This window comes from Medicago sativa, chromosome 8 (assembly GCF_051527215.1).
Source record: "Medicago sativa cultivar Bolivia chromosome 8, Bolivia_mono, whole genome shotgun sequence".
Taxonomy (NCBI): domain Eukaryota; kingdom Viridiplantae; phylum Streptophyta; class Magnoliopsida; order Fabales; family Fabaceae; genus Medicago; species Medicago sativa.
In genome coordinates, this window is record NC_140756.1 from 32017181 (window position 1) to 32123242 (window position 106062).

Here is a 106062-nt window from a genome sequence, read left to right on the forward strand (position 1 = left end):
CGAGATCAGACATGATTTCAAGTGAAATCGGACATTTGAAGTGTTCAAGAAGCTGTTCAGCCGCCATTGCTGTCTTTTTGGCTAAAAAAAATCTAAACCTAATCTTAGAGTTTGAATTCCGTCGATCTCGTTTGTTGGTTACATAAAAAACAGTACTAAAAAATTATCATTTACATGGCTGCTCTTTCAGTTTAATTCATTTACGAGTTCACATTTTGCTGCTGACTTTGTTTTGCTTTTCTGATTGGCAAGTAAATGTCTTTGTTTTTTTTTTTTTACGCTGGCTAGTAAATGTCAAGTAGACTAATTAAATGCTGAAAAATATGATATCCTAGTTTCAATTGAAAATACCTAATTGAATAGTGTGGCTTTGTTTCAATTGAAAATGCCTAATCTATAACACTAGATATTGTTACAATCACATTAAATATTCCATATCTCGTGTCTTCGTTATTCACAAATGAGTAACGATATTTTTGAAACTATGTCCAATGATCCAAAAATTAATGCAAACTTACTTCATTTTGTTTTCGGATAAACATGATATTTTTGGATTCAATGTGTTTTCTTTGTCTATAATTAACTAATTGTATGGAAACACTTCTTGGTATGATGTTTTTTTGCTTTGACATTGTTTGTGGGATATGGTTGTGTTAATTGTTTATAATTTGATGTTCTACTCTTGGTTAAACTTTTCTATATTCAGATTTTAAGAAACTAAATAACTTTGTTGAAATTTTATCCACCATGGCTTGTTGATGTCTTCTTTTCATTTTTCCTTTTTGTATGATATCTTATCATTCTTTCAAATAGTATTTGTAATTATTTATCAAAATAAAAAACTATTCTCCTGTAGAATCAACAACTGAAATTATTGGCAGCAACAATTCTATTTTATATCTCTGAACATAAGATTTCATGTATCTTTTTTTCTTTGAATGCTTGTCACTTTACTGTGTTGTATTTATCTGTATTAGATACTCAGTTTTTTTTTTTTTTTTTCAACTCTTGTAGTTGATTGTCGTATAGGTTTTTCAATTCCCATTGTAAGCAAATATATGGTTTTGTGGTAAGCTTTCAGCAACAACTTGATATGTTTCTTTCTATTTTCAGATGATTAGAATGGTCAAAAGGATGAAGAAAGTCTTCCAGCTGAAGGAAAAGAAAGTCTACTTTGTGGGATGTTAAGTCAGAAGTTCAAAAAATTGGCTCCATAAAAATGGAACTCAAAATTTTACTTATTTATATTGATCATGTTTCAAATTATCTTTTCCATAGCTTTTGATTCAGTTTATTTCATTTTAGGAATTCAAATTTATACTGCTGATTTTAGGGTAGAGCAACGGGCGGGTTCGGGCTCTAAATCTCCCACCATCCCAAACCGAGAAGCATATATAGCAGACCCATTCTCGACCGTTAGCTAGTTCGGATTGGTCGGGTTTCGGTTTGTCGGATCGACGGTTTTCTCGGATGGGTTGCAACAGGTTTAAACAAATAAAGAAAATAAAATGCAGAGAGGTGGTCATCCATGAAGTTGTCGTCGTGTAACATGAAGCTTCATCCCGGAGCAGTGGAGCACCATGAACTGTCATCGTGCATAAAGTTCCATCTCGTGGTCATCCATGCAAGGCACTGTCACAAAGCACTGTGAAACTAGAAGATAGTGGTGGAAAGCAAGTTTTTCAAGTATCCATGGAGGAATTACAAACAACACACAACAACAATACAGAGGAATAGTTGATAAACAATGAAACGGAAATGTTTTAAGCTGAAAAGAAAGAAAAACAATGGAGTAATACAAGTTGTGTTGAAAGTGTGTAACCAAAAAAGAAGAAAAATAAATATGTGTGGGTCAGAAGTATTAAGTCCCAAGACATGAATAATAATAATAAATTAATAATGTTAATAAAAGTCTCATTAAAAAGTTGAAAACCTGTTATACTGTAAAGTACCAATAGGTATGCTAGCTGGCAAACAAGCACGTGGGTGAAAGTAAATCTACATAATTTAAAATGAAGTGCCTTTCGGACGGGTGTGGGCTTCGACGGATTCATTTTTTCAGAACCGTAACCGACCGAACTAACCCACTTATAACTGAATTCAGCTATTTCAAGACCCGAACCCCATTTCAACCCGCTCGATAGACCCACGGTTGACTCGGATATCTCGGTTTGCGGGCGGGTTCGGTAGTTGTGCTCACCCCTAGCTGATTTTGTTTTTCTTTTCAAATTGGCTAGTAATTGTCATGTCTACTAATTAAATGGTGTAAACTCCGACCATCTCTTTTTTTCAATTGAAAATACCTTCCATAAGTATTAGGGTGGCAGGAGCGAGAAAAAAAAATCCCATTTTAATTTTTTAAAAATATCTACAAAAAAAAAAACAAAAATCTACTGTGCTAGCTGGATTTGAACATAGAAAATGTTATGTTTACACCTCATGTGGGTGTATACACCGTTAAACAAAAAAATAAAAAGAGAAAAGGAGTGATGTTATAGTTAGCTGATGATATAGGAAGTGAGAGATAGAAATAAAATGACATTTGAATGGATGTATGAAAAGTTGGGGTGTTTAAATACCATTGTTGTTTGATCAAATTAGCCCTATTTTTCGCAATATGCAATTAACAACACTGAAAAATGTGTGCAACACAGTCAAAAGGGTATTAAATTTCTTCTTACGTATCTTCTATTGATGTTGTTTTGTGAATGTCATCATAGATCCTAGAATGAAGCTGGGTGATTGCCAACTGTTTCTATGGGTCTTAATTCTTCAAGAACAATTTTTTTTTTTAAAAAGCTAAATTAGTCCAACCAAATTGACACCGGGTAGTATTGTTCAATACCAATGTTCAAAATTGATTCACCTCTTGTCTTTAAAGTTTGGTGTTATATTAACATAGAGCTTCTGATCAGAGCTTTGACTTTCTGTTGACCTTTCATCATATTATCTTCCAATTCTTCAGAAGTTTCCAATGTTTTATTTTAGTCCCATAATGCTTTCATTGTGCTCAAAATTTGATGTACCAGTACCGAAACTTTACCTTGAAGTCAGAATTTAATTATATGGTCCTACACATTTGAACACATATTAGAGTAACAAGTTGTTCTTACATGCATTGTTCTAAAACCCACTTTGATTCAAGGGTTACGTTTTATTGAAGATAGAATAGGAGTATATAAAAGTAAAATAAGAAAGTAATTCAGATTGAAATGTTTGACTTTTCTTATAATTAGGACTGAAGTAAACTCCAGATGTTTATTAATTGAGGTACATGAAGATTGACGTACTTATTCAATAGTTATTTAATACATGAAGATTTATGACTTATTCAATAAATATTTTTAATTCATATTTTGTTCATTTAGTACTCAAGTACTAATTAACTTCATTATTAAGACGATATAACTTATTTCCAACCTTCCATTTAACAAAAAAACAAGAAAATTTATTTAATGCATAATTTTTGGGGCAAATTTTTTTTCTTCTATTTTTACCCTTCATGTACACCAGTTTATCATTTTTATATTATTATTTAAATCATCAATAATTTTTTTTGTTAAATACTAATAAAATAAGTACAATCCAACACAATAGAATGAATAATGCACAATCATAAGGACATATTAGACACTAAAAAAATCTTTATTTTAGTGTCTTGATGCTAGTTAATAGAAAGAAAAAGTAACTTTCTTTTCACATCAAACAATAAATCCAGAATTCCAGCATTGCAACTCTTTTTTTTTGACGGAAGCAATGTAATAATTTTTTTTTTTTTTGAGGAAATGTAATTATTTTCTATCATTCATCTATGGTAATTCCATTTAAATATATTCTTACAATAATTAAGATGATTATGATTATTATTATTATTATTATTATTAATATGGAGTTTTTGCTTTTCATTGCTTTTCCATGCAAGCGTTCTATTTGTGGCCTATTTGAACACAAACACACCATACACACCTTACACCACAAGAACCTCAAACATCTGGTACAAGTATCAATGCTCCAAGGATTCTAGCAACTGAAACATTTGGTTTGAACACCAACACTCAGAGGATTTCTCCTTCTCCGTTGGTTAAAGCACTCAGAGGATTCTAGCAACGGACACATTTGGTTTGAACACCAGCACTCAGAGGATTTCTCCTTCTCCGTTGGTTAAAGATCAAGTTTCTCGAAAATCTGCACCCGGTTCTGATGAGCAAAGTCTTGCAGTGCAGAGACTTATTAAAGCGGTTGGCCTAAAGTTTTGCACGCTCCTCTTTAGGCTTTTCATTGACTCATTAAATTTGTCTGTGGATACGTAGTAAACTCTATGGTTCTGATATAATTTTCAGCTTACATCCATTTCGCCCGAAGCTTTGAGTGCAGCTGTTGCTGATATTAAAGAGGTGGTTCATTTGAATGATGCGTTACCAAAGGAAAAATTGTTTAATGAACTACCAGAGATGTCGGATGAACTAGTACTACCAGATTTTATTATTCCGGAAGGTGCGGTCTCTCGCCATTGTAGTGTTTAATTTGCATTTCATATTGATGCGTATTCATTGGAAAGATTGTGACTACCATTGATTTGTTTCCACAGAATGGAAAATGCCTCGTAGCTTTGTTGCAACTGCCTATGATTCTCCTAGCATTTTAGCTAGCACGGGCGACAGTTTCAATCAGTTGACTGAAGCTGCGGAATCTAACTTGAATGAATTCATATTTAAAGCAAAGTGTCCTCAACTGTGTTATACCCTAATTTTGGACCTAAAAATACTAGCCAATTTTTCTTTTCTTGCATCATAAGTCATTTGAACTGTCTCCGATCAATTGCATCCTTCTCTGCATTTTATTTCAATGTTATCTGCAGAATTCACATACAGGGGCATTTTGGTCATTTCACACGAAATTTTGGCAGAGAGAGGTTACTTTAAAGTACCTCATTTAGGCCATTGGTTCATTTTAGTCCGTTTTGTCAATTTTATTTGTTTCACTTTACGTTCTTTCCAATTTACCAATTTTATTCCAATTTTATTAGTTTTTTTTCATTTTAGTCCTAAAACTTTTAAAAATTGCATTTTGGTCCTTTTACTTTCGAAAATTGCACTTAGTCCTTCTTTTCATTTTATTTTTCTTTAAAAAGTCTTTTTCGATTTATATTTTGGTCCTTTGGTATCAAAAAGTTGCGATTCAGTCCCTTAATCATAGAAAATTTTGCAGTCTAGTCCTTCTTTTGCAAATTGTCCCAAAGTTTCAAGAATTGCAGATCAGTCCTCAAGATTATTTCAGTCCAAGCAAGTCCAGTGTACGTGTCAGCTATCCATTGGGTCAGAGGCCACATGGCAGATTATAAAAGGGGATTTTCACTGCACAAGTGTCAGATTCACCATTCCAAAAAGGACACCTCATCGAAAATTCTAACAAACTTTCTCTCTCTCCTCAGAAACCCTCGCCACCGTAACAAACATTCCAACCACCGCAAAAACCACCATAACAGAACTCCGGCCACCATAACAAACACAAAATTACACCAATTCCTCACAAATTCGAACAAAAAACACCACAAATTCATCAGTTCATCGTCAAATTCAGGAAAATCAACACAAGTTTCCAAGAATTGAAATCAAAAGCTTGCAATTCATCAAAGAACGGTTTCAGATTCAACAAACTCTCAGTGATCACTTGCGTAATCATCATCATCGAGTTTGTTCCCTGCAATTCAAGCATGAATTCATCATTGGAGTGATGAATCATACGATCACAGAGACAAAAAGAAAAGAGAAGAAGAGATAATCGAAGCGTGTTCTGAATCAGCGAAAGAGAAAGTAAGAGGAACTGATTTATTTTCAGTATCTTCGTAGAGCTTACCAGAACAATCAAGAACAAGTGCAGGATCTTTCTTTGTTCGAACCTCCAAACAAGTCCAGGTAAACTCGTGTAAACCTTCTCGTTTTCATTCATAATCATCATCGAAGGTTATAAGTGAAAGATTAAACGGTGAATTGGAGTGAAAGTTCGAAAAGATCCAAAAAAATTGAAACGAAACCCTAATTTCGAAAATAATGACAATTCACCGTTTACCTTCTGATTCAAAGCGCAAATTCATCATTAACATAGAGGACGAATCAAATTAGGGTTTCAGTTCCCAAAATCTCCAGATATCCGAAACGTTTCGAATTGGTGAGAGTTTGAGATTAAAGCCGTTCGAATCAACGAGTTCGAATCACTTCGAACAAATTTTCCATCAAGAACAACAAGTTCAAACTATTTCGAACGATTTCATGTCAAAAATACCAAAATCGAAGCAGTTCGAACAGTTTCTTTCAAGAAACTTCAAGATCGAAGTGTTCCGAATACTTTTCTGCGAAAAACTACGAGTTCGAAACGGTTTGAACCACTTTTCTCAAAAAGATAGCAAGATCGAAGTAATTCATGTTCGTTCAGTGTCAATTTGAGTATTGATTCATAGTTTGTGAGCCAAAAATCATGTTTGAGGTGTCAAAATCATAGAAGAAGTCATGAATGGCGCCGTTAGGGTTTAGGTGGAGAAAAAGAGAGAACGAGAGAGATATGAGAGAAGAAAGAGAAAGATTGGTTTGAAATGAAGAAAAAACCGGCTCCCAAGTTTTTATAGGGAGTGAACCGGACCGGTTCACTTGAACCAGTCTGGTTCACTCCCCAAACCGCTCTCTCTTGCTTCCTCACCGTTTGATCTGCTTCCTAGTGATGTGTACGCCCCTGATCTTGTGTTTACATGCGCCTTACCTAGCCTATCATGTGCCACGCATTCTCAACCCTTGGATTTAGGGTTTGAGAAGGAACTGGGTTGATCTGAAGGCTACAAAGCAGTTGGATCACCCAGATCCAATTCAAACCCTTGGACTTGGGCCTGTGTTTGTTTAACTTCGTTTTTTCCTTTATTTTTTTGCTATTTCCTTCACTGTCTTTGATTTTTGCACCTCTTGACATGCTTAAAATGTTTCAGAAAGTCCTAGGAAAATTCATAGAATTTTCTTAGTATTTTTGTGACGTTTTTATGCATTTTGTTTACTGAAAATCTTGATGGAAAATGTTATTGCATTCTCTTGCTTTATTTCCTTGATTTTATGTGAAAGTTCATGAAAATTTTGTCTAATTCTATTTCAATTTCTTGATAATTGTTTGTGATACATGTTATATGATTTTATGAGTTTATTACTACTGTTTGTGTTTGATTTTACTGCATGCATGTGAATATTGATGGATTACTTAGTTTACAAGTTACTTGTGTGAATAGATAATGTAAATATGCTTAAAATTTATTTTAAAATGCCAAGTAAATCATGTTGCCTTAATTCCCATTCCAAGACTTGTTTCTAAGCCTTTAAAAATGCATTGGAATGTGAGAATTATAGGTCATATGGTTCTTGCATTCTATGAATGAATTTTAGACATATTTGCATTCATTTTGCCTTTATTTTCTATCCTTTATATTCTAATATTTCTCTTGCTTTACTTCCTTTGATATTGTCATGTGCTACTAACTCATTTTATGTTTCATCATTTCATAAGCATCTCCATTTCATCCCATATCCATCTCTATTTCCTTCTTGCAATTTAATTTGTACCAAAGTTAGAATGTAAACACTTAGGGGTTTTGTAATATTTTTCCTTTATGCACTTTTAATTTTCTTGGCAAGGAGGCCATAGAATGTATTTAGGGTATGATGTAAAGGACAATGGACTCTAACAATGTACACCGACACAAGCACCGACACATGCACACACATCACTATATAGTTAGAGTATGCATGTTTAGATGTATGTTTAGGATTGTATGTTTAGATGAATGTTTAGGCTTTATACTTAGAAAAATCAATTTTCCAAAAAATATGAATAACATCACTCAAACATTTTTCATAATAAACCTTGGGATCAAAATCCCATTGTATTTTCCTTTTTCATTTTCTTAATCAAATTTCAATGAAAATAACCATGTTTAGACCATATTTTGCAAATGACTAATTCAACCTCACAATTTCCTAATCTCATGCCCTTGAGGCCTCTTTCTATTCTTCAAAATCCCATTTTCAAACTTAAAATCAACCAACAAAAACAAAAACATTTTTGGAAGAGAACTACGGTGGATTTGATCCCTTAATCGGGTACGTAGGCAAGGAACAAAATTCCTTCAATTCAACTAAAATAAAAATCCAAAAACATTCTTCTCCCTCCAATTCTTCACTTAGAAACTTTTAGGTCTAACAACATCTTTCAAAATAGCATTTAAAAATAGAGCGCGCGCGTAGAAATTAAAGACGGTTCCTATAGGTTACTATAGTCGTTATGGGTGCCTAACACCTTCCCGTAGCGAAAACAACTCCCGGACCTCGATTCTCAAGGGTTTTGCTTACTTTTTCCCTTCCCAAGAAAAAATAAGATATCACCGGTTTAAAAGGTTCAAACGTAATCAATGTTTGACACCCGAAAACCAAGATAAAACAAACTGCGGGTAAATTTCTTCCACGATAAAAAACTACAAGAAACTATACAATTAATTATTTTTCACTTTTTTTACAAGAATATCATTGTCACATTGTTAACTCTAGGAGGAAAATCAGATTTTTTTAAAAGAAGTAAGAGTTATAAACAATCGGATGTTCGATTGTAAGGTTGTTATTGAAAAGGGAAATGTTAAAAGTGCGCTTGGAGCAGCTACTAAAATAAGTGAAGGATTATATGTTAATATCCTTTTCAATGCAGTGACTATCAATCAGGACCTCGTATGTCTTTTCACTTCTGATAAAAAGGTTAATGCATTTTTTATACTATTTTGAACAATTTGTATCAATTATTTTGAATTAATTAAATCTCGTTGAGTATGTTTATGGGCTCTGCAGTCATAGATCAAACCACTGCGGTTGCTGATTCCTGCTTGTTATCCATCTTCCTCTCTTGTGATACTTGACAAGTTGCCATTGAAAGTCAGGTTAGAGACTATTTTGTCTATAATGATTAGAAGCTGCTCTAAGTCAACTATTTGCTTCCTATATTAGTTAGTTAGTTAGTGTCAAAAAAACTTCCTACTATAGATACAAGAATGCTTCTTTGTCAGGATAATAAAACAATGCAATATTGATATGTATTGAATTAGATAAGAAATAGATGTTACATGTTAGTCATATGATACATGATACAAGTGTGCAAGTAAATGTTATGTTTTAATTATTTTCAAGCTATGTGGTTTGTGCTTTTAACCAAACAAGAGTTTTCTTAGTCTTTCGATTGTCTATCTTTTGTGACTTTTTCTCTTACAGTGACAACCTGAGAGATCTGTTTGAGAGAGCGAAAGGAAAGTTGAGACTTAATCTGCAGAGCTTGAATAAACCATGGTTGATCAAGGATATTGCTAGAGAATGGGAACATTGTGCTTGAGAAGCCATCCTTGATTACGCACATGCTAATGGTGGTGGAACTTTTACCTCATTGTATGATGGTTGGGTGGTTTGTCAATGATTGATTCTGGTTTGAGGTGTTTGTAAATTGAAGGATGATGCAGACTAATAAGTTTGATGAGAACTTGAAATTTATTGTTATTGTTTTATTAATCAGTGTTCATAGTAATGTTTTTGGTCATGTTTATGGAAAAGATTGTAAACTATGATCACATACATTTAGAACATCAAATGAAGGGATGAACAAAATAATCTTCTTTGATAATGCCTTGTTAAAACTTGTTGAACCATGATCACATACATTTAGAACCTCACATGAAGGTATGAACAAAATAATATTATTTGATAATGCCTTGTTAAAACTTGTTGAACCATGATCACATACATTTAGAACCTCACATGAAGGTATGAACAAAATAATCTTCTTTGATAATGCCTTTTGATTTGTATGGGAAAGAGTTCAAATCTCCTTGAAGCCACTAAAATCTCCATGTAGATGCTTGGATATGTTTGGCCTAATAAATTAAAGGAGCAAATCAAGATTTTTGAGATTTTTTTCCTGAGTTAAAGAATTTATGAATTTGGGTCGATCAATTAGAGTTAAAAAAATGAAGGATGAAAAATTCTCGCTTTTTATTTTTAAAAGCATGCTTAAATAGTTTTTGGCCCCTTAACTTAATTTTGAGGTTCAAGTTGATCGCATTATCTTGGGTTTGAATATATTTTCTTTGTCATTTCAAAAAAATAAGAAATTAGGGGGAAAATATTTTATGAAAAGTTATAATAAAATCTTATTGTGTTTAGAAGCATATATACCTTTTTGGCCAATGAATGTTTAACATTTTGTTCATCATATCCATCTGGAATTGAAACTACGTTGAATCGACCTAGCAGAAATGATGATCAAATGGATTCTACATTGAAAGATAATAATATTACCTTTTTACATCCTATTGGACGACCATTAGGTGTGAAAAAAAAAAGTCCAATTAGGGAAACGGAGGAGAGTGAATAGAACTAAACTTGACAAGAAAGAGTTAACGCAAGCACAAAGATATGTGCTTTCTGACTGTGATGCGGTTTCTCCATATATAGAGTAATAGACAAATCATATTTCATTTTTATATACTAATTATGAGACATAATCAGAACTTTTTATACAGTTTTCACTGTCGTAATTTTTAGTGAGCACCTGAAACTTCTCAAGAGACAAAATCAAAAGCAGAGATTGTCACAACTTGAAATTGACAAGCAACATGGTCAAAAAAAATTTACTGAGTGGTTTAAACAAAGGGTAAGGATTAAATAATTGAAAAAATTTCAAGTTTAGTGACTAATTTCAAGTTCAGCATATGGCTCTTATTCTACGGCAGTTTAATAACCCCCACAAATTAAGTTTAATAACCCCCACAAATTAAAGTCCCTTTTTCCAATTTCACTCTCCCCACAATTTTTTTTCACATGCGCGCTCCTATTTTCAATATTTCATTATTTTTTTCCGTTTTCCTCTTTTTTTTTCATCTAAATATTATTTCTCCATAAAACAAACAACTTATCTCTTTTTTCCTTTTCTCACGCAGAAAATATAACAAAAAACTTCTTTTTCACAAGCACCTTCTCCATAAAACATAGAACATCTAAATATTATTTTAACTAACGAAGTGTTTTCTTTTTTAATTTCAGTCGACAAATCTTCCAAGTGAGCCTAATTCGCCTTTGAACGCAAGAGGATCATGTGGTGGAAGCAACATCTGATGTTTTTTAGATTATATATAATGGTAGAAGAAGAGATATTGACTCTATGTTTTGTTATGATGATATATATTCCTTTTAGAGGAAGACATATTTTATTATATATAATGGTAGAATAAGAGATAATGACTCTATGTTTTGTTATGATGATATATAACCCTTATAGAGGAAGACATATTTTATGCTATTATTAATTATGTTTTGTATTGCCACAATTGATATTAGATTATATATGGGTATTTTGGACTACAATATTTAAGTTATTGATGATATTTATTTTTGAATTGAGTGTATTGATAAAATCAAAAAATTAAATCTTACAATACCATTAAATTGCAATTAAAAACAACTTAGATTAGATATAGAAAAAATGATTAAAAAAAAAATTATATCATCACTGTATTAGAGGAGGTTAAAATCTCCCACAAAACAAACAAAAAGGAAATAAAAAAAAATTAAAAACAATGTATCTAAGGAGGTTAAAAACTCCCGCAAATAAAACACTTATATTGCGGAGGTTTTTGATATGAATACCAGCAGTCGTGAAAAACCCTCGCAGATAATTTGTGGGATTAGTATAAGCGGGGGTTTTGAAAAATCCCGCAAAATGACTCGCGGAGGTTAAAAACCGCCGCAAACTATGCTTAAAACCGCCACAATTAGGCGCTATTTTTTGTAGTGAAAATTGTTCTAAGTATTACAATGTCTATTGTATAGAAACAAAAAGTCTCCCAAAGTTTATTGATGAAAAGGTTTCATTTTTGTTTTTTTTTTGGGTGAGTTGTTTAAAAACAGTAAACATATAACATGTTTGTTTGGTTTTTAAATGAAAAATGGAAAAGGAGTGATGCCTGGACGACAAGATATTTACATTGAAACTTGCACACGTAAAGATGGGTCAATTGTGAATGAAAAAGTTGCAAGAATAATTGTAAGTATCTAACAGTTTTGGAATGTAGGATGGTTCTTCGTGTTTTAGGTTTGCTTGGATGTTTAAGTACATAATGATTCTCTGTTTCGCAGAATTTTGAATCAAAATCTTGTAATACCATTTGAAAGTATGATATCTTGTTGTTGTTTGATTTAATGTAGTGCCGAATATATATATATATATATATATATATATATATATATATATATATATATTTGTGTATGCGATATCTGAGATTTAGAACTAGAAAATAATAGCAATGGTAGTGTAATAATGCTTTGTTAGATATGGAAAACCAAGAGTGAATAGAGTATTGTTTGTTGTGTGGCTTGTAAAATATAGTTTAGGTGCTTTAGCATGTTAGCAATGGGATCAACAGATTAAATGCTTGAGTACACACTTTTTCCACTATATTTTTCCAACTGCTTGTGTTTTGATAGCAGCACCAAGATACTCTCGTGCCTTTTCATGCATGATTGCCAACTGTTTTTAATTCTATTTTATGGTTTATTAAGAACTAAAAAAAACATAATAATGAGGCTGGAACATCTCAATTAACCCAAAACATGTAGGATTCTATGTCTTGGAAGTACAAAGAGCTACAAAGAAGGGGCGTGTGCGATGTATGACCTAAATCTATAAAATCAAATGTTGATTTGTCTGAAAACAAAGAGCTACGTGATAGAGTTAAGACTATCGAGGGATTGTAGTCATTTTTCTAGAGAAGAAAATTTATTAATCTTTGTATAAAAATATAAGTTGTCATTCATTTAAGAGAAATGCATATTGGTGCGAATAACGGTTAAACGAAATTTGACGAACACCCACCACCCCATGTATTCCACTAAATGTGAGTGTTGTTATTATTATTTATTATTTAAAAAATTTATTTTAACCTCGTCCATCAGTGAATTCCGGAACATGGCATTTATATTATTACATTTTTATGAAAATAATGCTATTTTTATGTTTGAGTTACACAATTAGTTGAATGCGTTGAATTTAGCAATACTCTTGATTTAATACTAATCTTTATCTGCAATTTTCTATTTTATAATATAGGTTACTGATGTTTCTAGTGTTCCTAACCCTTTCAATTCCCATGGTCCAAGCAATAATGAAGATAATATAAATGGTATTAAATTAATTCTCACTAAAGTTGTTAATATTTTCTTTGTTTTCTAGGAGTGATATTCTCAATGGAGTGATATTCTATAATGTTCCTGTCTTTCATAGACCTAAAAAGATTTCTTCAGTTGATATTTAAGTCCACATTCATCACAATATATCACATTACATTCTAGCAGGACAGTCTTATAGATTCTTGTGATTCTTACCGAGAAGTATATTTATTTGGATCGTTGGAAAATACTTGTTTGCTTTTACCTAAAAAAAAAAATTAGATTTGGTATTTGTTGAAGAAAAAAAAGTAAATTGAATCCAATTTGTGTCTCAATGGATTTTGCGTGTATAATCAGATATCCTATGTGTGCAACAACAGAGCCTACATATCTCTTGAACCAGATAGGACCACCGTGCGTGACAAAAGTCTCCCTCAAGAGATTTAAGACTGTTGCATTCTCAAGTGTTCTCATGTCTCAAGTAAAGAGAAAGAGAATCCACATTAAGGTTGGAAATATCTATAACTAACAATGCACGTGGTATAAGTTCAAGTATTTTGCATAAAATTCCACTGTTTTATACCAACATTGAGACTTTAGAAGGATGAGTCGTTTAAAACATAAAAGCACAACGTTAGAACAATGAAACCAAGTAACAAGATGATGCAAACTAAATGAGTAATAAATGGTTCCTCAAAAGTCATGTCATATATCTCTTGATTAGTGCAAGTTGTTGCAATCTCAAATACAGTCGAGAAATAAATGGTTATAACTTATAATAAGCATAAAATCAACAACAGAACAGTTACACTATATGAACAATTTATGACCACATAAATAGATCAGTTTATAGATAGAAAGAACTATCAAAATAAATGAAATTGATAATGGAAAATTCATATGATGAAACAGTTTTTTATTTCAGCATGAGCATTTGACAAGCCACGTTAAGTACAAAGTAGAATACTAAAAGTCATGTCATATATCTCTTGCGAGAAATGGATGAAAAGAAATTAACAATATCTTCATCCAATTGGAAGAATACTTTCTATATGGAATAGTATGGAACAACTCTCTGCTCTAACACCAATCTCCTCAATCATCTTAGTACTTAAGTTAAACCAACATAGTTCGCCGTCTTTTTTTCTAAATAGTATATTGCCATTCTTCCCCGCTCCAATAGGATACTCAAGGCTAGTGAAGGTTTCAACAATAAAGAATTCAGTCCATGATTCTATTACACCGGGTTCACCCAAAATTGAAATGTGATACGTAGACGTCTCTTCATAATTTGACATGAAAGCAATAGACCCATTCAATATCATTAAGTTTCTCCATACCAAAATATTATAAGAACCATCATCGATGTATGAGGGTATGGCTGTTGTAATGAAAGATTCATTGCTGAAGTCAAATGACAACAAAATTATATGTGGACTTCTTTGGTCCAACCAATGAGACATCCCATCCATGTACACTTCTTCAGTCCCTGTATAAGTTAGAGGCATATGATCCATATCAATTTTTCTCCAAGAGTTTTTGCGTAGGCTATATATAACCCAAAATGAAACACTTGAGTTAGGATCATCAAATGGTCTACAAGTTGTGAATCGAATCACCTTAAAGTCATCTTTAACGCCGTCATAACCAACAAGATATTGAATGTGATTAACATACGACCGATGATCTACAGAGAAAATAGGACTGGAAGGAATTGACTTCAGTTCGTTGGTAGTTGGATTCCATAAGGTAAGTTTCTCAATTCCATAGTAGTAAGAATGGAGACATAGAGTGCCATGAACACTCGCTGAACCCAAAATTTCAAAACTAGAGGCATCCTCATCCAAGTCATATGGTGGGTCATCATTGTCCTCTTGAACAGGTTGTTTGTCATTCCCATCCACTTTCGGCCAATCTAATTTAACTCTATTCTCAAACCTTTCACCAGAAGGAGAATACAAAACATGTTCTTGACGTCTTGTCAGATTTAGGAGAAGAGACATATCATGATAATAAGAATGCTCCTTTGATAAGAAATTATTGCGGTGCATAGTCATGAAATGATGGTTGTCAAATACGAGAGACCATGACTTACGTGCGCATCCAAATCGTTTCAAAGATTTCATGGGAAGTTTTGACAGAACATGGAAGGCAATATCATCGGGTATATATTTGCTAACCTCAACTTTTGTTGGAGTCATCAACGAAATCTCCATCATCTCCAACAAAAAACGTAAATTGAAGGAACAATAATCAATAATAAATTTGGATACAACATTCAATTACAGATCATCCACAAACCAAATTTATATGAACTTCAAAAATGCTCAACTAAAACTATGAACTTCAAAACACACACACACACACACACACACACACACACACACACACACACACACACACACACACACACACACACACACAAGTTAAAAATGCTCAACTAAAACTATGAACTTCAAAAAAACCAAAAATCATTTCACACAAATTCTAACAACAAAGTCATTCAAATTAACAAATTGATAAATTCATGAACACTAACACTAAAAAAATCATTATCCGTTAATAATTGAAGCAACACCTAAATAGATTTTGAAAAAAAAATGAATAAGTTATTTGAATCAAATTGAAGAGAAAAACAAAAAACAAATCAATAATAATTTCATTATATGGTTAGTAATTGAAGCAACACCTAAATAATTCAAAAAAATTTCATAGATTTAGAAAATAAAATTAAACAATTTATCAAATTAAATTGAAATTAAATTGAAGTCAAGCTAGGGTTTAATTTGAAGAACCTTGAACAAGAGATTCTTTAAGGTTCTTCTTCTTCTTTCTTCTTTCTTCTACCTGAGCTCAAGTTGGGTTTCCCTGGTCTATTGTACTAGATGGTCTAAATGTATGGTGCTAGCTAAGAGTTTGTCTTGTATTTGTTCTCATATTCACAGGGAAGGAAATCAAGTGGCCAATGCTTTGGCCAAAAATGGTCAAGGATTAGCCCCTTTTACGTCCCAATGGTGGGGTCAGACCCCTAGCTTTATTTTGCCTTTTCTAGTTAGAGATAAGTCTAGGCAACCTTTCAGAAGGTTCCCTTTTCAGTAACTTTTTTGTATGTGGTCTAGGCCCTAACCTGTCTTTATTTTAATTGCTTGATCAAAAAAAAAAAAGACAAAGAAAAGAAAAGAAAAGACACTTATCTTAAAAAAATTGAATGAGATCTATACAAAGGATATAATGAGAAAAAATAATAATATAATTAAATGTAAATTAAATAATAATGTTTTGTAAAAAGAATGGTCAACAAAATTTATTCTTATTTATTGTGGTTTCAAAAAGAATATTACTTCCCTTAGAAATATAATAATATTACTTTTTGGTCAAATACAACTATTTATGATGATAAATAATATTATTTAAAAGAATTTTATTGATATTTATGATATGTGAATTTAAGTTGGTTTTGATTTATATACACAATTAGAGTTGAGAATGTTATGAAACTTTTCATGATACTCTATAAATTCATGAATATCACTCGTGTTTTATTATATTCATGAACTTTGCTTGTGTTTTATGACATCTTTTCATGATATTCATGAATTTTACTTGTGTTTTATGTTTAGATTTAACTCTTCAAATGGTAGTGGGACACGTTTTTTTTTTACGTCATTATATCCCCTAAAAAAAATAGTTCAATCATGAAGGTCCGTGAACCGAATCACCTTATAGTCTTCTTTAATGCATTCATTGTTTGGACTTGAAGTAATTCATTCTAGAGGTCCAGAGGTTACTAGAGGTACAGAAAATCATGTGCTACAAAGGATCAACATAGAGGGTTTGGTCAATAATTTAACTCTATTTTCAAAATTATCACCATAATGAGAATACAAAACGTATTCTTGACCTCTTAAAAAAAATGATGATGATACATCTCTCTGTGATGTTCCCATATGTTGATCCTCTGTAGCACATGATCTTTTGTACCTTTAGTAACCTCTAGACCTCTAGAATGAATTATTTCAAGTTGAAACAATGACCGGATTAAAGATTACTATGAGGTGAGTAAGTTCACAACCATTTAACCTTCATGAATGAATTGTTCTTTTTAAGAGATACATAGCCTAAACACAGTACTCTTGGAGGAAAATTTATATCGATATAAACGATGAACAAGTGTATATGGGTGGAGCGTCTCATTAGTTGAATAAAACAATACCACCCACACATTTGTTTTTGTCGTTTGACTTCAACGATGATATTGTCATTAGAACACCCATACCCTCTTAATTAGATTATTGTTTAATAGATTTTTGGTACTGAGACACTTGGTGAGATAGAATGGGTCCATTGCTTTCATCTTGAATAATACCGAGACATGTACATTTCACATTTCAATTTTGAGTGCACTTATGGAATAATTTTAGCTTTATCTATTTTTTATTGCAAACTAGTTAATAAAATCAATGCATTCCAGAATAAAAGGTGGAATTTTAAATGCACAGAATCGTGTGCAAGTTTTTAAAGTCAAATAATCGGAGCCTTTTGGTTTAGTTGTTGATCAATGACAATAAGGTATGTTGATGCTTGTATGGCTTTACAGCTTGTTACCATCAAAGTACTTGAGAGGCTTAATGCAAGGTAACAATAGTAACTGATCTTCTTTCAATATATTACCATGATAGTTACTATAAGAAATTATTGCAATAGATTGACCATGAAGAAAAATTTCGATAATTTATGCTAGTAGTATAGTTGATAGATTGACTATTGTTGATAGATTTCTCCTAGTAGTGTATTTGTTAATGCTTTGAATTAAATTATTTCATCTCAAGTAGCATCCAATTATAGACTCATAAATTGCAATACTAGTACCCATAATAAGTTGGTCTTTCAAAATTGGATTCCAATTCCATGTATTCACGCAGAACTATTATAGTCGTTGGACGAATATTTGACGGCTTATATTCTAAATTAGAACTGATTTTGTGCAAATAGAATATGAGTCTTCTGATCTTCATCCAATACCGTTATCCACCTGTATGACTTAATGATGATTCACTTGACGCAGGGAATTCAGGTCCAACCTTTTTTGTAACACGCCATTGCCCCTATAAGTGGAAGCCACACCCATGCTGGTCCTGGGGTTATCTCCGGTATGTTATGTATATTGTAACATCTCTTAATTAAATACAGATTTTATGTTTCAGTCGTTTTTATCTTTTGCGTCTTCTATTTGAACACTTTAATGATGATGTTTTATAATTATAATGTTTTATCACCTAGATTCCATTTTTTTGCGGTTCTTTTATTTATTGACATTGTTATATATAAGGCTTTGTATGTCTAATGTGGTACGTCTTGTTTTGGTTAATGCTCTGAAGTACAATAGGATTTGACATGATTTAACTTTTGTTAATATCTATATTTGTAAGAATTGATGTTAATCTTAAATATATATGGTATGGAAATATTTTCTGCTTTCTAAATATATTTATTTAATTGACTGGTTTAATTTGTAATTTGATTAATTTCATAAAATAAAAATTCCAAATAATATAGCATCAAGAATGTGATGTGTATAATAATTGTCATTCAGGGTAACAAATCTATACCAACAAATGATAGGGCTCCAAGTTTGTAGTGATGGAAGTAGTCGTAGGTAAAAACCATTTGTAGTTCTATACTTGCTTCCAAATCCATAGGTAAAAAAACATTTCTAGTTCTGAATAGGATCTATGTCTACGTTCCAAATCCGTAGGCAAAACCTAATTGTTTTGACCAACAGCTAAGTTTCATCACTAAAGGCAATAGTGACGGATCTAATTCATAGGTAATACCAGTATCAACCACGGAAAAAATGGCCGAGGTATAGCTCTTTGGAGCTATACCTACGAAGAAAGGGCATATACTTATGATTTCTGTTGTCACTAAATGTCAAGTTTCTTATAATGAATTTTGACTTAATAACAGAGACATGTGACATGCTATATAGTTAGTTTTTTTCATTGATCTCTCTGAAGAGGTATATGATTATGGCTACTAGGATTATACTTTTTACTAAGAGTGGCATTTCAAATGCTCAAATTACAAGAACAGGTATGTGCTGAAATAAGAAACTATTTAATCATATGAATTTTGCTTTATCAATTTTATTTACTTTGATCGTTAACTCTCTATCTACAAACTGATATGATTTCTATTTCAATTGCAAGAATGTAGAAATAAAACCATATTCAAGTGTAATAAGGATCATATCTATGTTTGAATTTCATCACATCACTTTCTACATAAACTATCTATGTCACTATGCTTAATTTTGGGATTTTGTTTTTGCTTTTCTTTTGCAAATTAGCTAATAAAATCAAAATATACCAAAACAAAAAAGTAGAATTTGAAATGCATAAAATTGTGTTCTAGTAGTTGAAGATAAATAATATATAAGTTAAGGTTTTCTATTTAGATGCCAATTAATGACAATCAGAGTTTTGTCAACCGGGATGTTTTGGTAAGCAAGTTTTGGTGTGTTTTCTTTGTATGCCAGAAAATATGCTACCTGATTAAGATAACAAGATTTAGTATTCCCGTGAAGATTGAAAATCATAAGAAGTATACAAGCAATTGGAAAATAGGAGAAATGAAAATGAAGCGAGAGAAAACAATCGAATGAAAAGTTGGAGAGAGTGAGTGAACATCCAATCTGATTTTCAGATTTTGTATCTTTTCTCAACGATTTAAATATTACATAGAATATTTCTGTTGTCGATTTTGTCAATAAAATTGTGGTGATGTTACCTCAAATGTACATGTGGAGGGAAGAATGAGTTATGCTACGACCGAAGAACATGGTAGTTATTTATTGCATGCTCTCCTTTCTGCTGTTGTTTTCGAGAATTTACATAAGTTTGTTCGATTACCAAATTTTCTATTGTAACAGATATGGAACTTACACAGATAATTTTGAATGATTGACCTAACAGTTAACATTACTCCATAATTGACACTGCAACGAGTTTTCGACATTAAATAACACAGCAAAAATTATATTGATCTCCTTCTTTAATTCCATAATCTTCATGTCTTTAGTTACAAGAATAATGATTAATATAATTTTTGTTGTGTTATTTAATATCCAAATCACCTACAATTATATTGTTCGTGATAATTACAAAAAATATATTGATCTCTTTATTTAATTCCATAATCTTCATGTCTTTAGTTACAAGAATAATGATTAATATAATTTTTGTTGTGTTATTTAATATCCAAATCACCTACAGTTATATTGTTCATGATAATTACAAAAATTATATTGATCTCTACTGCAATGGGTTTTCCATAATGTTCCTGTCTTTCATAGACCTAAAAAGATTTCTTCAGTTGATGTTTAAGTCTACATTCATCACAATATCACATTACATTCTAGCACGACAATCTTATAGATTCTTGTGATTCTTACCAAGAAGTGTATTTGTGTGGATCGTTGGAAAATACTTGTTTGCTTTTACCTAAAAAAAACTTAGATTTGGTATTTTTTGAAGAAAAAAAAAGTAAATTAAATCCAATTTGTGTCTCAATGGATTTTGCGTGTGTATGAATCGGATATCCTATGTGTGCAACAACAGAGCCTACATATCTCTTGAACCAGATAGGACCACAATGCATGACAAAAGTCTCTCTCAAGAGATTTAACATTGAGACTAACAACGCACATGGTATAAGTTTAAGTATTTTGTAGAAAATTCCAATGAATTCTACTAACATTGAGACTTTAAGAGGATAAGCCGTGTAAAACATAAAAGTACAATGTCAGAACTATGAAACCAAGTAACAAGATGATGCAAACTAACACAACACCAAAGAAAAAAGTTGTTGCAATCTCAAATACAGTCGAAAAATAGATGGTTATAACTTATAAGCATCAAATCAACAACATAACGGTTACACTGTATGTTAACAATTTATGACCACATAAATAGATCAGTTTATTGATATAAAGAACCATCAGAGTAAATGAAATTGATAAAGGAAAATTCATATGATCAAACATTTTCATAATTCAGCATGAGCATTTGACAGGCCACTTTAAGAAGTAGAATCCTAAAAGCCATGTCATATATCTATTGGGAGAAATCAATGAAAAGAAATTAACTATATCTTCATCCAATTGGAAGAATGCTTCTATATGGAATAGTATGGCACAATTCTCTGCTCTAACACCAATCTCCTCAATCATCCTGATACTTAAGTTAAACCAACATATTTTGCCGTTTTTTTTAAATAGTATATTTCCATTATTCCTCGCTCCAATAGGATTCTCAAGGCAAGGGAAGGTTTCAACAATAAAGAGTTTAGTCCATGATTCCATTACACCGATTTCACCCAAAATTGAAATGTGATACGTAGATGTCTCTTCATAATTTGAGATTTAAGCAATAGACCCATTCAATATCATTAAGTTTCTTCATACTAAAAAATTATTAGAACCATCATCAATGTCAGAGGGTATAGCTGTTGTAATGAAAGATTCATTACTGAAGTCAAATGACGCAAAAATATATGTGTACTTCTTTGATCCAACCAATGAGACATCTCATCCATGTACACTTCTTCAGTTCCGGTATAAGTTGGAGGCATATGATCCATGTCAATTTTTCTCCAAGAGTTTTTTCGTAGGCCATATATCACCCAGAATGAAACACTTGAGGGAGGATCATCAAATGGTCTGCAAGTTGTGAACCGAATCACCTTAAAGTCATCTTTATCGCCGTCATAATTAATGTGATTAACACACGACTGATGAGGTACACAAAAATCAGGAATGGAAGGAATTGTCTTGAGTTCGTTGGTAGTTGGAGACAAAGAGTGCCATTAACACTCGTTGAACCCAAAATTTCAAAACAAGAGGCATCCTCATCCAAGTCATATGGTGGGTCATCATTGTCCTCTTGAATAGGTTGTTTGTCATCCCCATCCACATTTGGCCAATCTAATTTTACTCTATTCTCATGACTTTCACCAAAAAGTAAATACAAAACATGTTCTTGACATCTTGTCTGATTTAGGAGAAGAGACATATCATGATAGTAAGAATGGTCCTTTGATAAGAAGTTATTGTGGTGCATAGTCATGAAATGTCGGTTGTCAAATAAGAGAGACCATGACTTACGTGCGCATCCAAATCGTTCCAAAGATTTGATGGGAAGTTTTGACATAACATAAAAGGCAATATCATCGGGTATATGTTTGCTAACCTCAACATTTGTTGGAATCATCAGCAAAATCTCTGTTATCTCTAACAAAAAACGTAAGTTGAAGAAACAATAATCAATAATACATTTGGATACAACATTCAATTACAGATCATCCACAAACCAAATTTATTCAATCATATCTGACAAATCAAAACCCTCTTCTAATTGCCCAACCAAAAAATAAAAAATCCAAGTTTATATACATCATCAATTTAACAACAATATCTATCAGCTTCACCATCCGAAATAAAAATCCATCAAATATTAACAGAAAATCATTTCACACACATTTGATCGGATCAACAAATCCAATGATAAAATCATGAACCTTAACAATAAAAATTACAAAATAAAATATTAAAAGTATAAGATCAGATTTAAGTTTAATTCTCTTGAAAAAAAATAAGTTTACTTATATCAATTAAAAATATCAACAAAACACACACACACACACACACACACACACACACACACACACACACACACACAAGTCAAAAATGCTCAACCAAATATATTCAAATAAACCGAAAATCATTTCACACAAATTCTATCAACAAAATCATTCAAATTAACAAATTGATAAATTCATGAACACTAACACTAAAAAAATCATTATCCGTTAATAATTGAAGCAACACCTAAATAGATTTTGAAAATAAATGAATTAATTATTTTAATCAAATTGAAGAGAAAAACAAAAAACAAATCAATAATAATTTCATTATATGGGTAATAATTGAAGAAACACCTAAATAGTTCAAAATTGTTTCATAGATTTAGAAAATAAATTTAAACAATTTATCAAATCAAATTGAAATTGAATTCAAGTCAAGCTAGGGTTTTAGTTGAAGCACCTTGAACAAGAGATTCTTTATGGTTCTTCAATTCATCATCATCTTCTTCTTCTACGTCAAGCTCAAGTTGGAGTTCCCTGATCCATTGGTACTAGATGGTCTAACTGTATGGTGCTAGCTAAGAGATTGTCTTGTATTTGTTCTCATATTCACAGGGATGGAAATCAAGTGGCCAATGCTTTGGCCAAAAATGGTCAAGGATTAGCCCCTTTTTCCTCCCAATGATGGGGTCAGCCCCCTAGCTTTATTTTGCCTTTTCTAGTTGGTGATAAGTCTAGGCAGCCTTTCCAAAGGTTCTCTTTTCAGTAACTTTTTTTGTATGAGGTTCAGGCCCTATCCTGTCTTTATTTTAATTGCTTGATAAAAAAAAAATCACTATCTTCTTCTACTACAAAGAAAAGACACTTATCTTAAAAAAAAAATTAATGAGATCTATACGAACACTATAATAATGAATAAATAATATATAATACAATGTAAATTATATAATAATGTTTTGTAAAAAAAATGGTCAATATAATAGTATTTTTATTTTACTTTATTCAAGAAAAATTTATTCTTATTTATTATGGTTTCAAAAAGAACATTACTTCCCTTAGAAATATAATAATATTACTTTTTGGTCAAATACAACTATATTATGATGATAAATAATATTATTTAAAAGAATTTTATTGATATTTATGATATTTGAATGTAAGTTGGTTTTGATTTATATACACAATTGAAGGTGAGAATGTTTTGAATCATATGTTTTGAATGTAAGCCCATGAATCAAGTGGGCCGACCCTCTCTGACCCATTTATATGAGCTGGTCCACCAGGTTAAGGCGGGCTGGGCCGGACTGGCCCAATTGACAACTCTAATATAATATATAATTAGGGTTTTAAAAGGGTACTCTTTTCACTTGCCATTGCTACTGACTCTCACACTTTTATCTGCCGCTGCTATCCCTAACCTTTTCACAACTTGTCACTTTCACATTTTGTTGTTCCTTCCCTTCCACCAATGTAGACAAAAAGCTGCCATGAGCGAGCCCTTGGTATGTTTAACTACACACAGGTACACCTCAGATCTAATTCCACTTTCTTCATTTATTTTTTTTTGCATGTATTAATTTTAATTTGTCATCTGTGTTCTTCTAATTTCTGCTATAATTGTTGCAGCTTCATTGTAGAGATCAGATGCTATTTCTTAATAATTATTTCAATTTCTTGTGGTCGTCTACAAACCCCTATCTTTGGTGGTTTAGTCATGATGATATGGTTCTATTTTTCGATCTCAATATCGAGTGTAATTTCTTTGATTAAAAAAGTGAATGTGAGTCAACAAGTCAGGAGCTCAAAAGGATGGCTCCATAAAAAAGGTACTCAATAATCTACTTCGGATTTTATATTTATGTTTAGATTGAATTCTAGTAGTCACATTCAAAATTTTCATCTTTTTTAGGTATTGACACAAATCCCATAATTATATCTATCATTCAAGCAGCCTGAGCCTGTTCTGTTTGGTGGAGATGTACTGCTAGTGGAGCTGTTAGGTAGAGTAAAAGAAAAAGAGGATAATTTATTCTACATATGGTATGTTTCTCAAATCTGCTCTCTTTAATTTCTCTCACATCCATATTATTGCAGTACATTTTATAATATTTTTCTTGTGCTTTGTGTGACCATTAAATAATATACAAAACTAGAAGTTGTTATTTGCATTATATTTTGTGACCCCTAAGTCTGTACTTTAGTGTGCATCAAACACACTCAGTATCATATCACACTTTCAGAAGAAAAAGTTGTCATGTTTGCTTATATGTTTTCCAACTCTGATAAATTGGATTACTATGGTGCAGCATCTCTCATGTTCAAGTTGTTGGACGACCAATTTCTCCAGCATTTATTGTGAGGAATTGTGAATGTGGAAGGTGTAGCTTGAGATATTTACCTCATCAGCACACGGGAGTTTGGTGTCGGTGCCGGTTTATCGGAGGTGGCAGATGGGGTGATTATTAATTACTTTTACAATGGCAGTTTCAAAGAAATAGTATTTTGGAGCATTATTTTAAATGATATTATTGATTTTTGATTTGGATTTACTATATCATCAACTACATTTTGAGTTTATTTAAATAAAAATTTGAAACTTAATGATATCAACTTGTTTCATTTGGTCCTTGTAAATGTTTTTAAGCACAAATTAGTTGTCTAAAAAAATATATTGTTACATTGTTGTTACTCATCAAAATAGGCAAGAACTTTAACTTTTTGCAAAACTGTTAAGAATTGTGTGTTGTATGAGTATGTTATGAGATATAAGTTTTTTTAAAAAACATTTTTGAAAATTAGTTTTATCAACAAAAACTTATGCTAACGTAAAAAAAAAAAACTAATATTTATTAGTTAAGCTTTGACTTTCTTTGAGGTATGCTTGAATAGCATACACATATCATTTGTACTTTTCATATTTATGTTTCTCCGGAAAGAGATGAAACTCTCATCTACTATATAGTGTATCAAAAAGTAAATGTTAATAGCACCCTCTTTATGTACGAAATGTTGGCACTGAGGATTTTGGTACATGGTGATATGTGTGATGCAGGGATTGCTGAGGGGTTGGTTATATTTTGAATCGTTGGCCGGCTCTTTCGAGGCGCTGTTGATTAACAACAAGGTGGCAAAAACTCTCACCTAAAAGCTGAAAAACTCATTGACGAAATCCGTTCTTGGTTCACTAAATCTAATGGTAAAAATCACTTAATTCCCATTTATAACTCGAAATTTGTTTTATTCTCATTATATTCATCGTTCCTTCCCAGAGCCACTTCATATCGATGACTTGAAAACCCTAATCTATGAAGGCATGGTTGCTGCTTTCGATCTAGAGATTTGTGATGGAAGCGATGGAGATGTATGTTGTTTTCATTTTAAACACTTATTTGTGGCCTCGCATTATTGATTTATTAATTATATGTTCGTTAACTCTTCTAATTAAAGATTTAAATCGATATCGAGTCAAAAAATTTCCTACATTTTTTAGTGTAGAATCAAAAATAGTTTTTTTTCTTTATAATATTTAGGAATCAATATTTTTTCTTCATTTAGTGTTATACATTTATTGTGAGCCATAGTTGGATGCTATTCTCATTTTTGGATGTCATATTTACTGGTTTCCATTAGAGATCATACTCATGGGGTTGAGTTTTATATTCCAGGTGAAACAGTACATGATTACGCCTACCCGAGCACATCCAGACAGAGGAAGACCATCACCCATGTTGGATGGGAGGCATAATTAATGCCTCTATGAAGTTTGACAAGTTAGCACAAGTCTAAGTTAGCACAAGAAAATAAATAATAATGTCCCTGTCTGCACAAGAGGCGGCCACATATTCTGCTCAAGCATTTTCTGAAGTGAAAGCCATCCTATACTGTGGTAAAAGTTTGTGTGAATTTCCATGAGTCTGCATATATGATGTTTAGAAACTAAATAATATTGTTGAATTTTCGTCCACTACCGTTTGATAGTGTTTTCTTTTAGGAATCAATATTCTTTCAAGAAATAATTTTTTGAATACTCTCCACCAATGTATCTTTTTCTTTGAATGTCTATCACTTGACTGTGTTGTATTTTGGTTGCAGTCTTATTATTGTCCAGATACTGAGCAACATTTCTCTACATATCCCATCATCATACACTATGTGGAGTATGCTAAGAAAAACCGAGATAATAGGCAAAGGCTTGACTAGAGGAGAGGATAACGAGATCAGACATGATTTCAAGTGAAATCGGACATTTGAAGTGTTCAAGAAGCTGTTCAGCCGCCATTGCTGTCTTTTTGGCTAAAAAAAATCTAAACCTAATCTTGGAGTTTGAATGCCGCCGTCGATCTCGTTTGTTGGTTACATAAAAAACGGTACTAAAAAATTATCACTTACATGGCTGCTGTTTCAGTTTAATTCATTTACGAGTTCACATTTTGCTGCTGACTTTGTTTTGCTTTTCTGATTGGCAAGTAAATGTCTTTGTTTTTTTTTTTTTTACACTAAGAAAAAAGGGAAATATGATGGACATGCCCTTTGGCTAGTAAATGTCAAGTAGACTAATTAAATGCTGAAAAATATGGTCTCCTAGTTTCAATTGAAAATACCTAATTGAATAGTGTGGCTTTGTTTCAATTGAAAATGCCTAATCTATAACACTAGATATTGTTACAATCAAATTAAATATTCCATCTCTCGTGTCTTCGTTATTCACAAATGAGTAACGATATTTTTGAAACTATGTCCAATGATCCAAAAATTAATGCAAACTTACTTCATTTTGTTTTCGGATAAACATGATATTTTTGGATTCAATGTGTTTTCTTTGTCTATAATTAATCAATTGCATTGGATGGAAACACTTCTTTGTGGGATATGGTTGTGTTAATTGTTTATCTATATTAAGATTTTAAGAAACTAAATAACTGTTGAATTTTTATCCACCATGGCTTGTTGTTGTTTTCTTTTCATCTTTCCTTCTTGTATGATTTCTTATCATTCTTTCAAATAGTATTTGTAATTATTTATCAAAATAAAAAATTATCATCTTGTAGAATCAACAAGTGAAATTATTGGCAGTAACAAATCTATTTTATATCTCTGACAAGCATATGAATATTAGTATTCATGAATTTTTTTTTCTTTGAATGCTTGTCACTTTACTGTGTTGTATTTATCTGTCGTATTATATACTCATTGTTTTTGTTTTTCAACACTTGTAGTTGATTGTCGTATAGGTTTTTCAATTCCCTTTGTAAAGATATCTTTCCAACATATGTTACCTTCCTGAAAATTAGTTTCTACTATTCATATATGGTTTTGTGCTAAGCTTTCAGCAACAACTTGATATGTTAATCTTATGTTTCTTTCTATTTTCAGATATTTAGAATGATCAAAAGGATGAAGAAAGTCTTCCACCTGAGGGAAAAGAAAGTCTTCTTTGTGGGTTGTTAAGTCAGAAGTTCAAAATGATGGCTCCATAAAAATGGAACTCAAAAGTTTTATTTATTGATATTGATCATGTTTCAAATTATCTTTTACATAGCTTTTGTTTTTCCTTCCATACTAGTTTGAGACCCGGGCCTTGCAAAGGAAAATTTTTGCTCATTTTTAAATTTTTATAAAATTTTTGTTTATAAAGTTTGTTACAAATTTTTCTTGTCGATAAAGCTTGTTAAAAAAATAAATACACTATAACATAAGGCCTTCAACCTAAAATTTTCAACGCGATATACGTGGGCTTTTATAACTAAACTATGGATTAGTCTATTGCAAACGAACATACTCACAACAACAAAAATCTAATTTTCATTACGTAAATCAGTTTAAAAAAATGTATTAACAAAAAAAAAAATGATGGACCTTGTGCGTCTAAGAAACATGAGTTTTCTAGTTGGGTTAGCAAGAGAGATAGGTAGGCTTAGTCCAAATGAAGGAGCTCCATTCGACTTCGGATTTTCTTCTCTGTACATATAAAATTTTCCAATGCAATTTTGAGGAAAAAACTGCAAGGACAAACCCTAGCAACAACATCCTTTACTGTTTCGAAAATTAAAATTTAGAATCTACCCAAAAAGTCACTATAGTAATCAGATTCATCAAAAATGGGTTTCCAACGCCCATTTTATGCATAATATGGACACCCGTTTAAGAAAATGTACATATACTAGCAACTTTTAAATAAGCGTGGAAAGAAATTTAAACTAAAAGCAATTTAGTTGTGTTCTATAGAAATCAATCCTATGGTAGACGAAGATGTGGGTTGAAGGAGTAAATACAATATAATAGTTTTGGGGATTAATTTCAGCTATTTTATCCTGATATATGATTATATATACAACTTTTTCGTTCAAAATAATATATCAATTTCCACACAATATATATATATATATATATATATATATATATATATATATATATATATATATATAGAGGATGTATCTTATGAGAATGATTATTTTATGTGAGAAAGATGAGAATGATTATGGACCATTAGATCAAAAATAGATGGCTTAGATTAAAAGATCCATTAAATGAGTACGGTGGTTATTAGACAGTCAAATTTCCACCTCTTCCTTCGTTTCCATCTCTTGTTTCTCAATCCCCTACAAAAAAAAAAAAATCTCTTGCTTCTCAATAGGATTCATGGATCGGTGCAGGAAAAAAACCATTGTATTTACCAATTCATGGCTAATAATACTAAACAGCATGCTTTGTTTCACTTAACAAAAAAAAAAACTTCGTTTCACTGTAACATGAAAGGATCAAAATACAAGATCTATACTCATTTAATTTCAAAATTGAGATCTGGAATTATAAATTTAGGATTGAGATATGAATCAGGATAAGAACATATTTAAAGATGAGCTACGTTTGTGAGTCAGGTTGTAATAAGAGAGATGGGACAAGGATGCCGTGAGTGGAGAGAGAGAGACGGTGGAAGATGGAGAGGCAGAGAGACAAAGACGAGGAAGAGGAAGAAGCAAAGGTGCATCTGTTTAGGAGAACTGACATAATAAGGAGAGGTGTATGTAGTTTAAAATTTAACTTTTAAATCTTAACCATTTATTTTTGATCTAGTGGTCTATAATCATTCTCATTATTCTCACATAAAATAGTCATTCTCATAAGATACATCCTCTATATATATATATATATATATATATATATATATATATATATATATATATATATATATATCAGTAAAAATTATTTGGGGAGAGAGAGGGAGAGAGAGAGAGAGAGATTTTTCACTATAATCACACAAGATTACAATTGCTCAATATACAAGTTAAAGACTTCCATGCCTCACACGAGAGGGTTTCTACGTTCAGAGTATGACACAAGAGTTTGTATATGTTTACACTATAGAACTCAAAAAGTGGTATACTGAATTTAAGCTTAAAAAACTTCTAACACTAAGAAAATCTAAGTTACTAAGTTTGTAAGAATTTTTTAAGTGTTTCAGTGATTTTGAATTTGACAAGTTTTGGCACTGGTAAAAATTCGTAGTTTCTTAATTTCCTCAAACTGCTCAGGTCCTTATATATTAATCTATAATTGTTGGGTTAAATATTTTCTTCTATTTTTACCCTTGATGTACATCACTTTATCATTTTTATATTATTATTTAAATCATCAATAAAAAAATTAACGGAGAAAACTTCAGACCAATTGTTCCTTAGATGTCCGTTTGCGCTGGATATTAGGAGTTGGATTGGTAACAAGCTTAACTGTGTGGTGGACCTGTCTTCTGTTCACTCTCCGCTTTCTTGTATTCCTCCTCGCTGCTCTTCGCAAAACTCTGACATGTTTCTGGCTGCGATTATTCACACTCTGCATTCGATTTGGATCTCCCGAAACGGCATCCGGTTCTCTTCGAACACGACCTCTCTTCATGCTGCAAAGGTCCGTATTCACTCATTAGTGGCTTTGAGCGGTAATGCCTCGACGGATAAATGTATGATCTCGGATTACAACTTTCTTGACTCTTTCTCAGTTTCTCCCCATAACCGTTGAGTCAAGGAAATTATTATGAATTTGTGGAAGGCTCCTTCTCCCCCTTGGATAAAGGTGAACATGGATGGCCCGGTTGTTGGTGTTCTCGCAGCTTGTGGTGGAATTTTCCGCGATTATTTAGGAACTTTCCTGGGGGCTTTTTCTTGCAACAAAGGGAATGCCTCGGTTTTTCATTATGAGATCATTGGCTTTATTTTTGCAATCGAGTATGCTGGTTTAAAGGGTTGGATGCATATTTGGCTGGAAAACGATTCTACCTCTGGTCTCTTGGTTTTTAGAGACGCTTCTTTGGTTCCTGTCTCTCTTCAGAATAGGTGGCATAATGGTTTCTTCCTCGGTGTCCAGGTCATCACTTCTCATATTTTTCACGAAGGTAATTGTTGCAATGATAGATTGGCTGCCATGGGTCATTCAGTTTATGACTCAGTCTGGTTGACATCTCTACCGCCTGTTTTGTTGTTGGATTTTTTCCGTGATAGGTGTGGTCTCCTTAACTAAAGATTCCCCTAGTCTGTTAGTCAGCCTGTTTTTACTTGTTTTCTTTGTTTTATTTTCTGTCGACTTTTGAGGGTTTTGGTTTGGACCCCCCTCTTGTAATTATTTTTCCCCCTTTTTTAATAATATTTTGAGATTGGCGGTATAGGATAGAGGTTTCACATGGTGCCAACCTAGTTGGGATGTCGTTGTTGCCTCTTGATGTCTGTCCTCTCTCATGGCTTATCCACACAAAAAAAGAATAGTTAAATCCCATTAAAATAAGTACAATCCAGCACAATAGAATGAATAATGAACAATCATAAGAACATATGAGACACTAATAAAAGTCTTTATTTTAGTGTCTTGATGAAAGAAAAAGTAACTCTTTTTTTTTCACGCGAAAGAATAAATTCAGAATTCCAGCATTGTAACTATTTTTTTTTTTTAAAGAAGCAACGTAACTCTTCTGTCTCTTACATCTATGGTAATTCAATTAAAATTTGACCCTCAAACTATCAACGTTTTCATTTTTGTTCTCTTCTAATTCAATGACCTCACTCACTTTCATGTATACTGTAGCAAGTCACACACTCTCAGTCATACTTTTATTCTCTCTTCTTTTTTTGCGTTACAAAGGTGTCTTTGGTTTTTCATCATTTTTCTTTTTGGTATGGATACTTGTTATTGTTGTTCTTGATTGATCATTGAACATGTTTATATGTGAATTGATGCATTGCATGCATGACTTGTGAATTTTTCTGATCTTGACAATTCCTATTTTGACTTGATTGATCGTTGAGTATATTTATATGTGAATTGATGCATTGCATGCATGACTTGTGAATTTTTCTGATCTTGTAAAAATCCTATTTTGATGTTTGATTACAAAATTTTTTGGGGTGTTTGGGTTGATGAACTTGGCTAAGAATTTTTGTGATCTTGTAAAATCCTATTTCGATCCATTGCATGAATCGGTTTCATCAGGATTTTGGGAGTTTTGACTGTCACGAGTTCAAAATAGCCTCTTTGATTGCATGATAACACTGCCTACATTTACCCTCCTCAGATCCCATCCAGTGAAAACCTCGCGTGTTTGTAACCCTAATTGTGGGACGGGAGTTGAATCCTTGATACCCTGATGTTTTGAGATGTTTTAAAAATGTTACTTCTTTAATCTATCCTTAGATTTGTTAACTTTAACATGCATCCAATTTTTGCTTAATTGAGGCCTAATCCAAAATTTTGTTTATACTTCAACTTTTTTCTCCTTTAGAGTTGTGTAAGTTTTAATTAAAAATTAAGTGCATAAAATAGATGTTTTTCCTGGCTTACCTATGAATTTCCTTTCATAGTATTTTTAATTTTTTTTATGATCAACATGTCATAGTGATGTTAAAATAGAAAATTACTTATTTCTGATATATATTATATCTGATTGTAATGTTTTGTTGAATGCTGCTGAATTCCTTGTTTTACTAAATCAAATATCATTAATGTTGTTGTTTCACTTCAAAATAATATACAAATTATAAGATATTTTGTTTGCTGAGGGTATTGCTACATTGCATTGAAACTGTTATAGAGAATACTAGAGTTCAAATTGTATAAATGCTCTTCAAATTTATATTTTCTCGCATTTTTTTTACTTTTCAGGGACATTTTGCGTACTTCTCAAAAATGATGGATGCAAGAAGCATGCAAAACGGTAAGCAAGTAGCGAACATTGCGCCAGAGAGATGGAAAACGGCTGATTATAGAAAAAAGATTGTTCAGAGCATGTAAGTGTAACTTCGCTATGTTAAAATATGATCCAAATTGCTCACATTCTTTTAATTTATGAAAACCTATGTATGATGTTTATATTTCAAGCTGTGTAACAAAATGTGTTAAGCATAAGTTCAAACGTTGAAATCTTTCTGTCAAAGAAAAAATAATATGCATCAATGCAATATGCATTGAAGCTTTGTATAAAAAATGCATGTGTTTGCATTTCTTAATCACATGAATTGCATATCATTTTATAAGCACCTATGAATTTCACATCATTTCATATGAAAACCTATGTATGATGTTTATATTTCTTGCCCTATTACTTTGTGATAAGTTTTTTTTCCTTTAGTACATGTACATCCCCCTTTGTAAAAAGGAATATAAGAAACTTAGTTTTGATAGGCTTAACTCTTAAATATTCCGACATGATCTCCCATCTGTTTAAATGTAATATAATTGGTGCAGCATGGACGAACTAATCGAGCATGTTGTTCCCTCTAAGAAACTTGGTTTATCTGAGCTTCTTCAGTCGGTGGAAAGATACGAGGAGAAAGCTAATGCTTCTGCCCAAACTGAGGTATTGTTTTTATGTATTTTTCAGTTCAGGGATTTGCTTTTCTTCTTTCTGTAAGTATATATTCCTAGAATAAACTTTTAAGAATCACTTTTATTTTACAAAATGTCATGTTCTACAAATATAAAGTGTGTTTCTTTTAACTTTTGAAGAGAATTAATTAGATTAGATTTCTTGTTAATTTTAGTAGCTACTTTGAATAGTTTCCAGAACAAAACTGAGGCTATAGCTACATTTTTCAATATAAATGTTCTTCATAAAAATGAAATTTTACTATCCTTTAAAATCCGTTTTTTGAAGTTTAAACTAACGGGAACATAGCTTGGTCAGACTCAGTTTGTATCTTAATATTCTTAACCCGAGTAGATGTTGTAATGTCTTGTTCTATACATTATTAGGTTCTAGCATGAACAATAATTTCAACAAAATTATGTATTTTACTAGAATATGATTTGAAAACAATAGTAACCAACTTATTAAATCTGTTTAAAGGATGAGTACCTTGGTTTGGTGAGAGAGAAGATGAACTCGATCCGTGAAATGTCACGGAAGGCTTTTGAAGCAAAAAATCTGCAGATAAACCCGTGTGGGTAAGGTGAATTATTCTCTTCTCTAAATATTGAAGTAGGTTAAGCATTCTTTCTAATTCTATAATGCTTTCCTTGAAAACTTTTCTAACCTTCAATATTAAGGATTGTGTATTTACCATAAACCAGCATTGTATATTTACTATAAACTTTTCTTAGGTTTTTAATTGTTTCATTAATCGGTTGATCCTGATATGTTTCACTAGTAATACTAAGATACTATTTAATCTAAATAAGGATTCTGCAATACAGATAGAGATACATTTTCACTACAAGAAAATATGTGATTTGCTATGCCCATTTTCGTAGTCAACTCGCAGCTAATTCCTAGCAAACGACTTTAGCTAGGGATATGCTACGGAATACCTATTGATTCGGCCGTAGCATGGATTGAGAGACAAATATGCTAGGGAAATAGTTCCTAGTAAGTCCCTAGCAAGTAAAACAAAAATCCTAGCAGTTGCTCAGTTAATCCCCAGCAAGAAAGCATTGAAAACATTTTTTCCGTAGCTAGGTAACTATAACTTATCATAGCAATTTCGCAACAAATATACAGCAACATAACTACACCTTGACGTAGCAATTCCGTAGCTAATCTACAGCAGAAATTTAAAATATATTACAATTGGATTCTTGCTATTAGGAACTTTTAACAGATAAAATATTTATGGTCTTCCTGCTACCTATTTTCATGATACCTAATGGTTACACCTAAGAAATGTTATCCATATTTGGAGATATATTATTTTGGGATAATGATCGATTTTTTTTCTTCAAAAGATCTTTCCCAAAGACTATGATTATAAGCATTTATACTTTCAAAGCATAAGGATCTTACTTGTAACAGCGTTCATGTAGGATCCGTAGCAAGATATTTGACGTTGTGTGGAAGTGGCCATCTTCCACTACACCTTTTCAAGGTCCTGCAATTCTTTAAGGCCCAAATCCATCAAGCTCCTTTCCTTACCCTTCATCCTTCAGCAATATATGAAAAATATTATGAAAATCAAAATTTTGAACCGATATTTGGACAAGAAATAGCTTCTTATATTATCTGAAATACCTATTAATGACAAAAAGTGTCGGTGCAACTTACAAATAATCTGAGCAAAGTTTTGTTATTTCTTCCTGCATAATGATAGTATCAAGATCCGCAACCTATTTACAATTATACAAGAATAACATTTCAAAATATACATAGAGACAGTAGTCTAATATGACAATGAGAAAATACTTCATTAATGTATTTGAACACAAATAGCCACATCACAACTAACTAAAACATACAGTAAAACTAAATGCTCTCCTAATTAAGTAACTGGAACAAAAAACTATACATACTTGTGCTGGAGGTTTATCACTAAGTTGATGTTGCTCTGCTTCTTCCAAATCAACCTACCTTGAGAAGATGTGCGCCATTGGAGGTTTGAACCAAAAAAACCAGAGAATCGATGAAATTGAAAGGGACTCTTTTTTTAGATGGAAGCATTGAAGGAAGAATAAAAAGAATGTGAAGAGATGGTGGTTCATACCTTCATATTTGAAAGTAAAGTATATACCACCATAGTCACTAATAAGTAGTCACGTCAATAGTCATTGCCTTCTCCTCTGAAGTCGAGACAGTTGCTGGAGCTGCAGGCTCAGCAAACTGGACCCCTTGATTGAGCAGCAACACTAGAGTCTACTTCCATAACAGAAGCTCAAAGAGGTGATGCTGGCTGCACCTCCACATCTGGATAAGTTGCTTTAAACCTTGCCAGCAGCGATTCATCAACTAACCTTACACCACTCAATTGATTACCAGGAACCATCACACCTGATGCAACAATGGACAAAATAATCAATGATACAGAACTTGGCAAACCACAGCTTCAGATTATGCAACAATGGACAATATAATCAATAATCAACAATGGACAATATAATCAATTATAAAAAAAATGTGCCAGTCATGAGAATTGAAAACCTACCCTGCATGAGTATGTGTGCATGGGAGAGACAATTCCAGCTTACACCACTCGACTGTGAATGGGAAGAAAAAGAAAATAATGATAATTAATATGACTCGTATCCACAGAACATGTCAAGAACGGAACTACCAACACCGCTAGTTGTGTTGTGATTGACTGCGTTTTTTAAATGGCGGAGATGAGCATACAAGGGATACTAAACAGGTCAGAAGAATTTACATACCTGATATCCAACTGGTCGACTATGGCCCTGCCCAACTTTAATATCCTTGTATTGCAAACCTGATTCAGTAGTTACCATAGGTACCTTCATGCATAAAATACTCGGTGTTAATGGTTAACTTGAATTTCATGCACTGTTATCTTGACAGAATTAGACCCTGCACAAGTATATTAGTTCTTAAATTTCATGCAACTGAACAGAGGTTCTGTCAGGGGATTTTTGGTTGCAATAAAACTTGAAATGGAATGGCAGCAAACAACGAGTCTTCTGATAATCTCTATTGCACTGGCACCGTTTAAGACTAGAAACTTCAGTGACAGTACAATGATATCTTCTGAAAAATATATTGAAGTTTCAAGTACCCAATTTTTTTTACTGGAAAATATTTTAGTCACATGTTAAAGACTATGCAACAACATGAAATGTGAATCCATTCTCAGTTATGTACTGACAGAAATCACAAATAAGGCATGGTAGATAAAAAAGTTAAAGACTATGCAACAACAACAATGGTGCTAATTTCCTCAACCTTGAAATCCCCGGCAGGCACTGCCAGTTCCTGATCCCTAGTCAATGGCTCTCCCGTCCAATCCTCCACAACGAGATCATCAACGTCGGCTAGAAATAGAAATAGAAATGGATTTCAGCTGGTACATGTGTTGGAACAAAATGTGTTTAACAATGAACCTTAAAGAGTTTTGATGATAACAAGGTATTAAAAATTGTAAATTAGACTAGCTAATATTTGTTCAAGTGTACAGGACCATAATTATAAAGTTACATCATCATTGGTTCTGAATGAGCAAATAAAGAGCAAAGGAAATGAAGCTTAGATGATTCTGAAGGCAAAGCTGCTCCTGAAGAAATACCGCTCCTGAAGTAAAGCTGCTCCTGAAGAATAGTGCTTCTGAAGACAAGAGGTCCAGAAGCCACATCATCAGAAGCTGCACCATCAGAAGCTGCAGAAGTTGCTTCATCAGAAGCTGCCTCATCAGAAGTCATTTCACCAGAAGCTGAATCTCAACTGGATTTGCAAAAGATTCAAGAATTGAAGAATTATCAATGCAAAAGCTGTCTATTGGATTCGAAAACACAAACAAAGGATTAGTGGAATTTTGCAACGGTCATTTCAAAGGTGTTTGAAGGCTTGTGCTTGCAATTTGGACGAAAGCGTTGACATTGTACTTTGTACGAATTGTACAACCACGTTCTCCACCACTCTGTTTTGTGTCCACGCTACAAGACAAGAAAACAGCTCCAGAATACGGTCTCGCCTGCATATATGTTCCTTTGGATAAGGAATGGATTTCAAATTGGTTCTTCATAGGACAACAACCAAATCAGGCAAAAGATCATTGGTGAAAGATCAAGCTTCAACAACGACTCTTTGGTGTGCTGGCAATTTCACAACGTCTCTTTCACACCTCTATATAAAGGAGTGAAGACCTAGAGATTTGGTAATGCAAGAACGCTGAACGAAAGACTCACAAGATTTTCACAAGTACCAAACCTCTGCTGAAATTGTTCTGCATTCACTTAGAATTTCTGTGTCTCAAAGTCATATCTTAGAAATTCTTAAGTCCATTGAGTCTGTATCTGATTTGTATTGTGAGCACCTCTGATTGTATATCAAGTGTTCAACCTTAAACAATTTTCTGTGTAATTTTGTTTAGTTAGGAAGTCTCTTGCAGTTGTGCTTGAGCAGGAAGTCTCTTGATTGTGTTCTTGAGCAAAGGAAGTCTCTAGCTTGTGTGCTTGAGCAAAGGAAGTCTCTTGCTTGTGTGCTTGAGCATTTGTAATCAGATATTACTCATAGTGAAATCCCCTTGGAAGTGCAAGGGGGACTGGACTACTTCCGGATTGTGGAAGGAACCAGTATAATTGCTTTGTGTCGTTCTTCTTCTCTCGCTCTGTTTTTTTCCGCTGCATTTAGATTCTGATTATCACTTCAGAAGCTGTCTCACTTAGCTTCTGATCAGTGTGTTCAGTTTTTAGGAGAAACGAAGAATTTTTCAAAACACAATTCAACCCCCCCTTCTTGTGTTTTTCTCACCTTCAATTGGTATCTAGAGCCTTGGTCTGTTGTGTAACACTTAACCGTGCAACAGTCAAAGATCTGAGAAAAACATGACTACTCCTCCTCCTAATGGTTCTGGTTCTAGTGATACTAGCTATAAAAATGTCTCACATGATTATAGTGATAGTAAGAAAACCAGTGTTGGAAAAGTTCCAAAGTTCAATGGAGATGCTGAAGAGTTCTCTTGGTGGAAGACCAATTTTTACAGTTACATCATGAGCCTAGATGAAGAATTATGGGATATTCTGGAAGATGGTGTTGGTGATTTAGTCCTTGATGAAGAAGGAGCTGCTGTGGATAGAAAGAAACATACTCCAGAACTGAGGAAACTCTACAAGAAGCATCATATTATCAGAGGAGCTCTTGTCACTGCCATACCCAAAGCGGAGTACATGAAAATGAGTGACAAATCCACTGCTAAAGCTATGTTTGCTTCTCTCTGTTCAAATTATGAAGGGAGCAAGAAGGTCAAAGAAGCAAAGGCTCTTCTGCTTGTACATCAGTATGAGTTATTCAAGATGAAGGATGATGAAACTATTGAGGAGATGTACTCAAGGTTTCAAACCTTAGTTTCTGGGCTACAGATTCTAAAGAAGAGCTATGTTGCTTCTGATCATGTAAGCAAGATTCTCAGAAGCTTACCTGCCAGATGGAGACCGAAGGTGACTGCCATTGAGGAAGCTAAAGATTTAAACACTTTAAGTGTCGAAGATCTTGTTAGTTCTCTCAAAGTTCATGAGTTAAGTCTTAATGAACATGAGTCTACTAAGAAGAGTAAATCAATAGCTCTTCCATCCAAAGGCAAGTCATCAAAAGCTCTCAGAGTGGTTGAATCTGAAGAGGAAGAACAGTCAAGTTCAGATTCTGAACCAGATGCTGCTGAAATGGCCATGCTCTCAAACAAACTTCAATATCTGGCCAAGAAGAACAGAAAGTTTCTCTCCAGAAGGGGTAACTCCAGAAGCTCAAAGAAAGAAGATCAGAAGGGATGCTTCAACTGTAAGAAGTCTGGACACTTCATTGCTGAATGCCCTGATCTTCAAAGAGAAAAGTCAAAGGATAAGTCAAAGAGGTCTACATTCAAACCAAGCAAACTCAAGAAGCAGATTAAGCAGAGTTTAATGGCAACCTGGGATGATTTGGGTAATGAATCTGGATCTGATAAAGAGGAAGCTGATGAAGATGCAAAGGTAGCTGTTGGGTTGGTAGCAACAGCAACTTCAGAAGCTGGATCAGATTCAGACTCAGAAGATGAAAACGAGGTATATTCCAAAATTCCCAGAGATGAACTTGTTGAGTCTCTTAAAGAACTTCTTACACATTTTGAAGTAAGAACCAATGAGTTGAAGGATTTAAAAGAAAAATATGCTGATTTGGTACAACAGCAAAAATCAACTCTATTGGATCTGAAAGCTTCTGAACAAGGACTTAGGGGCTTTGACTTCATGTGTAAAACATATGAAGATCAGCTCAGGTTCTTATGTCAGAAGCTACAAGAAAAGTGTAATGAAAAACCTTTAAGTAACCATGAAATTGCTCTTGAAGATTTTATTATATCTGGCATTGACAGAAGCAGAGTAGCTTCTATGATTTATAGCATTTACAAGAACAATGGCAGAGGAATTGGTTTTCCAGAAGTGAAACTTGAGAAAACCAATCTAAAATCTTGTTGTGAATGCATCAAGGAAGGTCTGAAAACATTCTTTGTACCAGAAGGGGCTGAGTTGGAAACTGTTGTTCAATCAGAACCTGAAGCTTCTAGTCCTAAGGCTAAGATTACTTCAGAGCCAAAGAACTCTAAGTCAAAGGCTATGATCAAATCTGATTCCAAGACTTCAAAGGTCAGGATCCTGAAAAGATCAGAACCTATTCCTCAGAGTCTGGTGAAACCAAAATCTGGGGTTCTGAAGTCTAAGTTTCAGAAGAAGACAGTTACTGCTTCTGAAGTACCAAAACCTAAGGTGATGGTTAATCAGAAGCAACCCAACTCACAGCACAAGGTACAAGAAGTGAAGAGTAAAGCCTTAAGTACTAACCTTCCAGGACCCATAGAACAATGGGTACCTAAATCTAAAAATGTCAATGATGCAGGTATGTCTAAGAGCAGTGCCAAAGCAAAGATCATGGTACCTAGACAGTGGTTGCTCAAGACACATGACAGGAGACAAGTCCATGTTCCTCAGCCTAACAATGAAAGAGGGAGGAAATGTGAAATTTGGAGGCAACCAGTCAGGCAAGATCATAGGTACAGGAACTATTGGTAATTCCTCTACCTCAATTAATAATGTATGGTTGGTAGATGGTCTTGAACATAACCTTTTGAGCATTAGTCAATTTTGTGATAATGGTTATGATGTGCTTTTTGAAAAACCCAACTGTACAGTAATCAACAAGGAAGACAAATCCATTGTGTTCAAGGGAAAGAGAGTTGACAATGTCTATAAAATCAATTTTTCTGAACTGGCTGATCAGAAAGTGATTTGCCTACTATCAGTGAATGATAAGAAATGGATGTGGCACAGAAGGTTGGGACATGCTAACTGGAGGTTAATCTCTAAGCTTAGTAAGTTACAACTGGTGAAAGGGCTACCAGACATTGACTATCATTCAGATGCACTCTGTGGTGCATGTCAGAGAGGGAAAATTGTGAAATCATCTTTTAAAACCAAAGACATTGTTTCAACCTCAAGACCTTTAGAATTACTCCATATTGATTTATTTGAACCAGTGAGTACTGCATCCTTATATGGAAGTAGATATGGATTAGTCATTGTTGATGATTACAGCAGATGGACTTGGGTGAAATTCATAAAGAGTAAAGATGTTGCGTGTGATGTATTCAGTAGCTTCTGCACTCAAATTCAATCTGAAAAAGAATCAAAAATTTTGAAAATCAGAAGTGATCATGGTGGAGAATTTGAAAATGAGCCATTTGAAGCTTTTTGTGAAAAACATGGAATTTTCCATGAATTCTCTTCTCCTAGAACACCACAACAAAATGGGGTTGTAGAGAGAAAGAATAGAACTTTACAAGAAATGGCCAGAACCATGATTCATGAAAACAATTTACCAAAACATTTTTGGGCAGAAGCAGTGAATACAACATGCTATGTTCAAAACAGGATCTATATTAGACCTATTTTGGAGAAAACAGCATATGAACTCTTTAAAGGAAGAAAACCCAAGATGGCTCACATCAAGAAGATCCTCCCAGAAACACATTCAAACACAAGTCTTCACATCCTGAGGAGCTAATCATTGGAAACAAAGATAGTCCAAGAAGAACAAGATCACATTTCAGACAAGAAGAGTCAATGATTGGACTAATCTCAATGATTGAACCTACAACAGTTGATGAAGCACTTTCAGATGATGGATGGATCCTAGCTATGCAAGAAGAGTTGAATCAATTTCAAAGAAATGATGTGTGGGATCTGGTACCCAAACCTCAGCACAAGAACATTATTGGAATAAAATGGGTATTCAGAAACAAGCTGAACGAGCAAGGTGAAGTAACAAGAAACAAAGCCAGGCTTGTTGCACAAGGGTATAGTCAACAAGAAGGCATTGATTACACTGAAACGTTTGCTCCAGTTGCAAGATTGGAAGCAATCAGGTTACTTCTTTCCTATGCAGTTAATCATGGCATAATATTATATCAAATGGATGTCAAGAGTGCATTTCTAAATGGTGTCATAGAAGAAGAAGTGTATGTCAAGCAACCTCCTGGATTTGAGGATATTAAATATCCTGACCATGTTTTTAAACTGAAGAAATCACTATATGGCTTGAAACAAGTTCCCAGAGCTTGGTATGATAGACTAAGTAATTTCTTAATCAAAAATGATTTTAAAAGAGGACAGGTTGATACTACACTCTTCAGAAGGACCCTTGAGAAAGATATTCTTGTTGTGCAAATATATGTTGATGATATAATATTTGGTTCTACTAATGCATCTCTTTGCAAGGAATTTTCTGAGTTAATGCTGGATGAATTTGAAATGAGTATGATGGGAGAGCTGAAGTTCTTCCTTGGCATTCAAATCAATCAATGCAAAGATGGAATCTATGTTCATCAATCAAAGTACACAAAGGAGCTTCTGAAGAAGTTCAAACTTGAAGATTGTAAAGTGATGAACACTCCAATGCACCCTACGTGCAACTTAAGCAAAGAAGATGAAGGAGCTAAAGTAGATCAGAAGCTGTATAGAGGTATGATTGGTTCTTTGTTATACCTCACTTCATCTAGGCCAGATATTTTATTCAGTGTATGCTTGTGTGCAAGATTCCAATCAGATCCTAGAGAATCTCATATGACTGCTGTCAAGAGAATCTTCAGGTATTTGAAGGGAACAACTAATCTTGGACTCCTTTATAGGAAATCCTTAGATTATAAGCTAATTGGATTCTGTGATGCTGATTATGCTGGTGATAGGATTGAAAGAAAGTCAACCAGTGGCAACTGTCAATTTCTGGGTGATAATCTTATATCCTGGGCTAGCAAAAGACAAACAACTATTGCTATGTCTACAGCAGAAGCAGAATACATTTCAGCTGCAAGTTGTTGTACACAACTACTTTGGATGAAACATCAGTTGGAAGATTATCAGATAACTGCTAACAGTATTCCCATTTATTGTGATAATACTGCTGCTATTTGTTTGTCTAAAAATCCAATTTTGCATTCAAGAGCTAAGCACATTGAAATCAAACACCATTTTATCAGAGATTATGTTCAAAAAGGAATTTTAGATATACAATTCATTGATACTGAAAATCAATGGGCTGATATATTTACTAAGCCTTTAACTGTTGAAAGATTTGATTTTATAAAGAAAAATTTGAACATGCACTCTGTATCTGATTAAATGCTTGCTTGCTCGCTCCTGAATAGGGTTTTAGGTTCTGAAGTCAGTTCAGAAACGGTAGTCCATCAGAAGCTCTTTATTGAGGTTCTGAGGAAAACTCGCTTCTGATGATGACGTCAGCATCTGAAGTCCAGAAGCTGGATTTGTTGTTTCTGAATAGTTGAATTAGTGGAAACGTTGGAAGTTACTTTTTAAAAAGTAACTTCTGGCCCACTAACTTGGTAGTTACTCTGTGAACTTCTTACGTGGCCTGTATGTGTTGGTGTATAACTAAAAAGGGCAATGATGATTTAAAAGCTTTGAAAGTACTTTTCACGCGCCCCCAATTTTGTCATTAATGTTATGTTTGTTTGTCTCTTTTGAATTGCAATCGTTTTACTTTTAACACTTTGACAATTCACACACTACTCATTCACAACAAACACATTTGCTCTCAAACCTCTTGCGAAGTAAGCGCATTCTCTCAACCTTAGAACCCTAAAATCTTCATCTTCTTCAAATCTTCGTTAATCATCATCAAATGGCATCATCAAGCTCAAAAGTTTCAGAATCTACATCAAACAAGCAAAGCGTATCAGAATCTGGGTCCATCTACAAAGAGAAAACTATGGATATTCCATGGAAATCCTTAATCGTCCAAGTAGAATCACCAGTGGACTTCACTTCACTCAAGAAGTACGAAGTGGACATGGAAGGCTATGTAGAAACTCAGAAACTGTCTGGATACTTCAACATGCTAAATGGGCCAACATATGTGAACTTGGTCAAAGATTTCTGGTTAAGGGCTGAAATCGTCAACAGAAAGCCTGTGAAGGTAGCAGATAAACCAGCTGGGTCGAAGAAAGGAAAGAAGGAGATTGAGTTGAATCCCACTTCCTTCAGTAGTCTTGAGATAAGGTCTGAAGTGATGGGTATTCCCGTAATCATCACAGAGGAGATAATTGCTAAAGCTTGTAGAATGGATGCAGAAGGAAGATTTCAAGAAATAGTTAAAAAGGATGATGTCCTGCTGCAAAACTACTACAACACTCTTCTGGGTGGTAACAAAGACACTAAGCCTTCTGAAATGGAGATTCACAACAGAATGTTGGTGAAATTCAGTAACGATTGCTTCTTTCAAAGAGCAGGTGGGTCTGATCAACCCAACAACCAACAGAAGCTAGCAATCTATTTCATGACCAATCTGGAAAAGATAAACTTCCCAAGATATGTATTGGATCATCTCTGCTGGGCTATTAATGAAGGCACAGTCAAAGGAAGGAAACAAGTGCCCTATGGAAGATTGCTCTCTGAGATCTTTTATCAAGGGAGAGTGCTGGATTTATTGAGAAGAACAAGGGATGCTTCTGATAAATGCTTCGAAGTTTCTACTGCAGAAAAGACTATCAATAGCAAGACTTTGCATTCAATGCACTTTTTCAAGACAGCTCCTAAAGATGAGAAGTGGTTGGAGATGACCACAGAAGAATCTGAGATTATCAGGGACTTTCCTTCCTTAGTTAAGGAAAGTAATCCTGAACACTTAGCTAGATTAGTAGCTGAGTACGTCTTGGAGGATGATGCAAGTTCTCAGGAGGAAGCTGCTCTTGCTAAAGGGAAAGGCAAGAAGGCCAAGGCAGTTGTTGTGTCAGAAGCTGCTGTTTCTGATGCACCTAAAGGGAAGAGGGCCAGAACTAGTTCAGAATCTGATGCTGCTCCTACTAAAGGAAAGAGGGCCAGAACTAGTACTGAGTCAGAAGCTGCTATTGCTAAATCTGAAAAGCAAAAAGTTGCTAAGACTGAAGCTAAACCTGTTTCTATCAAGGATAAAGGAAAGATGCAGAAGGTTGGTGCTGCTTCTATTCCTCAGAAAAGAAGAAAAGGTAAGGCAGATTTAGTAATCACTGAAGAGCAGCTGCAGGAAGCTCTTCAAGAAATAGAGAAAGAAGATGCTGATCCTAAGCTAAAGAAGAAGAAGGCCCCCCTTCAACTTGTGAGTCCTATGGTTGAGATGACTCCAATAAGGAAAAGGATGGCAGATGAACGTGTTTCTGATCTTATTTCAGACAAAGAGGATCTAAAAGCACAATACACTCATCAAAGAGATGAAAAGCTCAAGGCCTTGGGTATGGAAGATTGTGATAGGTACTTCAAAGAGAAATTGGCTGAAGTAAGAGCCATTGCTGGTAAGTCTACTGAAGACAATGAGGATGAAGAAATGATGATTTTTATGGAAGATGCTCCAGAAGAGGGAACTTCAGAAGTTGTTCCTCAAGCTGCTGGTCCACAGAAGATCACTTCTGAAGCTGGCCCTACAGCTGAGGTAATCCAGATTCCAGTCACCTCTATCCCCATTTCACCTTCTTCACCATCAGTACCTGAACCAATGAAAGACACTTCTGTCTTAGACAATCTTGCTCTCCACTACTCAGGTGAGTTACCTATAGACAAATCTACCTCAGAAAAGGCCTCTGAAACAACTCCAGAAGCAGCTGCTTCTGAAAATGTTGTTTCAGAAAACCCCCATCAACACACACCTGAACCACATAAACCCACAACACCCCCACAATCACCAATAGCTACCATTGACCCCCAACTCAACACTCAAACATCAACTTCACCACAACAACCACCAACTGAAATTGAACACTCCCCAGCACCAACTCCTATGGATGTTGACATCTCTCAAGTCAATGTTCAAGCCTCAACCTCTACCACACACATTGCTTCTGACCAGCCTTCATCTTCAAACACACAAACACACTTTACCATTCCAGTTCCTAACCCTGTTCAAGATTTGGAAATCAGTGATTCTGATCTTGAAACCCTTGAACACCCACCCACAAACATCCTGGAATCTGGATATATCAATGCTGAGCTTCTCACAATCCTGAGTCAGATGCATAATCTGGTGGATCAAAGAAGGACAATTGATCTCACAAGTGCATATGAACACTACAAGAAAAACATTGATTTGGGACGGAATTTTCCGTCGCACACTAGTGTAAATTTCCGTCCCAGTTGAAAGCTGGGACGGAATTTCAGACAAAATATTTTCGTCGCAAATGTTGCTGTCGCAATATTTTGGGGACGGAATTTTATCGTCCGTCACACGTTTGGGACGGAATCTGGGACGAAATGAAATTAATTGTTTTATCCCAACTATTTAATTCCGTCCCGACATTGCGACAGAAATCTCAAATTCCGTCCCAATGTTTGCAACAAAATACTTAAATTCCGTCCCAAATTGGGTTGAATTTATATTTTTTTATAAATTATTTGTGGGGATAAATTTGTATAAAATTCAATTACAAATAAATAATGTGCGACAAATGCTATTTACAATTATGCTGTGATTTTAATATCCGTTTATTATGCACATTTAATTGTGTCATAACAATTTCAAAAAATCATTCCAAGAGCACAATTCAATTTGTAAACATTAATAGTTTCATCAGAAACATATAAGTATCTAACGAAATATCAAAGTATTATGAATCATCCAATAGGTTAACCTTCTAATAACTTGAAGGTATACAAAATATCAAACTCAATTAATTCTTAGGTTCTAATAACTTCCTCGAGTCTTAGCATTGCTGAAACACAAAAACCACGTACACCAGCAATTGTTGATTTGTATAAGAAATATCCAAAGGTTTGATTCTGTACAAAAACACAAGGAAAGAAATAGTCATAAACATGTGTACCCCAAAGGCAAATATGCCTCCCAAGAAGATAAATAGATATCGTAAAAAAATTAGAATATGTTTGAATTAATAATCTAAATATCAATTAATACTCACCACTAATATCTAGCGATCCATTCAAGTTGCTGTAACTCAAGTCCAGAGATTTGAGACTTGGAAGACCATTTAGGGATGAAAGAATATTGTTACTCAAACGGTTGAAGCTCAGCGAAAGAACTTGTAAACTGGACGGCCATGCAAATCCAAATCCATGATTGTCTGATAAAAAAAAAATTTGAGAACATTTTTTTTTACTAGGAATATGATATCAGGGACAATAAATTATCAAATGATGACAACAAACCTAGATTCCATAAGTTCGTGTTGTTCGCAGACAAGTCAAGGATCCCCAAAGTCTTCAGTTTGAATATATTTAGCAATATAAACATATAAGATTAGAGGCCATATGTTTTTCAGAAGGAAAAAAAAATATAGTTCGACATATATGAAAGTATGAATGGATCTTTGAGTAATACTCATCCCTCTTAAATATAAAGTTATCAGTGAAGGAATGTCACTAAGAGCAGATGCAATATCAGTGTCATTAAAGTTGTTGTAGGAAAGAAAGGCCACTAAGATCAAATGCAATGTCAGCACCATTGAAGTTGTTCCCCGAGATGTCAAGTATCTCAAGATTCTTCAATATGTCGCCTAATCCTACATGTTAGTGTGTTACTTCCCCGGTTAGCCGTATATATCTTAATAAAACGAAAAGTGTTGTGTTAATTAGAGCTATGTAGCCTACCTTGTATATGAAGATCTGAGTCCAATTCAATCTCACTCAAATACAGTTCTTTCAAAGATGTGAACCTCCTTAGTGATGGCAGGATTTCATTAGTCAAATAGTTTGGACTTATGTCAAGGACCTCCAAATGCAGCAACTTGGATGAAATTGTCTCCAACTTATGTCAAGCTATCAAAAGTCATGTCGTCATCCATGTATTCGATAACACCTCAAGTTGATCCAAGTTCCTATAAACATAGTTCAAAATTAGATAAATCAAAATACATTTAATTCAAACACCATTTGATTCACACACTAGTTGGTTTCAATGTAACAAAGGTTATTTCAAAATACACACCCAACCCATCAAACTTCCATCTAATCTATGAAGCAAGGTATTTTCAATTTCAATCACCCACACTAATAACAATCTTCAATCTTCACAATGAAGAGTAATTGCAATCTCTTAAATTTCCTTTGACACTTCATAAAATGCAAACAATTATCTCATCACTCATACATCAACTCTTGCACATTTCTTCAAACACCAAGAAGACACAATTCAATCAAATAAAAATCACCCATTTTATCATAAAACAATAATCCCAAAAAACAATTAATTCTACAACTACCCAAACACAAAAAATTCAAAACAGAACCACTAATGAAGCAAAGAATATGACCAGCCTCATCTTTAAAAATCTCAGCAGCTTATCAAATTTTAAAACTAAAAAAAGAACAAACTAACACATGAGCAAAAGAGATGAGTTTACCCATGAAGCAAAGGGAAAGCCCAAACGAAATATGCAGAGGGAGATGAGTGATTTCGTACCGGCGGCTAACAATAGCTACTGAGTTAAAAGCGATGGCGAGAACCTCAGGTTAGCTGTCCTGTAACTATGAACGAGAATCCTTCTTCTACTGCCCCTTTTGGGAAGGTGGTCAAGCCACTGTCGTTTCTCCCATTGTTGAAGATGAAGAAGGTGCACCTCTAGCTTACCCTGCCATGGTTTAGGCAAACATTGATACTCCCTTCTGCCAATCAAGCCATGATAAAGAACAATCCAATTTGTGTCTAAGAACTAGAGTTTGTCGAGATTGATGATGATACCAGCGAAGATTTGGAGAGGGAGAGAACGATGAATGGAGTAAGAAAATTGGGGATTTAGGTTTTCATAGATGAAAGAGAAAGCTAATCAGTAGAATAGAGAAACAACACGTTTAACATATCACATTTCTTTTATTTACTAATAAACCTTTTTTTGCTTTTGTTTTTTGACAATAAACTTATTTTGTTTAAAAGGATTTTTTCACTATTTTTTTCAGTTTTATATATTATTTTATTATCATTCTTTGAAATTATATAATTTTTTATTTTTTTTACAATATCATATAAATAACTTAATTTTTCCTGACCAAAAAAAAAAACTTAATTTTTTTCCTATATAAAAAAACTTAAATTTTTTACTATAATATTAAAACTATTATTTGTTAATAAAAAATATTAAAACTATCATATATTTTAATTTACATATAAATAATAAATTTAATCCCTAAAATAATTTAATTTCTTTAATGTTGGCGCCAAAATTCCCGCCCTCATTTTTCACAAAATTTTGAACTGAAATCCAAATTTTGACTCAAATATGAGACGGAAATAAAAAATCCGTCCCAATTTTGCGACAAAAACAACAATCCGTCTCAAATTGGGGACAGAATTTCAATTCCGTCCCAAAACAATATAGATTTATTTAATCAAATATTTTTGACAAAATAGTGTCGCAAATTCCGTCCCAATTTAATTATTTTGGGACGGAAAATAATTCCGTCCCAAAATTTCGTCTCAATTTGGTGTTTTTCTTGTAGTGGAAGACTCCTGGGCATCTCTTAAGAACCGGGCAGCTGAGCTTATTGAAGATATCAAGGCTAAATGCATCAGAGTCAAGCAAGCTTCAGTCAGAAGGCTAATGGAGCATTTGAATCAGAGTCTCAGAGTACGAAGTTCTACACTGCTCCTGGCAAACCAGCCTTTCTTCTTAGAAACGGATTACTTGACCAGAGAAGCAAGGTTGTGTAAGCTTCTGAAGAAACAGATGGCACAGCAGCAGCAAGAAGCTAGAGAAAGGGAACAGGCTCTTCTCCAGAGGCAACAACAGCTTGAAGAACTGTTGCAAAAGAAAATTGAAGAAATGGAGGAGATGAAGAAACAACAACAAACCAACCCTTAGTTGCACACCTTTGTGTTATTTTTGTTTGTTGTTTGTTTTAAAATTTTTAGTCCTTGCTTCTGAAACCATCTTGTTTTATTTTTATGCTTCTGAATGCTTACTGCTTCTGACTGCTTAGCTGCTTCTGATAATTGGATATTCATGCTCATATATTTTGATCTGATTGAATTAATTAATTTCTTGTATACTCTCTCCTGTTTGAGTTTTTCTCAAATCTTTTTGTCTTTTATGTTTTTTTTTATTATTATTTTTTTTGATAATGACAAAAGGGGGAGTATATGTGACAAGTATTTAAAGGCTCTGAGCCCCATTAATGGCATTTGAAATTTTTGAAAAACTTCTATCATTTTTTTTACCTTATTGGTATAAGCTATGAACGAACGAAGAAGTATCAAAATTCAAGTAAAATTAATTGAACCATTCTTCTTATCTATAAGTTAATTCTTTCAATGATTCAATTTTTTTTTTAAAGCTCTGATATTTTTATTGTGCGAAAAATGAATTTAATTAACCTGGATAGAACTTAGGGGGAGCTTACAAACCTCACCTTAAAGACTATCAGACTCAGGGGGAGTTTGAGCTTACAAACCTCAGACTCTGAGCTTACAAACCTCAGAACCCCAAAGTCAACTTGTTAATTAGATTAACAACAATTGATCAATTTTAAATACTTTTGTTTGTCATCATCAAAAAGGGGGAGATTGTTGGAACAAAATGTGTTTAACAATGAACCTTAAAGAGTTTTGATGATAACAAGGTATTAAAAATTGTAAATTGGACTAGCTAATATTTGTTCAAGTGTACAGGACCATAATTATAAAGTTACATCATCATTGGTTCTGAATGAGCAAATAAAGAGCAAAGGAAATGAAGCTTAGATGATTCTGAAGGCAAAGCTGCTCCTGAAGAAATACCGCTCCTGAAGTAAAGCTGCTCCTGAAGAATAGTGCTTCTGAAGACAAGAGGTCCAGAAGCCACATCATCAGAAGCTGCACCATCAGAAGCTGCAGAAGTTGCTTCATCAGAAGCTGCCTCATCAGAAGTCATTTCACCAGAAGCTGAATCTCAACTGGATTTGCAAAAGATTCAAGAATTGAAGAATTATCAATGCAAAAGCTGTCTATTGGATTCGAAAACACAAACAAAGGATTAGTGGAATTTTGCAACGGTCATTTCAAAGGTGTTTGAAGGCTTGTGCTTGCAATTTGGACGAAAGCGTTGACATTGTACTTTGTACGAATTGTACAACCACGTTCTCCACCACTCTGTTTTGTGTCCACGCTACAAGACAAGAAAACAGCTCCAGAATATGGTCTCGCCTGCATATATGTTCCTTTGGATAAGGAATGGATTTCAAATTGGTTCTTCATAGGACAACAACCAAATCAGGCAAAAGATCATTGGTGAAAGATCAAGCTTCAACAACGACTCTTTGGTGTGCTGGCAATTTCACAACGTCTCTTTCACACCTCTATATAAAGGAGTGAAGACCTAGAGATTTGGTAATGCAAGAACGCTGAACGAAAGACTCACAAGATTTTCACAAGTACCAAACCTCTGCTGAAATTGTTCTGCATTCACTTAGAATTTCTGTGTCTCAAAGTCATATCTTAGAAATTCTTAAGTCCATTGAGTCTGTATCTGATTTGTATTGTGAGCACCTCTGATTGTATATCAAGTGTTCAACCTTAAACAATTTTCTGTGTAATTTTGTTTAGTTAGGAAGTCTCTTGCAGTTGTGCTTGAGCAGGAAGTCTCTTGATTGTGTTCTTGAGCAAAGGAAGTCTCTAGCTTGTGTGCTTGAGCAAAGGAAGTCTCTTGCTTGTGTGCTTGAGCATTTGTAATCAGATATTACTCATAGTGAAATCTCCTTGGAAGTGCAAGGGGGACTGGACTACTTCCGGATTGTGGAAGGAACCAGTATAATTGCTTTGTGTCATTCTTCTTCTCTCTCTCTGTTTTTTTCCACTGCATTTAGATTCTGATTATCACTTCAGAAGCTGTCTCACTTAGCTTCTGATCAGTGTGTTCAGTTTTTAGGAGAAACGAAGAATTTTTCAAAACACAATTCAACCCCCCCTTCTTGTGTTTTTCTCATCTTCAACATGAAGTACTGCTTATATGGAAACAAAATACACCTTCCAAGTGTAGCACAAGTATGCTTTCAGCTGCACCCTCCAAAATATGGCATGGATTAATACAAATAAAGTTTTCAATAGATCTAAAAAGTTATACTCTTGTTTTCAAGAAGCACCAGAAAAAAATAAGTCATGTCATGTATACTCAAATCCATCAATAGTTGTAACAAATACTTTGTTATCTAGTGTATTACTGGGAACTTGATAAGCAATGTGTAGAACAATGCAGCTTTTAGATTATTATTTTTCTGTATTCTATTCCTAAGAAACTGTAGGATAAGCTCTAAATTGAACAAGAAAAGAAATTAAATGGGAGAGAAAGAGATAAGGAGAGGGGGAAGAAAGCGAGGACACTACCTTCTTAAAGCTCTATATACATTGCTTGATCACTCTGCAGAGCATCATTAAATTCCTTCTGCTTACAACAATCTGAGGTGAGTTCTTCTACCCTGTGTTAAAGATAAATTGCAAGTGAAATCAAAAGACCTTTCTATCGTATAAACATTACTAAAATATGCACATAAGTGACAACCATGTTTAATTAGTGAACCGTCATAATATTCCTAAAGGCTTATAAGCCTTCCAAAAAGGCTCTAAGACCTTCAGAAGGGCTAAGGTGCCCTCCAGAAGGGCTCCTGAGACCCTGGCGCGCTCGCCTTGAGGCACCGCCCTTCTAAGCTTCTAGAAACCTCTAGAAACCGCCTTAAATACACAAATACCAATGTTGCTTGGGAACCATGCAACCGAAACCCAAGCCCACATCGGGCTATAAATACTACTCTTGGGAGCATTCTCAAGGCATCGAATCCTCAGTCTAAACCCTAACCCTAATATACGATTCCTAACCCTAGAATCCTTACCGTACTTTTTGCAAGTACAGTTGGCGCCATCTGTGGGAAAAGGTAAAACTAACCTTGACCACGTTTCTGAATCGCAAATAAACCCTAAGCCTAAAACCTTCTCGGCGACCTCGAAAATAATAACAGGCGAAGACCAAACCATCATCGACCTCAAGATTTCTCAAACATGGCAATCGTAGAAAGAAACCTTTCATTGTGATATGCCAGGGACCCCATCAGCACATCTCAGAATCGTTTAATAATCAGGTTCTAATATTTATGGTTCAATCGCTACATAACGATTACGCTATATCAACCGTTTTCTCCTTTGTTAATCGTATATATATCATGACCGCTTCTCTTCTCTACGATAACATAAGTTTCATACAACTTTTACTATAACTGGCTTGCTATGAATAAGTTCCAGCGGTGCAAAATAACCATGAGGTTGCAATAAAATTGGCGGCGGTGTATATATATATCATGTACTATTGTTCGATTAATCGAACAAAATTTGCTGAGCACTATTTTTGAAAAGAGCAATGCTATTTATCAAGAAAGATTTTATCAAGAAATTGTCCCGAAATTAATGTTAGCCAATAAAATCTCAGCCTGGCCGGAAATCATGGGGTGGTGGGTGTTATGTATTTTTTTTTTTTGAAACTTTAATAAATAAGATTAAAATCTAAGGGTGATTAGTTTGCGTCATTCTTGAATTCATCAAGAAAATCCATTCTTGATATCTAGCATTTTCCTTTTGGAAAAGGTACTTCCTCTTACTTTATAATTGTTCTATCTTCACCGTCGACACCGAATACCACATCAATATCTTTATTGCAAAGGGCGTGGCTATCTGTGTGAATTTATATGCTAAGTGTTGATATCGTAAATCCTAAAACGGCCCGTATTTGATGCTTATTCATTACTTTCCTTTCCGATTCAGTTTTAGATTTGTATCATGGGGTTAAATTTAATCTCATTGTTATGCTCGCTTGTTCTTTTATTACATCAATTGATGATTGCTTACCTCTGTTGATTATCGTGATTTTATATCATGGAATAAAATGCTTTACGTACTTAAATTGTGCACTATCATGGTGACCGCTTCTCCTATTCCTAATTGTCTTAAATTAATTATCATTACTTTTTTCATTGAAAAGTTTGTTCCCAGAATGATCCAACCTAATTGAAAAATCAAGAAGGGCTTCTTTGTTATTATAATTATACGTGAAGTTTATAAAATTGAGTTTAGTTGTTTTCATCTATAGCAGAATGAGTAGCTCTATATTAAAGGCTTCAATTCCAATCTCTTATGATGTTCTATAATTAATAAAGGCATCGTTGATATTCATATATTATATCTGAGACTCCCCACGTATATTGGGATCTATTGTTATTGCTTATTGAAATATGAAGTTGGAAATGTTACTGAGACATTAATATAAACAGGCTTGTTATTTTCCAATTTTCTACGAATCATGTTTTCTCTTCCAAATACTTGAACTTTAATTATCCTTTGATAGCTATGCTACTATACTCAATCACTATATGTCATAAAAGTTCAGTCAACTACACAAGCTGCACGTTTTGGTTCAGGTGACCTAGTTAGCAAATTGGTTAAAATACACGCTAATTAAACTTTCTGATTAACTTGCAAATTTGTTAGATTCTCTCAATATTCGTCTATTTTCCAATCATTTTTCATAACAGGATATCAATGTCAATCTGTTTCCTCTAACATGCGAATGTTCTCTAACAAACTTTATTAGTAAATATAAATGTCAATGCCTAAGAGCCAGCTACTCGGATGAACACCAAGGGAACGCTACTGTAACAACGTCACTCAGGACTCGAGAAAATTAAAACAATTCAGGTTTCATCTTTCTGATCTTTAAATATATATAACTACCGTATGTTTGAGGTAATCTAAAAGCAAAATTGATGCCTTATATCTTTGGAAAAATATTTGTATGAGCTGACAGCATCATTTATTTTGGAATTGTTTTTGGTGCATATACATAATATGTGGACGATCAACTAACTGGTTATTATTCATCACTAATCTACTGTTTCAGCAACAATAGTTCGTATCTATTCTGATGGGAGAGTGAGTGTAAGAGGAGTGAAAATAAGATATTAGGCAACTTAGTTCCAAATTAAATAAACAGAAAAAATAGGAGGAGTAAAACATTAAGAAAGGCAAGCTAGTTTCAATTCAGTAAACAAAGGAAGATTTAACTACTTTAGGTACCCCATGGCAGAAGTAAAGTGTAGTATTGTTAAAAGGTCACATGAGAGGGATTCTGGCAAGGAAAGTCTTGGTATTTAAGAGGTCCAAGTGACCCACCTCTCTTTCCTGGGAACCCCTTCCATGTACCATTTACTTTGCGAACTGAACTAAACTGTTTAGTAAAAATATAGATAAAGACTAATAGCACTAGACCCACGTAGAAGAATGAAGATGAGCAAAAGACTTAGTTCCAACTTTATGGGAGGAAACGAAGACATACAAAATAAAGTACCAAGCAAATTAGACTTCAAGTTAGTAAGAAGAAGAGAAGGAGTATAAAATAGAAGAACGAAGTAAGGCGAGCTAGTAAGGAAGTAGCGGGAGAACTTGGCTTCCAATCTAATAGAAGAGAAAAAAGGTTTAAAAGTACAAGATAATCAAATAAGAAGATTAGCAGTAGAATGAAAAATGTAGGAAGGGGAGTAGAAAATATGGGCGAGTTAATAAGAGAAGACAACGAGTAATTAGTTCTCATTAAATAGGATGATGAAGACGCCTTTATTTTGGAAGTTCGAAAGTAACTTTATATTTCACGTTAACGATAATACGCATAGCCTGTTATCGTCTTAAATTTTTTGTATATAAGCTGTGTTTATGATGTCATAGAATTCCAGACAAATAGGGTTGAAAGTGGCTAACGTGACTTGCTAAAATTCATTATGTATCATTCATAAGTTGAAGACAACATGGTAAATACCCTTGTAGTAGGTGGAACTTGACTCCATATTTACGTTCGTAATTGTGTTTATGCTACATTGCTCCTTGTTGCTATTGTTTATTACTTAGAAGAACTCGGCCTTTGTTATATAATCAGTTTGAAAATATGTATAGAAGTTAGTTTGGATTCAACATGGCCAAGTAAATTGGAGAAGGATAAAGAATAGTTACTTCCCGTTGAATATAATCGCATATGATTAAAGACTCCTTTATTTATGATACTGATTGCTTTGGAAGCGTAGAAGAATTATTATATTTCAGATAAATCAAGGATAGATACTAACAAGCCCGCCAGGGGCTAAATGAACGAACGAAGAGAACTCACCAAACAAACGCGCCATGATGCAAGGATGCAATGGTCTCACCATTAAGACCATAAAGATGAAAACGAAGTTATTCTAACCTTTCTCAACCTTTGAGATTTGTTTTGCAGGTTTTTAACGAGGCACCTTAATTTCTACAAATACTTTGCCTTTACTGTTTGTTATTTTGTTCAGGTGCTACTACTACAATATCCACGGGAATCTACTGGGCGCCAAATAAGGATGATAGAACTCAACCACTCAGAATTCTGGCAACAACGAATTTGATCCAAAGGATCTGCGAGCCTCTAGTAACGTCAACCTTGATAAAGGCTCTGGCGGGAGTCGACTGTTAAACTCGCTGCGAGCCTCTAGTAACGTCAACCTTGATAAAGGCTCTGGCGGGAGTCGACTGTTAAACTCGCCAAAACAAAAAATTAATTTGATCCAAAGGATCTGCGAGCCTCTAGTAACGTCAACCTTGATAAAGGCTCTGGCGGGAGTCGACTGTTAAACTCGCTGCGAGCCTCTAGTAACGTCAACCTTGATAAAGGCTCTGGCAGGAGTCGACTGTTAAACTCGCCAAAACAAAAAATGAATTTGATCCAAAGGATCCGCGAGCCTCTAGTAACGTCAACCTTGATAAAGGCTCTGGCGGGAGTCGACTGTTAAACTCGCTGCGAGCCTCTAGTAATGTCAACCTTGATAAAGGCTCTGGCTGGAGTCGACTGTTAAACTCGCCAAAACAAAAAAGGATCCGCGAGCCTCTAGTAACGTCAACCTTGATAAAGGCTCTGGCGGGAGTCGACTGTTAAACTCGCTGCGAGCCTCTAGTAATGTCAACCTTGATAAAGGCTCTGGCTGGAGTCGACTGTTAAACTCGCCAAAACAAAAAAAAATAAATTTGATCCAAAGGATCTGCGAGCCTCTAGTAACGTCCACCTTGATAAAGGCTCTGGCGGGAGTCGACTGTAAAACTCGCTGCGAGCCCCCAGCAACGTCAACCTTGATAAAGGCTCTGGCGGGGGTTGACTATAAAACTCGCCTAACCATCATGAATATGTGATCGCCCAAAACGCCAACCTCTATAAGGGGCTCTGGCGGGGTTTTCCTATTTGAAATCGCCAAATTATCATAAATCTACAAATCGCCCTAAAGGTCAACCTTGATAAAGGCTCTGGCGGGGTGGAAAATCTACAAATCGACTCCATGAGAAAAATAAGATAATGGAAAAATAAAGTCTCAAAATCGCCAAACAAGTGAATATCAACCAAGTCAACAAAAGTCGCTGGGAAATTCAAAAGCTGACAAAATTCGTCAGAACATCAAAACGCCAAATGTTGAGAATCTGAGCCGACGCAATCACCGGAGCATATAAGAAAATAAGCACGACAATTCAAATCGTTGAAAATCGCCGAAGCATCAAAAGTAATAAAATCGTTTATGTAAAATCTCCAAAACAGATTCAGAAAACAAAACCGACGCAAATTTAATGAGGAATCACCATAAAGAAGTCAACTCGTCGCAAGCCACTTCGCCTTGTCCCAAGACTCGTGCTTGGGGGACTGTGAGTGGTCGACCTATAAAACAATTCGAATATATACTCCCTGGTGTCTTTGAAGAAAACGTAAAATCACCCTAGGGGGACTCTCCAAATTCGAACGACAACGCCCAAAGGCACATACGCACTAAAAAACAAAGCATTAAGCAATTCAAACACTTTGTCCAGCCGAAGCAGAGGACGCCATACCAAGTTAAAGAGAACGCCAAAAAAGTACAAACTACATCACATTGCCTTCGGGCTTTAGCCACTTCGCTATGGTGCTTACAAACAGCGCACAGAGACACGTATAAACTGATTGCAAATGGAGCATTCGAAGATTTACCCACTCGTTTACAAACCATCTCACCTTGTCCCAAGACTCATGCTTGGGGGGCTACAAGAACCGGTAGTGCGTAATACATGCACCCTTGGGGGCTATTAAAACATTTTGAGACCATCCGGGAGGGTACCTTAAACACGGATCACATACATACCCTCGAGGGTCCCAGTACATTTCAGGATCGCCCTAGGAGAATCCTCGAAAATAACAGCAAGTGTAAATCTAAAATTTTTTAAAGAAAGCCAACCACTTCGCCTTGTCCCAAGACTCGTGCTTGGGGGGCTGTGAACCGTCATAATATTCCTAAAGGCTTATAAGCCCTCCAGAAAGGCTCTAAGACCTTCAGAAGGGCTCAGGCGCCCTCCAGAAGGGCTCCTGAGACCCTGGCGCGCTCGGCCCTTCTAAGCTTCTAGAAACCTCTAGAAACCGCCTAAAATACACAAATACCCCTGTTGCTTGGGAACCAAGCAACCGAAACCCAAGCCCACATCGGGCTATAAATACTACTCTTGGGAGCATTCTCAAGGCATCGAATCCTCAGTCTAAACCCTAACCCTAATATACGATTCCTAACCCTAGAATCCTTACCGTACTTTTTTCAAGTACAATTAGTTACCATACAGAAAGTGTTAAATTCTCTAATAGTGTTTGCATGGTCCCTCATATAAAGTGGAGCACAAACAGGCACAACAGTTAATGACTTGGTACATCCCAAGTCATGTAGTGTCTTGTTTAATATTATATTTGTTCAGTACATAGTTTATTAATAATATGCAGTAATATGATTAGGAATACCTTTTGAGGAATCCATGTATTTGTTGTGACATAGCTTTCTCCTTTTCCTTGGCTTTTTCAGCCTATTAGTTGATGAAAAATGTTTAGACGAGTTGAGATTGAGAATATAAAGAATCCATGTAATCCATCACGCTCTACAACACACAATATATGATCAGTTTAACAATTGAAGTAAAGAAATGAAGGTACATACATACATACCGTGTTCGATTTGTCACATATGACCCAATAATGATTCAAACAGAAAAATGCATTGCTACTTCAACAAGTTGGATAGGTCTTTGATTTACCTTCGGTCATGAATTAACGACTCCAAGAGACATTCCAAATTCTAGCATCTACAGGCCAACAGCAACAATCAGTAGAGGAAAGATTATTCTGTAAGAAATTAATGACCTGTTTGGATTAGCTTATCTAAGCTTATTATATACTGGCATAATTTTATGAGACTGTTTGGGAGAAATTTTGAAAACAGCTTATTTTCATAAGTTCTCTGAGGTAAATTACGAAAATAGCTTTTAGTATATACAACTAGTTACAAACCCGTGCTTCGCACGGGGTTCAGTAACGTATTTGACAAAATATTATATTGGAAGGATAGATTGTGAAATGACAGATAATTATAAACCATAATACAATATTTAAAGTACTCTTGCATTACGGATTACAAAATTAAATCTTTAAAATGGTTTGATCACAAGTAACAAATGAAAACATATTTTGTCAGCGGTAGAAACACTTTTCCAGTAATAATTGATATCTATCTATAAACCAATGAAAACCCTATTACCAAAGCTGCCTGATTTATATCATTTTGACTTTCAACTTCAACATATATAAATCATTTCACATGATCTACAGCAAAGACAGATATTAACTGCAATTTAGTATCCAGTTCTTTCAGGCGAACAAACTTCTGCATCAGATAGATAGCTAAAAGCCTCTCTACCTAATTTATATCATTTTGTGTTTTAGCTTCAACGTATATAAATCTTTTCACATTATCTACAGCAAAGGCTAGGCATGTCAATGGATACCCATGGGTACGGATAATATAATACCCGTCCCCGCCCCGTTGGATAAGTATGATACCCGTGCCCGCCCCGTATCCTCGTGGGTACTCACTATACGGGTACCCGTGGGTATTGAGGTATCCATGGGTACCCATGGAGTTTTGAATTTATTTATTTTTTGGTACAAATAATAACTTTTTTTAATTACCAAAAAACTTCAACTTTTAAACATCCATACATAATCCACTCAAAATTTCATAAATCATACATAATTCATAGAAAATTCATGATTCTTATATAATCTATATGTTTTATGATGTGAATGAAGTGGAAACGGTGAACTTAATAAGATGAATTAAAAAAATTAAAATAAAAATAGGTTATTATTGAGGATTTTTAGGTGGGGGGTAAAATTTTCTTCAATAAGGTACTAACTTTAAGTAATAAGATATGATATATAAAGATATATTAGTAATTTACTTAATTTATTATCGGGTATGGGTACCCGTAGGTATGGATACAATCCAATCCGTGTCTGTGTCCACAAAATAATGGGTAGTCAAATACCCGTTTATTATACCCGTGGATACCAGTTTAGCTACCCGCTCCATACCCGTGACGGATTTTACCCACGGGTACCCGTGGGCATGGGTATTTTTGCCACCCCTAGCAAAGGCAGATATTAACTGCAATTTAGTACCACGTATATAAATCCTTTCACATGATCTACAACAAAGGTAGATAGTAACTGCAATTTAGTATCTATTCCTTTCAGGTGAACAAACTTCTGAATCAGACAGATAGTTGAATGCCTCTCTACTTGATTTATATCATTTTGCCTTTCAGTTTCAACGTATATAAATCATTTCACATGATCTACAGCAAAGGCAGATATTAACTGCAATTTAGTATCGAGTCCTTTCATGTGAATTATACGCACTTTTAAAAACTTGTTTTAAAGGAGAGATGTTCAAATTACGGAATATTACCATTCTTAGTAAATTTGAGAATGAAGTTCGCATAATCCAAATATTTGTGATGCATGGTTTAAGGCATGGGGTTCAGTAACGTATTTTGTAAAAAAATTGTTCCGAAGGAAAAATGAACAAATTAATGAATATTGCACAAAAATTAAAAAACTTTATCAAAATATTTATGAAAGCTTTATCAAGAGCAGGAAAACATCATAAATTACATAATAGTTAAAATTATAAAAGTGAGCGCTACTGTCATAGAGTTGCCAAAAAGGGGTTAACACCAATATTTACATGACACAAAATGAACGAAAGAAACACATTAAACTCTTTAGCGTCTTGTGTAGGAACTTGGTTATTAATATTTTGACCGTTAAAAAATAAAAAATCTCTTTGACGTCAAAAAAGTAATATCAACTGAGCAATATTCAGTCTCTTCACATATGCTTAGTAATATTCAGTCTGGAAGATTACATTGAAATGATAGATGGTAAAATGACGGATAATTGTGAATCATTGTAATATGTCAAAATATAAACCTTAAAAACCATGAACCATCAACTTAGTTTTAAATAGTTAAAAATAAAAAATTGTAAAATAGTTAAAAGTTCTTAAAAATATAAAAATTGGAAAATAGTTAAAAAAATTGGTGAGGTAGCACTCAACCAAGCAACACTAAAAAAATTATATGCATTAGCGTAACAAAAAAACAAACAGACGGACATAAAATATTACTCTAAACGTTAATGTGTGTATATATTCGCGAGGTTGAAGAAAGGAGATAAAAATATTTGGGATCATTAAATGACAGCGTGAATAAAAATATTTGTGAGATTGTGATGATTAAACGATATTGAAATTAAATATATAAGTGATAAAAAGATAATAAAATTCCTTTGAAAAAAAGGTAATAAAATTAAATGGAATCTCCTTAAAAAATTAATGGAACGGTTAAAAAAAATAAAGTTAAATGGAAGAAAAAAACATATTGAAATATAATATTAAAAAATAAAGAAAAAGTTCCTGGCGTGAGTTGAAAAGAGGTTCTTGTGAAATAAATTGTCAAGAAGTAGTTTTTTAAAGTAACATTCAACAGCTTCTGGTCAAAGCTCATTCCATTCAATTTTATGCGTTCAAAAAAAGTACTTTTTTTAGTAAGTACTTAATTGATATTGTATTCGGCCTAACTTCTCCTTCAAAATGTAGAGAAGTTTTAAAAAAAGTCGGGTCAAACGATACCTTAATCTCCCACAACAGCAATGTAGAAACAATTGAATTTGGGAGGAAAAATTGAAAAATAGTTAAAAATATAAAAATTGGAAAATAATTAAATTTTATTAAAAATATAAAAATAAGAAAATAATTAAAAAAATTGGTTAGGGGCAAAAATGGAAATTCATAGGCCAAACCTTAAAAAAAAAAAAACCACTTCCAATAATTGAATTACCAAAATGCCCCTCATAGGGGCAAATTGGTAATTTCAACGGACATTTCCTTTCTTATATATATAAGTAGAAGACAATTTAAATTTATTTCATCATTTGCTATAAAACTAGCTTATGTAACTTTACACATAAGTGCTAAACATGATAAGTGCTTGTGCTATAAGCTCTAAATAAGCTGTTTATCCAAACAGGCCCTAAATGAATAGTTCTCTAAAATTTGATACAGCATAGGAATTTCAACATTGAATAACACCAAGACAAAATCTAGGTTGTAAAGGAATGAATTAAACTAGAAACAAAAGTGACAATTCGTCGAATGTTTCACATAGACAAATTCACTTTCACTGCAATTCAAAGAAATTCATACTAATTCAAACAAATTTGACTACTAGTTTGATTGAAGGTAAAACGATTCGAAAAAAAGACACATAAAAGATGAAATTGAGGTGAAATTACAAAAATTAGGGTTCTTACCGAAAAACACAAATCAGAAAATTGGAGAACAAATCATTTCAATCAGAAAAGCCGATAAGGTGGTGGAAATCCGTGCGAGCGACGGTGACTGTGGTGATCGGAGCAAGTAACGGCGTCGGTGCGATCGGTGATGCGGTGGTGATTGGTGATGTGGTGGAGATGGACATTGGAATTCGCGATGTTCGTTTCTGAGATAATGGGTTTGTTTTTTTATTTCTAAACCAAAAATTTTTTTGACCCCTTATAAAAACGATTTTTGGCAGTAAGTTGTTTAAAAATAAAAAAAAAAAAAGCTAATATCAGTTAAATGGTAGCAAATTATTTTTATATTAACTACGCTTACATTTCCTAGCATAGTTATGGTAGCATATCATGGATTTTCTTGTAGTGTTTGTAATAATTGAATTTCCACTTCTAATTTGTAGTTCTCAGTATCTTCTAATTTCCAAAACAAGACCTTACTTCAATAATATTAATGGTTGGTAGACCAACATTTGATTTTATTGTTTTTATAATGGAATCTAAATCTATATTCTGTGTGTTTTCCAATCTTTTTGGTAGAATATGGTTACTCTGAATCTGAATCGAATTTAAAGAAAAACTGTTTTGGTCTTTCTGCAATGCTTTATTTATCGTTGTTCCAAAAAGTTCATTGAATGTTAATGTTTTCCTTTTCTATTTATTGAAGCAGGACCAAATTCAAATGTATCGATGCAGGAGAATGTTTATCAACGGGTAACTACTAAAAATTTTCCGAAAATTTCATCAACTACGATACTCCTTATCACCCTTACTTTATGAAGTTGATATTTTACTTAAGGCATGGTGCACAAATGTTGTTTAGAAACATCGACTTTTTTCCCATTATTATAGAGTTATCTTTAACAAGAGTTTGCAATAATGTTATGTCACTTTCTTATTGCAGCTCCAATTTCTGAAAAACAAATATTTTTCTGACGTCCATCCAATTTACCAAAGGCTTTGTAGAAGGATTCAGGTTTGTGAACTTTTCATTCAGATTATGATTCTAGAAACTTCAGGTTCTAATTACTACTAATTTTTCCTATTTATATAAAGTTTCTTCAGGCTGGTCAAATTTTAAACCCAGGAGAATTGGACTTAGCAAAAGACAATAAGAGTACAATGGAATACATATTTTCACTATTTCGAATGAGTAAAAGTGAGATCACTCCTGGTACGATGGTTCAATCTATCAAAGTAGATACATATTTACAAGACCTTTTAAAGATGAACCCGCCGCCCAAGAAAAAGTCACCTGACGTGCAACCAAATCTAGAATCTGTTGACCCGTTAAATTCTACATTTTTTCTAACGGTAATATTCGAAATGTAACTTTCACCAATTTCCAGAAGTATTTGAAACAAGGAAACATCATTTGCCAATACAAATTTCTTTGCAGAACAATACGTTTTTACATGGTAACCAAGCAGGATTACAAATTGCCAGTTCACAAAGCAATATTAGAAATCAACGGTCGATCTTAGGAACTGGCAATGCTGTACAACACCATACACACCTTACACCACAAGAACCTCAAACATCTGGTGCAAGTATCAATGCTACAAGGTTTTCAACAACGGAAGCAGTTGGTTTGAACACAAACACTCATAGGATTATAAATCAGATGCCAGTCGTACAAGGTAACCAAGCAGGATTACAAATTGCTAGTTCACAAAGCAATATTTTTATCTTAGGCTCTGGAAGTACTGTTCAACAGCATACATACCATAGAGCACAAGCAACTCAAACATCTCGTGCAAGTATCAATCCTCCAAGGATTTCAGCAACGGAAGCATTTGGCTTGAACACCAACACACATGGGATTATAAATCAAACGCCGATCGTACAAGGTAACCCTTAGTTCACTCTTTTCTGTGAAATTTTAAATTACCTTTTGTATTATTTACATCAGACATAGGATTATAAATCAAACGCCGATCGTACAAGGTAACCCTTAGTTTACTCTTCTCTGTAAAATTTTAAATTACCTTTTATATTATTTACATCAGAGAGACTTCTAGCAAATATTTATTTACTTCATATTTTTATCTTAGGCTCTAGCAGTACTGTTCAACAACATACATACCTTACACCACAACCAACACAAATATCTGGTGCAAGTTTCATTGCTCCAAGGATTTCAGAAACAGAATCATTTTGTTTGAACACCAACACACATGGGATTATAAATCAAACGCCGATCGTACAAGGTAAACCTTAGCTCAATTTTTTTTGTAGAATTTTAAATTACATTTTATATTATTTACATCAGAGAGACTACTATAAAATATTTATTTACTTTATATTTTTATCTTAGGCTCTAGCAGTACTGTTCAACAGCATAGATACCTTGCACCAGAAACAACTCAAACATCTGGTTCAAGGATCAGTGCTCCGAGGATTTCAGCAACGGAAGCATTTGGTTTGAACACCAACACTCAGAGGATTTCAGAAACTCAAACATCTGGTGCAAGTATCAATGCTCCAAGGATTCCAGCAACGGAAACATTTGGTTTGAACACCAGCACTCCAAGGATTTCTCCTTCTGCGTTGGTTAAAGATCAAGTTTATCGAAAAGCTGCACCCGGTTCTGATGAGCAAAGTCATGCAGTGCAGAGACTTATTAAAGCGGTGTGCCTAAAGTTTTGCATGCTCCTCTTTTGGTTTTTCATTGATTCATAAAATTTGTCTGTGGATACGTAGTAATCTCTATGATTCTGATATTATTTTCAGCTTACACCCATTTCGCCTGAAGCTTTGAGTGCAGATGTTGTTGATATTAAAGAGGTGGTTCATTTGAATGATGCATTACATATTAAAGAGGAAAAATTGTTTAATGAACTACCAGAGATGTCGGATGAACTAGTACTACCAGATTTTATTAATGAACTACCAGAGATGTCTCTCGCCACTGTAGTGTTTAATTTGCATTTCATATTGATGCATGTTCATTAGCTAGCACAGGCGACAGTTTCAATCAGTTGACTGAAGCTATGGAATCTAACTTGAATGAATTCATATTTAAAGCAAAGTGTCCTCAACTATTGGTAAATTTCTTCCACGATAAAAAACTACAACAAACTATACCATTATTTATTTTTCACTTTTCTTACAAGAATATCAATGTCACATTTTTTTTTTTAATAGCATATCACTGTCACATTGTTAACTCTAGGAGGTAAATCAGATTTTTTTAGAAGAAGCAAGAGATATAAACAATCGGTTATTCGATTGTGAGGTTGTTATTGAAAAGGGAAATGTTAAAAGTGCGCTTGGAGCAGCTACTAAAATAAGTGAAAAGGATTATCTGTTAATATCCTTTTCAATGCAGTGACTATCAATCAGGACCTCGTAACTCTTTTCACTTCTGATAAAAAGGTTAATGCATTTTTTATACTATTTTGAACAATTTTTATCAATTACTTTGAATTAATTTAATCTCGTTGAGTATGTTTATGGGATCTTCAGTGATTGATCAAACCACTGCGGTTGCTGATTCCTGCTTGCTATCCATCTTCCTCTCTTGTGATACTTGACAAATTGCCATTGAAAGTCAGGTTAGAGACTATGATTGTATTCTCTTGCAATTATAATTTTGAGTACCTACCAAGTTATTTTGTTTACTTGGAGAATCTGCTCTAAGTAAACTATTTGCTTCCTATATTAGTTAGTTAGTTAGTGTCAAAAAAATTTCCTACTATAGATACAAGAATGCTTCTTTTTCAGGATAATAAAACAATGCAATATTGATATGTATTGAATTAGATAAGAAATAGATGTTACATGTTAGTCATATGATACATAATACAAGTGTGCAAGTAAATGTTAGGTTTTAATTATATTCAAGCTATGTGGTTTGTGCTTTTAACCAAACAAGAGTTTTCTTAATCTTTCGATTGTCTATCTTTTGTGACTTTTTCTTTTACAGTGACAACCTGAGAGATCTGTTTGAGAGAGCGAAAGGAAAGTTGAGACTTAATCTGCAGAGCTTGAATAAACCATGGTTGATCAAGGATATTTCTAGAGAATGGGAACGTTGTGCTCGAGAAGCCATCCTTGATTACGCACATGCTAATGGTGGTGGAACTTTTACCTCATTGTATGGTGGTTGGGTGGTTTGTAAATGATTCATTCTGGTTTGTGGTGTTTGTAAATTGAAGGATGATGCACAGTAATAAGTTTGATGAGAACTTGAATTTTATTGTTGTTGTTATTTTAATTAATTAGTGTTCATAGTCATGTTTCGGGTCATAGTAATGGAAAAGATTGTAAACTATGATCACATACATTTAGAACCTCACGTGAAGGTATGAACAAAATAATATTCTTTGATAATTTTCTTTTGTACAAATGGTTAAGGATCTAGCTAGACTTGAATTGTCCCTCTTGTATGGGAAAGAGTTCAAATCTCCTTGAATCCACTAAAATCTCCATGTAGATGCTTGGATATGTTTGGCCTAATAGAGTAAAGGAACAAATCAAGATTTTTGAGATTTTTTCCCGAGTTGAAGAGTTTATGAATTTTGGGTTGATAAACTAGAGTTAAAAAATGAAGGATGAAAATTTCTCGTTTTGTATTTTTAAAAACATGCTTAAATACTCTTTGGCCCCTTAACTTAATTTCGAGGTTCAAGTTGATCGCATTATCTTGGTTTTGAATATATTTTCTTTGTCATTTCAAAAAAATAAGAAATTAGGGGGAAATATTTTATTAAAAATTATAATAAAATCATATTGTGTTTAGAAGCATATGTATACCTTTTTGGCAAATGAATCTTTAACATTTTGTTCATCATATGTTACCTTTTTACATCCTATTGGACGACCTTTAGGTGTGAAAAAAAAACAAAAGTTCCAGTTAGGGAAACGGAGGAGAGTGAATAGAACTAAATTTGACAGGAAAGAGTTAACGCAAGCACAAAGATATGTCCTTTCTAACTGTGATGCGGTTTCTCCATATATAGAGTAGGAGACAAATCATATTTCATTTCCACTGTCATAATTTTTACTGGGCACCTGGAACTTCTCAAGAGACAAAATCAAAAGCAGAGATTGTGACAACTTGAAATTGACAAACAACATGGTCAAAAATTTACTGAGTGGTTTAAACAAAGGGTAAGGATTAAATAATTGAAAAAATTTCAAGTTTAGTGACTAATTTTATATTTTTCACTGGTTATGCAATTAATGATTTTAGATTCCACGCAAAAGGGGGGGGGAGAGAGAGAGAGAGAGAGAGAGAGAGAGAGAGAGAGAGAGAGAGGTATTTGAAAACACAAAATAGTGGACTAGTTAAGACAAATGACAAAAGCACAATGGAAGGGTTGTTAGAAGATGGCACTAGCTATAGTTAGAAACTATTTGAGTTTGTTCCCCCAATAAATGATGTAACGCGAGAAATGATAAAATCTAATTTGAATGAAAAATGGAGACAATGAAAGGATGATTTAAAGGCAGCTGGATTTGGCTCAAGTAAAACAATAGAAGAAGTTGTATCTACATTACATGATGTGAGGGTTGACGAAGTTCAATATCGTAAGTTGGTTGAACATTGGTTCTCTGAAAAAGCACAACTAAGTCATACATATTATAAGTAATACACTAAAATGTGTATTATTACGACTAATATTTTATACCAATTGTAGAAAGTGAGAGCAATCAATAAACAAAATTGGTCTAAGTATCACAATGTATATTGTATAGAAACAAAAAGTCTCCCAAAGTTTATCGATGAAAAGGTTTGATTTTTTTATTTTTTTATTGGATGAGTTGTTTTTAAAAACAATAAACATATAACATGTTTGTTTGGTTTTTAAATGAAAAAGGGAAATGGAGTGATGCCTGGACGACAAGATATTTACATTGAAACTTGCACATGTAAAGATGGGTCAGTTGTCAACGAAAAAGTTGCAAGAATAATTGTAAGTATCTAACAGTTTTGGAATGTAGGATGATTCTTCGTGTTTTAGGTTTGCTTGGATGTTTAAGTGCATAATGATTCTCTGTTTCGCAGAATTTTGAATTGAATGCTTGTAATACCATTTGAAAGTATGATATCTTGTTGCTGTTTGATTTAATGTAGTGCCGAATATATATATTTGTGTATGTGATATCTGAGATTTCGAACTAGAAAATAATAGCAATGGTAGCGTAATAATGCTTTGGTGAGATATGGAAAACTAGGAGTGAATAGAGTATTGTTTGTTGTGTGGCTTGTAAAATATAGTTTAGGTGCTTTAGCATGTTAGCAACAGGATCAACAGATTAAATGCTTGAGTAAACACTTTTGCCACTATACTTTTCCTTCTGCTTGTATTTTGATAGCAACACCAGGATACTCTCGTGCCTTTTCATGCTTGATTGCCAATTGTTTTTAATTCTGTTTTATGTTTCAGTAAGAACTAAAAAAACATAGTAATGAGGCTGGAACATCTCAATTAACCCAAAACAAGTAGGATTCTATGTCTTGGAAGGATGACATATTTTCTAAAATACAAAGAGCTACAAAGAAGGGGCGTGTGTGATGTATGGGACAATTACCTAAATCTATAAAATCAAATGTTTATTTGTCTGAAAACAAAGAGCAACGTGATAGAGTTAAGACTATCGAGGGCTTGTAGTCAATTTTCTAGAGAAGATGTGAATGAGATAATACAAAGCTGTTAGAGAGCTACATCCAAAATTTAATAATCTTTGTATAAAAATATAAGTTGCATCATTGATTTAAGAGAAATGCATATTGGTGCGAATAACGGTTAAACGAAATTTGACGAACACCCACCACCCCATGTATTCCACTAAATGTGAGTGTTATTATTATTATTTATTATTTAAAAAAGTAATTTTAACCTAATCCATCAGTGAATTCCGGAACATGGCATTTATATTATTACTTTTTTATGAAAATAATGCTATTTTTATGTTTGAGTTACACAATTAGTTGAATTCGTTGAATTTAGCATTACTCTTGATTTAATACTAATCTTTATCTGCAATTTTCTATTTTGTAATATAGGTTACTGATGTTTCTAGTGTTCCTAACCCTTTCAATTCCCATGGTCCAAGCAATAATGAAGATAATATAAATGGTATTAAATTAATTCTCACTAAAGTTGTTAATATTTTCTTTGTTTTCTAGGAGTGATATTGTCAATGGAGTGATATTCTATAATGTTCCTGTCTTTCATAGACCTAAAAAGATTTCTTCAGCTAGTATTTAAGTCCACATTCATCACAATATCACATTACATTCTAGCAGGACAGTCTTATAGATTTTTGTGATTCTTACCAAGAAGTATATTTGTTTGGATCGTTGGAAAATACTTGTTCGCTTTTACCTAAAAAAAATTAGATTTGGTATTTGTTGAAGAAAAAAAAAGTAAATTGAATCCAATTTGTGTCTCAATGGTTTTTGCGTGTATAATCAGATAGCCTACATATCTCTTGAACCAGATAGGACCACCGTGCGTGACAAAAGTCTCCCTCAAGAGATTTAAGACTGTTGCATTCTCAAGTGTTCTGATGTCTCAAGTAAAGAGAAAGAGAATCCACATTAAGGTTGGAAATATCTATAACTAACAATGCACATGGTAGAAGTAAGTATTTTGCATAAAATTCCACTGTATTCTACCAACATTGAGACTTTAAAAGGATAAGTCGTGTAAAACATAAAAGCACAACGTCAGAACAATGAAACCAAGTAACAAGATGGTGCAAACTAAATGAGTAATAAATGGTTCCTCAAAAGTCATGTCATATATCTCTTAATTAGTGCAAGTTGTTGCAATCTCAAATACAGTCGAGAAATAAATGGTTATAACTTATAATAAGCATAAAATCAACAATAGAACAATTACACTATATGAAAAATTTATGACCACATAAATTGATCAGTTTATAGATAGAAAGAACCATCAAAATAAATGAAATTGAGAAAGCAAAATTCATATGATCAAACAGTTTTTTATTTCAGCATGAGCATTTGACAAGCCACTTTAAGTACAAAGTAGAATCCTAAAAGTCATGTCATATATCTCTTGGGAGAAATGGATGAAAAGAAATTAACAATATCTTCATCCAATTGGAAGAATACTTTCTATATGGAATAGTATGGAACAACTCTCTGCTCTAACACCAATCTCCTCAATCATCCTGGTACTTAAGTTAAACCAACATAGTTCGCCGTCTTTTTTTTCTAAATAGTATATTGACATTCTTCCCCGCTCCAATAGGGTACTCAAGGCAAGTGAAGGTTTCAACAACAAAGAGTTTAGTCCATGATTCTATTACACCGGGTTCACCCAAAATTGAAATGTGATACGTAGATGTCTCTTCATAATTTGAGATGAATGCAATGGACCCATTCAATATCATTAAGTTTCTCCATACCAAAAAATTATAAGAACCATCATCGATGTATGAGGGTATGGCTGTTGTCATGAAAGATTCATTGCTGAAGTCAAATGACAACAAAATTATATGTGGACTTCTTTGATCCAACCAATGAGACATCCCATCCATGTACACTTCTTCAGTCCCTGTATAAGTTGGAGGCATATGATCCATATCAATTTTTCTCCAAGAGTTTTTGCGTAGGCTATATATAACCCAAAATGAAACACTTGAGTTAGGATCATCAAATGGTCTACAAGTTGTGAATCGAATCACCTTAAAGTCATCTTTAACGCCGTCATAACCAACAAGATATTGAATGTGATTAACATACGACCGATGATCTATAGAGAAAACAGGACTTGAAGGAATTGTCTTGAGTTCGTTGGTAGTTGGATTCCATAAGGTAAGTTTCTCAATTCCATAGTAGTAAGAATGGAGACAAAGAGTGCCATTAACACTCGCTGAACCCAAAATTTCAAAACTAGAGGCATCCTCATCCAAGTCATATGGTGGGTCATCATTGTCCTCTTGAACAGGTTGTTTGTCATTCCCCTCCACTTTCGGCCAATCTAATTTAACTCTATTCTCAAACCTTTCACCAGAAAGAAAATACAAAATATGTTCTTGACGTCTTGTCAGATTTAGGAGAAGAGACATATCATGATAATAAGAATTGTCCTTTGATAAGAAATTATTGTGGTGCATAGTCATGAAATGATGGTTGTCAAATAAGAGAGACCATGACTTACGTGCGCATCCAAATCGTTTCAAAGATTTGATGGGAAGTTTTGACAGAACATGGAAGGCAATATCATCGGGTATATATTTGCTAACCTCAACTTTTGTTAGAGTCATCAACAAAATCTCCATCATCTCCAACAAAAAACGTAAATTGAAGGAGCAATAATCAATAATATATTTGGATACAACATTCAATTACAGATCATCCACAAACCAAAATTATTCAATCATATATAAGAAATCAAAACCCTCTAATTGCCCAACAAAAAAAATAAAAATTCCAAGTTTATATACATCATCAATTTAAAAACAATATCTATCAGCTTCCCCATCAAAAATAAAAAATCCATCAAAATAACAGAAAATCATTTCACACACATTTGATCAGATCAATAAAACCCTTGATAAAATCATGAACCTTAACAATTAAATTATAAAATAAAATATTAAAAGTATAAGATCAGATTTAAATTTAATTCTCTTGAAAAAAAAAGTTTAATTATATCAATTAAAAATATCAACAACAAAAAAAACACACACACACACAAGTTAAAAATGCTCAACTAAAACTATGAACTTCAAAAAAACCAAAAATCATTTCACACAAATTCTATCAACAAAATCATTCAAATTAACAAATTGATAAATTCATGAACACTAACACTAAAAAAATAATTATCCGTTAATAATTGAAGCAACACCTAAATAGATTTTGAAAAAAAATGAATTAATTATTTGAATCAAATTGAAGAGAAAAACAAAAAACAAATCAATAATAATTTCATTATATGGTCAATAATTGAAGCAACACCTAAATAATTCAAAGATTTTTCATAGATTTAGAAAATAAAATTAAACAGTTTATCAAATCAAATTGAAATTAAATTGAAGTCTAGGGTTTAAGTTGAAGTACCTTGAACAAGAGATTCTTTAAGGTTCTTCAATTTATCATCATCATCTTCTTCTTCTTCTTCTTCTTCTTCTTCTTCTTCTTCTTCTTCTTCTTCTTCTTCTTCTTCTTCTTCTTCTACCTCAAGCTCAAGTTGGGTTCACTGGTCTATTGGTACTAGATGGTCTAATTGTATGGTGCTAGCTAAGAGATTGTCTTGTATTTGTTCTCATATTCAGGGAAGGAAATCAAGTGGCCAATGCTTTGGCCAAAAATGGTCAAGGATTAGCCCCTTTTACGTCCCAATGGTGGGGTCAGACCCCTAGCTTTATTTTGCCTTTTCTAGTTAGAGATAAGTCTAGGCAACCTTTCCGAAGGTTCTCTTTTCAGTAACTTTTTTGTATGTTGTCCAGGCCCTAACCTGTTTTTATTTTAATTGCTTGATCAAAAAAAAATCACCATCTTCTTCTACTACAATGAAAAGAAAAGAAAAGACACTTATCTTAAAAAAAATTGAATGAGATCTATACAAAGACTATAATGAGAAAAAATAATAATATAATTAAATGTAAATTATATAATAATGTTTTGTAAAAAAAAATGGTCAATATAATAGTATTTTTATTTAGTTTTGTCAACAAAATCTATTCTTATTTATTGTGGTTTCAAAAAGAATATTACTTCCCTTAGAAATATAATAATATTACTTTTTGGTCAAATACAACTATTTATGATGATAAATAATATTATTTAGAAGAATTTTATTGATATTTATGATATTTGAATGTAAGTTGGTTTTGATTTATATACACAATCAGAGTTGAGAATGTTATGAAACTTTTCATGATACTCTATAAATTCATGAATATCACTCGTGTTTTATTATATTCATGAACTTTGCTTGTGTTTTATGATATCTGTTCATGATATTCATGAATTTTACTTGTGTTTTATGTTTAAATTTAACTCTTGAAATGGTAGTGGGACACGTTTTTTTTTACGTCGTTATATCCCCTAGAAAAAAATAGTTCAATCATGATGGTCCGTGAACCGAATCACCTTATAGTCATCTTTATGGCATTCATTGTTTGGACTTGAAGTAATTCATTCTAGGGGTTCAGAGGTTACTAGAGGTACAAAAAATCATGTGCTACAAAGGATCAACACAGAGGGTTTGGTCAATAATTTAACTCTATTTTCAAAATTATCACCATAATGAGAATACAAAACGTATTCTTGACCTCTTAAAAAAAATGATGATGATACATCTCTCTGTGATGTTCCTATATGTTGATTATTTCAAGTCCAAACAATGACCGGATTAAAGATTACTATGAGGTGAGTAAGTTCACAACCATTTAACCTTCATGAATGAATTGTTCTTTTTAAGAGATACATAGCCTAAACACAGTACTCTTGGAGGAAAATTTATATCGATATAAACGATGAACAAGTGTATATGGGTGGAGTGTCTCATTAGTTGAATAAAACAATACCACCCACACATTTGTTGTTGTCGTTTGACTTCATGGATGATATTGTCATTAGAACACTTGGTACTGAGACACTTGGTGAGATTGAATGGGTCTATTGCTTTCATCTTGAATATTACCGAGACATGTACATTTCACATTTCAATTTTGAGTGCACTTATTGAATAATTTTAGCTTTATCTATTTTATATTGCAAGCTAGTTAATAAAATCAATGCATTCCAGAATAAAAGGTGGAATTTTAAATGCACACAATCGTGTGCAAGTTTTTAAAGTCAAATAATCGGAGCCTTTTGGTTTAGTTGTTGATCAATGACAATAAGGTATGTTGATGCTTGTATGGCTTCACAGCTTGTTACCATCAAAGTACTTGAGAGGCATAAACCAAGGTAACAATAGTAACTGATCTTCTTTCAATATATTACCATGATAAGAAATTATTGCAATAGATTGACCACAAAGAAGATTTTGGATAACTTATATATAGTAGTGTTTGTTGATAGATTGACTATTATAGTCAATCTATGATAGATTGACCACGAAGAAGAGTTTGGATAACTTATATATATGTTGGCCTGTCAAAATTGGATTCCATGTATTCACGCAGAACTATTATAGTCATTGGACGAATATTTGACGGCTTATATTCTAAATTAGAACTAATTTCGTAAAAATAGAATATCAGTCATCTGATCTTCATCCAATGTCGTTATCCCATGCTTGTGTGACTTAATGATGATTCGCTTGACGAAGGGAATTCAAATCAAACCTTTTTTGTAACACTCCATTGCCCCTTTAAGTGGAACTCACACCCATATTGGTCTTGGGTTTATCTACGGTATGTTGTAACACAGTCCTTTAAAAATTCGGGAAAGTAATCTAATATGTAGATCAAAGTGGTGTTGGGTCATGAGCGGAGCTCGGGTGACTGTCCTCACATCTAGGTCTAGGCCAGAGCAACCTCACAAGGGAGAGTAATAGTGTACATTGTTAAGTCTACCTGTAAGGACTGTAGATGCTAGCTGTATTAGATTAAGACTGTTAGAATAGTTAGAGAATCTATAACTAACTCTGCTGATGTGGCAAGTTACTTACATGATACATTTCTCCTAGTAGTGTAGTTGTTAACGCTTTGATAGTTACTATAAGAAGTTACATGATAGTTACTATAAGAAATTATTGCAATAGATTGACCATGAAGAAGATTTTCGATAATTTATGCTAGTAGTATAGTTGTCGATAGATTGACTATTGTTGATAGATTTCTCCTAGTAGTGTAGTTGTTAACGCTTTGAGTTAAATTATTTCATCTCAAGTAACATCCAATTATAGCCTCATAAATTGCAATACTACTATAAACCCATAATGAGCAAGGCCAAGCAATCCAAGCAAGGGTTTTAGGCCTCAAAATTATGGTTGAAAAAAAAGGCCTCTAAAATATTAATTTGGTTGTAGGTATATTATATGATAGATAAATTACAAACATTTGCATAACATAACTGATTAATAAAAAGGCCTTAATTACTCTTGGATATGAATTCAAATTTTGATCTCCACAAAATTGATTTTATATAAATATTTTGTTAGAAAAATATATTTTTAAAGGCCACATTAAAATCTTTGCTTTAGGCCTCTTAATCTCTAGGGCCGGCCCTGGTAATAAGTTGGCCTTTCAAAATTGGATTCCTATTCCAAGTATTCACGCACAACTAATAGTCGTTGGACGAATATTTGACGGCTTATATTCTAAATTAGAACTGATTTTGTGAAAATAGAATATGAGTCTTCTGATCTTCGTCCAATGCGGTTATCCACCTGTGTGAATAATGATGATTCGCTTGATGCAGGGAATTCAGGTCCAACCTTTTTTGTAACACGCCATTGCTGGTCCTGGGGTTATCTCCGGTATCTTATGTATGTTGTAACATCTCCTGAATTTGTTTGCCGGTCATTTAAAAATAAGGGAAAAGTAATCTTATATGTAGATCTAAGTATTTGGGCATGAGCAGAAGCCCGGATGATCGTCCACATTTAGGTCAGAGCAACCACACAAATGAGTGAGACAGTACCACTTTCTTACCCAAAACATTAGGCAATAGATTTATGGATCCTTTCACTTATAAAATGGTCAACCTCTATTTTTCTATCTGGTGTGAAACATATAACTCACACTTACACACAACACAAAAGGAAATGCATGAATATTAATTTATGCATGAATCGGATCATACATTGTTATGAAAAAGATATATTGCATTTTCATACATAATATATGAAGTGTCATTGTTGCCTACTTGCCTTTGTGGCAATATACTATCATGCACTTCCAGATTGCCAAACTAACTTACCTTTTTTATCCTTTTAATTGTATTCAAATTATGGTGAGAAAAACATGAGGGGAGGGGTGTTGGATTGTGTTGCCCTTTTCAAATTTTTAAGTGTTTCACAAGTTTAAGTCTGAGACAGTTCGGAGTCTGAGTGAAGCAGGTAAAAGCAAACACAAATATATATATATATATATATATATATAGAGAGAGAGAGAGAGAGAGAGAGAGAGAGAGGGACACAAAACAATTGTATTAGTTCCTTCTACAATCCAGGAGTAGTGTAGTCTCCTTGCACTTCCAAGGGATTTTCACTATAATAATAGCTGATTACAATTGTTCAAGGACACAACCAAGAGACTTCCGATGCTCAAGCACACAAACGAGAGACTTCTAAATGCTCAATCAAAACTGAAAGAGAAGAGTTTATAAATAAAAGAGTGTTTTTACACTTGATATACAATCAGAGGTGTAATATGATGAAGTACCCAAAACATCCTCGTGGATCCAGCTATAATCGACTACGAGACGAGGAGGTCCCAGATTCGCCACCATCGGCGTCTCGTCGTTTCTGAAAAGAAAATGGAATTCATAAGTACAACATCTGGAACACTCCTCCATCCACTAGATAATCTCCCTATAAGAAGGAGGACGCACTAAATAGTCCGTAAGGAAGTCCCTCATCTCTCGATATGTCGCATTCCCCTCGAAATTAGTAATTACCATAGGGTTTTACATGGCAATCGAAGGAAACTTAAATCCACCACCTAGTCTATCACCAAGGTTATGGCGACGACACCCACCAGAGTCAACACTCTCATCCTCCCCACTATTGTGCTCATGACAACCGCTAGAGACAGAGTTCATCGAATTTCCTAAACACACGCTTATCCTCTCTCAACCCAGAAAAGAAAAATGAAGGATAAAAGTGAAGATAAACATGAAGACCGAAAGGGAAGAGAGAATAATACCTTGAGTTTCTAAAGGTTTTGAAGAAAACGAAGGATGAAAAGCTCATTTAACTATGAAGAATCCCGAACTTTTGGCTCGAAGATGCGGTCTCGAGCCAAGAATTTGGAGGAAATCACGAATGTGTGATTCTTTGAAGAACAGTTGAAAAAAGGGAAAAAGCAAAGTGGTTCAGAATATTTAGAACTGAAAAAGTGTAAAGAATAGAAATGAGAAGTTTCCCTCCTTTTATAGGCTCTGAAATTCGAACAAACGGTTGATATGATGGAAGTCAGAGGTCATGATCTTATGTCCAGGATAATCTCGAAATATGAACTTCACTCGAGTGGCACCACGCGTGAAGCGCCTTTCCCAATGTGCATGCATCCCACAATGATTACACGTGGAAAGAGATATTGAAGAGATGTCTTGTCATAAACGTTTTAAATCAATCATTCATTGCCAACTACCCCCATTGTTAGCCTGGATTTTTTAATATGCATTGTGATTGCCAATATGATTATTAAAACCACAAAATTCTCTTAGTGCAAGTGGAAGTACAAGTATTTCGACATGAGTTATGAAAAGGTTTTTGGTAAGTGTTTGTTCACTTTGACTGGGAAGATTCAAATTCTCTCTGAAGAGGCAAGATTGAAGGTTCAAGCACGTGGGAGGCAGGCCAAAGTTGTCAAAATGATTTAGTTTCTAGTCGTTGGTTTGTTTGTTGTTTTTCTTGTGTATAGTTGTTTTTATAGGAAAACAGGTCACAAATTATTATCTCAAGTTCTTTAACTCGAATTATCCAAGGTCACAGAGATAAAAGAGTCAGAATGTATGTAACATGATTTGATAAACAATTTTCATTTATGCAATTCAATTTACTTTCTTTTATGTTTCTTTGCCCTTTTAAATTATAAGTCTTTTAGTGTTTTAATCCTTTAACACTCTGTTGATTTCTGTCGAAAGACGGTTATCTTCATCCTAAAAACAGTTTTCTTTATCTCGTTCGTAAATAAACTCATGAACATTCATACATTTTCTAGAAAATTTTGCACAACATGTCCTAGGATTTCTAGTTTGATCCTGCAAGTAACTTTTAAAACTAGTTTTCTTTTTTACCAAAAACACCAGTAAACACCCACTCACCATTTCATGTCGTCGCTAAGATCAACGCGAAGAAATTTCTCTAAACTGCTTTCGTAGACGCCAACAAATGAAGACGCATTCCGCAACACTACGCATGATTAACCAATTATGCCATACAATGAAAACGACTTCGGGGGCAACTGTTTCGGACCGGCTAGAATACCCAATCATATAAAAACACATGGATCATAACTCTTCGGAACATAGCACAACGTCCTGAGGGAGCACAGTAGTTCTGGTATGGGTCATCGTCCTGGAACACGCTCTCACCTCTCCTGCACCGTACACGTGGCCTCCAACCAGGGACTGTCCTAGACCATAGGCAAGGGGTGTGACGGCCTATGGCCCTTGTCAGTAGGGGGCCAAAAAAAATTATGGACGGGGTGTATATCGAAATATATTGTTTACAGGGGTATATATAGCAAAGTTCACATAAAGGCCCCAAAAATTGGTATGATGAAGGGTTGGACTAAAGTCTATTTATGTTTTTTGCCTTTTGGCGCAATTTGATGTATGTACCCCGTATAGCACAAAGATTTCTATATACGCCCTCCTTATAAAAAAATTGGTTGTTCTTTATAATGTGCCAAAAATATTATTGGCGAAGAAATTTGTGATATTTTTTTGGACCCTTTGTTCCTAATAATGTGCTTCACTAATATTAAAAATACGGGCGATATTTATTATCCAATAAATTGAGATAATTTTCATAACAAAACAAATTATATTTTAGTTGAAAATGGTCCTAATGGAGAAATTAATCTTAATCTTGTCTTTCAAAGGTTCCAAATAAATAAATTACATCAATATAGTAATGTCAACTTTCTTGAATTAGTTGAAAGGATTGCATAGTTGAATTTGATAATGCAAGATCATGCGAGACTCATTCATGTATCATCATAATGAACTTATTAGAGATACTTATAGCATATAAAAAGAGGAATGATGTATTTCTAGTATACATAGGAGCTCTTGTATCTATGATTCCTCTAAAATGTCTAACACTAATTTGTATCATGTATTATTGTTGTTATGAGTTTATCATCGGAGAATTTTGCATTCAAAAGTTTAAAATTTAGTTAATTACATGTTGATACACTTTTAATTTGTTGGTGTTATTATTCTTAGGTGCTAAAGTTTCAGTGTACTTCACATGTGCTATTGTTATATACTTATACGATATTTTATTTTCTTTTGGTGTCTAGGTATTTGATTTATTTTCAGATGTTGCATAAAAAAACATTTATTTGGTAGTGGATGTAACACCCTGTTTCGTGCTAGGATTATTTATTTATTATACATGTTTAATTGTTTGTTTGTGTGTTTGATTTGGGATTAGCTGATTTTTAGACGAGAAGGGTGTTTTGGTCATTTTAGGACTAAGGGTATTTTGGTTTTTTTGATGAGTGAAGGTATTTTAGTAATCTTAGAATTGAAGGTATATCTTAGTATTTTTAGTGTGGCGAGATATTTTAGTATAGTTAGTAGTAGCTTGGGATAATTAATTAAGATGGTAGTGTATGAGTATTTAAGGGAGGTTTTGATGAAGTAATTTGATAGCAACATTTTAATGAGATGAGAAATTACTAGGCCCGTTAAGATTGAGGGAAACCTAACCTAATAGTGAGTGTAACGCCCGTCGTAAATTATTTAATTATTTAGAAATATATTTATATATATTTATATGATTTAAGTGATTTATGAGGTTTACGTGATTTTATGAGAGATATATGATTTACCTGAAAATTATGTGATATATGCGATGTTATGATTTTTAGAGATGTTATGAGGTATTGAGACTTATTTTATTATTTAATAAAATAAGATATGAAAATAAAATAAAAATATTAGAAGTTGGGCTGTGAGGTGAGATGAGTAAGTTTAGAGGTGAGTAGAGTAATGTGGAAAGATAAATAGGGCAGACATAAGTTAGAAACACGGTACATACGTTTTTGGAGAAAAAGGGAGAAAAGTCAGAACAAGAGGAGAACAAGGGGAGGGCTGCGATTTTCTGCAATAACCAGGTAAGGGTGAGACTAACTTTCAATATCATTAAGGGTATGATTCTTAGAAGTGGATTTAGCATGATTAGGTTGAGTATTGGTGAGAATTGGGAATTAGGTTTAAGACCGATTTTGAAGATTGAACCATGAAAAGATGTTAGATTGATGCAAAATTAGTGTACAGACCTTGGATATTACCTAGGGTGATAATTAGATGCTATTTGGATGAAAGAATCATGAAGATAGGTGAAAAGTTGTGATTTTTAGGTTTCTGGCCGTACTGACATTCATCGCTCGCAACTGCGAGCAGTAACACTCGCAACTGCAAGCTAGGAACCATCGCTCGCCATTGCGAGCAACACAACTCGCAACTGCGAGTAACCCATAACGCTCGCCATTGCGAGCAAAGTAGCTCGTCGTTGCGAGCAAGGTCTCTAGGAGTTCCAAGGAGCACGTTTTGCTTGCCATTGCGAGCAAAGTTACTCGCCACTGCGAGTTAGGCTGTTAGTTGCCCAAAATTGTTCTGATGTGATCCTTTCGCACGTGTAGTCATAAGTTGATCTTAGAAGTAAGAATGAGGGTTGTTTAGGATACTTTCAGAAGTTCCAGAAGTCTGTTTAAGTGACTGAGATTAGTAGTGATGATGTATAAGTATTATTTATGATGTTTTATGATGATAAGTTGATATTGATTCATTCCCTTTAATGTTGATATGTTATTTAAGCACTGTTACATGCTGTAATTGTTGTTGGTTGCTGTTGTTGACTGTTAATGTCTTGAAGTTGCATGAGTTGGTCTAAGTTGCAAGAATTTAAGAAGTTGTCCATGATTATGGAGTTGTATAAGATGTTCACGTTGTTGTCTAAGTTGTAGGAAGATTGAGTCCATTGCATACTCATTAAAGATGGGGGCTTTAGGCCCGGCAGCTTTATGCTCAAACTACGTTGGGGGCTTTAGGCCCGGCAGCTTTATGCTCAAACTACGTTGGGAGCTTTAGGCCCAGCAACTTTATGCTCACTTGTTGAAGAGCCTAATTACGCTCATATATGTTGCTGAATGGTACCACATGCATTTGCATATCAAGACGTTTCACGATGGTTTAAGTTGTTAAGAGTTGCATTGTCAAGTTGAGTCGTGTTGTCGAATCATGTGCTAAGTTGAACATGGTGTCTTATGATGATTATAAGATGATAAATGATTATTGTTGTTGATGATTATGATGCTTTGACGATGATGTTTGTTTATGATTTGATATGATGCTAAGTGATAAATGTTTGATATGTTAATGTTTTATCTTGGTTTTCGGGTGTCAAACATTGATTACGTTTGAACCTTTTTAACCGGTGATATCTTATTTTTCCTTGGGAAGGGAAAAAGTAAGCAAAACCCTTGAGAATCGAGGTCCGGGAGTTGTTTTCGCTACGGGAAGGTGTTAGGCACCCATAACGACTATAGTATCTTATAGGAACCGTCTTTACTTTCTACGCGCGCGCTTTATTTTTTAAATGCTATTTGAAAATGATATTTACACCTAAGAGTTTACTAAGTCAAGAATTGGAGGGAGAAGAAGATGTTTGAATTTTTATTTTATTTGAATAGAAGGAATTTTGATTCCTTGCCTACGTACCCGTTTAAGGGATCAAATCCACCGTAGTTCTCTTCCAAAAAATGTTTTTGTTTTTGTTGATTGATTTTAAGTTTGAAAATTGGAATTTTGAAGAATGAGAGAGAGAGGCCTTAAGGGCATAAGATGGTGAAATTGTGAGGTTGGAATTAGTTATTTTGCAAAATGAAAGTCAAAGTATGATTAAAATTCATTAAAATTTGATTAAGAAGATAAAAGAGAATACAATGGGATTTTGGATCCCAAGGTTTACTATGAAAAAGATTTGAGTGATGTCGTTCATATTTTTTGGAAAATAGATTTTTTCTAAGTGTAAAGCCTAAGCATTCATCTAAACATACAATCCTAAACATACATCTAAACATGCATACCCTAGCCATATATCTAAAGTGGGGTGTGTGCATGTGTCGGTGTTTGTGTCGGTGTACATCATTAGAGTCCATTGTCCTTATTACATCATACCCTAGATACATGCTATGGTCTTGCAAGAATTTAAAAGCATAAGAAAAATATTACAAAATTCCTAAGTTTTACATTCTAACTTTTGGTGAAACTTAAAGTGTAAGAAATAAGATGAAGGAGGAGATGAAGTATGGAATGCTTATGAGTGAATGAAACATGAAATGAAATGGTTAGTGAAAAACAAGGCATAAGATAATAGAAAGATAGGCAAGGACATACTAAACAAAAAATAGTGAAAATGACAAAAATAAAGTGCCAAAATATAGTGGAAATTTACCATAACCTCTCAACAAGTACATGACCTATAATTCTCCTATTATGAGCAATTTTCAAAGAGTTTTATTGTAGCCATAATATGGGAATTATAGGAATATACTCAAGTCAAAAGGTGTGATACATTTTTTAGACACATTTGACACTTTGTTTTCACAAGACTTGCAAAACAAAAAAACTAACAAATCAATCATACAACAGTGGAATGGACATAACAAAACAGTGGCAAACACATCTTAAAATCACATATTAAGTACCCATATCATGCATCAATATATCATGACCAAAATCATAGCAAAATTCCTCGAAAATTAACAAGAAAAGTAAAAAAAGTAACAAGAATTAATACACACATTTTTTATCAAATTTTATTATGCAAAAATATTGTAAAAAACACCAAGAAAATCATCAAGAGTTCATAGAAAATTATTTGGAATTTTTCGCACAAAATTTTGGCATGCAGAAGGTGTAAAAAGCAAAGTTCAGTACTGGAATAGCAAGACCAAAGCAAAAGAACGAAAATCCAGTAAAAAAGGAACCCAGGCCCAGGGTCTTTGATGGATTTGGATCATCCAAACACCTTAGAGGCGTTGGATTAACCCAATCACACCAAAAACCCTAAATCCAAGGGTCAGGAACGTGCTCCACATGGTAAACTGGTTCAAGTGCAACGAAACCCCACATCAAAAGCGTACACGTGATGGACCCCTTGATCTAACGGTGAGGAATCAAGGATATGCCAGACCGGTATGAACCAAACTGGTTTGCATGAACCGGTTTGGTTCACACACACTATAAAACAAAAGGAACTGGTCTGCAGCTCATATCCTCCAATCCTTTCTCTCTCTAGGGTTTGTTTCGGAGCAAGATGCTCTTCCTTCTCTCTACATCCCCGGCGGGTTTCACTGCCGCCGGTGACGATTCCGTCGCCTTCTACCTTTGTAAATCCTAGACTCTCTGATCTATGACTTATCTCACTCACCTTTTCACAACAAACACGAATCCATTGCTTAATAACACAAGAGCTCAATGAATCAGTGTAGATCGGACACAAAACGTTTTGGATCTTGATACTTCTTGAAGAAAAGTCATTCGAAATGCTTCGATCTTGTTATTTTTTGAAGAAAGATGTTCGAAACGTTTCAAACTTGATATTTTTTGAAGAAAACAATTCGAAACGTTTCAATCCACGCTGATTCGAACGGATATGATTCTAAACCTTTACGATCTACATTGATTCTAGCGTGAAAGTGTTCGTAAACAATAGAGTGCGAGATTATGAGAGAGAAAGATGAGTCTGAAGGTTTACCTGCTGGAATTTGGAGGTTCGAGCAAAAGAATGGTGAGAAGATGATCTGGTATTTTCTTCTTGCCTCTGGTGAACTTCTTGACTCGAACTTTGAAAATAAATCGAAGCTCTCTTCGTCCTCTTACTCTTCGTACTCTCTGATTCTTTGATTTCTCTTCTTCTCTTCTCAAGCTCTCTGTGATCGCGTGATTCGTCGCTTCGGTGATGGATCCACGCTCGAATTGCAGGGATTTAGGGTTCGATGATGATGATTTTCGTAAGAAAACACTGAGAACCGCCTCGAATTCTCTGAATTTGTTGAGTATTGCTGCAATTGTTTGTGAATTTTGTTGATTCTGGGAATTAGGGTTCAACCAAGAAGATGAAGGTTCATCTTCGTTCTTGAAGGATTCTGTTGTTTGATTCTGTTAGAGGAGAGAGAAAATGTGTAAGTTGTTTATGGTGATGTGGCTCGTAATGATTGATCCTGTTACTGCATTGATGAACTGGCTCCTTTTATAGGCTGACATGTGGCCTTGGTGGCCAATGGCTTGTTGACATGTGTCCCTGGACTTGCTTTGATTCGAAACTGGACTTTTTGCCTTGAGGGACTAATCTGCAATTCTGAAACTTTAAAGGGCTGACCTGCAATTTTTTTTAAAAAGGACTAGACTGCAAAATTTTAAAAGACCGAAGTACTTGATTAAAATTGACTTAAAATGGACTTAACATAAAAATTTGACCTGAAAGGACTGCAATTTAAATTGGACAAAAAAGGACCTTAAGTGCAATTTTTAGGGATTTTTAGGATTAAAAATAAAAATAAAATTGAATTAAAACTGGTAACTGGAAAATAACGTAAAGTGAAACAGTTAAAATATAACAAAACGGACTAAAATGAACCAACTACTTAATATGAGGTACTTTAAAGTAATCTCTCTCTGCCAAAATTTCGTGTGAAATGACCAAAGTGCCCCTAGGGACTAAAACGACTCAAAATGACTCAGATGCAATTTTAAAATGGATTTTTAACAGGAAATTAAAGTAAGAGCTTATACAAGCAAAATTAAAAGACTCAGAGACATTTTTTGGAAATTAAACAGAGTTTTAACACATGAAAAGACTAAAATGCCCCTAGGGGCTAAACTGACTCAGAATGACTTCAAATGCAATTTTTAAAATAGATTTTGACATGGAATTGAAATAAAAACTTATTCAAACAATTGAAAAGACTCAAGCAGTTTTTTAAAGGACTAAAATGAGCTTGGACACATGAAATGACTAAAATACCCTTTTATATGAATTTTGCAAGTAATATTGAAATAAAATGCAGAGAAAGATGTAATTGATCAGAGACAGTTCAAATGACTTGAAATGCAAGAAAAGAAGAATGGAGCTAGTATTTTTAGGTCCAAAATTAGGGTATAACAGCTGCCCCTATTTAAGTTTCTTTGTCCAGAGAGTCAAGAGACGAAGTCTTTGAGTTGACAGGACGAAGATACTTAAATATTAACATTTGCACTGTTTTTGGACATAAAAATACGTTCTCGGATTCTCAAAATCATGAATGTCATGCAATATTTTGATTATGAATGCAAGACAAACAACTGGAGTCTATGGAGCACGTCATGTCACTAGGGATTTAGGTGGACATTGACAGGGCAGACAAACCAGGGGATAGAAAATAGGGTACAAGTTGTTCTTTGGATCGAACTAGCCACTTGACCAAGGAATACAAAACAAGAGATAGGTACAAGCTGTTCTTGGGATCGAACCTGGCACTTGACCGGAAACGTAGACATATAGGCAGATACAAGCTGTTCTTTGGATCGAACTTGACACTTGATTGAAGATACAAACAGATAGACAGGTACATACTGTTCTTTGGATCGAACTGGCTGTTTGACCTAGAAATATAGACAAAAGGATGACACAAGCTGTTCTTAGGATCGAACTTGTGGCTTGATCAAATATCACAACATGTAGGTTGGTGCAAACTGTTCTTTGGATCGAACTTGTCGTTTGACTGATAACAAAGCATAAGCTGGGTACAAACTGTTCTTTGGATCGAACTTGTTGTTTGTCCGGAAGTATAGGTATATAAGCAGGTACAAGTTGTTCTTTGGATCGAACTAGCCACTTGACCGATAATAAGATATGCATTGGAAGTTTGATTTGGAAAGATACAAATTGAGAGTAAGTTGATATTGATTTGACTTGAAGATAGACATGACAATTTTTGTTGGCCCAAAAGCAAATTGAGAGAGGATTAACATTGACACAGACATTGAATTGAAAGTTTGAAATTGAAAGAGAGATTGAAAATTGAGGTTGATCAGAGACATAGACATAGACATTGGATTGAGAGTTTGAAATTGAATTGAATTGGAGATTGAAATTGAGTTGAATTTGAGATTGAAATTGAGTTGAATGGGAAATTGAAATTGAATTGAGTTAAATTGACATTGAAATTGGATTGAAGGTTGAAATTGAATTGAATTTGACAGTTGAAATTGAAATTGTGATTGGATTGAAATTGGAGATTGAAATTGAGTATGAAAGTTGAAATTGAAATTGTGATTGGATTGAAATTGGAGATTTGAATTGAGTTTGACAGTTGAAATTTGGATTGAATTGAGATTGGATTGAAATTTGGAAGTGAGTTGAATTTTGAAAGTGAAGATTGAGTTGAGTTGGAAATTGAATGTTGAATTAAATTGAAAGTGGAGATTGAACTGAATTGAAAGTGGAAACTGAGTTGGACCGAAAGTTGAAATTGGAAATGCAATATGTATGCATGGTATAACAAGATTATTGAATGTATGAGCACATAAAATGCATGATTATGCATGTATGAATGATTGAAATGCATGATTGGCTCGTAATTTGACAGGGAAATTTCACAGAGGCAGACGAAACATTGGAAGATTGGGCACGTAGTGGCTCGTGCTGCGACATATTCACTTGGAAATCCTCTTTGGAGAGATCGTCGTTGAGAGACGTATCAAAACCATGGCTGAGGGCAATAAAACTTGTAGAGGAGGGAACCTTGGAAGATTCTTGGATACAGGTCGCCGTTGTTAGGCGTGTCAGTGCTGGGTAAACATTGGATACTTGCATCTGTGGTCAATGCTTTTCAATATTTCATTATTTCATTCTTTCATTTTTTCAATCCCATTTTGCCTGAACCGCCCTTTCGGGTTTTCGATTCACCGGGGAATAAAATTCTTTTCATTGCCCCATTTTTGCCTGAATTGCCTTCATAGGTTGTCAATCAGCGGGGTGCTCATTTTTGCCTAAGCCGCCCTTTCGGGTTTTCAACTTAGCGAGCTTTTCATTTGCATTTTTCAATTTTTTCATTTTCATTCAGTTTTTTCATTCTTGCCATTGACCACAGATCATCCTGGGGAGTAACCTGCTCGTAACATGTATTGAAATAGACATTGACACTCATTTATCCATGCATGTCTCATTGAAATGTACCCTATTGCTCAGGTTTGCTTTCAAAATAGACAGGGAAAGAGTTTTCAATTTTCAAAAATGTTTGTTTCAGACAATGACATCATCAAATAGAAGGAAAATATTTTGTATATAGCATTGAAAATAGAAAGAAAAATGGAGTTTCAAACAAATAGCACAGGCTCAAATTGATGTAGAAGAGTGAGGGTCAGCCAAAGGCATGACTTCACGGATTTACAAAGCTTGGAAAATGGTAATTTTATTGGTTGGTGATACATTGAACACGATGACCGCTACATTTCATAGAAATTTTGGAATTCACAAGTACAGAAGCTTCTGATGAAGACGATCATCGACAGTTGCAGATGCCCCAAGGGGTGACGGTGGTTTGCCAGATATAGTTACTTGTCTTTTATTATCAACCTCATTTTTACATGAACCGCCCTTTCGGGTTTTCGGCTCATCGAGGTGCTCATTCTTGCCTGAGTTGCGTACAATCTCAGCGAGCTTTTTCATATTCATTTTTTTTGTCCCTAACTTTTGCCTGGATCGCCCTTGCGGGTTTTCGATCCACCGGGAAGCGTATTTTTGCCTAGGCCGCCCTTTCGGGTTTTCGACCTACCACGCTGTTCTTTTCTTTTTAGACAAAGTATTTCTTGACTATATCGGCATTAACAGGATTTGGGAGTTCAACACCATCCATGTGTGTAAGGATCAAAGCACCACCAGAGAAAGCCTTCTTGACAACGTAAGGACCTTCATAGTTAGGTGTCCACTTTCCCCTTGGGTCGGGTTGCTGGCTTATCCTCCTTTTCAATACAAGTTCGCCTTCCTTGAATTCTCGAGGTCGGACTTTCTTGTCAAAAGCATTCTCCATTCGTACTTGATACAACTGTCCATGACCCATAGCATCCATACGTTTCTCTTCAATCAGATTCAATTGATCGTACCGACTTTGACACCATTCAGCCTCCGTTAATTTTGCTTCCATGATCACTCGAAGAGATGGAATCTCCACTTCCAGAGGGAGAACTGTTTCCATACCATATACCAAAGAGAAAGGAGTTGCCCCAGTTGAACTGCGCACCGTAGTACGATAACCGTGCAAGGCAAATGGTAGCATTTCGTGCCAGTCTTTGTAAGTAGTGACCATCTTATGAACAATCTTCTTGATGTTCTTGTTAGCGGCCTCAACTGCACCATTCATCTGAGGTCTATAAGGAGAAGAGTTGCGATGTTCAATTTTGAATTCTTCACATAAAGCTTGCATCATGCTATTGTTCAGATTGGAACCATTGTCAGTGATGATCTTGTTGGGGACACCATATCGACAGATGATGTTATTCTTGATAAACTTGACAACCACTTGCTTGGTCACATTTGCATAGGAAGCAGCTTCAACCCACTTGGTGAAGTAGTCAATTGCCACTAGAATGAAACGATGTCCATTGGAAGCCTTTGGTTCAATTCTTCCGATCATGTCAACGCCCCACATAGAGAAAGGCCATGGGGAAGAGATAACATTGAGGGCATGTGGAGGCACATGAATCTTATCAGCATAAATTTGACATTTGTGGCATCTCTTGGCATGTCTGTGGCAGTCACGTTCCATAGTTATCCAGTAATAGCCGGCTCTTAACAGTTTCCTTGACATGGTGTGGCCTGAAGCATGGGTCCCAAAAGTACCATCATGTACATCATGCATCAATTTCTCAGCTTCTTGTTTGTCAACACATCTCAATAAGACCATATCATAATTCCTCTTGTATAGGATTTCTCCGTCCAGAAGGAATCTGCTAGCCCATCGTCTCAAAGTCTTTTTATCCCTGTTGGAAGCACCAGGTGGATATTCATGACTCTGCAAGAACTGTTTGATGTTATAATACCAAGGTTTTCCATTATTCACATTTTTATCAGCCTGATCTGGAATATTTTCAATAGTAAACACATGAGCGGGTCTATCAAGACGTTGTACTTTGATCACGGGCACATCATTCCAGTGATTGACATGAAACATGGAAGACAAAGTAGCAAGAGCGTCAGCCATCTGGTTTTCATCCCGAGGGATGTGGTGCAGCTCAACCTTGGTGAAGTATGTCAACAGACGTCTTGCATAGTCACGGTAAGGGATCAGCTTCTCATGATGAGTCTCCCATTCACCCTTTATCTGATTAATAACAAGTGCAGAATCTCCATAGATGTCAAGGTGCTTAATTCTCAGGTCAATGGCTTCTTCAATGCCCAAGATGCATGCTTCATATTCAGCTATGTTGTTCGTGCATTCAAAAGTTATTCGAGCAGTGAAAGGAATGTGGTGCCCTTGCGGAGTTAGAATAATGGCCCCAATTCCTTTACCATAAGCATTAACAGCACCATCAAACACCAATCCCCATTTGCCGTTGGGATCTGGCCCTTCATTAATCATTGGTTCTTCACAGTCTTTTGCTTTCAGATACATAATCTCTTCATCAGGGAAATCAAATTTAATTGGCTGGTAATCATCAAGAGGTTGACAAGCAAGATGCTCAGCAAGGATACTTCCTTTGCTTGCTTTCTGAGCTTTGTACACAATATCATATTCAGACAACAGCATTTGCCAACATGCAATCTTTCCAGTAACAGCAGGCTTTTCAAAGATGTACTTGATTGGATCCATTCGGGATATCAACCAAGTTGTATGATTCACCATATAATGACGCAGGCGTTTGGCAGCCCAAGCTAAAGCACAACAAGTCTTTTCAAGCATTGTATACCGAGTCTCACAGTCGGTGAACTTCTTGCTCAGATAGTAGATAGCATGCTCTTTCTTTCCGGTCTCATCTTGTTGACCTAGAACACAACCCACAGAATCATCTAACACTGACAGATACATAATCAAAAGCCTTCCTTCCACTGGCGGGACAAGGATAGGTGGTTCTAACAGGTATTCTTTAATGCTATCAAAAGCTTCCTGGCATTCATCATTCCATACAACAGGCTGATTCTTTCTGAGCAATTTGAAAATTGGTCCACAGGTAGTAGTCATATGAGATATAAATCTTGAAATATAATTCAGACGTCCGAGGAAACCTCTGACTTGCTTTTCAGTTTGAGGGGCCGGCATCTCTCTGATGGCTCAGACTTTATCAGGATCAACTTCAATGCCTCTTTGGCTGACAATGAAACCTAGCAACTTTCCAGATCTTACACCGAATGTGCACTTGTTAGGATTCAACCGCAGCTTGTACTTTCTCAGTCTTTCAAACATCTTTTTCAAATACACAACATGCTGCTCCTCATCACTTGACTTCACAATCATGTCATCAACATATACTTCAATCTCTTTGTGAATCATATCATGAAACAGAGTGGTCATACCTCTTTGATAGGTAGCACCAGCATTTATCAAGCCAAACGGCATCACTTTATAACAGAATGTTCCCCATGGAGTAATGAAGGACGTCTTTTCTCTATCTTCAGGAGACATTCGTATCTGGTTGTAACCGGAGAAACCATCCATAAAAGAGAACACTTTAGACTGAGCAGTACTGTCAACAAGCACGTCAATATGAGGCAATGGGAAGTTATCTTTTGGACTGGCTTTGTTCAGATCTCTGTAATCAACACACATTCGAACTTTCCCATCTTTCTTTGGTACTGGTACAATGTTGGCAATCCACTCAGGATATTCAGCTGTCATGAGGAAACCCGCATCAATTTGCTTCTGAACCTCAGCCTTGATCTTAAGAGCCATGTCTGGACGAGACCTTCTCAATTTTTGTTTGACAGGAGGACATTCAGGTCTTGTCGGTATCCGATGTTCCACAATCTTGGGATCTAGACCCGGCATATCTTCATAGGACCATGCAAAGACATCTGGATAATCATGGAGCAGCTGAGTAATCTTTTTTCACCTCTGGCTCAAGTGCGGCACCAATCTTGATCTCTCACTTGTTCTCTTCAGTACCCAGGTTGATAAGCTCAATCACTTCCTGGTGAGGCTGAATGGCTCTTCTTTCTTGCTCAAGCAGTCGAGTGATCTCGTACGGTATCTCTTCATTATCCTCCTCATCTTCAGCTTCATATACAGGGAATTCAAAATTTGGAGGAACCATAGGGTTACTGTGTTCAACGGGTTTATTGTGGTTCAATCTGCATAATATGATTGGAATGATTTTTTTTAGAAAAAGTTTTTCATGCAGATTTTTGAAATTAATAAGAAAATACAGATGTTTGGGTTTTTCCTGGCATTACCATTATTTCCAAGAAAAAGGCACTAAAAAGTATAAAAACAAAGAGTCGTGAGAAAGACGACAACTTTTATTGATAACGGCAATGCTGAAACAAACATGCCCTTACAATGATATCACTTTCGCCTTGGGCAGAGCGAAAGGATTGTTATTTTGAAAACAAAGAAAAACATGAGCAACAAGACACATTACATGGAAGCATGCATGGCTAAAGGAACATCAATGGCTTCCCAATTTCTCACTGTGCCTCCTGGTATAACAAATGTAGGCACATAACTACTCTCAGCAGCATCTTCAGCAACAGCATTGATAAACCCAGCACTGTAGAAAGTCCCTGTTGAAATGCCTGAGGTCGGGGAGAATCCAAGGCCCTCTTTACGCTGGTTTTCCAAGATCTGAATCACTTTGCCCCAGCCAGCAGCTTGCCCTTCTTGAACAGCCTTCTGGGCGTCTTTCAATGAGGTCATAGCAGTACCAGCTCTCCGGGGTTCTGCACCTTCAACAGTCAAGCCTTGAAATGACGTCCCTTCCGCGGTCCCTGCTTCAACACAAGAGAAAGATGACACTTGGCTAACCAGATATGCTTCTTCACCATGTACAGTGACAATCTTACCATTCCTCAAAAACTTGAGCTTTTGATGCAGAGTAGAAGTTACTGCTCCAGCGTCGTGAATCCACGGTCTTCCGAGGAGACAACTGTAAGAAGCATTGATGTCCATGACCTGAAAAGTAATTTGAAATGTCTCGGGACCAATGGTAATCGGTAGATCTACCTCCCCAAGAACATCTTTGCGAGATCCGTCAAAAGCCTTAACCAAATAGTTGCTTCCCCTTAGAGAGATTCCATGATGACTCAATTGTCTTAGTGTAGACTCAGGCATTACATTTAAGGATGATCCAGTGTCCACCAACACATTGGATATCATGTCAGACTTGCAGTGCACTGAGATATGCAGGGCCAAGTTGTGGTGTTTCCCTGCTTCGGGGAGCTCATCGTCACCAAACCCCAAGTTATTGCAAGCAGTAATGTTACCCACTATTCCATCAAACTGATCCACAGAGACTTCATGGTCAACATAGGCTTGTTCCAGTACTTTCATTAACACTTTCCTGTGAGCTTCTGAGCTCAGGAGCAAAGATAAGATGGAGATTTTTGATGGAGTTTGCAGCAGTTGGTCAACAATTTTATAATCTCTCTTCTTGATGAACCTCAAAATCTCGTCCAGATTAGACTCTTCAATGGGCTGGCCCGAGGGGCTGGCATTCTCTTCCTCAAGGTTAGCCATGTTTCTTCTCTTGTACAATCTTGTCTGATGAACTCTATCTGGTTGGTAAACCTTGCGAACACGAGCCACTTTTCAGACTGCGGCGGACAAAACCAGGAGGCAATGGGCACGGGAAGCCATTTGTGACCGATGAATGATGCATATGATGCATGATATGCAAATGCAAAAAAACTCTTTGTCAGAAGACTTGTCAAAGTGGCTGTGAATATCACGGAGAAACACGGTTTTATTTGAAGATCTTGAGCAAAACTAGAAGTTTAGTTGAGGTGGTATTACTTGGTGTTCACATCCGTGATGTTCAAAAGATGACTTGTCTAAGTCCTCCGATAAATGCATGGAAAAAGTTTATGCATGTATGCATGTATGCATGTATGCATGGTCATATTCAAGTACGGAGAAAACATGGTGGGTTGAAATTCAAAGTCAAGGAGTCATGGGTGGACACGGTGTCCGGTGAAACTAGGGCTTTGGATAATAGTAACCGGGTTCTAAAAAGGTTCCCAAGTTGCAACCTCTCCGACGTATATCACGGTGTCACGAAACAAACACTCGCTCCATGATTATCCGTAAGAAGGTCTAACTTGAGTGTAGTATCGCGTGACGACTAAAACTCGAGACAACACTCTGTTTAGCCTCCGCCCTACATCCTAGAAAATGGCCATGGATGGGTTCGGTTATCTACGGTTCATAGCGTCATAGAACAATTAGAAGTAAAGTGCCTAAACGCGACAACACGCGCCGACAACATCACCCCCAAAATGCCTCAGATATGTGGGATTGATCGCATAATCCAATACACGAGGCAACCCCCGGAATGAATTGTCGATTATATCCCTCCTAAATCCTAAGTTCACTCAGCCCGGGTAGGACTTTTGATATTCTCACCCCACACGTTTGCAAGAATTTAAGCATTTATTCACATAAGAAAACAAAAAGAAGCAAGTAAAAACGAAAGCGCAAGCGTGGAAATAAAGACTAGGCGTAACTCTCGAAAGTCCCCAGTGAAGTCGCCAGCTGTTTTATCTTGGTTTTCGGGTGTCAAACATTGATTACGTTTGAACCTTTTTAACCGGTGATATCTTATTTTTCCTTGGGAAGGGAAAAAGTAAGCAAAACCCTTGAGAATCGAGGTCCGGGAGTTGTTTTCGCTACGGGAAGGTGTTAGGCACCCATAACGACTATAGTATCCTATAGGAACCGTCTTTACTTTCTACGTGCGCGCTTTATTTTTTAAATGCTATTTGAAAATGATATTTACACCTAAGAGTTTACTAAGTCAAGAATTGGAGGGAGAAGAAGATGTTTGAATTTTTATTTTATTTGAATTGAAGGAATTTTGATTCCTTGCCTACGTACCCGTTTAAGGGATCAAATCCACCGTAGTTCTCTTCCAAAAAATGTTTTTGTTTTTGTTGATTGATTTTAAGTTTGAAAATTGGAATTTTGAAGAATGAGAGAGAGAGGCCTCAAGGGCATAAGATTGTGAAATTGTGAGGTTGGAATTACTTATTTTGCAAAATGAAAGTCAAAGTATGATTAAAATTCATTAAAATTTGATTAAGAAGATAAAAGAGAATACAATGGGATTTTGGATCCCAAGGTTTACTATGAAAAAGATTTGAGTGATGTCGTTCATATTTTTTGGAAAATAGATTTTTTCTAAGTGTAAAGCCTAAGCATTCATCTAAACATACAATCCTAAACATACATCTAAACATGCATACCCTAGTCATATATCTAAAGTGGGGTGTGTGCATGTGTCGGTGTTTGTGTCGGTGTACATCATTAGAGTCCATTGTCCTTATTACATCATACCCTAGATACATGCTATGGTCTTGCAAGAATTTAAAAGCATAAGAAAAATATTACAAAATTCCTAAGTTTTACATTCTAACTTTTGGTGAAACTTAAAGTGTAAGAAATAAGATGAAGGAGGAGATGAAGTATTGAATGCTTATGAGTGAATGAAACATGAAATGAAATGGTTAGTGAAAAACAAGGCATAAGATAATAGAAAGATAGGCAAGGACATACTAAACAAAAAATAGTGAAAATGACAAAAATAAAGTGCCAAAATATAGTGGAAATTTACCATAACCTCTCAACAAGTACATGACATATAATTCTCCTATTATGAGCAATTTTCAAAGAGTTTTATTGTAGCCATAATATGGGAATTATAGGAATATACTCAAGTCAAAAGGTGTGATACATTTTTTAGACACATTTGACACTTTGTTTTCACAAGACTTGCAAAACAAAAAAACTAACAAATCAATCATACAACAGTGGAATGGACATAACAAAACAGTGGCAAACACATCTTAAAATCACATATTAAGTACCCATATCATGCATCAATATATCATGACCAAAATCATAGCAAAATTCCTCGAAAATTAACAAGAAAAGTAAAAAAAGTAACAAGAATTAATACACACATTTTTTATCAAATTTTATTATGCAAAAATATTGTAAAAAACACCAAGAAAATCATCAAGAGTTCATAGAAAATTATTTGGAATTTTTCGCACAAAATTTTGGCATGCAGAAGGTGTAAAAAGCAAAGTTCAGTACTGGAATAGCAAGACCAAAGCAAAAGAACAAAAATCCAGTAAAAAAGGAACCCAGGCCCAGGGTCTTTGATGGATTTGGATCATCCAAACACCTTAGAGGCGTTGGATTAACCCAATCACACCAAAAACCCTAAATCCAAGGGTCAGGAACGTGCTCCACATGGCAAACTGGTTCAAGTGCACCGAAACCCCACATCATAAGCGTACACGTGATGGACCCCTTGATCTAACGGTGAGGAATCAAGGATATGCCAGACCGGTATGAACCAAACTGGTTTGCATGAACCGGTTTGGTTCACACACACTATAAAACAAAAGGAACCGGTCTGCAGCTCATATCCTCCAATCCTTTCTCTCTCTAGGGTTTGTTTCGGAGCAAGATGCTCTTCCTTCTCTCTACATCCCCGGCGGGTTTCACTGCCGCCGGTGACGATTCCGTCGCCTTCTACCTTTGTAAATCCTAGACTCTCTGATCTATGACTTATCTCACTCACCTTTTCACAACAAACATGAATCCATTGCTTAATAACACAAGAGCTCAATGAATCAGTGTAGATCGGACACAAAATGTTTTGGATCTTGATACTTCTTGAAGAAAAGTCATTCGAAATGCTTCGATCTTGTTATTTTTTGAAGAAAGATGTTCGAAACGTTTCAAACTTGATATTTTTTGAAGAAAACAATTCGAAACGTTTCAATCCACGCTGATTCGAACGGATATGATTCTAAACCTTTACGATCTACATTGATTCTAGCGTGAAAGTGTTCGTAAACAATAGAGTGCGAGATTATGAGAGAGAAAGATGAGTCTGAAGGTTTACCTGCTGGAATTTGGAGGTTCGAGCAAAAGAATGGTGAGAAGATGATCTGGTATTTTCTTCTTGCCTCTGGTGAACTTCTTGACTCGAACTTCGAAAATAAATCGAAGCTCTCTTCGTCCTCTTACTCTTCGTACTCTCTGATTCTTTGATTTCTCTTCTTCTCTTCTCAAGCTCTCTGTGATCGCGTGATTCGTCGCTTCGGTGATGGATCCACGCTCGAATTGCAGGGATTTAGGGTTCGATGATGATGATTTTCGTAAGAAAACACTGAGAACCGCCTCGAATTCTCTGAATTTGTTGAGTATTGCTGCAATTGTTTGTGAATTTTGTTGATTCTGGGAATTAGGGTTCAACCAAGAAGATGAAGGTTCATCTTCGTTCTTGAAGGATTCTGTTGTTTGATTCTGTTAGAGGAGAGAGAAAATGTGTAAGTTGTTTATGGTGATGTGGCTCGTAATGATTGATCCTGTTACTGCATTGATGAACTGGCTCCTTTTATAGGCTGCCATGTGGCCTTGGTGGCCAATGGCTTGTTGACATGTGTCCCTGGACTTGCTTTGATTCGAAACTGGACTTTTTGCCTTGAGGGACTAATCTGCAATTCTGAAACTTTAAAGGGCTGACCTGCAATTTTTTTTAAAAAGGACTAGACTGCAAAATTTTAAAAGACCGAAGGACTTGATTGAAATTGACCTAAAATGGACTTAACATAAAAATTTGACCTGAAAGGACTGCAATTTAAATTGGACAAAAAAGGACCTTAAGTGCAATTTTTAGGGATTTTTAGGATTAAAAATAAAAATAAAATTGAATTAAAACTGGTAACTGGAAAATAACGTAAAGTGAAACAGTTAAAATATAACAAAACGGACTAAAATGAACCAACTACTTAATATGAGGTACTTTAAAGTAATCTCTCTCTGCCAAAATTTCGTGTGAAATGACCAAAGTGCCCCTAGGGACTAAAACGACTCAAAATGACTCAGATGCAATTTTAAAATGGATTTTTAACAGGAAATTAAAGTAAGAGCTTATACAAGCAAAATTAAAAGACTCAGAGACATTTTTTGGAAATTAAACAGAGTTTTAACACATGAAAAGACTAAAATGCCCCTAGGGGCTAAACTGACTCAGAATGACTTCAAATGCAATTTTTAAAATAGATTTTGACATGGAATTGAAATAAAAACTTATTCAAACAATTGAAAAGACTCAAGCAATTTTTTAAAGGACTAAAATGAGCTTGGACACAGGAAATGACTAAAATACCCTTTTATATGAATTTTGCAAGTAATATTGAAATAAAATGCAGAGAAAGATGTAATTGATCAGAGACAGTTCAAATGACTTGAAATGCAAGAAAAGAAGAATAGAGCTAGTATTTTTAGGTCCAAAATTAGGGTATAACAGTTAAAAATGTTTTATGTTGTTAAATGCATTTTGATGAATTATATGCTTAATTTATTGACTGTGAAATCTCACCCCTTCTTTTTGAAAATGTTGCCCTTCGTATGGGTAACTTGCAGGTAATAAAGACTAGAGGCGTTCGTGAGTGGACTCCTCACATTGTCTCTAGGTGCTCTGATACGTAACGGGATGGGGGCTTGCTTTACTACTATTCCTTACGTGTCTTATGAACTTTTTATGAATAAATGTTGAACTGAAACTATGAGATTTTGATGAGGCCTGCATGCCAAGACTTTTAATATGTTGAACTATTTTCCACTGCGAAGTTTCAGATTTAATGATGTTGAAATTTTGAAGGATAATTATTATTATCTATTTATGATTTTCAAGAAGCATGTGACATTCCGTTTGTGATTTGAATACTCTGATTTTATGTGAAATTTTTATGTTGGGAAAACAGGGTGTTACAATTGGTATCAGAGCAGGTCGATCCGTCCGGCCAAGTAGTGAGTCGAGTTATGTCGTTAGCAGTTGGAATACCATTATTATGTTATTCTAATTGTTGTGTGTTGTGCAGAGAAGAGACCTGGAGGCTGCAAATTTTATCTGTTATAAGGGAACTAGAATGGCTGGAAGGAATGATGCTGTGATGGCTGCTGCATTGGAAGCTGTGGCCCAAGCTATAGGACAACATCCAAATGCTGGTGCTGGTGTTAATGCTGAAGTGAGAATGTTGGAGGCCTTTCTGAGGAATCATCCTACCACTTTCAAAGGAAGGTACGACCCTGATGGAGCACAGACGTGGCTCAAAGAGATTGAAAGAGTTTGCAGAGTTATGCAATGTACTGAAGATCAGAAGGTGCGTTTTGGTACGCACATGCTGGCGGAGGAAGCTGATGACTGGTGGGTGAGTCTCCAACCTACCCTAGAGCAAGATGATGCGGTTATTACTTGGGCTGTGTTTAGGAGAGAGTTCCTAAACAGATATTTTCCTGAAGATGTTCGCGGAAGAAAAGAGATCGAGTTCCTTGAGCTGAAGCAACGAAACATGTCGGTGACAGAGTATGCAGCAAAGTTTGTGGAGCTGGCTTAGTTCTATCCACACTATACTGGGGACAATGCTGAGTTTTCTAAGTGTATCAAGTTTGAGAATGGTTTGCGTGCTGACATCAAGCGACCCATTGGTTACCAACAGATCCGTGATTTTTCAAATTTGGTGAGCAGATGCAGAATATATGAAGATGATAGTAAAGCTCATTATAAGATTGTGAGTGAGAAGAGAGGTAAGGGTCAGCAAAGTCGCCCAAAGCCTTATAGTGCTCCTGCTGATAAAGGAAAAAGAAGAGTTAATGATGAAAGAAGGTCGAATAGGAAAGATGCTGATGCTGAGATCGTTTGTTTTGCTTGTGGCGAGAAAGGCCATAAGAGTAATGCTTGCAATAAGGATATTAAGAGGTGCTTTCGTTGCGGTAGTAAAGGACATACACTTGCAGAGTGTAAGCATGGAGACGTTGTGTGTTTTAACTGCAATGAAGAGGGTTATATTGGGTCAGACCAGAGGAAAAGTTTTTTCTTTGACTGGCACTCAGACTGAAAATGAGGATCGTTTGATCAGAGGTACTTGTTATATTAACAATACTCCTTTAGTTACTATTATTGATACTGGTGCTACACATTGTTTTGTTGCTTTTGATTGTGCTTCTAAATTGGGCCTTTCTATGTCTGATATGAATGGAGAAATGGTTGTCGAAACTCCAGCTAAGGGTTCGGTGACCACTTCTCTTGTTTGTTTACGGTGTCCCTTGTCTATGTTTGATCGTGATTTTGAGATTGATTTAGTTTGTCTACCTTTGAGTGGAATGGATGTGATTCTTGGTATGAACTGGTTAGAGTACAATCATGTCATCATTAATTGTTTTAGTAAGTCGGTACGTTTCTCTTCTGCTGAAGAGGAAAGTGGAGCAGAGTTTTTGTCTACTAAGCAGCTGAAGCAGTTAGAACGCGATGGAATCTTAATGTTTTCTTTGATGGCATCCTTATCTTTGGAGAATCAAGCAGTGATTGATAAGTTACAAGTGGTGTGCGATTTCCCTGAAGTTTTTCCTGATGAAATTCCTGATGTACCACCAGAGAGAGAAGTTGAATTTTCTATTGATCTTGTTCCGGGAACGAAGCCTGTGTCTATGACACCTTACCGTATGTCAGCTTCTGAGTATGCTGAGTTGAAGAAACAGTTGGAAGATTTGCTCGATAAGAAGTTTATAAGACCAAGTGTTTCACCTTGGGGAGCGCCGGTATTGTTGGTTAAGAAGAAAGATGGAAGTATGAGGTTGTGCATTTAATGGATCAGTTAGTGGGTGCACGTGTGTTCAGCAAGATTAACTTGAGGTCGGGTTATCACCAGATTAAAGTAAAAGATGAAGATATGCAAAAGACCGCTTTTAGGACGCGATATGGACATTATGAATATAAGCTGATGCCTTTTGGTGTTAGTAATGCGCCTGGCGTGTTTATGGAGTATATGAATCGCATTTTTCATGCATTTTTGGATCGCTTTTGGTTGTGTTCATCGATGATATACTGATTTACTCTAAGACAGAAGAAGAACATGCTGAGCATTTGAAGATTGTCTTACAAGTGCTGAAAGAAAAGAAGTTGTATGCTAAATTGTCTAAGTGTGAATTTTGGTTGAGTGAGGTAAGTTTTCTTGGCCATGTTATTTCTGGTAGTGGTATTGCATTCGATCCGTCTAAAGTTGAAGCGGTATCACAATGGGAGACTCCTAAGTCAGTTACAGAGATTAGAAGCTTCTTGGGTTTAGCAGGTTATTACCGAAGATTTATAGAAGGATTTTCTAAGTTAGCACTTCCGTTAACGCAGTTGACGTGTAAAGGTAAAACCTTTGTGTGGGATGTTCATTGTGAGAACAGTTTTAATGAATTGAAGAAACGTTTGACGACGGCTCCAGTTTTGATTTTGCAGAAACCTGATGAACCTTTTGCGGTGTATTGTGACATGTCCAAGTTGGGCTTAGACGGTGTGCTTATGCAAGATGGTAAAGTGGTTGCTTATGCATCAAGACAGTTGAGAATTCATGAACGAAACTATCCTACCCATGATCTTGAATTAGCTGCAGTTGTATTTATGCTTAAGATTTGGAGACATTACTTGTATGGTTCGATATTTGAGGTGTTTAGTGATCACAAGAGCTTGAAGTATTTGTTTGATCAGAAGGAATTGAATATGAGACAGCGAAGGTGGCTCGAATTGTTGAAAGATTATGACTTTAGTTTAAATTATCATCTGGGTAAAGCTAATGTTGTTGCAGATGCCTTAAGTAGGAAGACTTTACATATGTCTGCTATGATGGTTAACGAGTTTGAATTGCTTGAACAGTTTAGAGATTTGAGCTTAGTCTGTGAAATGTCGTCTAGGAGTGTTAAGCTAGGAATGCTGAAAATTGATAATGATTTCTTGAAAAGTATTAAAGATGCGTAGAAAGTTGATGTTAAGTTTGTGGACTTGTTGGTTGCTAGTAATCAAACTGAAGATGGTGACTTTAAGGTCGACGATCAGGGTGTGTTGAGGTTTCGAGGTAGGATTTGTATTCCAGACAATGATGAGATAAAGAAGATGATCCTTGAAGAGAGTCATAGGAGTAGCTTGAGTATTCAACCGGGAGATGCAATGATGTATCATGACTTAAAGAAGTTGTTTTGGTGGTCTGGATTGTAACGTGATGTAGCACAATTTGTATATTCTTGTTTGATTTGTCAGAAGTCGAAGGTGGAGCATCAGAAACCTGCTGGGTTGATGACACCGTTAGATGTACCAGAATGGAAATGGGATAGTATATCCATGGATTTTATGACGAGTTTGCCGAATACTCCTAAAGGGAATGACGCTATTTGGGTGATTATTGATAGATTGACGAAGTCGGCACACTTTATTCCGATTAATATTAGTTTCCCTATAGCTCAGTTTGCAGAAATTTATATTCGAGACATTGTGAAGCTGCATGGTGTTCCTTCAAGCATTGTGTCAGATAGTGATCCAAGATTTACTTCTAGATTTTGGAAAAGTTTACAAGAAGCATTGGGCTCTAAGTTGAGATTGAGTTCGGCTTATCATCCTCAAACAGATGGTCAGTCGAAAAGGACGATTTAGTCACTCGAAGACTTGTTGAGAGTTTGTGTACTTGAACAAGGTGAAACTTGGGATAGTCATCTTCCGTTGATAGAGTTCACATATAATAACAGTTATCATTCAAGTATTGGGATGGCGCCTTTTGAGGCTTTATATGGTCGGAAGTGTACGACTCCGTTGTGTTGGTTTGAAACAAGTGAAAGTGTAGTTTTAGGACCAGAGATTGTTCAGCAGACTACTGAGAAGGTAAAGATGATTCAAGAAAAGATGAAAGCGTCGCAGAGTCGACAAAAGAGTTAAGCGTAGAAAAGACCTTGAGTTTCAAGAAGGAGATCACGTGTTCTTGAGAGTTACTTCGATGACAGGTGTTGGTCTTGCATTGAAGTCAAAGAAGTTAACTCCAAAGTTTATTGGTCCGTATCAGATATCGGAAAGAGTCGGAACGGTGGCGTACCGAATGGGTTTACCACCGCATTTATCGAATTTGCATGATGTGTTTCATGTGTCGCAACTGAGGAAGTATGTTCCAGACCCGTCCCATGTGATTCAGAGAGATGATGTGCAAGTTAGAGACAACCTTACGGTGGAAACTTTACCTTAGAGGATTGATGATCGAAAGGTGAAGACGTTGAGAGGCAAAGAGATACCTTTATTGAGAGTTGTTTGGAATGGAGCGACTGGTGAAAACTTGACGTGGGAGCTAGAGAGTAAGATGATGGAGTCTTATCTAGAGTTGTTTGCTAGAGGTAAATTTTCGAGGACGAAAATTCTTTAAGTTGGGGAGAGTTGTAACGCCCGTCGTAAATTATTTAATTATTTAGAAATATATTTATACATATTTATATGATTTATGATTTAAGTGATTTATGAGGTTTACGTGATTTTATGAGAGATATATGATTTACCTGAAAATTATGTGATATATGCGATGTTATGATTTTTAGAGATGTTATGAGGTATTGAGACTTATTTTATTATTTAATAAAATAAGATATGAAAATAAAATAAAAATATTAGAAGTTTGGCTGTGAGGTGAGATGAGTAAGTTTAGAGGTGAGTAGAGTAATGTGGAAAGATAAATAGGGCAGACATAAGTTAGAAACACGGTACGTACGTTTTTGGAGAAAAAGGGAGAAAAGTCAGAACAAGAGGAGAACAAGGGGAGGGCTGCGATTTTCTGCAATAACCAGGTAAGGGTTAGACTAACTTTCAATATCATTAAGGGTATGATTCTTAGAAGTGGATTTAGCATGATTAGGTTGAGTTTTGGTGAGAATTGGGAATTAGGTTTAAGACCGATTTTGAAGATTGAACCATGAAAAGATGTTAGATTGATGCAAAATTAGTGTACAGACCTTGGATATTACCTAGGGTGATAATCAGATGCTATTTGGATGAAAGAATCATGAAGATAGGTGAAAAGTTGTGATTTTTAGGTTTCTGGCCGTACTGACATTCATCGCTCACAACTGCGACCAGTAACACTCGCAACTGCGAGCTAGGAACCATCGCTCGCCATTGCGAGCAACACAACTCGCAACTGCGAGTAACCCGTAACGCTCGCCATTGCGAGCAAAGTAGCTCGCCGTTGCGAGCAAGGTCTCTAGGAGTTCCAGGGAGCACGTTTTGCTCGCCATTGCGAGCAAAGTTACTCGCCACTGCGAGTTAGGCTGTTAGTTGCCCAAAATTGTTCCGATGCGTGAAGGTGAGAAAAACACAAGAAGGGGGTTGAATTGTGTTTTGAAAAATTCTTCAATTCTCCTAAACCTGAACACACTGATTAGAAGCTAAGTGAAACAGCTTCTGAAGTGATAATCTGAATCTACACGCAGCGGAATAAAACAGAGAGAGAAGAAGAACGACACAAAGCAATTATACTGGTTCCTTCCACAATTCGGAAGTAGTCCAGTCCCCCTTGCACTTCCAAGGAGATTTCACTAAGAGTAATATCTGATTACAATTGCTCAAGCACACCTGCAAGAGACTTCCTTTGCTCAAGCACACTTTGCAAGAGTCTTCCTATGCTCAAGAACACAATCAAAAGACTTCCCTGCTCAAGCACAACTGCAAGAGACTTCTAACTAAACAAAATTACACAGAAAATTGTTTAAGGTTGAACACTTGATATACAATCAGAGGTGCTCACAATACAAATCAGATACAGACTCAATAACTTAAGAATTTCTAAGATGAAACTTTGAGACACAGAAATTCTAAGTGAATCCAGAACAATTTCAGCAGAGGTTTGGCACTTGTAATAATGTTGTGAGTCTTTCGTTCAGGATTACCAAAACTCTAAGTCTCCACTCCTTTATATAGAGGTGTGAAAGAGACGTTGTGAAATTGCCAGCACATCAAAGAGTCGTTGTTGAAGCTTGATCTTTCACCAATGAACTTTTGCCTGATTTGGTTTTTGTCCTATGAAGAACCAATTTGAAATTCATTCCTTATCCAAAGGAACATCTATGCAGGCGAAGCCGTATTCTGGAGTTGTTTTCTTGTCTTGTAGTGTGGACACAAAAACAGAGTAGTGGAGAAGGTGGTTGTACAGTTCGTACAAAGTACAATGTCAACACTTTCGTCCAAAATTGCAAGCACATGCCTTCAAACACCTTTGAAATGACCGTTGCAAAATTCCACTGATCTTTTGTTGTCCTTTGATGAATTTTGATCCATGACACAGCTCTTGAATCCTTGAATTTCTCAAATTCAGTTGATCTTCAGCTTCTGGTGAAAATGACTTCTGATGAGGCAGCTTCTGATGATGCAGCTTCTGATGATACTGCTTCTGATAACGCAACTTCTGATGATGTGGCTTCTGGACCTCTTGTCTTCAGGAGCACTATTCTTCAGAAGCTCTTTACTAACTTCAGGAGCGGCTTTACTTCAGGAGCTCTTTTCTCTTCAGGAGCGAGTTGCCTTCAGGAGCACTAAGCTTCAATTTTGTTGATTCCTTTTGCTCTTTGTAACACCACGTTCTCCCAACAACGTAATATTAATTATTATAATCAGAGTAATCACACAACGGAGTGTCACACTACTTTTCAAAAATTCATAAATAGAAAATATCTATTTATTTAAGGCCAACATAAAGAATCTTAATAAACTGCAGCAGAATAATTCTTTAAAATATAATTTCCACCAAAATTCAACATTAATGAAAATCTTGGCACAAAGGCCCCAACATAATTCAACTTTATTTTCAACAACGATAAACTCTAATAGCAAGTATTTTCCAAAATATGTGATACATAAAAGAATGAGAAGACATTCGCAACGATTTCCCCATCCTAGTATGTATCAGAGCCCTAGACACTTGAGCCGACCAAACCTACAAGTCATCAGTACCTGCACATTACCCACGGTCGAGGCAACATATACGCAGAAGGGGTGAGAAACTTATCCAATAATAATAATATATAATTCATCAAATTAATGAAAACAATAAAGCATATCACAACAAGCATCATTAATAATGTATATAAATAAACACATAAGCAACGACATAATTATTTTCAGCAACAAGGTACAGCAACAACAACAACAACAACGTTATCCA

General features: G+C 34.8%; 2 protein-coding genes, 3 long non-coding RNA genes and 4 pseudogenes across 6 annotated transcripts; 5 read left to right on the plus strand and 4 right to left on the minus strand.

Annotated features, from left to right (window-relative positions):
- Positions 1–4596: 4596 nt before the first annotated feature.
- On the plus strand, positions 4597–9483 carry LOC146898468 (mediator of RNA polymerase II transcription subunit 15a-like; annotated as a pseudogene).
- A 4755-nt stretch (positions 9484–14238) lies between these two features.
- Positions 14239–15574, minus strand: LOC146898469 (F-box/kelch-repeat protein At3g06240-like). Its single transcript, XM_085739333.1, has one exon. It carries the CDS (start codon positions 15443–15445, stop codon positions 14252–14254), a length of 1194 nt encoding a protein of 397 aa, XP_085595459.1. The 5' UTR covers positions 15446–15574; the 3' UTR covers positions 14239–14251.
- Positions 15575–24590: 9016 nt separating this feature from the next.
- Positions 24591–25370, plus strand: LOC146898470 (uncharacterized). Its single transcript, XR_015021377.1, has 3 exons — positions 24591–24694; positions 24778–24908; positions 25175–25370. It is a non-coding gene; the product is annotated as an uncharacterized LOC146898470 (long non-coding RNA).
- Positions 25371–30941: 5571 nt separating this feature from the next.
- Positions 30942–34112, plus strand: LOC146898471 (uncharacterized). Its single transcript, XM_085736568.1, has 4 exons — positions 30942–31254; positions 33012–33063; positions 33594–33705; positions 34101–34112. The coding sequence occupies exons 1-4, from the start codon at positions 30942–30944 to the stop codon at positions 34110–34112; spliced, it is 489 nt and encodes a 162-aa protein (XP_085592694.1).
- A 913-nt stretch (positions 34113–35025) lies between these two features.
- On the minus strand, positions 35026–59459 carry LOC146898472 (uncharacterized). Its single transcript, XR_015022258.1, has 6 exons — positions 59359–59459; positions 59069–59202; positions 52600–52691; positions 36260–36566; positions 35386–36105; positions 35026–35264 (listed from the first exon to the last, which is right to left on the minus strand). It is a non-coding gene; the product is annotated as an uncharacterized LOC146898472 (long non-coding RNA).
- LOC146898473 (uncharacterized) lies at positions 46731–49281 on the minus strand. Of its 2 annotated transcripts, none has more exons than XR_015022259.1 (5): positions 48650–49281; positions 47898–48124; positions 47457–47809; positions 47210–47371; positions 46731–47069 (listed from the first exon to the last, which is right to left on the minus strand). It is a non-coding gene; the product is annotated as an uncharacterized LOC146898473 (long non-coding RNA). The 2 variants fall into 2 exon arrangements; XR_015022260.1 differs by having other exon boundaries at positions 48709–49280.
- A 4226-nt stretch (positions 59460–63685) lies between the features above and the next one.
- On the plus strand, positions 63686–67249 carry LOC146898474 (mediator of RNA polymerase II transcription subunit 15a-like; annotated as a pseudogene).
- A 2-nt stretch (positions 67250–67251) lies between these two features.
- On the plus strand, positions 67252–69661 carry LOC146898475 (uncharacterized; annotated as a pseudogene).
- Positions 69662–71067: 1406 nt separating this feature from the next.
- LOC146898476 (F-box protein CPR1-like) lies at positions 71068–72658 on the minus strand (annotated as a pseudogene).
- Positions 72659–106062: the final 33404 nt, after the last annotated feature.

Excerpts from the sequence above, each read along its gene's own strand:
- LOC146898471 (XM_085736568.1), top strand. The coding sequence starts at position 30,942 with ATGGATGGCCCGGTTGTTGGTGTTCTCGCAGCTTGTGGTGGAATTTTC. Across the intron at positions 31,255-33,011 it reads TTCTCATATTTTTCACGAAG|GGACATTTTGCGTACTTCTC; the intron begins GTAATTGTTGCA and ends TTTACTTTTCAG. Across the intron at positions 33,064-33,593 it reads TGCAAGAAGCATGCAAAACG|CATGGACGAACTAATCGAGC; the intron begins GTAAGCAAGTAG and ends TAATTGGTGCAG.
- LOC146898469 (XM_085739333.1), bottom strand. The coding sequence starts at position 15,445 with ATGATGGAGATTTCGTTGATGACTCCAACAAAAGTTGAGGTTAGCAAA.